We start from the raw sequence: 117786 nt of genomic DNA on the forward strand, positions 1-117786 counted from the left end.
GATAAAGGACACGCTTGGTTACAGGAAAAGACAATAGGTCTCTAAATCTATGCATATACGAGTAAATTTAAGATAAAAGAAATTTATTCTTGTTAAATACATGTTTTGTCGTTGACCTTAACGGAAGAACAATATATTTGGTGATCTGTTATTCTATTTTGCAACGTGCCTGTAATACATGTAATAGACAGAGTAATGGATATGTTTCTTAAATCATGCAATATTGTTCAAAGAATTCGTATTTTTATGTATGATCAGGGAATGAAAGGATTAGTATGGTATGTAAGCATCTTTGACAGTGTTGTATAACAAGTCTGTAGCGGAAGAAAAGATAGTAAACGACCACATGTATTATCATCTGACCCACACAATTATTCTTTATTTAGCTGTCTACAGCTTGGCAAAGGAATAATTCAGTTTGCTGCTTTAAATGTCTGCAAGACAACATAGATTCAAGTTAAAACACTAACAAATGCGTGAAAAGTGTTTTTACTGGTAACATGTCAGAGAAAAATTATGTAGTACATTAATATCAGTCCCTGAATTGTGATTGTAACAAATAATATTAATGGCATGTATAGATAATTTGAAATCTTACATGATAGATAAACTGCTGCACTTAAAATTAATAAAAATGTACCAAAGGTAAACCAGAAATATACTCCTATTCCATCTGAACATCTGTTTTACGCAATTTTAAGCTCGATATTCAATTTTGTGTCATTTTGCACTATGAAAAATAAAACAGAGCGAGCAAAATTTTTAATGTTTAGAATTCTTGCATAATAAATGTAATATTATTGTTCCAGTTATTGTTCCATTCATGTCAACCTCTATCACCCGCCCAACAGGAGTCCCTTTAAGATTCAAAAAAATAAGAGGTGAACGACTGGTTGCCTCCAATATTTCATTAAAAATGTGTATTTATTCAATTGGCTTCGTGTTGAAAACTTAATCCAGAAGAATTTATGTTATCAGGCAATTAGATGCAAGTCAGACAGATTGTTCAAAATTGATGGAAATTTTGATACGCAGGTCTTCGTTTAGTAATATCAAATGGATTATTTAATTAAATACCAAATGCATATCTGAAATATTCCCAGACAAATTGCGTATAATCAAAATAATCACTACAAATAATATTAGAAATGAAATCGCTGATCGCTCATGAGGTATTGGAAAGTTGAATAGCAATAACGTGCTCATATTTATTCAACATTGAATAGTATGTTGTCAATTAAGTATATTAAATAACATCTTATGAAGTGTTCAATAACATCAGTTGTAAAGAAACGACTGACATAAGTATTTCTGACATAAATCAGAATTTTTGACATAAATACTACATCTGATTTGAAGTTGCAGAAATTTTACCTTTCTTTTCATAAAAGTTGAGAAAGCAACATCATTAAAAAGCATATTATGTTGTGTTTTTTCAAAATAGTCGCATGTTTTTTTTTTTAAAAAGTGGGTTATTTTGAACATGCCTTTTTGTACTTTTGAATTGATAGAATAAAATCTAAAACTTCTTATTGCAAAATACATGCATTTTGAATAAACACAAAGTAAAATATCCATTGCATGTGAATGAGTTTCCGTCGTATTTACTATATTAGTATAACCATTGAAATGACATAAAAACTAATTCTTTTTTAAAAAAAACATCAAGAAGAAAAATTAATTTCTTTCTGAGCGAACATACAAATTGTTTTCCTCTTTAAAGCGTTTATTTACTGTGAAATCCCACAACAAGATTGTTATCAGACAAAATAACAAATATAGAAGCATTACGCGGGCAGCTGTATCCTTTTTTATGTTCGAATTCTGTTTCAGCCAGATCTAAACTGTCGTTAAAGGCCATAAGTTTTACTCATCTGGTATCGTTTAATTAGTTTTATAAACATATTTGTGTTTAACTTAGAAAAAGTCGTGCTGTATAATAAGTTTTGCATACAATCACCAGGCCCCTAGCACCGGCTTAAATAGAATTCAACATTTAAACACGAAAATTGTAAATTTTGAATTAAGAAACATTCACAGATATGTTCATAGGACATTCATCATAGAAACTTTTATGTGACGCTATTCTATCAACAACAGCGTATTGTTCCCAAGTAAATAAAATGCGTATCTTACACGATAAAACAATGATCGGACCTATACAAAATGAAGTTTTGAAAGGAGGCCAGAGGTTATGAAGCCTGCACTCAGATAAGACGTCAAAAGACAAAGTAAAACAGCAGGCACCATATCCTAAAGGTGATGATACAGTTTTCAAGTAGGAATACTAGAATAGAACCACCGAAGTTGAAAAAGTAGAACTTTGTTTGCAATTTCTTTCAAAACATCTTAAATAAGAATATCCAAGAGATACACTTTTATTGTTTTATCTATATTTGAAATGTTTAAGGGAAATGTATGTGCTCAGTGCATATTTGACAATATCTTTATTCCAAGATGTGTGTTTTACAATCTTATGTTATGAACCAAAGGCGTGCAAGTCATGCATATTTATTAATCATTTCAAAACTTTAATCCGTTTGATTTGTGTGTTTTGAATATATCAAAATATGCGAATTATGGAAAAGAAAATTCATAGCATTTATCATTTCTTACATTAATTTTACTTGACAGGCTTACAATGGAACTTCTCAGTAACAAGTAACACTTATATAGTATATAGTTACATTATATTATCTGTCTTTGATGCATGCAATAAATATTTCAAGATGTCATTATTGCATTACATGCTGCAAGCTTAGAAAACCATGCATGATTTATTGCTAATACTTGACTAAGATATGGTAAACCGATTTTCTCGGAAATGATTTGTGCACTACATGTAACGTACATGCAATTGGGGGTATTTGATTGCACTGCAATATGATATGAATAAAGCAGACAAAACAATAATCATATGTAAAATGAAAACAAGACTCTAGGTCAAAATGATAGCAAAATATAATGACATTTAAAATATAAATAAAACTACACAATGCATTACAATAATAATTCATCAGGTACTACACTACAGACCAAAGACGACAAAAGCATACAATAACAATTGCTTGTATAAGTGTACTGCAGTACCATTTTTCCTCCGATCATATTGATAACTGAAAAAAACGTTTTTACAATATCATACTTCAAATAATTTACATATCATTTTGAACCATTAATTTGTCATCAAAATTATGAAAGAGATTCTTTCCTTGAGCGAGAATACCTTTGAAAAGTCTTCTAGTAAAAAAATGATATTTTGGAGGGAAAAAAAACAACATTTATTCACTTCGTGAGAATTATTATTTTTTATTTTTGTTTTTTTTTAAATAACTTTAAAATAAAGCTTTTTAAACATACCTTTAGATATTTTATTTCAATAAGAATGTATATGTATAATTTCCAGGCGAGTGACGGAGTTATAAATATGTTTCTAAATTCACCCAAAAGTGTGCATTGATGCTTTATTCTTCATACGTTTTTCAAGAAAAGATCAGTAAATGAAAGAAGCCGTAAAAAAGGTAAGTGTTTGCTACTGTCTCTGACTATATTGTAGGACAAGTCTTAAGAAGTCTAAGAACTGATAATAAACGTCCAGACGTATTTTGGTCTGACCCACACATTTATTCTCCATAAAGCTGTCTACAACGTGTCAACGAAATAATTTAGTCTGTTGTCATAAATTTCTTCTGAAGGCATAGACATAATTTACATAAATTAACTTACAAATTGATATCAATGATACCAGTTGAAAGGGGAATTATGTGGTCTTTAAATAACAGTCCATAAATGTATACATAAATAAATAAATAAATAAATAAATAGTACACATATAACAAACAATTTTAAAGATCGTCGCATCCAATATTTACATGGAAAAGGTTTGAAGAATTTTTAAGAGTGGTAAATGAACCTCAGCTTTAATAATATAAAACACATAGTTATCATTTTATTTCAGAATACACTATAAAAGAGAAAATGCGACAAAGGTTTAAAAAAAAAATAAACAAAAAACCTTGTTGGCGTAAAATTCAAACCGCGTTTTCTAAATTTTTAAGAGTGGTAAATGAACCTCAGCTTTAATAATATAAAACACATAGTTATCATTTTATTTCAGAATACACTATAAAAGAGAAAATGCGACAAAGGTTTAAAAGAAAATAAACAAAAAGCCCTGTTGGTATAAAATTCAAAACGCGTATTCTATAATACAGATAAAGTTACTTAAATATTATGAAAGCATGGTAATGAAGTCGATTTGTAACATTTATTTTAAATATGTGATAGTGCAATGTGTATGACTCGCCTCTATTATCTCAGCCAATCAACATTTTTGCATAGTGTCATTTTTTCGAACACTTTATGTCATAAAATCCATAACAATTATAGACGAATGACGGATTGCATTCAAGAGTTTAAATGAGTCTTTGTTCAACTGGCTTCAAATTGAAAACTAAACCTGGGCAATTATATGATCAGGCAAATATGTTCCAATCAGACAGATTCTTAAAAATTGTTAAAAGAAAAACATAGCAACGATATAAAATCATATCAAACTTAATCTTAAATACCAACTGCATGTCTGAAATATTCCCAGACAAATTGCGTATAATTCTTAATTTCCCTTTGATAGAAATGAAACCGATGGCCAGGATTTAAAGCAAACTTGAATATAAAAACGTTCTTATATTTAATTACATGTTTTGAAAAAGGTCAATAGTCATATTAAGGCCTTCAATAACATCTAAGCAGTGTTCCTACATAAGAAAATATACTTTATAAATAAATGACCCACATCCCTATTTCTGACTTTACAGCTGAACTATGTAGTGACATAAATATAACACTTAATTTTTTAAGTGACCAAAATTTATTAATTAACATTGTACCACTATTATTTACAAACCAATCTGGGTGCCATACTGTCAGTAAGAAGGATATAATTATTTCATCTGGAAGAAGAATTCACAGTCCCTTGCGATGTTTGGTGCAGTAAACACATGGCAACAAAGACCATGCTTATTTCCTTTCATTTCTTGTTTGTTTGGTTGGATTTAACGTCACACCGACACAGTAGACGTTCCAGCTTTACTGGTGGAGGAAGACCTCAGGTGCCCTTCCGTGAATTATTTCAGGCACGAACGGGCACCTGATTTTCTTTCATAAATGCCATTCAAATTATTGACATTATTGTAAAACACTATTACATCTGTTTCATGGAATAATTAAATCATAAATGTATTAATTGCAATCTTCATGTATATATAAATATTAATTTTATATAATTTAGATCAATAAACATTTTCATTTATTCGAGACAGTCGCGTGTTTTTAGAAAATTGGTGCAATTAACCATGTTTTTTGTTGTACCTAGTGAGTAGAACACACACAGAAAGCTACTTATAATTCGTAACTAAATTAAAGATTAAAGCTTTTTGAATTATCACAACGCAAAATATACATAACGTGCGAATCGGTTGCCATCTACAGCATAACAGTCTGGCATGGCCATTTGTTTGCTTTAACGATGACTTCCATAAAGAATAACATGGACCATAAATAGGCATTTGTTGGTCAGAGATAAACGCGCATGGAGACAAGGAGAGCCATTGTCTCCTCTTATGTTTTTATTTTTCATAAATGATATGTATAATTGTATGTTGACTCAATCTGATGATATTTTCAGTCTAGATGAAATACAGATGTTTATGTTATTATTTGCTGACGACACTGTTTTATTTTCATATACTGTTGAAGGTCTACAAAATTTGTTAAATAGCATGAACATGTATTGTAAAGCATGGAATATTACTGTTAATACTGATAAAACTGTAGTCATGGTTTGTAAATCTGGAAACAGAACTCAAGATTATGATATATTCTATGATAGTGAGAAACTAGAAGTTGTGAGAACTTTTACATACTTAGGTGTGACGCTTTCTTCTAATGGTCGTTTTTATCAAGCACAAAAATCGCTTGCTAATCAAGCTTTAAAAGCTTTGTTTTCTTTAAATGCATTATTTGATAAAGTTAATTTTGAGATACCAGATAAATTAAAATTATTTGATACCATGACATTACCTATATTAAATTATGGATCAGAAATATGGGGGCTACATAAAGCCCCTGACATTGAAAGAGTACATTTGAAATTTTTGAAACAGTTGTTAGGTGTAAGGCAACAAACTGTAAATACAACAGTGTATGGAGAATTAGGAAGATTTCCATTAATTGTATATAGAAAGATAAGGATATTGAAATTTTGGTACAGAATTCTTAAGAATAACGACTTTGTGTGTATTTGCGTTTATTTATACTCGCCACCGGTTGCCCATATGGGCGAGCCCTCCAGAAGAGTATTAGTCATTATATTTTTCGGAGGATAGTGCAATTACAGATACAGAAAGATGCCCCAATTCCAGAAGCTTCTCCTGGTTCTTTAGCGTGCCAAGTGTTTAAGCACCCATACACGGGACCTCGATTTAAAGTCTCATCCGAAAGACTGATTAGTAATTTTAGTTGGCCAGCCCGGGAATCGAACCCACAATGTCGAGATTACAAGTCTCGCGCTCTAACCGATTGAGCTATGCGGGCTGGCGACAAACTTATTTATAGAATTTATAGTATGAGAAATGATAATGATGTTTTATTAAACAAGTGGTCCAGTGATGTACGAGATTTGTTGAATGAGTTAGGTTTTCCGTTTTTATGGAATAATCAAAATATTACAAATGATCAACTAAATATTTTAATAGCACGAATAAAAGATCAATACTTACAACAATGGCAAAGTGAAATCAACAGTTTACCTAAATTAGAAACTTATTGCATATTTAAAAATGAACATGTTGCGGAAAAATATTTGTTATGTGTTAGTAATTTAAATTATCGTACTACTTTATGTCGATATAGATGTTCTGCTCACAAATTACTGATAGAGGAAGGTAGACACAGGAATATTCCAAGATCTGAACGAATCTGTTTACGTTGTAACATGAATGTTGTTGAAAATGAGTATCATTTTGTATTAGTGTGTCCCTTTTATAGAGAAATAAGATATCGTTGCCTTCCTAATTATTACTGTTCTTGGCCTAGTATCCAGAAATTTAGAAATATTATGACATCTAGCCAAAAAAGTATTATAAATAAACTGGCAAAGTATTTATACCTACTAGCTACATGTAAACGAGATACGTATAATCAATAAATCTGACTGTTTAAATACATATTGAATAATTATTATTTCTTTACACTTTTCTCAAAAATATTTTTTGTGGGTGTGTGTGTGTTTGTTTGGGTTATTCTCATTGTTACCAAATGTATTTTATTTTTGTTGTTTGTTTGTTTGTTTGTTTGTTTTCTTGTCATATTACATGCACATTATATCATATGTATGGCAATGAACATATTGTATGTTTATGCTGAATAAACTCTTGAAACTTGAAACATGTAACATTCGAAAACTGTGCTTAAGAAATTGCCCCAGTATTAAAGAAATGATTATTGAAAATAACATAAAAGCTAATCTTAATTTCCAATAACAATAAGCATTGCAAATGTGAAAAAAAACGTATCTTTCCAAGCGAACGTACAAAATACATTTCTCTATGAAATGTTTATGTGTTTGTTTACTGTAGATTTGCCTACACCACGTCTTTTTGTGCGCGCGTTGAGTTTGTTTCAATAATAACTTAAATAAACAAACACAACGCGCGAAAAAAATATAAAAAGATAATTATTATTTTTTCAGAATGTGAAACACAATAAATCTTTAGCATGAATAGACAATTAAAATATTTTTTTCGTATGTAATTATACACTCGTAACATAAAACACTTTAGTCCTTTTTTATAAGCATACCATACAAACAATTTGCATCATGAACAACAAACGACCATTTGCCTATAAATTGCATAATAATTACCTTGTACTCTTCTTCACATAAGCGATGAGATACCAATTTTGTAAAAAATATCCATCTGAAAGTGTATCTTAACAGAAGTCTTTACACACACATACTATACAACAATTGTCTATTTTATATCTCACAATAAAAGGATCTTTGATTTGACAAATTAATATTATTTAACTGACATATTTGTTTGTATGCTTTTAAAGTTAAAAATAACCAAGTTTTAAAATATTACTTAGATTAGCACTTCTGAATTCTAGGTCGTCGATCTGCCGAAACAATCAAATATTTAAACATCACGATACAGATGTGAAATCAAATATAATAAAAAAATACATTGTGGCCTTTGAAAAATGAGAGCAAGAAAACATTTATGCTGCTGGAAGATAAAATAACAAAAACATGCTTCTAAGAACACTCAAAATATTTTTTTTATTTAATAATTTTGTCCGAGGCTTTCATAATCAAATTGATATTTAGTTTCAACAGCCTCTAAATTTTAGAGATAGACATCATTTGTCATTCCATCCACATACAGAAACGTTTTTTAAAAGAGCTCTTAATGTGTACAAAATGCTTTATTCTATAAACAGTGTATCTAATGTTTAACCGAGAGATAAATGGCTTTACAAATAACGACTATAAAGTGGTACAATTACTCTGGAAATATTATTGAGAAGGGAATCAAAAGAAAATATCAAAGTATCCTCTAAAGCCATTTAGGATATAATTGGGTTGCTCCTTTTCGAAGAGTACATTTTTTCACAATATTTTTCAACATTTAGAAAACAAATTACAAGATATTTAGAAGTTTCCTAAATTATCATAATATAAACGAAATTATTTACTATGAATTTAATCGCAATTACATTTTATAAAAAAATTATACATTTTCTTAAGAGGAACAGGTTTCAGAACTTTATCTAAAATTAAAAAATAAAAAATGCAAAAACATCCATAGGGTACATTTGCGCTTATTTTTGCACACTAGTTAATAAAGCTGTACATAGTTTAGATTAACAGTACTGTCTGGTTCCCAAATTTTATGAAATGTGCATCATTTTATTCGCTCCTATCATAAGTTAATTTAACAAGATCAAACTGTTAACAAACTACTGAATAATTAAAATAGTCATAGAATTATATTACTGTGTCTGCACTTTTCAGGTTATTCTGTTCTTTTCATTGTTTCCGAGGGATCCCCACTTTTCCAGAATTTTATACTTCGCAACAGCAGGCCCCGTGTTCACAATGAAAAATCAGGATCAGGTGATCCTGGTTTTATTTTCATTGTTTTATAAAACTAGAATTGATTGTATTATGCTAGAATTAAATGGTACATATTCGAATTGTAAATAATTGCTTATTTGCAAAGAAACCAACCTATTTTGGGATAAAATCAACTAATGACAAAACAAATACAAAAATAATCGGATCAAAATGAGGATCAATTTAAGAATCAAGATCAAAATTTTGATCAACTGTAAAATGCCAATTTCTTGTAAAAATAAACAATAAATTTATTCTAAAATTCATTAATATGCTATTTTAAGTCCAGTTTTATCAATTGAATATTTAATTTATGAGGATAAATAATGGAGAATATTTGAGTTTTTAAATTTGATCCTGATCCTTTAATCTTTGGGAACACGCGGCCAGGTGTCAAGTGCTGTGTGGCAGCTGCAAAAAAATGCTCCATACTTCACTTTAGTGTTGTTATATTTTTCTGGTTCTTCGGGATCATTGATTCCAGCACTAAAATTGTCGAACATTTAATACCGGTTATGCCGGTGCTAGGGGTCGTGAGGGCTGTTGCACCTTTGCATTACCCCTCATTAATGGACTAAGTCAGACCGAGTCTGCAATTTCCATCTTAAGTGTTTGTTTTTCTTTGCATCCGAGGCATTGCTCCATTTACAGATGGGTTGGTACGGTTTTATTTGATAACCTTTTCTAAGACATTTTCTGTTAAAATATCCGGCTTTAAAATTGTAAGTTTTATTATGTTCAAAAAATGCAAATCCTGAACAGTTTAAAATCTGTGAATATTAAAACAGAAACATGTATAGATTTATCGTTTCTTTTTTTCATTCACTTGTCATTGTTATAATACAATTTTGCAGTAATGAAGAACACGGTGTAATATTTAAATGATGTCTTCATTCGGCTGGCTTACCAGACAATGTTGTTATATTATCTCTCTTTGGTGCATGTAATAAATATGGCAAGACACCATTATTACATTATATGTTGCAATTATAAGAAACCATGCATGTTTTATTGCCAGTAGTTGGCCGAGATACAGTAAACTGAGTGCTTTCATGAAGTGATGCATCTACAATGTGCAATTTGGGACAAATGCTCATATAAGGGCATGTGTTTGCATTGGGATGTGAAAAACAGTTACCGCATGTTACAAGGGGGCCATTGGCCCCAATGCGCTCACCTGAGTACTAAATGCAATTGATATACAAAAGTGAAGTTACCAGGTCTTAAAATATACAAAACAGGGTTATTTTTTGTGTAGGTAAAAAGTTGATGTTTTAAGACAATACACCAAGAACTTTAAAGTTATGCTCAAGGTTAAAGTTTATGGATGGGAACAGTTTTTACTATATACATATAAGGAAAAACTATGACCCCCGGGGCGGGACCAAATTTTACCCCAGGGCTAAAACTTGAACAACTTTGGTAGAGAACCTATATGTTATACCATAGACCAAATATCAAAGCTCTAGGCCTTGTACTTTAAGACAAGAAGATTTTTAAGTTTGGATTTTTAAACTCCTTTTCTAGCCCCGTGACCTACTTATGCTTTTGTTTGTTTGTTTCATTTTTTACGCCTTTTCCCAACAGTTTTTCAGTCATATAGGCGGATAGTTTCCTAACAATCGTTCCTGGAGAGTTACACCAGTACAAGACTACCTTCTACCAAAGCATCTCACGGGGATCGAACCCACGCCAGAGAGGTAAGTGGATTAGAAGTCATCGACTCTAACCCCACGACCACGGAGGCGGTCACCTACTTATGCAACAGATCGGAACCATTTGAACAACTTTGGCAGGAAACCACCCGAGGATCATTCCTGTAAAGTTCGGTTACTGTGCAGTCATTGGTTTTTGAGATGTTGTTTAAAGAAATTGTTGATGGCGCACGACGCACGACGACGGACAGTGGGTGATCACAATAGCTCAGGTGAGCTTAAAAGGAAACAAACGTCTATGTCAAGGGTATCGCGAATAAATATTCATTCAAGACTATTAAAACTATTATAAAAATAATACATAAGATTCTACCTACAGATTAATTCATTTGGTTACAAGAACTTACATGGCAATACAAGAGCTAACTTATATATAGATCTATATGCATAAAGTATAACAGTTCTGTAATTGCTCAGTTCTTACTATTACCCTAACGTGATTTTACATCCTGTGTTTTCCGGTTGAATCAGACATCAAATTTGTGAGAAATAGACATGATGTAACCATAGTATGTTATGTATGTAATGTTTTTCACATAAAAGAATCCAAAGTCACTGGCGAGATTCGAACCCACAGCGGTGAATGGCAAGTAGTTTGAAGCCCACAACTTAACAAAACGGTCACAGATGCCCCAGTGGACAAAATGTTTCTTTTAATGAAATACGCTCGTGTTAAACACTACGATAAGGTATACCATATCATGTGTAAGATATAACAATAGCTCTTTCTTCACTAAATATAATGTTATAATCGGCTACTGTTTCTGTTCTGAAATAGTGTTTTAAAATATAGTACTGTAAACGTATGTCAGGATGGGGAAAATAAATACAATTCTTATACAGTTTTCTAAGTTTATAACAAGTATTTCGGCAACAACAGTGTCTAGTGAGTTACTAATATTGGATTTAAATACATACAAACTTACAAGTTTGGATAACAATGTCGTTTGTAAGATGTTTACTGAATTTGAACTTTGGCGGTTTTACAACTTATTTACATTACTTGGAGGTCAAGACCGAAGTGACAACATTGGTTGGATTCCGAACTTTTATAAGGTTCGATGTTTGAAATCCACCAATGAAACAACAGAAATCCGAAAATCCTCCAATGGACAGACGGCCGGATTTCTGAATCTGAAATCTTGGATTTCAATGGCGGCCATATTGAAATCTCATATAAAATCTACATACGAAAATCATTAATATACAGAAACATGTAGTGAATATTTAAGGATTTCTGACCTTAATCAATCATAAACTTTACATAAATTACGTTCTTGAATTGAATTCGACTGAAATTTACATTAATAATAAGAAATCTTAAATACAAAATATGAAGTGACGGATTTCAAACATATCTGTCATTCGACGTCTGCTACACTAAAATGTAAAGAGAAAATCAGTTTTCTGCTATACATAAAAGGTAAGTTTAACATTTCTATCAGCTTAAATTGCAAAGTCAATAAGTGTTAATACAGTGTTCTTCAGATCAATCAGGTAAGTGAATCTTTATCTTGTAGAAGTCAACAATAGATGAAGCTAAAGGATTTCACAATGTCACATGGATTTCATTAAAAGTTCTGTTGTAAGTACATTTCAGAATAATGCTAGAATGTCAGATCCTTACACACCCCCTCCCTAAGTCTTTAAGACTGATATTCCCTGAACTTTTTATACTGTCCGAAATAGGTACTAAACCACAAAATATTTATGATTTATTTCACAGTTAGTTAAAACTTCTGCTGTTCTGTAATTATTATTACTTTATGTATATATATTATATGAAAAGTTTATTTAATCAGATAATGTAAATGTCCTCCGTCTTATTGTAGTTTTTATGTCATGCTTAATTATTTTATTCAATTCCTATGTGTTGATTCTTCAAATGAGGAAATGTCAAGATTTTATTCAGATGCGAATTTTAACACCAGCAATTTGTTTCAATATATCTTTCAATTCTTTAGAGTGCGATGCTGCTTCAAGCTGATACATGTATGTGTCTTACCATGTTTTGACTTTTTCTTTAAGCTTCAAAGATGTTTCAAATAGTAACCTAGATGGATGATACTTGCGTGGTAGCGGTTTGTTTGGAAGCAATTAATATGTATATTTATAACATACAGCATACATTCATACACAATTACTTTAGATTGAATACTACATATCTCCTAGTCCTTTTTAAAGCATTGAACAATTTTCTGATAGTCTCCTTATTCTGGGTACTGTTTTTCTAACCCAATGTCTACCAGTCATTAAGTTTCCCATAGAACACAGCAGCTTCACATATGTAGAAACACTCACGTTAAGACCAGACTCTCATGGCCATTAACTCACGTGACATCATCCTAATGAAGTCACAAATGTCTACTCATCGTAATCCCTGGTTTATCAAGCCAGCATTACCGCGTCCCGCTTTCCACTCCTTCAAAATTAATTTTATCAACATATTTCACAATGCTCCGTAAAAGGTGTTGTAATCTATGGTCATTCTTAATACACTTTTAGCACAGTAGGTATTCTTTCTTTTGTTCTGCCCATCTGAGATATGCATGTATTAGGTTCACAGGCTACCATGCTTACTTTTCCAATTCTAAAAATATATATAGGTCACCTATTGAAGTGCAAGTTCCAACATCACTATTTTGTTTGATTACTATAGTTTGTTCCATTCACTTGAGTGCATGACGAGTCATTTAAAGCAACACCAATTACTATTTGAAGAGAATTGTCTTTGTAATTAGATTAAAAATAATAAAACTGGCAACATAAAGTCTTTGTTTGGTACCTCTAAAATAACCCGAATTGATGTTTGTACTTTTTCGGATACAATAACTTAAAAAGCAGAACAATTATCTGAATGTGTACCTGTCCATTGTTGGATTTTACCATCTAAAATATTAAGTCTCTGATTTTCTATATCAGTTGTTTTCACATTTTTTCATTAAAAGTGTTGGTCAATGATGCCTTGGGAATGTGAGTTTTGCTACTTGTAACCCAAAACACTTTCATATGTTTGTATAATGCTGACAGCATGATCTATAGTACTACAGTTTGTTTCGATGCACTTATACTGAAGCTCAGGACACAGGTTATTGTACAATTTATCTAAAGCCATTCGCTCCTGTGCATTGTAACTCAGATCAGAATATGCTTTGCGTGCATGTTCGGAGAGAGCATCTGCAAAAGACGCAATAGATTCTGTTGGACCTCGTTTTCTTGCTTTCAGAGAAGATACCCACACTTGTTGGTCATACTTGTTAGTAAATCTATTTCGCAAGGCTTCAACCAGGCTGCGATAGCTTGATTTAATGTCAGTAGGAAGTCTTGAAATAAAAACTTGTGCTCTTCCCGTCAGACAGGGCTTTAAGGCTAAATTCATGCTATGTAAGTCCCAGCATCCTAATTCAGCATATATTTCAAAATGATCTATGAATTCTTCAAAATTTTCATCTCCACTAAATGATTTAAGTTAAATGTTTGGCCCTCTTGGCAACATCTTCCTGGAAAGTCCATTACGTCTGTCATGGTGTTTCGTCCACCTTGATGGTCTACCCCTTGGAGGGGGACTTCGGTCTTGACCTGCGAGCGGTTCTTCATCATTTGTGTCATACTCATCCAATGGAGAATCAGCTCTTTCAGTTTCAATATGAGGATGTGGCTCTTCATAGCCCTGCCTTTCATCATTCAAAGCTCTGTTGTTATTATTCTGACAAAATTCTATTTCAGAATCTGAATAGTCTCCCATAATTTATGTTAATCCAAATGTAAATACTGTTTAAATCTCTGTTTGCTGTTAGTCATAGATATAAGAGTACAGTTTATTCAAGGAATATAATAATGTCGCTGTCAGTTCATTTGTATGTTCCTCAGTAATAAAATTTTCTTCACAAGTTGAAATGTTATTATTTTTTTTTTTTTTTTTTGATGGATGGATGGATGAGATGCACTTGTCTGGTCCGTTTTATAGGATGGTAAATAATTTAGACCATCCCACTTCTGACACCATTGTAAACGTATGTCAGGATGGGGAAAATAAATACAATTCTTATACAGTTTTCTAAGTTTATAACAAGTATTTCGGCAACAACAGTGTCTAGTGAGTTACTAATATTGGATTTAAATACATACAAACTTACAAGTTTGGATAACAATGTCGTTTGTAAGATGTTTACTGAATTTGAACTTTGGCGGTTTTACAACTTATTTACATTACTTGGAGGTCAAGACCGAAGTGACAACATTGGTTGGATTCCGAACTTTTATAAGGTTCGATGTTTGAAATCCACCAATGAAACAACAGAAATCCGAAAATCCTCCAATGGACAGACGGCCGGATTTCTGAATCTGAAATCTTGGATTTCAATGGCGGCCATATTGAAATCTCATATAAAATCTACATACGAAAATCATTAATATACAGAAACATGTAGTGAATATTTAAGGATTTCTGACCTTAATCAATCATAAACTTTACATAAATTACGTTCTTGAATTGAATTCGACTGAAATTTACATTAATAATAAGAAATCTTAAATACAAAATATGAAGTGACGGATTTCAAACATATCTGTCATTCGACGTCTGCTACACTAAAATGTAAAGAGAAAATCAGTTTTCTGCTATACATAAAAGGTAAGTTTAACATTTCTATCAGCTTAAATTGCAAAGTCAATAAGTGTTAATACAGTGTTCCTTCAGATCAATCAGGTAAGTGAATCTTTATCTTGTAGAAGTCAACAATAGATGAAGCTAAAGGATTTCACAATGTCACATGGATTTCATTAAAAGTTCTGTTGTAAGTACATTTCAGAATAATGCTAGAATGTCAGATCCTTACAGTACCTTTAGATATACTGTTTGCATTCATTATCGATATTGTAATATGATTGTAACAGACAGGGTTATCTGTTTTAGAATCATTCAAAGAATTTTCATATATTATACAGAAACGATCAGTAAATGAAAGAAGTATTACAAGAGGGCCATGATGGCCCTGAAGTCGCTCACCTGTATATAGCCCCCCCCCCCCCCCCCCCGGGCCAATTTTTACCCAAGGGCTTTTATTTGTTTATTTGAAACCCATAAGAAGATGTTTCATGCTAAACATCTAAGTTCTAGCTCATTGGGTTCTTTAAAAGAAGATTTTTTAAGTTTTTACTATATGCATATAGGGAAAATGTATGACCCCCTGGGGCGGGGTCAATTTTGACCCCAGGGCTTTTATTTGAACAAACTTAGTAGACATTCACTAGAAGATGTTTCATGCCAAATATCTAAGCTCTAGCTCTTATGGTTCATTAAAAGAAGATTTTTTAAGATTTTAGTATATGCATATAGGGAAAATCAATGACCCCCCGGGGTGGGGCCAATTTTGACCACAGGGCTTTAATTTGAACAAACTTGGTAGACACTCACTAGAAGATGTTTCATGCTTAATATCTTAGCTCTAGCTCTTTGGGTTCTTTAAAAGAAGATTTTTTAAGTTTTTACTATATGCATATAGGGAAAATCAATGACCCCCTGGGGCGGGGCCAATTTTGACCCCAGGGCTTTTATTTGAACAAACTTGGTAGACATTCACTAGAAGATGTTTCATGCCTAATATCTAAGCTCTAGCTCTTACGGTTCTTTAAAAGAAGATTTTTTAAGTTTTTACTATATGCATATAGGGAAAATCAATGACCCCCGGGGCGGGGCCAATTTTGACCCCAGGGCTTTTATTTGAACAAACTTGGTAGACACTCACTAGAAGATGTTTCATGCCAAATATCTTAGCTCTAGCTCTTTGGTTCTTTAAAAGAAGATTTTTTAAGTTTTTACTATATGCATATAGGGAAAATCAATGACCCCCTGGGGCGGGGCCATTTTTAACCCCAGGGCTTTTATTTGAACAAACTTGGTAGACACTCACTAGAAGATGTTTCATGCCAAATATCTAAGCTCTAGCTCTTAGGGTTGTTTAAAAGAAGATATTTAAAGATTTTTCTTTTGGTTGCCATGGCAACCAGAGTTCTGCATGGAATTAAATTCTTTGAACAATTTTTAAAGGTGACCACCAAAGGAACATTCCTGTGAAGTTTGGATGAAATTGGCTCAGTTGTTTATGAGGAGATGTCATTTAAAGCAAAAGTTTACGGACGGACGACGGACGGACGACGGACGAAAAGCGATCACAAAAGCTCACCCTGTCACTTTGTGACAGGTGAGCTAAAAGTGTATTGTATGTGTGTATCTTTTACAGTGCTGTATAAAAAGTCTGTAATGGAAGAGCAGATGATAAACGAGCACGTGTATTATGGTCTCACCCAAAACATTTATTCTTAATTTAGCTGTCTACAGCTTGGAAAAGAAATAATTGTGTTTGTTGCTTTAAATGTCTGCATCCATAGACATAGTTTTATATAAGTCAACTTTCAAATGCGTGGAAATTGATATCAATGGTAACTGGTGAAAGGGGACGTATATGGTATATTAATAACAGTCCATATATTGTGTTATAACCAACAATTTGGAAAGTTTTTATTGGAAAAGGTTAAGATAAAAATCATGTTCTGGAATTGAGAAGTTGAAAATAACTTAAATCTAATGGGTTATTTTAGAGCCAAATATCTCTTACATATTTTCTTTTAAGAATTTTGTCATTGGAAATGTAATTGATTAGAAAATTAAGACAAATATTCAAAACACTTATTTCTTCAACACAGCTGTTTGAAAATATGAAGTTATGTTAGTGAAGTCGATTCGGATCACTTATTTTGAATATGTGATAATGAATATATTTAATATTTATGACCTGCCCCTGTTATAGTCAAGTGCACAACAGATGAAAATATCTTCTTATACATTGATGTTGTTCAGAACAATGTCGATAGTTATAAATATTTTGGAACAATAAAGTAACGATTGACTGATTGTTTCCAAGATTTCATAAAATGAGCATTTGTTAAAGTGGCTACGAGTTGAAAACTAAACCAAGAATAATTCCATTACCAGGCAATTAGGTTCGAGTCAGACAGATTGTTCAATTACTGTTGGAAGAAAAACTTGGCAGATATTCGGTCATTGATATCAAATGGATTATTTAATTAAATATCAACTGCATATCTGAAATATTCCCAGACAAATTGCGTATAATTCTCAGTTCTAACAATATTAGTTTTCCTTTGATGCAAAAAATGAAATTGCTGCCGTTGACATTGCGGTCATGAGTTGTAGGGAAAACTGGATATCGGGATAGCAAGAAATTGCTAATATTCATTTAAATTAGAATATGTATTACCTGAGAATCAGTTGTCATCTACAACGTAGCTCTTTGTATTTTGTAATATAAAAGAGAAAACAACAGTCAATAAAAACTATTTATTTTTTTAAAAAAGTAAACGATCTATGAAAAAAATAAGTATCTGTAAATGTTCTTTACATAAGGTGAAGCATCATTTAATAACAATAAAACATGATAAATAAATACATAACAAATGCGGATATATAGAAAACAGAACATGTATATTCCTAAATTTTGTATGTAATTTTTTCAGACACGAAAATATTCGAGTAAAGAAAACAAAACATGGTTATTTCTTAAAGAAATTTAACGTTTCTCAGACTGGTATTTGTTTAAAATCACTAACACGTGTTTGGGTTTGTTTTCTTTACGTAATGAGACCTTGGCCTACCACATAACAATGCTCCTTTATAGAAAAATAGATAATGCAAAAGAAGAGAAGAAGAGACAACAAGGCAATAATGCGAATGATTAACAAGAACAGGCTTTGTTTCCATTTTGAACATATGAAACAAACGTAAAAGAAAACCAGACATGTACATTATTCTTACCGACCAAACCCCATCTCATTCAAATATAATTGCACGATCTGGACAGATATTACTAATTATTGTAAACGATAGCATTGGATCACTTTGTCACATACTTTAAGATAGGCATGTGACAATAATTCATACAATGTGTTTCGGCTCTATTATTTCTTCAATGTACAGACAGGACATACATAATCAGGTTTGATGTTTTCAAAATCCTTTAAAATAATATTTGCTTATATTATATAAAAGACAACTTGTACACAATAATAACACAATACTAATAAATGCTTCACTATTACAAAGGTAAAAAAATTTACTTAATAAGTAAATCTAAAATGAGATATTTGCGTGGTGAAAAGTTTTAATATACATGTATGTAGTTATTAACACAAATATAAATACATTTAATAATAATACAAATTTTGAAATGATAAACAAATCGTTTTAAATGTACTAAAACACTTCTGTTAAGCATATATGACCTAAAATAACAACTTCCAAAACCTCAACAGAAATATGTAGAATTATATACCTTTTATAAAATATAATCAAGAAATCACAGTATGCTCATATGGATAAATAAGAAATACAGCGACAATATATATAATATTATGTAAAACATTATTTTAACAAAGTGCATTGTAAAAAGAATACAAATCAAAAAGAAAATATAAACAAATAAATAATTTGTTACTAAGTAACATGTATAACAAATACCAACTTATGTATGATTTAGAAAACGGACGTCTTATAATATACAACTTATATCACAGATCCATTACAATACATGCATTTACTTATATATATTGAATGACACAAAAAAGAAAGAATGAAATAGGCCAGTAAATTTAAAGATTAACCTAGAACTTATTGCAACAGAATTTTTATCAACACCTCACGAAAGAAAACAAAAATATACAAATCATCAACATTTTAACTAACACCGGAAGACAGCATTGAAAAAAAGTAAAAAGTAAAAGTTAACAACCTCGCTTTATAACTGGCATGTTTTCAAAATATGGGTTAACTGTTTATCCGACAAATTAACGAAATACATTAGTACAGTTCTAAAATTAGTAATAAATCAAAACAAACGCCAATACCTTCTGAATATAAAAAAATTATCTTCTCATAAAACACTATGTAAGTTATAAAATACCTTCACAAGTCAAGGAATGCATGATTATTACTCAGTACTTTGCCAGCTTACCTTATTTTGTAAATAAAGTTCTATGGTTCAATATAAACTGTAAATCAAATATGCTAATAATTTTATAAGATGACTAATGACTAATTCCTGAAATCCCCTTTTTTAAATTCTAATACATAACACTAAAGCATTCACAAATTCCACATGTTCAGTTATCCACATTCATAAAGTCCACTGTTCAATTATCCACATTTACAAATTCCACGTGTTCAATTAACCACATTCACAAATCCCAAGTGTTAGGTTATCCACATTCACAAATCCCATGTGTTCAGTTATCCAGCTGGCAGAGGCAAGCAACACCGCGGTTAATCCAGTGATTTTCAGGCTTTTTCGTTGGAAGTTTAATGTTCATCACCCAGTTTGTAGAGTGTCCGGTTGTTGATAAAACTCCACGTCTAGCACTTGTTTTATAAACTACAATACAAAGAGATAATGAGATTCTTTTTACAAAAAAGTATGCATTGACAATTTTCTTAATAAGATGCATGTTATTGCATGTAACTGTTTTCATTTATCATATTCAACTATTCCAATTGAATCTTTCGTTTAATAGCCTTTAACATTTCTCAGCCAAATGAAATGTTAAAAGGAAAATGCAAATAAAATACATGTACATAGGTCTTTTCATACCATAATATCATCAAAAGAAAATTTAGTTGCAAGAGAACCAAAGTGTAAAAAGTTTTATAGTATGAATATAACAAACATACGTTACTGATGTGCGAGATAACCTCTTCATGTTACCTTATTGTGTATATAATCATTCCCCTTGTAAATGTCATTGAAAATGGCATTAAGGCCGGATAAATTTCTACAGCAATAAAAAAAATAACATTTGATGAAAATCGTGTTTTCTAAGTTAAAAGACAAAATGTTTGCCTTTCGAATGGAACTATCAGTTGATTGTAAAATTTAAAAAAAAGATTGATATCAGAAAAAATAACAAATAAGAAGTCTTACTTGGACAGCTGTATTCTTCTTTTTGTTCGAACTCGGCAGATTTTCCTGGTTTCAACCATATCTAAATTGTTGTTAAAGTTCATTACCTTATACTTATCTAGCAAATTATGTTTTGTAAAGGTTTCCGATAGAATAAGGTCTTACTGAATATTTAGTTTTGTTTGAAAACTTCAAGTATGTAACAAGTGACAGGAACTTGCCTCCAAAAACAAGAGATTTTGCCAATGATAGGAAGAAACAAACGACGATCAATCTATAAACAAAACACCGGATCACAAGTACACACCGACATGGATAAGGCTAAATGGTCATTTTCCAGCCAATCTTGTAGAAAAAGTCCTTAGATGTTCCGCCCTGCATTATTTTAGGCACAAGCTAAAACACAACCTGTAAGTTAGCTAAGTTAGCTGGATAATTCCCCACCTCTTATGACAATTATTCTTGTTAAAGTAATTTGAGAATGACCCGTTTTAATGTTTAGGCTAAGCTACAAGTTCGCTTCTCAGTCAGTTAAATTTCAACAAATTTATAACAATTCCATTGAAATACATGTACATATTCAGTATATAAACTTTTCTAGAATTTTAAACCCTTTTAACCCTTAGTTGTGATAACAAACAATCATATAACATTAAAGTAATCTTTATCATGTGATTCTACTTGGAAAAATAAAGCCCTTTTATCCTTAGCTTTGAATTCAATTAATCATAAAATTCAAATGCATATTCTTATTACCACAGTACACCATTCTCATCAATCGGCAATTTGCCTATCAATTGCAAAATCGCTTAAGCAAACCAATAAAAGATGAAAAGGAAACCAGTTTTGTCAAATAATCCCAGATAAAAGTGTACTTCAAAAGATGCCTTAACATTTATAAGACTTGTCAATTTTAAGCTTCACAGAAAATCAATGATCAACTTCATAAATGGAGACTGAAAAGAATGTTAAAATACTTAAAGAAGCGAGTTGAATATTATAAAAACTTTTGAAATGAATGACATTTTGCAACCTACCGTATTTCAAAGTGTCAAAACATTTTAAATTTTTATCAAGATAAATGAATACGGTCCTGTTAACACAGTTATCAGAATTATGTGATTCTATAAAAGTATCAGCACATATTTTGTAAAAATTTCAAGGATACAATTGGCACTGTCTCGTACAGAATCTTAGGATGAGACTCTTCTATACATTTCTGTATTCTATCCCACCTTGCTCCCTCCATGAATATACCACGAATATATGCACCATTACTCTGAAAATAAAATAAAAATATAAACACAATATACAAAAGTAAAATAAAGTAATTTGGCTTAGCTTATTCAACGTCGGCAATGGTTAAAACAGGCTACAACCGACTGAGTTAGATATTAAAATTCCTAAATGTTTATGGTGTTATTTAGAAATAAGAATATGTGCAATGCTTTCAAAGCTATATACTGAATAAAATAGGTAGACAATCAAGAACCAGTTGAATAAATGTGTTTACCGGTTTCTGAGGCATTGAAGTATCATGAGTCATCACTTCAAATTCGAACCCAAGATGGTCTATTGGAATTTGGAATCGTCTGGCGTAGTTTTGAAGAACACCAGTCAAGAAGGACTGTGTGAAATAGAAGCCTGATATCCACATCACCACAGGGCTTCCTGTACAGTAAGGATATAAATTTGTAAATATATTTGTCTGGTATTTGTTATAACATCTTATACCAGTATTGCTTATACTTCTTCAATTTGATTTCTGTGACAAAACATTTTGATACGAGGCTATAATCTACATGTATATATTTATGTTCAATATTGCTGAACTTATAGTTATACTTTATCATTGCATTATTATCGTTTAATGGAAAGAATACTTATCAAAGATATCATAATGATTCAACTTTTATTTGCTTTGTTTGAAATTCTATTACAATTTCTTTTTTGAAAATGAAAATAAATCGTAAGAAAAAAGCATTTCGAATCATGGCAGTTTACATTGAGAGAAGTGCAAATAGGTCACCTGAGAAAACCCATTCCTTGAAGAATTGCAACCTCGATAGAAGATCAGTAATGTAGCTACCAAGTGGTTTCAGAGACGGATATGACTTTGCAGCCCACATTGCAGGTACCTGAACATTAAAGTAGGTATTGATTTAATGTAATTATATAGTTAATAAGCAATCTTTATATATTTTCACGTTTTCTACTTTATAAATACAAGTAACAATAAAATTACTATGAAAGAGATTTCGAAACCTGCCATACCTGAATATTATCAATATTTATTATATGTTTTATTTTGTAAGCCTACCTGGAAAGATGGTTATTACTTAAAAAAAGTAGATTAGTTCATGAAAAATATTTATTAACTTGAAATAGGTAAACTTAATATCCACTATGTTACAAAATGCTCATCCACTATTTTACAAAGTGCTTAATCATAGAAATTCTTTGTTGAATTAGTAATCAGTTTTTGCCGAAATAAACAAAATATAATAGAATAGTCCGCAAAAGGAGACATGATTTGTTAATAAGTTATGAAAAAAAAGGATTCAATAAAATTACTAGTTACCTTGCCAACCATCATACTATCAAACATGTCTTCTAGTTCGGAGGACATCAGTACCAAACCTTTGATAGCTTTCCTTATGTCCTGCAGACTTGAACGTACAATCTGTATCAGGCGATTGAACCTGATCAATTCCTGCACCAATACAGTATTCATCGACTCCTCATATCTAACTGGATACTTTGTCTGAAAGAAACAGTATTTTTCTTGCCATGCAAAACAAACTTTTTAACTCACAGGAATGGGAATGTGTTTTTCCAGGATAAACCATTCATTTTATTGTATATATAACTTTCAATTTGTTTGTTGTAATCAACACTTCTTAACCCTTTACCACATATATACGCGAAACAACGCACTTTCGACCCCCCCCCCCCCCTTTTTTAGGCCTCGTATAGTGAAAAAATGTCCTATTTGGGCACCAAACATAAGTTTTCGTTTGAGAAATGTTGCTTAAAAAATTGAACACTTTTTCGGCGCCGCCCCCCATCCAAAAGATACATCAGGGGGTTGTCAGAAGGGGGATGTGCACCCTTCTGTTAGGGGGGGTTTGAAGGGGGGCGGAGTCCCCCTCATCGCCAAGAAAATTTTGGACTTGTGAGAGGCTAAAAATGACCCCAGGTCGATCATAATGTAACGTTTAACCAACGCTGAAAAGCCTTTGACTCTATCTCAATCCCTTGAGCAGTTGCAGCACTTTGAAATAAATTTTGATGGGAAAAATCGAGGCAAAATAGTGATTTTTGGCAATTTTGAGATGTCCCCTCGTTGCCATGGTAACATGAAATTTAAGACTGAGCATGTCGTTACAAAGTCAATGGTCCAGTCAACATTTGTGCCAAGTTTGATTAGTATTGAAGCATTTTTCATAGTTTCATAGCAGTTTGAACTTGTAACAGGAGGCTTTTCAGTGAAACCGGCCATTTTTCACAATATGCTCATGGGGGAAAGGGTTAACTAAAAAAATTATAAATGTTACAAAACAACAATTTTTCACCAAAATTAGGTGAAATACGACATGTTAACATGGAAAAACTAGTTTTTAGGTGATTCCAAAGTTTTTCATCATTTTTTGTTAACCCTTTACCACATATATACGCGAAACAACGCACTTTCGACCCCCCCCCCCCTTTTTTAGGCCTCATATAGTGAAAAAATGTCCTATTTGGGCACCAAACATAAGTTTTCGTTTGAGAAATGTTGCTTAAAAAATTGAACACTTTTTCGGCGCCGCCCCCCATCCAAAAGATACATCAGGGGGTTGTCAGAAGGGGGATGTGCCCCCTTCTGTTAGGGGGGTTTGAAGGGGGGCGGAGTCCCCCTCATCGCCAAGAAAATTTTGGACTTGTGAGAGGCTAAAAATGACCCCAGGTCAATCATAATGTAACGTTTAACCAACGCTGAAAAGCTTTTGACTCTATCTCAATCCCTTGAGCAGTTGCAGCACTTTGAAATAAATTTTGATGGGAAAAATCGAGGCAAAATAGTGATTTTTGGCAATTTTGAGATGTCCCCTCGTTGCCATGGTAACATGAAATTTAAGACTGAGCATGTCGTTACAAAGTCAATGGTCCAGTCAACATTTGTGCCAAGTTTGATTAGTATTGAAGCATTTTTCATAGTTTCATAGCAGTTTGAACTTGTAACAGGAGGCTTTTCAGTGAAACCGGCCATTTTTCACAATATGCTCATGGGGGAAAGGGTTAACTAAAAAAATTATAAATGTTACAAAACAACAATTTTTCACCAAAATTAGGTGAAATACGACATGTTAACATGGAAAAACTAGTTTTTAGGTGATTCAAAGTTTTTCATCATTTTTTGTTAACCCTTTACCACATATATACGCGAAACAACGCACTTTCGACCTCCCCCCCCTTTTTTAGGCCTCAATAGTGAAAAAATGTCCTATTTGGGCACAAAACATAAGTTTTCGTTTGAGAAATGTTGCTTAAAAAATTGAGCACTTTTTCGGCGCCACCCCCCATCCAAAAGATACATCAGGGGGTTGCCAGAAGGGGGATGTGCCCCCTTCTGTTAGGGGGTTTTGAAGGGGGGCGGAGTCCCCCTCATCGCCAAGAAAATTTTGGACTTGTGAGAGGCTAAAAATGACCCCAGGTCAATCATAATGTAACGTTTAACCAACGCTGAAAAGCTTTTGACTCTATCTCAATCCCTTGAGCAGTTGCAGCACTTTGAAATAAATTTTGATGGGAAAAATCGAGGCAAAATAGTGATTTTTGGCAATTTTGAGATGTCCCCTCGTTGCCATGGTAACATGAAATTTAAGACTGAGCATGTCGTTACAAAGTCAATGGTCCAGTCAACATTTGTGCCAAGTTTGATTAGTATTGAAGCATTTTTCATAGTTTCATAGCAGTTTGAACTTGTAACAGGAGGCTTTTCAGTGAAACCGGCCATTTTTCACAATATGCTCATGGGGGAAAGGGTTAACACTGCCTTTATCGTTTTATAGTGTTCAATTATATCTTGCTTTTGATTATGTAATTATTTGAATTAAGAATAATGACTTTGTAAATAAATCAAATTTCCCCACAAGATTTTAATGCGCTTTTGATGATAAAATTTAATTAGGGAATCAATGCCTCGCGCATTGATGGCCTCTCAAGGAGACAGACAATTCAAATTGCAAAACATAACAAACCTAAGTGAGTATTCTCCCTTAGTATTTCATGTAAACACTAAAACACTTTAAAACTAAAATAGGCACATAGTATGAATATCATATCAAGCTTAAATAATTACCTGAATTTCTTCCAAGTTAAAGTCAGGGGGAATCTTTGTAAGAATGTCACTTGCAAGTTCCTCGATCACATCCTGTGACGACTTTCCACCACCACTTAACTATTGAACAAATTAAATATAAAATTTTACTAGCTTAATTATATATTTTTTATTATAAATTTAATTATAACGAATTATCCGCTAAAAGCTGTTTTAGCAAAATATTTCTATTAATAGCTCATCTAGAGTAATATCAATTAAAAACATAGCATGCCTCTAAACTACCTAAAAATTTCTTAATGCAACTACTAATGTAGCATACATCAGGCAAAATAAAGAAGGGAATAAATTCTGAATATAAAAATCTAATTGTAAGCAAACTTTTAAATTCCTCATTATTGAAGTATACAAAGTCAATAAAATTTAATATTACGAACAGTATGCCGATGACATTACTATGCCAGCCAAACTTAAACATTTTATGATACTTTTTTCAAATTTTACGATGGTTTGACCTAACAAGTAAATAAACTGATCTAAGTCAAATCACATCTAATAAATAATATATGAATGTGGGGGGTATGGGTTGAGGAGGGGTGTTGAGAAATGATACAATACAGTGTGACACAGTGTAAAAGCAATGTGTATTAAGTATAGAGGTATACGTTTTGAGGTATATATATGTTTATGTATTCGTTTAGTAAGTTTACATCTTTATTTGCTGACATACATTTTTCAAATCGATAGGTGAAGGGGAATACACAATAATTATTCAATGCAGACATGTACCAATGCTAAAATGTAGAACTGGTGCTGTAAACTTCTCATTATAGGGGGAAAAAAGGCGAAACTAGATAAAACAGATTTTTATTGATCATAAAGAAAAAATATTTCTTGAGTAGAAAGACATGGAAAAAATATGGGTGCCAAGTTAACAAAAAAAATTGGAAATCAAAGTAAAAACCAAGCAACTACAAATAACATACAGTCAAAAGAATGCAATTTTTTGTATCTGCTGAAATATTGCTATATTAGCCATAAATCTTTTATGTAGTTATTTAGCATAACTTTCATATAAGCTATGTGTTTAATAACTATAAGTTATTTCTACATAAACATATGTACGGACCTAACCTTAAAATTGTACACATCAGCATGTATAAACATTTTGTTGTATGTGACATGCATTATATGTATAACTAGGTGTTTACACAATAATACATACAAAATATATCAGGAAGTCTATTACAGTTCAACAAAGCAACCAAACAAAAGCTTAAAAATAGCCATAAATCCACATCATGCTTTACATAAGCAAAACGTTTTAATTACTACATTTGTACATAAGCAAACAACAACACATTCCATCCAGGTTGTCAAGGCATTTGCTAAAACCTTATAGTCAAACAAGTAGTCAATCCTCCATTCATGTCAAACTGAAGTACATCAATATATACAAGGAAAATCAAGAACAAGCAGCTTGTATGTGTATATGATATAAGGCTGTGACTGTCCGTGCCAATTTAATTGATTTATAGGTACATTCAAATCATTCACTTGTTCTAAGCAATATAAAAAACTACTTATGCCATAACAATTATTGGAGGACACAAAGCACGCCGATCTTACTTAGTTTCTTCAACTTCCGACGATATTAAATATTTTACAATATGAAGTAATCTGTGTATGTTCTCAACTACTTAAGGATAAATAAATTTAAGAATATCAAGAAAAGTTTATTAAGTCTACCGGGTAAAAACAGTTTTTGTCAAAAGAAAATCCTAAATTCATCAGGAGTCGATTGTATTAACAATTTAATCGCCACAAATCAATTTTAGGGCGTGGTTACCGCATGGTTACAGTTACCAGCCCGGTAACATTGCGGTAAGTCATGATTCTTTCTCAAGAATTATATAAATTTTGAATTGGTTTTGGATTGATGCTTAGAACATGTGACTATAAATAGAAGTGGTGCCATAAGATTGCAGCAATGACATATTTGATCATGCATTCATCGACTACATAATAAACTGCATGCATAATATAAAGTACTTTTCTGAAAACTGAGCTATTTTCGGTAATTTTTGCAGCATTGTATATGCTCCAACTGTCACTCTGCTTCGGCTGAAACAAATTGTTAATGGTAAAGCATCTATGCAGTAATAATTAGGTAACTTCCTTGCTCATTTACTGGTTATTTCTTATTTAATATTGGTTATCTTAATACCTCGGAATAATAATTTTGAAAATGCATTTGACATCTAACATCAATTCTCTGCAGTCATAAAATGAATAGAGAAACTGACTGCAAAGGATAAGTTTTACAAAATAAGGAGAGAGAGACATTTCCTAGATATCTACACAAAATATCAAATCTAACTAAAAATTTATCTAGTTATTACTTGGAGCAAGAACACCAGACATTGACCAAAGTAACAGATCATTTGATAAATGCAGGTCATACACAACAAAATCATAATCAAAAACAGAAATTTATTATTAAACATCTATTGAATAACAGCTGACCAATCTGACCAACTTTCCAATCTTTATGTCTTTCTTGTAGATGTCAAAGTGACCAACTCCAGCTCACCTTCAAACTGATTTGAAGTTTCAACAAAGCTATTTTAGCCAATAAATTAAATCACGTTTGCAGAGAGGTATTTGACATAATCATCATCCTTTGTGTTAGAAAAAAAGTATAACATAGATATTCCAAAAGTATATTTTGTCTGTCAGTTACATCTGGGAATTGTGAAAAATTACTTCTAAATGTTCGTTTCACAGCTTTTTAAATTGAAAAAAAAAGAATCGCTTTCAGAAGGGAAAGCATGACGTTGACTTGCTGTTAAAAGGTAACGAGACCTCAGTGTCATTAATGTTCCTCAGATTCTAATCCAAACCGATATATTATTTTATAGGATCTCATTTTAATCAGGTTGACGGTTTCACAACTGCATTTGTACTTTTTATCTCTTTAAACTATATATAACATGCAGGTTGTCTATAAATTTAAAATGTCACATTTACCAATTCATTTTAATAATCTATGTTTCAGTGATCAGTAAAATGGACGCCATTAACAAACAGAAATAATGCTCCTATTTTTGACTACATATTTATTATTGAGAATAGCTAAAGCACAAGAAGTTAGTCACAGCAAGTGAAGTGATTGTGATTGTTTTATCACAAAACACATCCGTTTATTGTACCTACTACCTTTTCATTATTCTATTTGGCATGCAATAAACATAAAACAGTTCATGATTAAGACAAGTTGGCAAATAAAAATATTACAGTAATAAATCAAGTATTGAAGTAATGTTATAATATATATAAAACTTACATAAATTTAGTTTGGTATAAAAAAAACTGCAAGTAAAGGATCTACGGCAGAAGCTGGACAAGTAATTGGTATAAATACGTAACAGTTAAAAATAATAATGTCTAAATCTAACAAAACTTCATTTAACATGTTAATGATGTAAAATAAACACGTTAATTTTTACACTACTCATTAACATACACAGTATCTACTAACCACCAGTGAAACTCCAGACTTTTTTTTATAAAAACATATTTGTATTATATTTCTTGTATAACCCAGTAAATGCCTTTCACTTAATTATAAACATTTTTGTATAGCCCTGTTTTTCTCTTCTGTCCAGGATCCAAATTATCAATCTGAATGTTTGAAGGTTCCAAATGATATAAAAAATAAAATTAAAAGGGCTTCTTAAACAGCAGTGACTAACACAAGCTACCATTTATTCACCACTAACAGCAACTGAAAATTTAAATTTCATTTAAGTCATGATAACTTGTGTAATAAATATCATGTTGGAAAATGTAAGTACCTGTCTTGGTAGTGTGAGGAGAATTCCATCAAATAGTTGTTGTGTCTCTTTTTGATCTTTAGTTATATCTGCGTTTTCATGTAGACCAAACACCTGTAAACAATAAAAATAAATTATTTTCAATCCCCATGAACAACACTTGCAGATGCATCCAAATAGTGTTACTGATTAGCAACAGGACAGTATACCTATTCATATAGTTTATAAACCCACAACCTCATAGTATGAGAACCGTTTAGGTCAGCCAGTACTGCTAGAATAAAAATTGTTGCGCTTCAGGTTTAATCATTCATTCAGTATTTGCGGTCATTGACTATCTTAAAAACGCACCATAGTCATCGTACATGTACAAACAAATTTGCTACCTATAATAATTAACTTAATGGACTTCAATTTTAAACAGTTATTGAAATAAATTACAAATATAAAAATATAAAAAAAAACACATATTTACCTCTGGATGGGGAATCAAAGGAAGACTTCTTATGTAGGCAACATAGTTGTCATATGAACCTTTAGGTGGGGCATAATATGTTCCACTGTCTGAGAACTTGTGGTTGTCATCATAAATGACATTTTCACAGTAGAAGATATTGAGCAAACTAATGATCAGCCGGCGATCCATGTCATCTGTGACACGACCACCATAGTTACATTCTCCAGTCAGGTACGTCAAAGCTTCTAGTGGTGGAGTCGCGTAATCATTAATAAACATCTTAGAAAAAAAAGAAAACATAAAAATTCAGCATAAGAAGCTTTCAAAATTATTCAATAAATATTAGCTATGCAAAGTTAAAGTTTTAAATGATCATTTTCAGGCAAATACTTAAATGGTTAAGTTTAAAATGGAATTTGGATTTATATAAAGTAAATAATGACCTAAATGTTTGACGCCATGTATTCAAACATCATTGGGAAATGAAGTAAATTTCAATAAATCTGTAAGGATAAGGGCATGGTTTTATTAAAGTAAGTAGAACAGAACAAAAGATAGGCAATAAATCTTACCTCTAACTGTCTGACAGATATGCGTAGATCTGATTCGTTAAATTCATATGGTATATTCCAACCAAGTGCAGCAAACTTGCGTCTTTCTTGGACAAGAGCATGGAAAAAGCATAAACCAAACAGCAACTTCTCAAAAACCTTAAATAGAAACAGAAAGTATGATAGCGAACATTAAAAAAATGTTAAACATTCCGGTTGCGTGTAAAGTCAGTCCCTATAATTTTTATGATGATCACTTCTGAGTCGACTTTCTGGATTAATTCCTACATTTGCCATTTAAAAAAAATCCTTATTTAAAAGTGGCTAAAACTCATTCCCATGTTTAAAACCATCTCTTCTTCTGTCTTTTCTGCAGTAACATACCAATGCTTCTCTAAATGGTTTTAAGATATCAATTTATTTTAAAAAAAACAACGTTAATCTGTACAAATGTACAGAAACGGTCCCTACCTTTGGTTTATTACATGAATTAAAGAAGGCTGGATCAGAAATTGGATCATTGAGATAGGATCTCAATAAATTAGCTCTTAGTCCTGCCGGAGGTTCATTCGTCATCTTCACACCATTTTGTAGTACAGATACTGGGAAATCTGGCGACGGGTAGCTAGTTAACCACAGACGAAAACCTGGCTTGGTTTTTGTTGAATCAGTGATAACCTGAAATAACAAAAACAAAGTTTATGAAAGATTTGTACTTGCTTTATTTTATAATCGTGAGTCTTTAGTTATTGCGTCAGTTTTAGATTTGTAAATTAAATATTACTTATTTGTATATTACTTCCCTGGACAACAAAATTAGTTGGCGCAAGTGGTTGCGTCAAAAAGCTTCTTTATCCATTCGAACCATATCTGTTTTTACAAGATCAAATTCAAATAAAAGAATGTTAAAAATGTATGTTCTGACACACAAAATAATCAATTTGTAATGAATCAAAATTATCATTATATTTCAACTTATTTCTAACAATATTTGAAAAAATAAAAACTAATAAAAATGATAAAAATGGTATACAGACATCACAGTATGTTTAAATATCTATATCAACACAGGACAATCAATAATTTACCGTTTCACAAATGCGTTCAAGTTCTCCCAGCCATGAGGCAGCTAGGTGACAATTCTGTAATACGACCCATGTTCCCATTTCTACTGCCTCCATTATCATCTTCTCTGCAATTGGACCTTGACCTTGGCCTAAGGATATCGTCTGCAATGCTTTGCTGCCCATACCTATTTATTCAGCAAACAATAAAGAAAGTGATTAAGCGTAAAAGAACATGGTATGTTTATTAATCAAACGAGTTATAACTCCTTGATTAAATTTCCCAATAACAATGCAAAAATTGTTTCCCCCTGTAAATCAATTAGGATTTTAAGCAACAGGTAAGGAATATAAATACTTTAAGGAAGTGTGCAAATTATAAAAACATATGCCAATTTAATCATTCAACATGCTTTCGTAATTAAGCAAAACCTATAGGATATTAAACAGTTCATTCTATATTCAAACATACTACTGGCCAATATTAACAAGATTTAAAAAATGAAACTGCTTAAACTATAGTGATATATGATTCTATAAAGCAATGTGGTGGTAACAATTAAAGCACATTAAGCGAATGATTGCAATGAGAAGATTGAAAATTATCACATGTTTTAATGTCCGTCTTTACTTTGGATATAACCAAAACAATAACAAATTTTAAATATATTATTTAGATATATATCATCGTCTCAATTTGTCATTTTGATCCAAAACCTTCCCCTATTCTTCCCTGTTCAAATGCAGAGCTACACTGGGTGCCTGTGGTTTATAAATGAAGCTGAATGGTGGGTTACAAACTACATGGAATGTACGTCTGCTGATCTTTGCCTTAATATCCATTATATAATGACAATGGTAAATAACTTTAACATTTATTATAATATCCCCAGTCATTATCACAAGAATAGAAAATGACAAAACAAGAACAGTAAATGACAATCTGGCTAAAGACCGACTTATTAACACCCCGTTGCTTCTCTGCCACTAAATAATTGAAACCTTTTTTTTATTTTAGTGGTTAACTGCACATTACAACAATTAAGAAACATATGAATCAGATATTATGTGATGTCATTTTAAAATCAATCGAATATTTTTGACTAACAATTTTCCCGTGTTGCGATTGACGGCCAATAGGAAGTGACATTGAACTGACCTAAGCTCTATAGGTGATTTATCAAAATAAACAATGTCATATTGCGTGGCGCTAAATTTAACCTATTTTAATAGAAACCAATTGGCTTTACAGAATATTGGGTTCTGAGCCAACCAATCAGAAACAATATAACATAAAACAAACGTCATTTGTAAATTACAGATTCAGACAGCGTTCTTCCTGTTAAGATAAAAGGATAATTTAAAGTAAAAGGGCGTTTTGCTGACCATCTTATAAGCCTTTACACGCTTGAAAAATGGATTGAACGCCAAAAAATAGGAAAACATTACGAGACTTATATTTTGCCATATAACAAAACGTATGTATGAAGATAACAGTCATTATCCCAGTCTTAAAGACTCGCTAATATGAATTTAGCCATGTACATAGACTCGGACATTCACATTATACACATACAATCATTGTATACTATGATATAGACATACATAAAACAATGTTTTGTAAGTGTCTTACAATTGGGAATAGTTTTTAAATGATGAAATAATTTCGCATGCAACTTTAGAATCAATGTTATCGAATAGTGTTATACTTCTCATTGCTATATTCTGCCAACTTAAGCTACATAACATGTATGATCCTCAAGCATTTTTATTAAATTACATTACTAAGAAATATATAGCATAAAAATTAATGTAATTTTAGATACATATCACAATGGTCAAAATGTATTCAGCAAATTATAAAAAAGGAATTTCTAACACACATTCTACTCATAAATCTACAACACACATTGCTGGTACATTCTACATAACTTTGTTTTAATAATTCATGCATTGTCAGGAGTGGATTAGTATTATATGTTAATGTTCTCAACCACATGATGGGATTTGAAATATTTTTTTTCCGAGATAATTGTTCCATTTGATGTAGATCTAGATCAAGAAATTCATTGCAAAATTAAAGATCATGAGCTCACTCCATTTTTACAGAATAATAATTATAATTGTGAAAATGACCCAAAAATGGAAAAGCGTTCCAAGACATATAATATTTTTCAATTTATTACAGAGTAATTATTTCTCAAGTATCTTTTGCAAGACTTTCTGATGAAAACACCCTCAGTTGATCAATGCAAGAAAATCAAATTGATTTTTTATTTCGGCTTTTGGACCTCAGTGGAGTTTCTCTCATGAACCTGACTGGTACAATGAAACATCCAACATTAACATAATGTTGTTTATTATTTATAAAATACGTGAGATCACTTTGACCAATTTATATACATACAAGACAGACTATTCAACCTAACCTACAGTTCTTTAATGCTCAATTCAGAGCTATTTAAAGTTCAAAGTTCTTTATTACATTTAAGAACAAAATATACTAGTAATAGGAAAGCGTTTACAAAAATTGCTCCATCAATGATGTCACAGTTATGTGACTTTGTAATGCATTTTGACAACAATATGATTTTTCAGCAGAGAAAACTTAACATTTAAACCAGAATTCTTGATAGAGAAAAAATATACATAACCAAGCCACGTATTAAAGAAAATTAAAAAATATCCACTACTCCTCCTAAATAAGGTTGCAAGGGCAAAAAAAGCATTCTACATTACAATTGCTGGTGATATAATATATGCTCTAAAAGTGAAATCAAAACTAAATATAACTATACATCTTCCTATATATATATATATTGCTAAAACAAAATAACAACTAAATAAAAAAATTATACCCCTGTGAAAGCATTCCTTGGAAGTAAATATTCAATTACATGTTGTAATCTTTGATCTGATTTGTTCCAGAAATGACTATGTATGAACAAGAATGCATAGATAAACTTGTTTTCTTTTAATCTAAATCTATATCAGAAAATTTGGTTTTTTATTTATAGATTTCGCGTCTTTTTTTAGTCATTTTATTTCAGCACTGAAATACCAAAGAGCACGAAACATAACCTAACTTTGTTTGTCTTATTCTTTTACACTATTATGCAGAATATTTCAAGAGTATTTATGCCTTCAATGAGGTATGTCTAACAGTGGCTGTAGATTGCTGAAAGAAAGCTTGAAACATAATGTAAGGAAGACAATGATTGGTTCTCTTAGAAAAAATTAATTTTAACAATGTTAGTTACCTCTAATAAGAGGCAATGCTCAAAGGGGGATAAATTATAATCTATTGGCAAACTAAAAATTTAAAATAATGTACAATACTTTATATATACAGAGAGCATACACAAAAAGGCAATGTGCAAGTATGAAAGTATAAAGTGTTTCGTGGTACAGGGCTACATGTATATTTCCATATCTGGAACATACGCGCTAATCGTTCCTGATTGGCTAAGACTGCTGAGTCTGCGCCAAAAATACTGGAAACCCTCCGTCGACGATCAGCCTCGGTCATTCTTCCTTTTCCCAATTGTCCCCCAAGCGAGGACGGTTTAGGATTGAGGTCAATGTTAAGTTTGGATTTAGATCTTTCACCGTTATGAATTGTTGTTTGGCGGGAAAGTGTACGGGCTATGATACCTGGTGTAAAATGTATTTGGTAATCAACACAAGGTTAGTAATTACATTTAACATTATCATTATGTAAATTTTAAAACACGTTAGAACACAAACATGTGCTACAAAAACACAAAGTGCAAGTAAAAGAAATAAAATAAAATGCATCTGAAAATGTATCGATTACGATTTTAAAAATAAAAAAATATGAAATTAGATTTTCAAAAAAGTTTTTGATCATGATGACAGATAAATGTATATGACTTGCCGGGAAAAACCTAATAAAACACTCTAATTCCTTGTTACATATCACTTTTAATGTCACTGGTTCAGCAATCCAGTAAGACCAGTAATCAGTTAGACAGCATTGTTATACCTAAGTAATTTTTCAAATTCCTTTGGAAATAAACAAAACATATCATAATGTTTAGGTTTTTTATTGGAAATTAACATATAAGACTAATAATTCTAATAAAAACCAATTAATTCTGACTTTAAATTAAATGAAAAATAGCTTTGAATGGTTTATTTGTTATAAACATTTAACTTTTATATGACTTTGTATATTATACATGATTACAATAATATTTTATGATTATGATAGTTACTTTTATGTTTATATTTTGTAAAGCTAGATTATAAATTATTATTATAAATTAGGTATTAAATACAGATATACATGTTTGCAACTTGGCCATTTTGTTATATTTAAAATCCATTATATTCAGATGTACCTTTAATATATTATTAATTTGAGAATTTTGTTAATTTTTCAAGGTACTTAAAATGTTTAGTTTAAAACAATATCAAAATGTGACTACACAAAATTCTACATTATAAAGGTGCACAACTTTATGTGTTAAAATTTAATCCTACATTTTCCAAAACTAATTATAAAATAAAATGTTATTTCAAGTATTAAAAAGTCTACCAATAAAGAATTTTCAATATTCAAACATATTCCAAATCACATGAAAATATTTAAAAAAATCATCTGTACCCTTATCCCCAACATATTAAACAATATATATTACCACGAGAGGTCCTTTTAAAATCAACTGATGAAACACATGAGCATATTTTTTCATTCTAAATATTTATTATTTGACACCATACACATTTAAACTTTGTTAAACAGGAAGATGGATAGGTTTATATGTAAGGAACACTTTTTGCACACAAAAAACGCATATAAATCATTGGAATTTTTTTTCAATGATGGGAATTTCAGCATTGATGAAGGGTTTCAAAACTTGTCAGTTAATACTTATTAAGAAGTCAATCAATAAAAATAATAATGAAAAGCTTGATGTCTAAAACAAACATAAATCTTTAAACAGTGTTTATAAGAAATATTTTTAATTTACATGGAAAAGGTGATAAAAATGATATACATGTAAAAAATTTCAAAAATGTATTTATAAGATAAAGAAATTCGCATATTTTGTAAAACAATTCTAAATTACCTAAAACAAACACAGAATAACTATTTCTTTTTCACACCAATTCCTTAATAATAATAATAATAATAATAATAATAATAATAATAATAATAATAATAATAGTAATAATAATAATAATAATAATATAAAGTACATGTAGTAAAGAATAACCCAATGATCTAACACTATCAAAGTACAAACCTTTTTCTTCAGCGAATCTAAAAAGTCCGGCCATTGGGTCAGCACCAGGTGAGAGTACGAATATCAGAGGAGAGGCCGAGTTGGAATCTTCGTAACTAAGCGACAGGTCAAAGGTTGGAGGCTCAATATATTTCTGGCCCATTGCTTCCTGGATATATGTCTGTATAGCTGATACCATCTGAAATAAAATATTTTTTTTTTTCATACATTTCCCACATCAATATAATCACACTCCCTAAACATATCTTCCATAAGGTCAAAGATATTCGGGCATACTTGTGAACAAGAGTTCCTAAACTTTAACTCACACAACATCTTATTTAATATAATCTTTTCATATTAGTGATAAATTACATAAAATTAAATTTTACAAATTGAATACAAGCTCTTCATGAACATCAATTATACTCACCCGTCGGTGTTTAGAGACTATGAGTGTCGGATGCAATAAAAGAGATCAATTTTTATATATTGTATCAAAAAGGTCTTATAAGGTTTAATACTTATCAATGCCAAAAGGGTAACACCAAAGAGTCAATACCCACGGAGTATCACTAAAGAGTCGATACCCACCGAGTATCACCAAAGAGTTGATACCCACGGAGTATCACCAAAGAGTCGATACCCACGGAGTATCACTAAAAAGTCAATACCCACCGAGTAACACCAAAGAGTCGATACCCATGGAGTATCACTAAAGAGTCAATACCCACCGAGTATCACCAAAGAGTTGATACCCACCGAGTATCACTGAAGAGTCAATACCCACCGAGTATCACCAAAGAGTCGATACCCACCGAGTATCACCAAAGAGTCAATACCCACCGAGTATCACTGAAGAGTCAATACCCACTGAGTATCACCAGAGTCGATACCCACCGAGTATCACTGAAGAGTCAATACCCACCGAGTATCACTGAAGAGGCAATACCCACCGAGTATCACTAAAGAGTCAATACCCACCGAGTATCACTAAAGAGTCAATACCCACCGAGTATCACTAAAGAGTCAATACCCACCGAGTATCACTTAAGAGTCAATACCCACCGAGTATCAGTAAAGAGAAAGGTCAAACAGTCAAAGCAGGGCATTGAAGGTCAAATACACAGTTTTAGCTAGGTAAATTATAATATTAGGCATGCATACCTTGTCTGGTCTTAAACATCTTAAAACAATCAGTTTTTGTAGTTTTGACAATTTTTCTTCCCAGGGATCTGGCAGTAGTTCTTTCTGTGGTGTTGGGGAATCATATACCTTCTTCCAGAAAGTAATCTAAAATAAAATAATACTAACAGTTACTTAAACAATAATTACCGTAACAATAAAATTATTGCTATTTACCTAAGATATAATTTATGCACACACTTTCAGGTAAAGATTTTAAACAAGAAATAACATCAAGAAATATGACCTTTGTGCATCAACACATTATCTTAGTTTGGAATGAAAATTATTTATAAATCATCTATAGCTTAAAAAAGAAAAGAAAGAAAAGAAAAACACTTTTAATTAATGTATTTCTTACAGTATTCTTGTGAACGTTAAACAGGACATTGTTTGACAGTAGCAAGCTTTTTGATTTACTTGATATAATCAAGATTTCTCTGACAATCTATTGATTTTTTTAATTAAATTTATCAATAAGCTAACAACATTTTTGTTGATACATTTTTACAAACTTGATATTTTGCACATCAGACCTTGTTTTACATTTACCTTTTCCCTGAACTCATCCATAAATCCTTTAAATGCAGGTAGATCTGAGCACCTTACTATTTCTGACCATGATTTTTCTGACAACCAAGCAGGGGCAGGGTTGGGGAAGGGATTTTCTAAAGCTACACCTCCTGTTAGTAAGAACCGCCACTCTAAGTCATCAATCGTGCCTCTGAAAATTGTTTGTTCAAAAAAATAATTTCAGATTACGGTAACATTATCAACAGTAAAAAATCATGAATAATAAATTGGAATATGGTTAGACTCTTTACGGCTGGTAGCTTGGTTTAAGCAAATTTATTTGATACCTCAAGCATAGCTGAAAAATGCCGGTATAATTAAAGGGTTTTTTAGTATCATAATATTGAAACTGAGCTTCAAAATGTATAAATTGGTACAAGCTGGTCTACGTCCTATATTTGTGGCATATTAATCATAGAATACAAACAATTTTTTAGTCATTATATTAACTGACAGATTTTTTAAAATATTTTGGTTGAAAATAATTGAAATAAGTAGTTAAGGCGATATCCTGGGTTAAAGACATACTGGTGTCACAGCCATGTTTCCCGAAAAGACACAAGTACTGCTTAGTTCCAGAAAGCTAGATAGAAAGTGGTTCAAATAAGTTTAATCTTTCATTACAATCAAGCTAAAATAAATATGTTTAAACTAAAAAAATCTTTATAATGGGTGAAAGAGAATCCCAATATTACAAACTATCAACCGATCCATAATCAGTACTTACTCTGCTTTAGCTATGCCAATACAAAGAATGAAGGAAAAGAGAAGTTTGTCCTTCTCAAACAATGATCTACAAACATTCTTGTATATACTGTATGTAAAATGATTGTTCAGATTCCCTATTCTCTGCTCCAGTACTACTGATGGCTCACTGTTGATGATTGACTGAAATATATCAAAGTATTAATTTTTATGTACAATCAATAATAATTGACTTAAAATCTATCCAATATTATTATGTTCAACTTGTTTATTTTGGAAATTCATTGAACTGAAAGAATACACTTTATTTTTAATGCACATTTAAAGATCCTGTAACACAATTTTTTAATGGTTTTAAATCATAAATATTATGTTCAAATTAAGTAGGTAATATTGTAGGTTCCAAAAAGCATTATTTATAAAGATATTACCGAATGTAAATAAAGGGAGGTAATTAGAAATTTATTTTCTATAAAGTTTAAGTCAAATTTTACAATAAGAAATGAATGCATATATTTTAATGATTACATATAATATGCACAAATATTTGCAGTACATATTTTACATATTCTTCGATGTCTGAAAATTGTTTTATTTGCATTATTATGTTCATATATATAATTTCACTTCTCATCGTTTACCACTTTAATCACAACATACAGGATCTTTAATATCATCAGAGACTTTTACAATGCACTGTTACATTCCAAATAAAAGCAATGTCTATTTCAAAAAATTTAGCATGATTAGGGTTATAAATTTGTCTCTTACCTGTAGATATAGATTTATAAACCAGGTTAGAGAATACTGGTACATAGGATCTATGTTAGCCAAGTCAGATATGGTGAAAAACAAAATACTGCCGTGCTTCGCCACCTAAAATAAAAGACATGTTTTCATAGACGTTACTCAAAGAGAATTGTAACACATTAACTACTGGTTTTTAACATATTACTTACAAGTTTGTAAAATATTACTCACAAATTTGTAACAATTACTTTAGTTTTGTAATGTATTACTTACAGATATTAACACTTTTTTACAGTTTTGTAACATATAAATTACACATTTGTCACATATCAATAATATATGTGCATATTTTTTACAGGATTGTAACTGATAACCAGAGGTCTCTGTTATAACTTACAGATTTGTTACATATTACTAAAACATTTGTTAACATGTAACAAACACATTTTTTAACAAATTACTTACACATTACTAACATATTTGAAACATACTTCAAACTTATTTGTAACATATCATTTTCAGATTTTTAACATATTATTACATACAGGATTGTAAATATTATTTAAAGGGTTGTAACATATTCATAACATATTTGTAAACATATTACTTACATTTTTGTAACAAATAACTTACTAACATATTACTAACATACTTCTATCATATTACTTAAAAGATTGTAAAATATTACTAACATATTTGTAATATATTGCATATCAGAATTCAATGCAACATAATACTTATAGGTTTTTAGCTTATTACGTACAGCTTTATTTTAACATATTACTTACATATTTGTAACACATATAATAACTTACAGGTTTGTAACAAATAACTTACAGGTTTGTAACCATTTCTGACTTCATCAATCTCTTTCTCTGTATGTGAGGCTATTTTCTCCTTCTCTGATATTTCAAGGGAGAGAACTTTACTGGACGATAACACATTTATAGCTACTTCATCTTCCAGTATGTTACCCTGTATAAAATAAGTCAAATATTAACATACAATATTTAATCAATGCATTCCTATGATATAATATGATATGAGTCCATATTATCATGATGGTGGTTTTTACTTTTCAAACAAAATAATGTATAAGTTATATGTTTGTTGCTTCTCTGTGATCTATGATGTTTTCTTTCATCATATATAGTTGGTTGGTCTACTGAACTGGCTTTTCTGTAGCTGTGAAATAACTATAACATAGACAATACAAATGTTACAATTGTCCAATGAAAATCCTTATTACAAAACATCAAGTAAATAAATTACCTCCGATTCAGAGAGTACTTCCAGGATTCTATCTTCTATCTCTTTCAGTTGACGTTTATTGTGAGCACTTTCAAGTATCAGCTGATTCTTTTTCTCCTCTAACTCTGGTTTCTCCTTGGCAGCTACAATACCCAGTAACTGATCATCTAAACCAAGAGGGGTGATCATAAAGTTTAACAATGTCACCTGTCAAAAGAAAATGCAAATAAGTATTAAATTTATGCCAGTATCAGTATTATGATATTTGGACTGAATGATAGTTCTCATGACTAATGCAAAGACCTTAACTAGAGAGAGAGACTGGTTCAATTTTCAATGTTAAGCCATTATCAAACAAGTGGCTTTCAAGCTTATCAATTTCAGTTTTTTAACTTAACTTTATCTATAACCATAATTATCCATATGACAATCAAATATTGAATTAAACCTTTTTGAAGTGCACACCCAGAAAACATGTAATATATTTCAACAGATTTTCAATAACGCTTAGATGCTATTCCAAGCCTTTTTTGATGCTAATTTCTTCTAATTTAATATATATTTATGTATCATAAAACTTTTTTTAAAATATCTTTTAAAACATCTACCCGGTACATACAAATAAGTTTAGCAAGAAATATCAACATTTTTGTCTTCAAATATTTTCTAATAACAGGTCTTCAAAATAAGACTATTTTTTGTTTGTTTTCTGTTTGTTTTTGGCTTTTACGTCACATTGACACAGTGTAGGTCATATTGCGAAGTTCCAGCTTTACTGGTGGAGGAAGACCTCAGGTGGCCTTCTGTGCATTATTTCAGGCACAAATGGGCACCTGAGTAGAACCACCGACATTCCTTAAGCTAGCAAAAAAAAAAAGAGGGCCATGATGGCCCTGAGGTCGCTCACCTGTATATAGGCCCCCCCCCCCCCAACGTTGCAGGGCCAATTTAAACCCAAGGGCTTTTATTTGCACAAACTCGGTAGACACCCATAAGAAGATGTTTCATGCTAAACATCTAAGCTCTAGCTCATTTGGCTTTATTGAAAGAAGATTATTTTTAAGTTTTTACTATACACATATAGTTAAAAACAATGACACCCCTGGGGCCGGGCCAGTTTTGACCCCAGGGCTTTTATTTGAACAAACTTTGTAGACACTTACTAGAAAATGTTTCATGCTTAATATCTAAACTCTAGCTATTTGGGTTTTTTCAAAGAAGTAGTAAGTTTTTGCTATACACACATAAAGAAAATCAATGACCCCCGGGGTGGGGCCAATTTTGACCCCAGGTCTTTTATTTGAACAAACTTTGTAGACACTCACTAAAAGACGTTTCGTGCTTAATATCTTAACTCTAGCTATTTGTTTTTTTTTCAAAGAAGATTTTTTAAGTTTTTGCTATACACATATAAGGAAAATCAATGACCCCTGGGGCGGTGCCAATTTTGACCCCAGGGCTTTTATTTGAACAAACTTGGTAGACACCTATTAGAACATGTTTGATGCTAAATATCTTAGCCATAGCTCTTTGAGTTCTTTAAAAGAAGATTTTTTAAGTTTTTACTATATGCATATAGGGAAAATCAATGACCCCCCGGGGCGGGGCCAATTTTGACCCCAGGGCTTTTATTTGAACAAACTTGGTAGACACCTATTAGAACATGTTTGATGCTAAAAATCTAGGCTCTACCTCTTTTGGTTCTTTAAAAGAAGATTTTTAAAATTTTTACTATATGCATATAGGTAAAATCAATGACCCTCCGGGGCGGGGCCAATTTTGACCCCAGGGCTTTTATTTGAACAAACTTGGTAGACACTTATTAGAACATGTTTCATGCTTAATATCTTAGCTTTAACTCTTTTGGTTCTTTAAAAGAAGATTTTTTAAGTTTTTACTATATGCATATAGGGAAAATCAATGACCCATGGGGCGGGGCCAATTTTGACCCCAGGGCTTTTATTTGAACAAACTTGGTAGACACCCATTAGAACATGTTTCATGCTAAATATCTTAGCTGTAGCTCTTTTGGTTCTTTAAAAGAAGATTTTTTAAGTTTTCACTATATGTATATTGGGAAAATCAATGACCCCCGGGGCGGGGCCAATTTTGACCCCAGGGCTTTTATTTGAACAAACTTGGTAGACACTCACTAGAAGATGTTTCATGCCAAAATATCTAAGCTCTAGCTCTTATGGTTTTTTAAAAGAAGATATTTAAAGTTTTTTCTTTCGGTTGCCATGGCAACCAGAGTTCTGCATGGAATTAAATTCTTTGAACAATTTTTAAAGGTGACCACCAAAGGAACATTCCTGTGAAGTTTGGATGAAATTGGCTTAGTGGTTTATGAGGAGATGTCATTTAAAGTAAAAGTTTACGGACGGATGGACGACGGACGCCGGACGAAAAGCGATCACAAAAGCTCACCCTGTCACTTTGTGACAGGTGAGCTAAAAAGACTAATAATAAAGTATTAGAACATTTAAGTGAGCATTTACCTTAACCGAGACTTCCGGCAGATAATGAGGATTCCTCAGTCGTGATGTGATATAGAACCGGAAATCTTTACTGTACTCTACGACCTGGTCACCTATCCTCATATAGTCTAGACCACTCTGTTTAAATGTCTGCTTCAATAGTATAGGTTCTAGGATAGGGTCAAGCTCTTCCCCTACATTCTCTAGTAGACATGGGTTACCAAACTGAAAAATAGTATATCAAATGGTATTCTGGCATTCGTGTGTAAAATTTTTTGCAATTCCCTACAATTTTTTTTTGTTTCAAAATTCTTTCAGTATCAATTAATGACTAATCTTCCATTCATGTTTATAAACTACATGTATATCTGACTTATAACTAAAGATTAATATATAAAACAATTCACTTTCAGGAATTGTCATGTTCTGTAAAAAGTAATTTAGCTTACCTGTACACAATTCTCAAGTGATCTTGTAAAGTTTACATCAGATTGTTTAATGACCTCTAGTTTACTAGATTTCTCCATGTTTTTAACCCATTTATTTGCCTGACCCTGTGGATCTATCATCAACGGCCATCTATTAGCACTGGTTGCAATTAGGGCGTTGTCAGTGGAAAAACTGAAGAAAAAACATATACATGCAATACATAATTTCGTAATAAACAAAGTTAATTGCTAATGACTTCTGATGACTTGTGTAAGATTATACTATATAACACCTTAACTATCACATAAAATTCCATACACAAAATTACACTTATTGTACTACAGTCCAACCCCAAGTGCCTGGGACTGAGTATTTACTTCGAATGATCGATGGGTTCGAATAATCGTAATCGGAATATTTTGATAGACGAAAACTACTCCACTTTGACCAATCATAGCAAAACAACCATTTACAACATACTTACTTCCTGTAATCAATTGAGGAAAATAAATATTAAAGAAAAGATGCGTAAAAATTATTGTATTGACATTGAAGACATAAATACTTGCATTTTATTCTACATGATGTATCGTTTCGCTTCGCGCAAAGCCTTGATAATGGCCGTGTTGTCACTACGGTATTTACAGCTAAACTCTGGTATTTTCGATTAGGAAAAAGGCTCTCATGTAGCGTTACAATTAATGAAAAAAATGTGTTGGATGTTTTGACAAATTTACATATACGGTATGTATGAAAATAATTGCCGTCATCTTCAAGCAATAACAGTAACAAAATCGGACACGGTGCATTGCTTTTCATTTTCGGTAATTAAAGTTGATTAAAGAACACACAAAGAGTTATTATCATGACTGTCTAAATGCACGCATGACTGTTGATATTTTTCACATGTCGACCGGTCAGCGAGTGGATCTGCGCCAATTAGTCTGGCTTCGAATAATAATTAGACTGGCTTCGAATAATAGGTGTGAAATTCTTTCATAATTGTTTATTCTGGACCGAAATTTTACTTCGAAAAATAGGAGGTATTCGGATAATGCATTTTGAATAATACGCTTGTATTTATATAGAGATAAAAACGGGACCACCGATCTACTTCGAATAATGCCTGGTATTTGAATAAAGGGTTGTCGAATAACCGGGGGCGGACTGTATTACATAACACTTCTACAAAATACAATAACTTTGACAAAGCTTGAACCTTAGCATGCTAGTGGCAACTTATTCTATCAATGCAAACAGGTCTGAGCAATTTGATTATTGTCTGCACTGTTTGCTTATTCTGAGTCAGTACTTATTTTGAAATTTTCTTTAAATATGATGAATGTTTTTGTCTAAATTGAAAGATGTATAAATCCATTTAAGATATATAGTTTTGTATAGCATACTGCACAAAATATCTTAAACGGATTCATCCATCTTTCAATTTTAAGCTGTAGACCTCCAGATGAGCAAAAATATTTCAAGAAATTCAATCTTTAGAAAAATGTAAAAGTTAAAAAAATTCAATATTTAATTAATTATTTTCATGTTATGTGCGATTAGTGACTGATTTTACAGTATAAATCACTATAATTCTACTGCGTTAGTAACGCAGTAAGAGGTGTTTATGTATATTTTGACCTCTTTTTTGGTAATTAACTTGGATTGTAAGTGTCGTTTGCAATGTGTAAATTGCTTTCTTTGTTTACTTCACAGTATTTTACTTTTAAATACATTTTCATGAAAAGTAGCATGAATCTGGAGGCATGCTGCTTTAACACTATGGGTTAAAAATAATCTTATGATAAGGAAAAGTACGAAAAATCTATGTTTTCCTTCTATGAACTTGACATTGACCAAATGTTTCTGAAACGAACAAAATTCAAGTAAGACAACGACATAACAATCATCAAAAATACAAGTCTATAAATGATGATGCTATGACAGAAAGTAAGTATAAGTTCCTTATACATTCCCTGCGACATACCTGTCAACTGGAAGTCCAGCAATCTGCCAGTCTCGAATCTTGACAGGATCACCAAGTGTTCCTGACAGGGAGAACTGTTCTGACAGAGGGATACCTTTCTCCTCACACATAGTGTACCACTCTTTCAAACATTCCTGTTATAATATGCAATGTTAAACTTTAAACAATACTTCCACATAGTACTCATCAGTATATTTAATTGGGGCACCTATAAAATTTCAAACTGATTTAGTAAGAGCTAAGAATGTAGGATATAGGCTATTATGCAAAAAAAAATGTTCAAATGTCTTAGAAATACCCTATACTGTTTAATAAAAAACACTTTTTGACTGATGAATCGTAAATTCGAAAATTGTCATCATAAAAGCATCCAATTACTTCAAAACAAACGTGAGATATGATAACTGCATAACAAATAGAAACATTGTACTGGTGTGACAGTTTGTTTTATTTTAAAGGACTAGTAATCTTAGGATTTCTGCCTATGTGTGTTGGGGAAAGCCTTTTTTTCCTTGAGCAAGAAACTCTACACTCACTGGTAAGTACTGGTTAATTGCCAAAAATTCAAGAATGTTCCCTTAAATTCAAACCTTCATACATAATCCAACTAAAATAAATTGTGTATATAAAGATAGAAATAGTTCTCTTTTGAAAGGTCATAAATTCCCTACCTGTCTATATGCTAGAATAAATGGTCCTAGATAAGCTACCACACTAGCTGACAATAGAACATCACCAATTATATTGTCATATGTCTCACTCAAATCCTCAACATTCTGAAATATATCAATTTAATATACTAGTATCATTACACTGTGTGTCTGTAACACCGATTTGCATTGGGAAATTGTGATGTATTTAATACATATTTTACATGACAAACTTTTAAATCTATCAAAATAAAGTAATTTTTAAGTATAAGTCATTAATTCTTACGACTTCTAAATGGTAATAAGGCAAAAATCAAATGAATTGTTTGTTATATTAGCTTTCATCCTGTGACAGCGAACTGTATGAATTAACCCTCATGTATCTTCCCTCACCTTTGTCCATCTTTCTTTCTCCCCACCTAGTCCACTGATCAGTTTTTCTGCTCTTTCTATCTTGACCTTGGTGAGTGCTATATTATCCTCCAAATTCTGTAATTGAAATATTCATCATAAAATGTAAATTTAATATTAATATTTTTCCAATAAAAATCATTTAATGACACATTTTTATTTGTTTTTGAATTTTTAATCAAAATATTGTTGTTATTTCATAGTTGTTCTGTTTCATTATCAGATTTTAACATATATTTGGACACATCTTGGTGGTTGATCAGCCTCACCAGCTTTAATGGATAACTAACCAGTAATTACCAATTTCTCTACATAATACGAACAACTAATCACGAGTAAGTATGATTTTATGAACTCCAAGGTGAATTAATCAGGGTGGATAATCAATGATAACGGGAATGCAGATTTTTAAAACAACAACAAACATATATCCATGGAAATCACAAAAAAGCATACCAATGTAAAACAATGAAAACTGACAAGAACAAGACAAAGTCAATCAGAACAGTATACTTAGAAAAACTTAATGATGAAAATAGGATTTATATATCAGATTGTCACATTTGAAACTTACACATTAGGAAACTTTTGGCTAAATACCTGTGACTCTTCTTGTTTTCTCTTCAGATCATCCTCTAACGCCTGCAGCTTGTCAGTCACAGCTTTAAGCTCCGCCCTCTTCTCATTCAGTTTAGCCATCTGCTCTGCAAGCTCCGCCTCCGCTTTGTCTAAACTCTCCTTCTTAGGAGCAACAACCTTTGCCACACCGTCATACACATCAATTGCACGAACCCATTTACACAATCCCTCACAAGCCGAGGATGAATTTTTAATTAACACAGGATCAAAGTCTGCATTGTTTATATAACCTCCCCTTATCTTTTTCATGATAGCAGCAGGTATGTTGTCTTTATCATATTCCTTTAAACTATCCAAGAACCGCATATCACCCAACATCTGAAAAACACATAATGCACAAATTTTGAAAATTTAGTTTGGATATAATAATGTGTGATACCCTGATTTTTTTATTTCTTTTAAACAAAAAAATCAGTAACCAGTTCAATATGAAATACAGTAAACAGGTCTATAAAAACAAGCAATTATCATAGTATTGCAAGCAATCCATAAGTCCCCTACCGGTTAGAACTCCATCAACATTCTGAAGGGCCATTGACCATTCACTAATGTTTCAATTTTCTCTATTTTAAGTAAACTTGTTGGAAAAGTTCTTTAAAAGTGATCACAGGAAACAGTTTTTATGAACAGACAGACAGACTGAAGGACACTCTAAAGTTAAATGTTGAAACATCCCTGTTACCAAAATATAACATTTTAAAAGCAAAATTCTTAAAGAGGAGATAACTCTTGAATTAAAGATGCAATTTCATAAAAATTTTCAGCTCTTTTTGACTAATCACGAATTTTGTTATATTTGCCATGTTTTAAGCCTATTTGTTGCCAAGGCAACTGATATTTTTTCAAAATAGGAAGAACAGATAAGACATGCATAATCTCAAGACTGCTATCTACCCATATGTCAAGTTTCATAAAAATATTTCCAGTACTTTTTGAGTTATCACTGGATTCAGTTTATGTGTAAAATTTGCCATATTTTCAGTCTATGTGTTGCCATAGCAACCAGAATTCTCAACATAGGAAGAAAAGAAAAAGACGTGCATAATCTCCATACTGCCATCTACCCATAATAATGTCAAGTTTCATAAAAATATTTCCAGTACTTTTTGCTTTATCACTGGATCCAGTTTATGTGTAAAATTTGCCATAATTTCAGCCTATTTGTTGCCATAGCAACCAGAATTTTCAACATAGGAAGAAAAGAAAAAGACGTGCATAATCCCAAGACTGCCATCTACCCATATGTCAAGTTTCATAAAAATATTGCCAGTACTTTTTGCGTTATCACTGGATCCAGTTTATGTGTAAAATTTGCCATATTTTCAGCCTATTTGTTGCCATAGCAACCAGAATTTTTAACATAGGAAGAAAAGAAAAAGACGTGCATAATCTCCATACTGCCATCTATCCATATACCAAGTTTCATAAAAATATTTTCAGTACTTTTTAAATTATCGCGGGATCCAGTTTTGTGGACGGACGGACTGACGGACTGACAGACAGACGGACGGACAGACGGACAGACGGACGGACAGACGGACGGACAGACGGACAGACGGACGGAGGGTAAACCTAAAGTCCCCTCCGGTAAACTGGTAGGGGACTAACAAGCATACATATCATGTACAAGAAGTGTTTATGAACATTTTGAAACTTCAATTTTGACATGAATATTTCAATTTGATATGAAGTTTTTAAGAGCCAATGTGTCCATATAAGTACTGCATATATTTCAGTAGAATCAGTATTCTGAAATAAAATTATTATTATATCACTTAAAACATAAGAAATCTCACTTTTTTGGCAACTGGCCAGAAATCTTCCACCATTTTACCACTAGCATCTGGTTTCTTCTCAGGTTTGAGCCCCTTCATGATACAAACAGCCTCTAGAACCAGCCTGACACCAGCTGGTGGATTTGTCATGGTCTTTACAAGACTGATATCGTTCTGTTTCAATGTGTCCAAAGCGGCAATAGCAGCATTCATAGCCGGCATAGCAATTGCTAGTTTTTCTTCACATTCAACCTGAAAATATATATGTGAACTTGGTATATATTTAGACACAACTTCAGATAAAAATCTTGCTTCGTAATCCAATGTAATCTGAATGAAATCTAAATGTCCTGAAAAAATAAAAACCTGTTTTGTTTTGTACAAATTTGTTATTCCATAACATAATCTATATAAATCAAGAATTCAATATTTTGTCCAATTATGCTACAAAGCTGTGATGGGATACTTTATCTAATAGGGAAAAAATCACGTTCTCTTTGTTATTTTGATTGAGATGCTCTCCCAAACATAGCATTTATTAATTGTTACACTAATATCATATGACACTGTAAAACATATTGTCTAACAAATTTTACATTAAATAATATTCCTGCAAACACAATTTTCTATAAATAACATCAGTATAGTTTACCTTGATAGCATGAGATTCATTGGCAGCCTTATTGGCAGCTGCCTCGTCTACCTCTACTACTTCTTTAACCTGTTGTACATCTATACTCTCCTTCTCTATCACAACAATAAGCTCTTCTGTCTCCTTACTGGTCTGTATCAACTGTGGTCGTAACTCGATCAACTCCTTCTGCATAATGTTGATCTAAAGAAAAAATGTAAAACAGTATTGTCATTTGCCTTTGGTATATGTTTTACTTTAAACAAGCAATGTGATGAGACTATGCCAACAACTCTTAAAAACCTCTCAGTATAAACACGTCAAATGTTCAGTTGTTTAATTTGGATATTTTTAACTGTTGTTTGTTTGTTTTTTGTTGTTGTTTTTTTATTGGGGGTAGGGGGGTTACTTTTGCTTTTTTAATTACTCCGTCACAATTTAGGTTACCTTATTTGGCAATTTTCTGCTATATTTGTGGGAGAAAACCTCAGTTTAGCCCTGTTTTAGGGACAGGCAGGCACCTACATAAATATATTTGGCAGCAAGGGAAATGTAATTTTATTGACCACAGAGTACAGCGATCACAGAGGCCACTCAATTAAGTTTTAAGTCACAACAAATACAACATCCAACAATACTTAGGCCAAGTAAAATTGTTCATACAATATTTGTTTGTAAGCACAAATATACCTTTGTACAGTGATTAAATCTTTGTAAGCTAGCTGCTTGCCTTACAACATCTATATCACTGCTATATATCTGATTCAAAACAAACATCAGTCAATAACAACTACATCATAGACATCGGCAAAACACTGACCTTAAACTACTAAAATCAATAAAATTTCCAGGATACATATATAAAAGGTACCTGTTGCTCTGAAAAGTCCAATTTCTCTAGACCAACTTGATATCTGTTCTTCAAGGTAAGTAACTCTAGACGTTTCTTGTTCAGTAAGTTCTTGAATGTTTTTATCAATTCTAGGTATGAGGTTGGGGTCACATAATTCCTTCTTCTCATTGTGTTGTAAAACCTGTCAATTGATAAAATGAAAATAAACACATATTTTCAAATCTTATCAATACTACTTATCATATAGCAGAAACTATAGATGTAAGCAAAAAACAGGCCATGCTCCCTTAAGAACACATCTCTGTCCTCGGAATATTGTCTTTATTTTTCCTATCACAAAACATTTACATCAACACAAACAAATACCACATATTTCAACTAGCGTTGATCAAATCAAAACAAACATCATAATACATATTACATGCTATCAATAAATCACTTTTAGTGCTTTCAGCCAAACTATGCGATTGAATTTCAAAAACTAGGAATGTGTCCATAGGACATGGATGCCCCAAAATTCCACTATTTTTCAGTGTAAGGACTGACAGCATGAAGGACAACAAAGGATTGGACATTGAACAGAATTAGAAGTATTTTGGACAAATTTGAGCTGGTAAAGTCTCTCAGCATCATAGCTGAGAAGCCAGGAAACTTTACAACTGAGTCTAAAAATACACTTACCTTTCGGACAATGCTCGGACACTCTCATGGAAATGTTTACACATGACCACAGTTTCTTGTCTTACTTCATTTGTCATTTCTACATCATCAAGGAACTTGTTGGCAACAAGCTCTAAAGCATCCTCTGGCCACGCCTACATTGACATATTATATACAAGAATATAAAATACAAACATAATTTAAATGTATATCATTTAGTGTAAATGGACAGATTTCTTAAAGAAACAATAAAACATCCAACAAGAGTAAAATCAGTGTTTTAAAAAGACATCACCTAATGATTTGGCATGGTAAATGACCACATAACGATGTTTAATATTAAGTGCGTACAATATAAAGAAATATGCAATGGCTGAAATAAATTGAAAACGAGCAACAATATTTAAAAGATATCTTAATTACCTTAAACCAATCTATGGTACAACAGTTAATAAGTGATGGAAACATTCTGATTCTGGCTCTAAATGCATCCCCTATAGGACTGAATGCTAGCACAACATGGAGATTACGTCTAACACGCTCTATAAACTTGTTGTACATGTTTAGCGGTGTCCTTTCCAATGGAGAATTCTCATTCTGACAGATTACTTGCATCTAGAAAATAAAATACCAGTTTGTCAAAAAAGAGTAATAATTAAAAAATCGTTAAGAACAATAAGTAAATAACAATAGTTCTGTTCATGTTACAAAACAATCTGTAATTATCAAATCAAATAAGACCAATTTGACTATAAAAAGAAAATTATCAGTTTTTACCTTTTCAATAATTTCCAGCCGGTCTTCATTATCGTAAAGATTGGGTATATCACCAGTGTTCAAAATCATGTTCACATCTTCTAAAAAGGCAACATCCTGCAAACAAAATACTAATTATGAATAACAGATTATATATATATAATAACTGAGTAAGACCAATCAACTGCTTTAAAATCATTGGGAATATCAAAGTAAGATAGACAAAATATATACTAAATATTAAAACAATGCCCTATATGTGTAAATAGTTTGCAAAATTATGCTTTAGTTCTCCAGCCCAGTTCCCCTACCACCATTCCAAATGGCATAAACTTTATAATATATATGTACATATTTAAGTAGGCAACTGATTAACAGACCATGTTACAGTTTTCCACCTTTTTTTCATTTTTAACCAAGAAGTAATTTCGTAGTAGTCTTATAATTTATATTAGCTATTATTCATGCCTGTATAAAATATCAAATTCAATAGCAAAGCATCATGGTAATTTACCTTAATTTGGTGATCTCCAAACAAGAAAACCATAGATATTCCCTCATCTCCAGCTTTTCTCATCATTTTACGTAGATCATCCCGCCATTCTGGCATGTTGTAGTTCTTTGTTATCTCTATACTGAAGAGCTCAAAGTCAGACATAAATGCTGCTAATCTTGTAGCACTTTGACGTCCACTTCCTCCGATACCTATGATAAACATGTATGAAATATTTTACTATAACAGTTGCTATATAAATGTACTGATTTTGAAAATGTAAAAAAATGTATAAATCAATATTTTCAGCTGCACTTCAAACTACCATGTCTGCTTTTTTATTTTTTTTCCCCCAATTCTTTATTGCAAATGGCATTTTTGGGGGAACTTTACATTCGCTTTTAGGTATGCCAGATGTTGTTATTAAAATCAAGAAACATGCCAGTGTGAATAGTGGGATTAAAATCCTATGAACTCCTGTTCAGGAGTCTGATGCTGTATTCCTCACCATGTTTCTTTCTTTTCTGTAGAATGATTTTTTTTTTCATACTGAAATACATTTTTTATTCTTCAAACTTAAAAAGAAATAGTATGTCATTTTTGTCCAACATTTTTTCTGTTAAGGAGATTTATAAATCAAGAAGACGATCATATTCTCTTCGGAAAAAAAAACCCTCACCAAGACAGGGTTTTGGAGTTACCAGCTAAAATTGTAACATACCAACAAGTAGACAATGTCCGTTTGGTTGTTTGAGAACTCGACTGATTCTAGATATATGTTCAATGGCAAATCTAAACATAACAAGATCCATCGGAGCTTTACTCATCATATTATATTCCTCTAGGCATTGCTCTATCACCTGTAAATAACAATCAAACCAATCTTTATGCAGCTTTATGAGAAAACATTTCCTTTACAAACAAAATGTGTAAATAATACGAGCAAGCAAACCATGCCAAAAATGCACATGATGAAAGATCATATATCAAATTTTAGTTTACTTAATTTAAAGGAGATTTGTGCAAACTCTATGTTCATCAGATGTGTTTATCTTTACCAATGCTTTTCAGATTCCATGTCTCTATACATACATATACTCAATATTTACTTTGTAATAGAACAGTTAAACATAGTCATAATCTCAAAAGTTAAGCATCATACTTCTTATTATGTTGTTTCTGTTGTAATGACATTACTATTTACAAAATCATATGCAGTTAAAGACATTATTTCAATAAGAAAATTTAATGACAATTATTTGAAGTACACATTTCTGACCTCTCGTAACTCATCGAGGTTCTGTATCTCATCGTACAGTTTCTCTGACTTCCCCTTGTTGAGATAATCTCCAAACAACAGACTGCGTATATTGTCATCAGTAACCTCTGCCTTAGGGTCACCAGTGATGTGTGAAAATAAACTTGGCATCTTATCCTTAAACTGGCTCTCTACACATGTCTAATTCGATACAAAAAATTACAATATTTTGTTGAAATTATAATTCAGTAAAGAATGCAAAATCAAATTCTAAAATTTCATAATAAGCATAATCTCTAATTGATTAACTGAAGAAAATACAACTGATTTAGAATAATTATACAAATCTATATCAAATAAGAAATAAAATTTCAACTAAATTGTAAATTACAATGTTAAAACAAGAGGGCCATGATGGCCCTGAAGTCGCTCACCTGTGTATAGGCCCCCGGAACGGGGCAAGTTTAAACCCCAGGGCTTTTATTTGAACAAACTTGGTAGACACCAATTAGAAGATGTTTCATGCTAAACATCTAAGGTCTAGCTCCTTGGGTTTTTTAAAAGAAGATTTTTTCAAGTTTTTTCTTTACACATGTAGTTAAAAACAATAACACACCTGGGGCAGGACCAGTTTTGACCCCAGTGCTTTTATTTGAACAATCTTTGTAGACACTTACTAGAAGATGTCTCATGCTTAGTATCTAAACTCTAGCTATTTGGGTTTTTTCAAAGGAGATTTTTAAGTTTTTGCTATACACATATAAGGAAAATCAATGTCCCCCAGGGCCGGCCAATTTTGACCCTAGGGCTTTTATTTGAACAAACTTTGTAGACACTCACTAGAAGATGCTTCGTGCTTAATATCTAAACTCTAGCTATTTGAGTTTTTTCAAAGAAGATTTTTTAAGTTTTTGATATACACATATAAGGAAAATGAATGACCCCCGGGGCGGGGCCAATTTTGACCCCAGGGCATTTATTTGAACAAACTTGGTAGACATTCACTAGAAGATGTTTCATGCTTAGTATCTAAACTCTAGCTATTTGGTTTTTTTTTCAAAAAAGATTTTTTTAACTTTTTGCTATACACATATAAGGAAAATCAATGACCCCCGGGGCGGGGCCAATTTTGACCCCAGGGCTTTTATTTGAACAAACTTAGTAGACACTCATTAGAACATGTTTCATGCTAAATATCTTAGCTCTAGCTCTTTGGGTTCTTTAAAAGAAGATTTTTTTAAGTTTTTACTATATGCATATAGGGAAAATCAATGACCCCCTGGGGCGGGACCAATTTTGACCCCAGGGCTTTTATTTAAACAAACTTGGTAGACACTCACTAGAAGATGTTTCATGCCAAATATCTAAGCTCTAGCTCTTTGGGTTTTCTAGAATAAGATATTTAAAGTTTTTTCTTTTGGTTGCCATGGCAACCAGAGATCTGCATGGAATTAAATTCTTTGAACAATTTTCAAAGGTGACCACCAAAGGAACATTCCTGTGAAGTTTGGATGAAATTGGCTTAGTGGTTTATTAGGAGATGTCATTTAAAGTAAAAGTTTACGGACGACTGACGGACGACGGACGCCGGACCGACGCCGGACGAAAAGCGATCACAAAAGCTCACCCTGTCACTTTGTGACAGGTGAGCTAAAAAGATTAAGTAACATATTTATTTATACAGAAATTACAAGCTCTAAATGAAAAAAGTGCTTGATCTCTATTTGTTAAGAAAGAAGTAAAATAATATCAATCTATATTAATGATTCATTCACTAGGAAAAAAAATTTGCAAGAAAAAGAACTGATTTCTGTTTTGATACATGTAACAGGCGAAGAAGAAAACTGTTAACCAAATATTTAAATCCTAGATTTGACACTGAACAGGATCATTCATGAAAGTTTTCAAAACTCCAGAGAAGAAAATCATTCCATGAAAACAAGAGGGCCATGATGGCCCTGAGGTCGCTCACCTGTATATAGGCCCCCCAACCCCCAAACGTTGCAGGGCCAATTTAACCAAAGGGCTTTTATTTGCAAAAACTTGGTAGACACCCATAAGAAGATGTTTCATGCTAAACATCTAAGCTCTAGCTCATTGGGCTATTTAAAAGAAGATTTTTTTTAAAGTTTTTACTATACACATATAGTTAAAAACAATGACACCCCTGGGGCCGGGCCAGTTATGACCCCAGGGTTTTTATTTGAACAAACTTTGTAGACACTTACTAGAATATGTTTCATGCTTAATATCTAAACTCTAGCTATTTGGGTTTTTTCAAAGAAGATTTTAAGTTTTTGCTATACACATATAAGGAAAATCAATGACCCCGGGGCGGGGCCAATTTTGACCCCAAGTATTTTATTTGAACAAACTTTGTAGACACTCACTAAAAGATGTTTCATGCTTAATATCTTAACTCTAGCTATTTGGGTTTTTTCAAAAAAGATTTTTTAAGTTTTTGCTATACACATATAAGGAAAATCAATGACACCCTGGGGGGGGGGCAATTTTGACCCCAGGGCTTTTATTTTAAACAAGATTGCATTTGAGAAAAATGCTATGCCACCGCATTAATACAACACTAAATAGTAGTGTAGGAACAGATTTTCTTTGTTTCTATACAATTTTGAAGATTGTCATAATGCATAGATCCCTGACCTATCTAATTCTTATTATCAGATTAGTGGTTAAATCTGTTGTTAACTCAATAAAAGATCAGAGTAGGAATATATCAATGCACTTGAGTCTAGTGAATTTGGTGGTGAAGGTCATATTTCACACAGCCTAAATTTCATGACTACATCAAAGGACAACATAGTAAGACACTTTGTCAAAATCTAGGTCAGCTGAAATCAAAGTTCACTTAACATCTTAATCTGTACACATGGTTCAAATTTCATAGCTGTACATCAAAGGACAAAGAAAGTAGGTCACATCATCAAAATCTAGTTCACCTGATATCAAAGTTCAATTTTACAACTAAAACTGTGCACATGGTCAAAATTTCATTGCTGTACATTAAAGGACAAGAAAGTAGGTCACTGTCCCCTTGGGCAAGGCAAAATTTTGGACCCAAGGGTTTAATTCAAAACAATCTTGATACAGGTCCACCAAACAACATTTCAAGTCAAATATCTAAGCTGTAGCTTTCTCCTATTCAGAAAAAGATTTGTTTTTATTTTCTGTTTTTACTATGTGAACATAATGAGAATCACTGCCCCTGGGCAGGGCCAATTTTAACACTAGGGCATAATTAAAACAACTTTAGTAGAGAACCCATAGAATATATTATAGAGCAAACATCAAAGCTCTATGCTTGTACCTTCAGACAAAAAATATTTCTTTTTTTTTTTTACTATATGTACATGGTAAAAATCAATGACTCCTGGGGTGGGGCCAATTTTGACCCCAGGGCTATAATGTGTACAATCTTGCTAGAGGTTCACTACATAATGTTTCATGCAAAATATCTTAACTCTAGCCTTTGTAAATTTAGAGAAGGTGATTTTTTAAGTTTTTACTATATACATATAAGGAAAACCTATGGCCCATGGGGCGGGCTAATTTTGACACAAGAGGCAAAATTTGAACAACTTTGGTAGAGTACCTATAGATGATATCATTTAACAAATATTCAAGCTCTAAGCCTTGAACCTTCAGACAATAAGATTTTTTATTTTTTACTATATGTATATATTGAAAATCAATGACCCGGGGCAGGGGCAATTTTGACCCCAGGGCTATAATTTGAACAATCTTGCTAGAAGTTCACTTCACAATGTTTCATGCAAAATATCTAACCTCTAGCATTTGCTAGAAGAAATTTTTTTTTACTATAAAGTTTTTTCTATATACATATAAGGAAAACCAATGACCCCAGGGGCAGGGCCGATTTTTGTCCCCAGGGCTATAATTTGAACAATCTGAGTAGAGGTCTACCAGACAATGCCTTATGCAAAATATCTAAGCTCTAGGCCTTTTGGGTCTTTACAAAAGGTATTTTTAAGTTTTTACTATATGTACATATAGTGAAAATCAATGACCCCCGGGGCGGGGCTGATTTTGACCCCAGGGCTATAATTTGAACAATCTTGGTAAGGGTCTATCAGACAATGCCTTATGCAAAAATATCTAAGCTCTAGGCCTTTTGAGTCTTTACAAGAAGTTATTTTAAGTTTTTACTATATGTACATATAGTGAAAATCAATGACCCCCGGGGCAGGGCCGATTTTGACCCCAGGGTATAATTTTGAACAATCTTGGTAGAGGTCTACCAGACAATGCCTTATGCAAAATATCTAAGCTCTAGGCCTTTTGGGTCTTTACAAGAAGATTTTTTAAATTTATTCTTATAATTCCTTTTGGTTGCCATGGCAACCAGATTTCTGCATGGAATGAAATTCTTTGAACAACTTTGGAAGCCCTTCACCCAAGGATCAATCCTGCCAAGTTTGGTTGAAATTGGACAAGTGGTTTTTCACAAGAAGATTTTTTTAAGTTCACTATATAATCTATATAACACACACACCACACACACAAACAAACACACAGGTGAATCGCTATATGCCACCGCATCGCAGATGCTGCGGTGGCATAAAAACTTGCGTAGACACCTATTAGAACATGTTTGATGCTAAATATTAACCATAGCTCTTTGAGTTCTTTAAAAGAAGATTTTTTAAGTTTTCTACTATATGCATATATAGTGAAAATCAATGACCCCCTGGGGCGGGGTAACAATTTTGACCCCAGGGCTTTTATTTGAACAAACTTGGTAGACACTTATTAGAACATGTTTCATGCTAAATATCTTAAGCTCTAACTTTTTGGGTTCTTTAAAAAGAAGATTTTTTAAGTTTTTTACTATATGCATATAGGGAAAATCAATGACCCCCTGGGGCGGGGCCAATTTGACCCCCAGGGCTTTTCTTTGAACAAACTTGGTAGACACCTATTAGAACATGCTTTGATGCTCAATATCTTAGCCATAGCTCTTTGAGTTCTTTAAAAGAAGATTTTTTAAGTTTTTTTACTATATGCATATAGGGAAAATCAATGACCCCCCGGGGCGGGGCCAATTTTGACCCCAGGGCTTTTATTTGACCAAACTTGGTAGACACTCACTAGAAGATGTTTCATGCCAAATATCTAAGCTCTAGCTCTTATGGTTTTTTAAAAGAAGATATTTAAAGTTTTTTCTTTCGGTTGCCATGGCAACCAGAGTTCTGCATGGAATTAAATTCTTTGAACAGTTTTTAAAGGTGACCACCAAAGGAACATTCCTGTGAAGTTTGGATGAAATTGGCCTTGTAGTTTATGAGGAGATGTCATTTAAAGTAAAAGTTTATGGACGACGGACGGACGGACGCCGGACAAAAAGCGATCACAAAAGCTCACCCTGTCACTTTGTGACAGGTGAGCTAATAAAAAATACTCTCATTATGATTAATAATTCAGACTGGTACCTTAATCATGCCAAAGAATGTATCCCTATCTGTCTCATCAACCAGTCTATCGTAAAACACTCGATAAACCTCGTGAATCCACAACCGGATTATCTTCTGTGATCCTTCCTGACCTTCTGGTACAACTTCGGACTTTAGCAACAACACTCCCTGTAAAAATTTAGGTTTAGATGATCTTTATCATATTGTTACATCCAATAGCAAATTGGGACAATACAATTTTAATGAAAGCAATGAATTTAGTTTCGTAGAAACAGAAAATGAATTACTAAGAAGCAATTTAGAATTTTAACTTCTTTGTGATTAACTTTAAAACAACAGCTTAACCAATACTTCATATAAAATATTTCCAATGACATAAATATATATATTTGAAAAGCAAACAATCAGCAAGTATCACCAATTCCAGCAAATGGTAAATCATATTGAAGTCAATGCTTTTAAATCATACTTTCAATTAGACCTTTTAATTAGTATTTGATGTCACCAATGTATGATAACATAATTTAAATGAATTACTATAAGAGTCATGACAAAACGAACATAATACGTTTGCGACAAGCATGGATCCAGACCAGCCTGCGCACCAGCGCAGTCTGATCAGGATCTATGCTGTTCGCTTACAGACCCTATAACAAGTAAAGAAACTGATAGCGAACAGCATGGATCCTGATTAGACTGTGCGGATGCCCAGGCTGGTCTGGATCCATGCTGGTCCAAAACCCATTATGTTGGTTTGTCATGGCGCGGCTCTAATACATTAATTATTTTCTATTGTAGCATACCTGAACTACACGAGCAAAGTCTCTTAGATTGAACACATAGTGAGAACGTGAAGGTGATGGAAGGAAATTCTGTATTGCTTTCTGATATATGTCTAATGTTGCTGTAACTATGATCTGTAAATAAAATATTGTTTAAAACATAAGTTACTATTATCTTAGTTTAACATATATATAAACAATCTTTATCTATCAGATGGAAAAACAATTGAATATCATCTACATCCATGTCTTGATTAGTGTTAAGGTATTACTTTTGTATAATATTTAAAATCTTTGCTATATTTTTTATGTTGCACCTACACTAATGAGATCAATTAGCATGTAGCATGGAAAACTCAATGTGTCCTTAATTTTGCATGTTTATTCAAACTTAATTAAAATGATTTAGATGAAGGACAATCTTGATGTTTTTTCTTACCCTAGACCATCTTCTATGGGCAGTTTCATAGGATCTAAAATGCCAGTCGACTATCGGAGAGAATATGTTCTTCATTGTCTCCTCATCAAATGATAGAATGCTGACCACATTGAAATGCCGGAGAAATCTCGGTGTGACGTTGTTCCGGCCACCACCAGGTGGTCCCATAGCACATAGCATACTGATGTCAACCAGGTTTAATATACTTGTGTCTTTCCTGAAGTGAAAATAATATGAGCCGCGTCATGACAAAACCAACATAATGTGTTTGCGACCAGCATGGATCCAAACCAGCCTGCGCAATCGCAATCCATGCTGTTCGCTTAGAAACCTTATTACAAGTAGAGAAACTGATAGCGAACAGCATGGATCCTGATCAGACTGCGCGGATGCGCAGGCTGGTCTGAATCCATGCTGGTCGCATACGCACTATGTTGGTTTTGTTGTGACGCAGCTCATATTTTCATTTCCTTTTTCAGTTAACATGCTTCATAAAACATTCCGATTCTGATATAAGAAAAAAGTATAGAAATCAAAACGTAGAGGTAAAATATAATATTCATTATGCATCGTAATTTAGATACATTTTGAATTGCTTTATTCCTAGCATCTATAAACTGATTTATCTATGAATTAAGTTAACAAACCATTGGGTTAATCTCTAAAATGTGTGAACACTTTCACTACCCAGGAGATAGATAGTAGGAATTCCAATTCACTACTACCATTTAAGTTTCCTACAAAACCCTTTTTCAACATCAGGTTATGATTTTGTCAGTTTTGTAATTTGTTTCAATAACTTTTTTTGATTATCTTTTATTTTGAGACTGGAAATACTATTATCATTATATCAAACTTCATGCTTATTTCATGGAGAAAAAATATTCTTTTGTTTTGTATGTAGATGTATTATGTGTCTGAACATTGAAGCATCATAATGCTTGTTATAGTAAATTCCCGCAACATTTAGAAAATTGATTTCCACAAATAAAAATCTCTATGGCCAAAAGATCTGGTAATGTATAAGCAAATATATATCAGTTGTCAAACTTTTTCCTAGAGAAATGAATTTCTTGTATAATAACTAAGGATCCAAATAGTACCTGTCAAACCAGTAACCTTGGTCTATCCACTGTCTCAGCACTTCTATCGGGGGTTGAGCCCCATACTTCTCCTTGGCTGGCATATTTAGATCATCAACAAATACCACCAGCTGTTTACCTGGGTTTGGACCATACACTCCTTTCTTTCTCCTGCAATAACAGATTAGAGTTCAAGGTAATTAAAAATTGAGTAATTAATTAGTTATATATATATATTACTGAATAAGATAGGAAAATATTCGCTCCCTAGAGGTGTCACTAGGTTGAATTCAATTTTCTCATGAAAATAATGTAATAATAATTTTTTCTTGCCAAAATATGTTTGATTACAGAACTTAATATTTTTAGGCATTGACAAAACCATTTTGTGCATCCTTTTAAATATTGTTTCATTTGCATATATACTCATAAATATCACAAATCATAAAATTATCATTGTCAACAAAATACTCTGTAGTACGAGGGATGATCAAAAATAAACCGGACTGTGACTGTCAATTAAAGAATTTTTAACGTATCACTTATTGTTATATATCACACTTAATCGGAAAACAATATATGTAAATTGATGCTATATCTAATCTGATTACGCAAATAGCTTGTCCGTAACAGTGAATTTAAAATCCATAGTAACGCACACCCGGCGCAGTGCGTAAATTCGCCTTGACAACAGGCGCTTTATGCTGCGTATATTTTATTACATGGCATATTTAGATTTCAAAATACGCCAAAACGTCATGAACCATATCTTTGACGTTGTCAGTAAAAATGACTTCATTTAAACCATATTTATATTTGCAATCACAATTCAAACGTCACTTGTTAAAGAAATACTCGCATTAAAACTATGTTGTCGGAATGTCTCGAAAATCGATCAATAAGAAAAAATTAAGGAAAATCGATCAATAAGGAAAGAACGGAATATTGTGTGATTACAGGAGCTAGAAGCTTATCATCATCCATTCTATTACAATACAATATGATACCCACTTGTACAGAAAAATATATATAGGCAGTGGATCCGCCGTATCAAAAACATGACTGTACCACGTATTGGCCTACTCCTTGAATGAGTAAAAAGCTGCTCCGTTAAAGACAATACGCTATGACGTCGTTAACGTCAATTTTAAAGTTATACCATGCGCCGCATTGCTTTATATGTACATGCCAATAACAGCATAACTTTTTTCTTTGTTAATATTTCTTGTTGGTATTTTTTGTATCATTCAGGGAATACATTCCGATTTATTTTCCGTGTATTTTTATGTAAATTTATTTAACAGGTAAAGAACCATTTACAAAGTCCGGTTAATTTTTGATCACCCCTCGTATATACTAGAAAGAATGACAAAGACTTTTACATTTCTCCATATGTGTTGACATTGTCAAATACAAGATTCAAAGTACAGGATGGTTATATTATAGAGTTCAATCAAGGTATATGAAATAATGAAATATTTAGAATACTTATCATATGAATTGACATGATTATGTCTGTGAAAACTATAGAGCATAAATTTCTGGAAACTTTAAAAGAATTCTAGAAAAGGAGATTCCTTAGCAATAACAAAAGCAACAAAACTACAAGAAGATGGTATTCTTAGTTTAATTGAAGAGAAAATGAAAAGTTTAATACCTCTCAGGCCTCTTGGCATTGTCATTAAGTAAAAAAATAAGGACAATCATGCCTTTTAAAGGTATCAACATTTTACATGAAATTTTAGAAACTCAACCTGTCAAGCTTAGAAAATATGATGTCTTGTGTCTGGTTGGCAGACGTTTGTGCGGAGAAGTTCACGTTATTAATGATGTATTTATCCTTTGGTAATGACAGTAGATAGTTGTTTGTGATCGCGCTCTTTCCTGTTCCGGTGGGACCGACAAGAAGTAACGGTTTGTCATTCAACAGCAGGCGTTCCAGGAAGTATTTCTGCCTCTCCGTTTCCATGGTGTTAATTATCAGCTCGTTAATCTAAATATAGATTTATTTTATTAATTTTAATAAAGTTATGTAACAGTTAAAGCTAGGTAACATACAGTTATATACTTTAAATATACTACTAAGAAATGTTTCTAAAAATAAATATATACGTTTATAGAAATTGAATGATAGAAATTAGTTCAAATATACCAAGACATTAGAAAGATTTAAATACAATATATAGAAAATATGTTACTTTTATTAAACATCATTAGAATATTTGCAATAAAATATAATATTAATGTTATAGGTTTTCATTATACATGTATGTACACATTATACACTGATTTGTATAATAATGCAGTTTTATGATGATATGAGCCGCGTCATGACAAAACCAACATAATGAGTTTGCAACCAGCATGGATCCAGACCAGCCTGCGCATCCGCGCAGTCTGATCAGGATCCATGCTGTTCGCTTACAAATCCTATTACATGTAGAGAAACTCATAGCGAACAGCATGGATCCTGATCAGACTCCGCAGATGCGCAGGCTGGTCTGGATCCATGCTGGTTGCAAACCCATTATGTTGGTTTTGTCGTGAGGTGGCTCATATTATTAATCAAAAGCTTAGTGACACACAATGAATAATTTGTTATAACTGTATAATGACACTTAATGAACTGAAATATAATTAGAGGAGACAAAACATAAAAAAATGTACAGTATCAATTATTGGTACATGTACTTGTTCATAGTGACATCTTATATGTAATAGTGTACATTGTATATTAAGTCAGAAATAATGACATGGTCGACAGCAAATAGACAATATTACTATGGCTTGAAAAAAAATATATAAATTTCACTTATTTTAATAATGAAAATACACAGAAAAAATCTATACAAATGCAGTAACATTTTATCATTATTACTTATCATGTATGTTTGCAAAAATATACTTACTGATATAAGCTTAGTTCATGTAAGAACAAATATTTACCATAATTTGTTTCGAATGTGTTTATTTATATTTGTTTCATGGTGGCATTCAAAAAGCATGGGATAGGAAAACTGACTATAAAATCAAATCAAACTAAAGCAAGCTCTCCACAAGTCAATTTTGCAGCAACAAAATAATCAACTGTTTATTTTATATAAACAATATTGGTCACCAAAATGAATAAATATCATTTTTATTTCCTCCCAGTACATTAATGGCTAAACATAAACAAGATGCATGATATTCGATTATATGACTATCATAAAAGATTGCAGTCCAGTCTGGAAATGGTACTCTACCATTGGCTAATTTCAAACTTCAGCACAGAATGAACCAATCAGATGCCTGGTGTTTGAGACTGGTTCACAGTATTATAATTTTCAAATATTTTCCTACAAGAACATGAACATCTTACCATGATTCGTAGCTCTCTGTCCCTCTAGTGTTAGTAACAGGGTGGGCAGATCAAATGCAAAGTGAAAAACATAAAATATTAGTACATCTCCTTCAAACATGTAATCTTAAAATCAGTAAAAAAGCACACAACGGTTAGTTTAAACAAAACACACAAATCTGTGGAAACCATAAAAAATCATTGTGCAAATTAGTAAAAATAATTATATTAGAAATCTGTGAGAATTGGAGAAAAAACCCAATGGTGCCAAATTAATGAAAATGAATTAAATTTGTATTTGGTGAATTAAATGAAATGACATTGCATCTATGATAACTTAATGGTAGACTATTAATTATGTCAAATATATAAAATTAATACAATTGTTATTATTTATTAATATTTTCCATTGCAAATTAATCAATAAACACAAATATTAATCAATAGTGATATTAACATTGGTAACTGATAAGGGATTGTTAGTTATATATACTACTGTTATCTATCTATTGTCTTATCTAGATATCTATTAAGTTAAAGATGCAATTATTGTTTAGTGGTTAGGTTAATAGTGCATAAGTGCAATATTATTATTAATTCTATTGTGCACTTGTTATATGTATAAACAGCAGTACAGGCTGGATATTATATGGGTTTTCATTTTGTATGCTTTTTACAATACAAAGGAGTTAAAATCTAATACATTTACAATTGTGAAAATGATAATCTGCAATTGTAGACATTTTGTGCTTTTAAGTTAAGTTATCAATGTTTGTAATTTCTGATCTTAACCTGAAAGTTTCATAAAATTTCAGATAATTCTTAATGACATATAAATTTAGCCTTTACAACTGTATAGATCCAGTTTGGTCAGGCTATACACTATAGGTATTTTAATTTATGTATTTTGACATTGAAACCCTTTACACTTTGACCTGACTCTTCCAAATTCAAAACTTGGCCAATCTTTTCCTCAAATTGACAGCAGGTTACATGGTTAAAACTATACAAAAGAGAGTTTACATCAAAATTGTTCAATTGTAAACATTAGAACTTTACACAAAAAAAAATGCTTTAAAGTTCTTGATATTATTTTTTGCATTTAAATGTGATTTTGTCATATTTTCACAAGACTTAATTTAGCTAAAAACTTCAAAGACTTGCCGGTGAAGGCTTCCTGTAAGCATTATTCACTAAATATTGAAAAACTATAATTGTGTATTTTCTATGAAATCCTAACATATTACTGATAAGCCATTTTTGCTAGGCATATGACCGTACAATCTAGAGTTCATAATAATTTGTTACATTAGCTTAATATAATAAATATATTAACAATATTAATGGTTAGTAATATAATTAGAGGTATGATATAAATGAGAAAGAGAGCTATGAATATTCATATAGTTCATGCATATAAAGTAGTAAAACATGCATAAGCATGACTATAATATTTACATAGTACATGCACACTAGCATGCAGCTTACATATTGCATGATACGTTTATATTACAGGGGAGAGGTGTGTTTGACAAAAAAAAATATACGAATCTAAGGGACGCTTTACTAAACTATTACTAAGGGTCACCATTTTAAAACTAACATTAAAAATTTTTTACCCAGTCATGCACCCAACCATATGTATACTCTATCAAATCATACTAACTATAAACTATCAAAGACACCTTATTCAAACATTTCTGTATAACTTTTGTCTTTTGCTCTAACTGTTTTACAGTCATTAAAGTATGTATTTTATCTCTGTTGACTATATTTATCAAATAGGCACGAAGAGTAGAAAATTCAATTTAAAACATAACTTTAGGGTTTTGAACACATGTGGTCAGTAATCCATAGATAATTCCAATAATAGTTCAACATGCTAACCACTAGCTGCCACTCTTAACTATTGGTTGCTTAACTGTAGCATTTTGATACTGAAACCCCTAAAAATATCAAAATGAACTGCTCCAAATTCAAAGAGAGATGATTCCATTAAAAAATATCAGCAGGAACATTATTAAAGTCTTAAAACTGAAAACAAGAGAATTATTACAGGGTTACATAAGAATGTAGCTTTCTAAATGTCCACATATCTAATTGTTTCTACTTAAATTTAACACTCATTCTTACCATTTCTTCAGTAAAGAACATATTTTGTGGTTTATCCTTTAGATTATAGAATATTTTCTGGTCATTATAATAGCATATCAACTTACCCACTGATTAACATGACTTGTTAAGACTTAATTAACTAGGGATTTGATTTTATATTGTGCCACCATTACCATTGGAATCTTTTTATTTTATCAATATTTAAGTACTTTGCCTTAACCTATTCTAAAATTTCGTAAGTCATGGCATCATTTTAATTATCAACCTGTGTTTCTTCTAGGAAAATTAAATTTAAAAGTAGAGCTGTAGTGACAGATACTAGTAGATTTGTCTTTTTGCCGTCAGTATTAGTCAGTCAGGTCAAGACTTAACCTTTAAGACTATATTATATTCAAATTTTCACTTCAATATATTCAAATTTTAACTTATTCAATTAATCCATACATTGATTTGTGCACTGCATAAATTGTATTTACTTGTTTTCTTTTTTCTGAACCTTAATTATCTAAAGCTCATAGTCACAACTGTTAACAGTTGCAGATTGCAGATCCCCGGGCCTGACCTCCTTGCTAATAACTTATTCTGACCTGCATTTCTGTTAATTGCACCCATATTATAAATTACTTAACCCTTTCCCCCCATGAGCATATTGTGAAAAATGGCCGTTTTCACTGAAAAGCCTCCTGTTACAAGTTCAAACTGCTATGAAACTATGAAAAATGCTTCAACACTAATCAAACTTGGCACAAATGTTGACTGGACCATTGCCTTTGTAACAACATGCTCAGTCTTAAATTTCCTGTTACCATGGCAACGAGGGGACATCTCAAAATTGCCAAAAATCACTATTTTGCCTGGATTTTTTCCATCAAAATTTATTTCAAAGTGCTGCAACTTCTCAAGGGATTGAGATAGAGTCAAAGGCTTTTCAGCGCTGGTTACACGTTACATTATGATCGCCCTGGGGTCATTTTTAGCCTCTCACAAGTCCAAAATTTTCTTGGCCATGAGGGGGACTCCGCCCTCCTTCAAACCCCCCTAACAGAAGGGGGCACATCCCCCTTCTGGCAACCCCCTGATGTATCTTTTGGATGGGGGGGCGGCGCCGAAAAAGTGCTCATTTTTTTTAGCAACATTTCTCAAACAAAAACATGTGTTTGGGGCCCAAATAGGGCATTTTTTCACTATTTGAGGCCTAAAAAAAGGGGGGGGGGGGGTCGAAAGTGCATTGTTTCGCGTATATATGAGGTAAAGGGTTAACAAAAAATGATGAAAAACTTTAGAATCACCTGAAAACTAGTTTTTCCATGTTAACATGTGGTCTTTCACCTAATTTTGGTGAAAAATTGTTGTTTTGTAACATTTATAATTTTTTTAGTTAACCCTTTCCCCCCATGAGCATATTGTGAAAAATGGCCGTTTTCACTGAAAAGCCTCCTGTTACAAGTTCAAACTGCTATGAAACTATGAAAAATGCTTCAACACTAATCAAACTTGGCACAAATGTTGACTGGACCATTGCCTTTGTAACGACATGCTCAGTCTTAAATTTCCCGTTACCATGGCAACGAGGGGACATCTCAAAATTGCCAAAAATCACTATTTTGCCTGGATTTTTTCCATCAAAATTTATTTCAAAGTGCTGCAACTTCTCAAGGGATTGAGATAGTCAAAGGCTTTTCAGCGTTGGTTACACGTTACATTATGATCGACCTGGGGTCATTTTTAGCCTCTCACAAGTCCAAAATTTTCTTGGCAATGAGGGGGACTCCACCCTCCTTCAAACCCCCCTAACAGAAGGGGGCACATCCCCCTTCTGGCAACCCCCTGATGTATCTTTTGGATGGGGGGGCGGCGCCGAAAAAGTGCTCATTTTTTTTAGCAACATTTCTCAAACAAAAACATGTGTTTGGGGCCCAAATAGGGCATTTTTTCACTATTTGAGGCCTAAAAAGGGGGGGGGGTCGAAAGTGCGTTGTTTCGCGTATATATGAGGTAAAGGGTTAAAGTCATAAAATATCAACCTTGGTTCATATGTCCCCTAATAAACCCTTAAAAAAAGCCTTTAAGTATTGCCAAAGAGTTAAACACTGTTTTGTGCCCTGAAACCTTTCACACAAAACCCAGTGCAATTCCATCCTTGAACACAATGCAATCAGTGCATTTTTACTAACATTTTCAATATCATCAGGAAGTTTCATTCTGTATTCTGAGTATAGGGTTTCATCATCCAAATCGTCCTACATTTATGTAAACTCTTCATTATATACATGTATTTGAATAAACATAAACATCAAGTTTATTCATATTAACTCAATTTTCAGTACCTTTAATTTAAAGAAGGAATGGTGATTGTGTTGGTAGTTTTCACTCCAGATAACGGCAGTAAGTCATATTGAATTTACCAGAGCACAATTGACAGCCAATGCATCCTATCTGGGCTGGCTGACAAACAGTTTACCAGTACTAGTTGCCTTCACTTTTGCAAGGAACTGATAAATTCTGTACATGCCAGAGCAGAGGTACAGTGCAAATGACCGTAGAAAGGATTTCAAGATCAATCCCATTGAAAGTGACCTGCCCTGTGTGTGGATCGAACCCCGGTTGCCTGATTCACAGTCCAATGTTCATGGAATATTCAGTACATGCCAATTTATACTCTTTGGTGTTTATTAGGAATAAGATAATTATTCATTATATATCCATGATTTCTTTAATGTACATCTGGAATAGGTTAATTATTCAGAACACCCTTTCATAGACATAACAATTAATTACAGTCTTCAGTAATTTAACATGTACCTTTTAATGTATATTAGGAATGAGTTTATTATTGTTTATATAGTGAGTACAACCTTTCATATACATTATAAATAATTTCGTTCTTCAGTAATTTCAGATGTACTCCTAAATGTAAACTAGGAATAAGTTCATTATTCAGTAATTTCAAATGTACTTCTAAATGTAAACTAGAAATAAACTCTTAATAATTCAGTAATTTCAAATGTACGTACTCCTAAATGTACACTAGGAATAAGTTCATTATTCAGTAATTTCAGATGTACTACATGTAAATTAGGTAAAAGTTCTTTCACTGCATGAACATTGCAAATAATTTCAAATAATTTAATTAGTACAATCAAATATACTCTTTTACACATGTACATCAGGTATAAGTTCATTATTCAGTAAACATGTACATGTCATGTACTATCTATAAAATATGTAGGCTTATAAAACAGCCAACTTGTAAGAATTGTTTCCTAACAAAATCAATTCATAAGCAATATAAATTTAATGTGTAGGCAATATTTGATGTAAATTGTGAAATGGAAGGACAATTATATTTTTATACCAACTACTTATATAATGGAACAAATAAAATGGGCGGGATTATTTTAAAAATATATACGATTATATACTATACAAAATAAATCTACAAACATTTTATACGAATAAGCTAAACTTCAGTGCATGCAAAATACATACCCTTATTTCCTGTAATACACCATCATAATGTAACATATTTGCCAATTATCATATATATCTAAGTATGTTTAAAGCTATTTTATACTTATATATCTCCTTTAATTAGTTTGAAATGTGAATTTAATCCATATCAACCTGTCAAATGTGATAAATAAATATTTGCCCCTATTTTATTGAAATTATTCCCCTTACTACATGTACTGAAATTATTGTCAATATTTTGTTGAAATTATTGCCCCAGTAGTTTGCTGAAATTTATAGCCCCTAGTTTGCTGAATTATTCCCCCTGTTTTGCTGAAATTATTCCCCCTATTGCAAAGAAATTATTACACCTTTTTTACTAAATTATTGCCTGATTTAACTGAAATTATTGCCCCATTTTACTGAAATTGTTGCCCCTATTTTATTGAAATTTTTGCCCCTTTTTTACTGCAATTATTGCCCCTGTTTTGCTGAAAATATTACCCCTATTTTACTGAAATTATTGCCCCTTTTTTGTTGAAATTTGAAATATTCTAATTCATGAAGATATCCTGATTATAGCTAAAAGTTACATTTTCTATCCCAAAATTTTGCTTAAAAAGACATGAGTTTATACATTTTGACTACAATCATGTTTCTATTCATAGTAACATTCATCCAAATCTTATCAAAATCACAGGGACCCAGCACAGTGTTTGGATAGTGTAAAAAAGTAATTCTAGAAAAAAAATATATACTGTATATATAATATATAGTCTATATATTATATATATACAGTATATATTTATTCTAGAATTACTTTTTTACACTATCCCAACACTGTGCTGGGTCCCTGTGATCAAAATTTGTTTAACATTTAATGATATACTCCAATCAAATTTTAATTATAGTTAACTGTTTTACATATAATATATATGTATATATAATTTGTACAATGTTCCATTGACTTAAGATTGAAATGGAACATGCTGTTACCATTCTTTAATAATCAAGGAGAAATATAAGCATAAACAACAGTAATGATATCATGTTCTATTTATAGATTCTATCTATTATATTAGAATAATTATTATGCCACAGCAATAGAAAACCACTCATATATATGTATCAAAGTCTATGATTGGTTAATTATCAGACACATCAAACGTTATTTATAGTTATTATCTGGTTAGAAGAAGCATCTTAAAATATATGAGCCGCATCACGACAAAACCAACATAGTGCGTTTGCGACCAACATGGATCCAGACCAGACTGCGCATCTGCGCAGTCTGATCAGGATCCATGCAGTTCGCTATCAGTTTCTCTACCTGTTATAGGGTTTGTAAGCAAACACCATGGATCCTGATCAGACTGCGCGGATGCGCAGGCTGGTCTGGATCCATGCTGGTGGCAAACGCACTATGTTGGTTTTGTCATGATGCGGCTCAATTATTTAATTTTGTAAATCTATAGATAACAGGGTAACTACAGAAGTATCTTGATCTGTGGAACTTGTATTTCTGTATGGGTGAATTTTACTTGATTTTGGTACAAAATGTGGAAACATGAAATGTGACCCAAATCCCATTGTCATTTGTCAAGGTACTTTCATAATGACCCTTTTATAATAATGACTGCATTCTGACATTTTCACTTTAGTATATGCAATTCAACAGTAAATCAATGTGAGTATTAATAAAAGTTTAGTTCCAGTTATCTCATAACGGACTATCTACTGAGTTTCATAATTTTGCATGTTACATAATAAACAATATTCATTACATACTTGACATTTCATTACAAATAAAATGTTTGTCAAATTGGGGAAAAGTAGAATTATTTTAAATTCATATATTAGACTAGAATTCAGTTAACAGGACAAAAAAGTCCTAGGTATCTTACAATAGACACATTACAGGACTTTTGAATTTGACCTTAGTGACCTTGACCTTCTAGCTGATGACCTTGGTGTTTTGCAATGACACATTGTTTTATGGTGGTAAATTAAGTTCTGCCAAGTAAATATCTCAAATTCACTATTAAGGAATGAACATTTTATAGGGATTTTATTGACACAAATAATACACATACAAAAATGAACACAGACAAGGTAAGCTTATAATTATGTCATCAAGTTGGGAGCATAAACATACAGGTACTGTACATAGTAATCCTTCACTACAATTATAATGAACCAGTACAATGACTCAAAGAGGGAAACATAATAATAAATGTTTTCAAACTGGATGAGGTATGGAGCAAATGTTAAGTCAGACAGTTTGCAATTTAAGTACAGAACTGGTGGTCAATAGTTAATCTATCTAAGTACATCCGGTGAATGTTAAAACACTTCAATAATCTAGTAGTTTTATTATAAAACTATCATGATGACTTCCTATTCAAAAATTACATATCTTACTATTATGTTAGTAAAAGTGTTATTTCTGTCTGCTTTCTGATTGTTTTTGGAGAGTATGAATTTGTAACTCGGTTATTAGGGTATGAGGTATTTGACAACAAGACAATATGCTATTTTCTTTCAAGATGCATGCTCCCAGATACCCCCCCACCCCCCGGATAAGTTAACAAAGCTTTTTAACAAAAGCATGGCATGCCGTGTTAACGCTCATCTGTTAAGGTTAAAAACTGACAATTACAAATTTTTATAAAGGGTTAAAAAAAAAAATACCCAAACTCCTAAAAATATTGCTTTCAGGATAATATTCTTTGTCTTCCAACTGTGTCATGTATTCCAAGTTTAATGTTGATAAAGGGGCGTAATTCCCAAAATAAAGCTTCAATAGTAATGCCCCTTGTCTTATGTGCTTTGTCATGATAATCAGCTATTCCATGTTCAATGTTTATCTTCTTTCATTAATCATTCTAGAAAATAATAGGCAATTTAATGTGACAAGAAAGTTTAAAAGGGGCATAACTTTACAGCTTTCTGAATAGTGTCCCTTTTCTTACTGTGGCATCTAGTCATGGTAAAGAAAGTATTTTGTAAGTTCTGTGTTGGTATTTTTTTTAAATATTTGTAAAATGTACTTATAACATAAAATTCCTTGCATGACAACAACGAAGAAGGCAACAAAACAATTGTTAAAAGTTTTCTTTCTTTAAAAATCTATTAGCGTTAAAATTTAGCTCATTTTCCCAACTTTCTACAGAAGAGTATTTGGTATTTTAAAGAAAGAACTGCTTTGAAATGTTCCCAATAAATGTACATGAAATTAACACTTATATAATATCATGATACTGTATTATACAAATACAAAATAGGCAAGAAACAACATCAACTAACACTGACATGACAACATAGAATTGATTTGATAAAAAAACCCTTAGCTTAATCAGTTAATGCCTGATTAGAGCTTATCTGACCCAAAAAAAACCAAATGTCTAATTTTAGAGCCTATCTAACAAGAAAATAGCTAATTGTCAATTAAAAAGTCAATTACCTCAACTCAACACACTGTTATTTTAATGACTTTGTTATTTTGCATAAGAATCCAGGATCGTTAATCTTACCTGACGATTTTCTTTCTGGAGGTGCCAAAAATATCATATTTAATTTACAGAGCTGGTTTATCTTAGAACTCATTTATATATCAGCCGCGTCACGACAAAACCAACATAAAGCGTTTGCTACCAGCATGAATCCAGACCAGCCTGCGCATGCATCCACACAGTCTGATCAGAATCCATGCCGTTCGCTATCAGATTTCTATCTTGTTATAAGGTTTGTAAGCGGACAGCATGAGGAATGCACTATGTTGGTTTTGTCATGGCCCGGGTCATATTAGTCTGATTAATGTACCTGCTTTCATATGATATAAAAATCATGAAGTTTTTAAGTTTTTTGTTTTACCTAAATCATTTTTGTATGTATTTTTTTTTTCACTGGACTTGACACTTACACTGTACAGGACATATAATGACTTTCCAGGTTTACTGGTGGAGGAAAACCTAAGACACCTTTGTGAGCATTATTTCAAACACATACGGGCACCTGAGTAGAACCACCAACCTTCTGTAAGCATGACCAATGAAAGATTCCTTATGGAATTCATACCCACAGCAGTGAAGAACAAGTGATTTGAAGTTGGCAACCTTAATTAAGCACTTGGCAATAGAGGCCCCTGTCATCATGTTGTGGAATAAATGTTTACCTAATATCCCACTTATGTTACCAAGACAAGAGATATTCCTTACATATTTGTATAATGTAGAAATATTAATGAATAATTATTTCTGAAACAAAAGGTAAATAATAGTAAAATTTTGGTCATGTTTAATTTTGGTCTCATATAAAATTTGATTTTTCTATAGTAACTCCAGGAGAAAGAGACAAAAAGGGTCTGATAAACTTTTTTAAGCTAAATTCATTTCAAATTTTCAACCAATCTTAAAACATTTGATGATTTAAATTTTTCAAAGAAAAAAATGTTCTTTATACACTCCAAACTCTGGGTTTTTTTTTTGCTAGCTCAAGCCAATGCAAAACATAAATAAACACCACAACAACAAACGCTACAGGAAAATCTTGATTTTAAAACATTGATATTTTTTTTATGTAGCTGGTACCTTGGTTTGCTCATCAATATCTATATTGGACAATAGGGAACTCCACTGGTGCCAGGAACCATACTGTCTCTTTATATACACATGGTCATAGATGAGGCCCCGCTTGGGAATCAGCAAACCTCGGGAAAGCTTTAACTCCTTAGGTCTGAAATCAAGCAGAAACTTGTAATTAAGGTATTGCCATATTGTGTAATTCTCAGCAAAAAAGTATGATATAAATATATCATTGTATCAAACATTAGAATCATTATTTTCATATCTACTTTAACAGAAAATTTCATATACTTAGTATTTCTCTATACAATGGATACATATATTAAATAAGAAATTTACAACTCTGCTCCTGTAACTTTAAATGTACATGTCATTTACATTTTTTTTTTAAAAATAATTATAAATTTATAAATACATGACTTTAATATTATCAACAATTAAATAAATTTGATTACATGTGTATTACATGTGTATTTGCCTATTTGGCTATGTTACAACTCTTAAGCAATTAAAAAATAAAAGTCGTACCATTTCAATAAAGCATCATCAAAATTTTACTAATTACAATAAATCTAGCCTACGGGTTACCTGATAACACTGAATTTCATCTCAAATAAATTATATTCAAATACCACAATTTGAGAATAATTCTTTTACATAATCAAACTCTGACAAAATTATTATGATACCATAAATTATAATACCATTCAACTCAAAACTTACAGAAGTGACAACATGTAGATCTACTTATTTTTCCAAAATCTTAACCCTTGATGGGAATTTTGTGTAATTTTGTAACATTTTCTCAATTCTGCTTTGACTTTGGATATCTCCAGTTGTATTTTGTGGGAAATTTATTTACCAAAAAAATTGGTAAATTAAGCAAGGGCAACAGGATATTTACAAACCTGTAATTGATCCCAACTAATTGGTCTTGCCAGGCTGGCCCTTTGCCTCCATTATTATACTTGGTGTTCTCAAAAAATGTTTTGCATTCAAAATGTGTTTTGTTTGGTTATTTTTAAAACATACAAAAATTAAAAATTGCATGATAATATTCCTTGTTAATTAACAATAAATAGAAAATCACTTGTCTATCTTCAAAAATTGGGTTATAACTTTGTCATTTCTTTGGGGGAAAATTTTTCCGAATAATAACTGACTTGAAAAGCCAAAACAGTGCAGACTTATAAATGATCAGATGGCAAGGGGATGTGCTCATGGGTTCAACCATGATGTGGGTATCAGTTGGCTTGCCAGTTGACTAATGGTTAATTAATGAGTGCATGTTAAGGTATATATTTCTATAAACCATGATGGACTTATAAATATAAACTAATACTTATAGTTAAGTGTAAAATTTACAGCATTGTTTTCCTACATGTTAACTATATACACAGTCATCTATTATCATAAAATACAAATACATCAAATTTTGCAACACAATTTTAACTTAACATAACAAAATTAACTTAAATTTAAATATATTACAAACATGCAAAAAGTTACTTAAGGCATTTAATGCTAGACAATAACAGTGCAATTATGGAGTACAAAATAATTACAGCTAAAATATCATTCTTTCTTTCTAGATCAAAAGTTTCACTTAAATTTAGATTATAATTTCTTGAATAAAGTTCATTTAATGAAAGTATAGAAACAGACATAACAAATAAAATCAACAATTTTTAAAGACACAAGAAAATTTAAACATGTTATCAAAGTAAAAGAATGATTTTTGCAGTATTTAATTCATTATTATTCATAATTGGTTGATATATTTCCATCATTTCAAAAAAATAATACTTATCTTTTCCCATAAAAATTCTGTATCTATTTACCATGAAAATAAGCAAAATTAACATAACTTTAATTTTTATTGAAATTCATAAATAATATTTGATACCGGTATATATCAGAAATAATGATTTCTAAAACATTCTGTGAAAATTAAAGTTTAAATGTAAAAAAAAAGCTTCTGAATCTAGGTTAATGGTATTTCAGTGATGGAAATATAGCATAACAAAATTATCATTTTGTACTGGGTCATAAAACGTCCATAAACTATTTTAAATAAGAGAAGACAGCCAAATATTTTTGAAAGTCTTTCCAAAACTTACAAACAAACTTCATTTCAGTCATTGTACTGATTCAAACAAATCAGCAAAAACTTCATTTTGTACTTTAAATCTTTAATGTGAATAGAATTTTATTTTCCATTCACAAACTTTTGATATTTTCAAACATAATTTTTGTTAAAAATTATATCAATAGGCTATTTTACGACCCATACCCATATAAATAATAAAACTATCTAATATTCTTATCTCTCTGTTTTAGTTAAAAAAGCACAATTAGAAATTAAAGGTAAGGGGAGTGAAATCTGTCTGGATTCTGGCACACACTATCCAACAAGTCTCTTGTTAAGGGACAGTAACTCTGTTTGTCTGGCAAAATGCCAAATATCTTACCTAGGAGGCTTATCAGTTTCTTCATTCCTGTTGTTTCAATATCAATTTACATAAAAACACATGAGCAATAAAAAAAAAACTATAAAATTATTAATCTTTGTTGTTTGTTTTCGTTAATATTGCTGTTTATTCTTCTACCCAACATATTTAAAATATATTTTCAAAAATCTCACTTTCAATCTAATCATTTACATAGGAAATAATTCTTATTTAAATCACAAAATGTTCCATTAATGGCATAAACTCAACTGATAGTATTTCAAAAATACGAAAATGAAACCATCTTGCTAGCTTGTTTATAAGTCTGTAATCAATTACAAAAAAAATGTACTTTTTAAGGCACTTAATTTGTAATTAAATTTAAGCTTTAGCTAACTTAAAGTTGAATATTATTAAATTTCAATAATAATTATGGCATATAAGTAGCTACAAGAGAATTAAGAGTTATATGATTATTCAACCTGTATCACTTTAATATTATACAATGTAATATAAAATAACATTTTAATTGATGTACATGTAATTTAATTTACATGAAAAGTTTTAAAAAAATTGATATTAATTTTATGTACATGTATATAGTAAAAAAAAATTAGAACAAATTGCAAAGTGTCCTTTATGATAAGAAAAACAAGCTTGACTTAATTGATTTTACCTTGGATGTTTGTCCTTCACACTCTCCATCTCACAGAGTGATCTGAAAAACTCGTCAAATTTTATCCTCGAGTTTTCATCGAGAGTTGCACCTACTGACCACACCATTGAGAATAAAAAGTAACATATGAGCATGTTAGTTTTCTCCTCGATGATTTTCTGGTCGGAGAGGCTGGTCGGTTTCTCCTCGGCTTTCTCCTCCTCACCCTCCGGTAATTCCTCCTCGAATATATCTTCATCATCGTCCTCTTCTTCACCAATTTTTCTGAAAAAAATTGTTTAGTCCTCTTAAAATTTATAAAATAAACATATCACTTTTTAAAAGTTATACAGGTAGTCAATCTCTTTTATCTTTTCTTTGTAACATACATTATGGATTTAAACTCGAAAAATAAGTATGATGATAAATAGGATTTCCAATGCTTTTGTGAATGAATTTGTATTTTAGCAAAAAAAAACCTCAGAAAAAAATTGTAGGGTATATATGAGAATTCAGAATAAGTTGTAAATAAGAGGGTATACATAAACATAATAATAGAACCAGCTACAATGAGTATACTATTTCTGTGATTGAGGTTACTCATGCGACCAGTGCAGACCAAAATCAGTCGGCACATTGTTTTGGTTCAGATTGTAAGATGAACAAGTCTATTTAAGTTACTTAATATAATAAGAGATAAGATATTTTAACATGGTAAAGTTGAAGACCTATTCAAAGCCATACTATGATTATAATATCATTTCAACATTCATGTACAATTACGAAACTTACTTGATATCCTCCAGAAGACATGTATATAGTCGTAGCATACTCATCGTTAAATGCATCGGATGACAGTTGAGTATATGTTTACAATATTTAACTACATAGTTCAAACATGGCGGTAACATCCATTCAAATAACATCTTAAATATACAAAAAAAAACTTTCAATGACATCACATGATAAGCAAACTGTAAAAAATGACAGGAATGAATATGTATGACGGCAACAGTTAAAATGTTTAGAGCTACTGACAGCGATTTTGTTAGAAGTAATGTTGGCAAATTGATTGAATATAAAAACATCAATATCTGAATGTCTATCTCAAGTATACTGTGTACATTGTACCAAATAACACATTTTGATGCAAATTTTTAAACTGTTTCCTAGGAAACCATTTGTTTGAATATTACACATATTTTTCAAGCTACATAGTTAATTTAAAATTCTGCACAGATTCTGCACAGTTCAAAAATTCAAAGTTTATTCATAATACTAAAGAATGCACATTTCATTTTCAAACAGTATAATTCTGTTTGACAAAATTCTATTTAATTCAACTTTGAAGAGCAGCAGTTCTGTCAAAATGGCTCAAAAATAATTAAGTTATTATATGAGCTTACTTAATATACATGTATATTTTATGACCTCTGCAAATACAAAGATACCACAAAAACTAGTGAGAGGAAAAAAAAAATCCCCTATTGAACAAATATAGATAATAATTATGTACATACTCTTATAGTATCTTTTTGTTCCTGAGTAAGTTTGTATTCTGGAAGACTGGTTGCCATCCAGGACTTCACAAGTGGTTCCCAGCCTAGCTGTAGTGGATCCATGTAAATCATACCACATCTGTAATATCATGTAGGAAAATTTCAGTATCAGAAATTATATGACTGAAATAAAATGCCTGTCATTCAAAATTCAAAGACCCATATTTGAATCACAAAATATCAAACATTTGATATTAAAAAGAAATTGATAATTTGGTATGTTTGATATTTGAAATATTTTTTTTTAAATTTTTGTACATTTGATATTTTGAAATATTTGTGATTCTTTGGTATACTTTAGTATATTCAAAATTTTGGTGTATTCAAAATTTCATAATTAATTATAAATTGACATATTGATAAATTTCTTAACTTAGTATAATTAATATTTTGGAAATTTAGGAATATTTGACATTTTGATATATTCAATATTTTGGTACATAATATATTTTGGTATAATCAGTATTTATTTTTTTTTTTTTTGGAGATTCTAAATCTGGTAAGTGGCCAGATATTTTTTTGTATTTTGATATTATTATGAAATATGCATGTATATATAATTGATATTTTGGTACAATATGTTTCATATTTAGGACAGCAATATTTACCTGCTAACAGTGGCTGGGGAGGCTTGCTCCAAGTCCTGAGGTTCAAATATCATGTTCTGTTTGTTGTTCATCTGTATAATCTCTCCACTCATTAAACAAAGCTGCAGTATAACATGAATAAGTCAATACAAATAACACACTTATCACAGGAGTTGCCAGACAGAATGTGCACTTGTTTATTCTCAGCGTTTAACCATTTACAAAGGGGAATAATTTAATGCAAAAAGAAAGCAAGAGTTAAGTGTCTTTGTCTGTGATCTAAGATTTTGACCGAAAAGACAGGTGTCAAGATTGGAATGAATTCAGAATTGTAGATATACAATGTATCTTTCATCCACAATGATTGGACACATCTTTTGAACGATTATAAAAAAACTTGTTGAATATTTTCAAAATTTATAAATAAGGGATAGACTGTGGTAAATCTCCAGTGGTATGGTTTGCATATGTTGTTTCTTTAAAACCAGTTTTATTTAGGAGAAAAACTGGACTGACTTCTGAACAAATGTTAATTAAGTCTCTTCCAATATGGCTTTTTTAATTTAGATGTTAAAATATTTGAGAACAACCAAAATGTGTACGTATTTAAGACTTAAACTAAATGACTTTATATAAAAGATAACCTTTTTGTTATCATCAAGCACTGTATTCATATTTTCAATCCACACAGCATCCACAGGACCATCAAAGATAATCCACTTTCTATGATGCGTGGTGCTGGAAGCATGCTCTCTAAAAGTGTTTGCAAGAATACCTGAAATATAAATTGCATTAAGATCACAGAATTTGCTTTTACAAAGCAAATCATTGATTTGATTAGTCATTAATTTTGATAGACTTATTGTTTAAAATCTTTTTAAGGGTTCTTCCTTGACCAAGTGGTTTAAGTCCCAGACACAAAATCAATTGCCCTACACTGGTATGGGTTTGAATCCCACAAAGGACTAGGGATTCTTTCATGTGAGGAGGGTATCAAGTTAACGTAAGGAAAACCAATTGCCCACTTGTTCTTACAGTTATGCAGAGAATTACATCTTATATTTTCTTTACCAGTGAAGTTGATAAGTTGCAAGTTCAAAGTTAAAACATAAATAAAACTTGAAATGTGTCCGTATAACAAGGATGCCCCATATTTTGTCGATCTACAGACAGACAATTTGACATATAAACATGGGCAAATCTATATGATAGATCAAACTTCACATGTATTAAATTACTAATTACATTTATTTATAACCAAAATTTTGTTCAGGAAATCAACAAGAAAATGTTTAACATTAAACAAGCTACACAAAGAAATTAAAATATATACGTATGATGTTTCAAATATCACATACCATCAGTCCATTCATGAGACACAGGGTCAAATCTACCATAAAGCTGACCCATAGTGACTGCTTTAGGGTTTATAATTCTGTACCACACCTGTAATTGTAACAAAAGATTCATTTAAACATGTAATTTATCTTAGTGAACCTATGGTATTCCTGACAAGAGAAATGCAAATGCAAGTAATTTTTATCTGCCGCTACCATGAAAGTTTTGGTAACAAAAAACTTAATGTAATAGGAGTTCATTGACCTGAAAATATCTTTAAAACAGTAATAAATAGGCAATTTAATAACATCTATAAATTCCAAACAGTAAATAATCTGGACAAAATCTTACCCCATTTTCATCCATCAATCCTTCTTTATGCAGATCAGCCAAAGCATCTGCTAGTACCATGTAGGACGAGGACTTCCCAGCCAGCGGATCTCCGACAATCATCAGGCCATGACGTACCAATATCATGTCATATATCTAGTTAGAAACCAATATAACATCAGTACAATATTCCATGACATTGAATTTTCATTTCTCATTATTTTTGCAAAAATCGTTTAGTTATCAACAGATTTAGCATTATAGCTAACTCAAGCTAAGAAAGCGTGCAAATTCCCAAATTTAAAGGCAATTCCTATGTGATATAACAAAGAAAAATGATTTTGACATTATTGTTTAATGACGTATGTTCATGAAAAAACCCTCTTAACTTTACAATAATCAAATTCCATAGATGAGATTAGTTTAAACATATCTATTTTTAAGCTTGATTGTGAAACTAGTTCTTGCAACTTATATAAATTACTTTCGAGTCCACTTCCAGATACTAACCAGTACGGTGTCAAATGAGGAAACATGATATTGCCTGAGTAGGGATAAGACCCATGATCCCTAGGTTTAAATGCAGACACCTTAACCACCACGCTACAGCTTCATATAGATGAGTTTCACATACATGTATTTATACAGATGGCCTTGAGTTATGGAACTTATTCTGGGCTCTGGCTTAAACCTCAGGCTTTCTATTGTGCCAGTGTCTGATCAATCAAAATAGCTGAGATCAGAGTTTCAGCTTTGGAAAATTCTTTATAACACTGGAAAATGTATATTCCCTTTTAGCATAACCATTTACAAAGACTTGCAGCTTACTTGTATAATCTTCTCGGTGAAGTATGGAACTGCCTGTAGATTTCTTGACTCTATATGTTTGATCAGAGCGGACTCTAGGGCATCATAGTCTGGTTTAGGAAGCTCTACACCCGGGAACAAGTCAGAGATGATACCCTCAAACAGCGGAATGTCATGTGACAAGAACTGAAAATATACAATAATTACATTAAGTATATATTACAACCGACAAATTTCTTAACACAGGTCTGGAATAATATATCTATTGTCTGTCTATTGAACTTGAAACATGTTAAATTAAAAAGTTTCATTGGAAATGTTTTGTGTGGTACAGTAATGTATGTTATTTTGCTTTAAGTAAGAGTCTAAAAATCTAATTTAATTTAAAGCTTTAATTTAAATTTTATTATGATAACTCTGTTTTGTTCTGTTCTATAACAGAAGGTTCATAAATTGTTTACAATCTGCAGTTTGATATATGTGTTAATTTCATTAATTAGGGAATAATTGCTACATTATATACATTAGATCAAAGAACAATCCTTTTAAGTGAATAAGTTTCATAATTAAAATGTTTGAATTATTTTAACTGAATACTTCTTGCACAAAATTACAATGTTTAAATGAAAAATGTTCATGAATACAACATCTGCTATATATTTTGATGGATTGGCAATTAAATGTTGAATGCAATGTCATTGTCTAGTATTTGCCAGTCTAGAAGACCAAATGAGACTATCATATAATAGGAGGAGAGGGGTCAATGAGTACATCTCTTAACTGACTTAAAAGAAGTTATGAAACATCTAAAGTTAAATCACTTGCCTGCATTAATTTTAAAACATATCAGCAAGATAAACAAACCTTGGGCAAATTCACATCATTAATAGATCTCAGCACCAGCACATCTTCTCTCTGTTCTGGGTATTTTATTTTCAGATTTCCGGCTGCTGTGAGCACAGATTTTACTGCTCTCATACCGTAGTCATAATGATGCTGTGAAGATAGCTGCTCCGAGCACAATTTGTATGTAGCAACAATTTTGGTGGATAGACTTCTCGCATCAACAAAGCCCATGGAATATAGTGATATTTCGGCAATCATGGCATAGTCTGGAATCATCATAGCAACTGTACGGAATAGCACCTATAACAACAAAACAAACGTGTTATAATGTGTATTTCTACCAGTACATACAATACCAAGCCGAGTCTAAAATAAGAGCAGGATAGGAAATTTATAAAATGCCATCCTTGTGAATAAATTGAGATATGAGAGTCAAAAGACAAGTTTATAATTCAACAACTCTTTCTGCTGGGCTTATTACAACTGGTCTTCACTGTCATAAACATTGTGATTAAACAAGAGTTGTGGCCTGTGTGTTAAAGGTGTATGCCTCTAAACCCGTGGGATGTGGGTTTGAGTCCTTTTGAGGTCAAGACCATATTTTCTTCAAAAGTCTCCAGTACAGGCTTACACCAGGCACAAAGACTAGAGAGATAAATTAAACTCAGTTTCACACTTTCATCACATTCCACCTACTAGAATATATTTAAAATCATTGTAACATTTTGTTACATCTTTTACACATATAATTCCCATCACAGTTAATGTTACATCATTTGCATGACATCATAATGTTTAAATGACCTTACAACTGTACCAAAATTGGATACTTCCGTTCTTATATTAACATCTTCATCTATGATGTAAATACAGTAATAATATTATCAACTTTCAAAGAGGCATTAACTAGTAACTTTGACATTTTCAAAATGTATACATTCAACCTGATTTTCCTCCAGATATTACTTATTTAAAAAAAAATAATATTTTAAACACATTGTGTTTGCACTTTACCTTTAGATTATCTGGAAGCTCTGCCCTGCCTGCATACCCAGGGTTCATTGTAATAAATATAGTACATGTAGGATCTAGAGAAATCTCTGTACCCTCAAACACAAATGTCTGTAACTGTTCAGCTATAGCCCTTTGTATAGTCTGAACCTGCTGTGCTATAACTGACAATACCTGTAATATAATGGTTCAAGTTTGAAAATTTAAAGATCCCTTCCGTAGCAGTGTAAATAAAACAATATAGAAGTTTCGGCATGGTTAACCTGTTGGACAAGCAATCTAATGATCTGTAGCCGCAATTTATTGGGTTCAATTTCCCCCAAGGGCAAGTTCCAGAAAATGAATTTATGAAATTCAACAGCTTAAAGTAAATTGATCTATAATGGAATGTTTGTACATGTTATACAATAAAAAATTATGTTGATAGTATTAATAATTAGATAAAACAACAATCAACAAAAGAATTATATATAAATGTTGTTGGCAAGTGTGAGATACATATATTGATCAAATATTACATATATCTATAATTATAGCAGATCATAAAATGTTCTGGATCATATACATTTTCATACTTTATGACTTAGAACTTTATTAACATTTTTTTTCAAGCAATATTTTATTACAGTATCCAATTGACACATTTCTGTTGTTTTTCCCAATTTTTAAAATACTTATGAAAAATGTATCCATTGTAGACCAATCCACTTTAAGGGTTAACTTTATAGACTTGTCCATGTTTAAGAATTTATACTTACTTCAAGTTCAATTCTGTTAAATTCATCAAAACATGCCCAGGCACCTGACTGTGCCAAGCCCTTGAAGAATTTACCCATAGCCTTATAGTCAAGTCCATCTGAGCAATTGAACACGACACACTGAAATATAGAAATTTAAAATTCTCATAACTCTTTACATTTGTTTTTCATTCATTTTTACTTTCCTTACAGATAAGTATTATAGGGTTGGGGGCATCATCCACTTTACCTGCATCCTTATAGATAAGTATTATAGGGTTGGGGGCATCATCCACTTTACCTGCATCCTTATAGATAAGTATTATAGGGTTGGGGGCATCATCCACTTTACCTACATTGTATCATGTTAGTTGCCAATGACAACAAAACTTATAAAATGTACGCATAATACAAAAAGTTGTCAAATCATTTAACATTTACAGCCTCACAAGTTCCATGACTTTAATCTATCACTTTCAAATTTGAAGAAGATAAATTTTTACTTGAAATGTTTAAAGTAAATGCAGTTTTAACTGTTAAGCAACATTCAAAATAATTAAAAAAATTTCCATTGTTTATTTTCCAGATCCTAAGATTCTAGGTTGACAACTACAGTCAAACGTGTATTAAGCGACCGGGCAAGGGAAACACCCAAAACGGTCGCTTAATGAAACGGTCTCTTAAGACAGTCAGCGTGATATAAAAGTCAAAATTTATAAATGACATCTTTTTTTTTCGGTGGGATTGTTTTTCAACTTCATTTTTATATAAATGTTGAAACAAATACGCTCCGATAATTTAAATGGATGCAAATGTAAAAAAATAACTTTCTGCTATTTATTGACAAAACGGTTTCAAGATCCATTACGTACATGTTTGACAATTTTCCAGAATTTTTTAACTTCTGCGTTTTTTTCCTTGTCTCCAACACGAAAACCCTATTAGTGAAGACGTTTTCTGTTGTGCATTTTTTTCATTTGAAATAAACAACCTACATCTATTTGTTACGATTAATTTAATGGCTGATCAAGTTCAAGGTCAATTCAATGCAGTCTAAATGTCAACAAGCGAAGCGTATACACCATCTCAGTATGGGCGGAGCGTTGCATTGTTTATCCGATATTATTGGATAATACACGTCACGCGTATAATTAACTTCATTCGCATACGCTAAAACGGTATGGGAAATAGAGTTTTCACACGTTTATGTGTTTTGCTTGTTGACACTTCTGACTTAACGAGGTGGCGTTCTCTAAAAACACAACTACTTGACAGGTAAAAGTGGTCGTTTAATGAAAAGATTGATGTCAATTAGGGGACTAATTAGCGGTCGCTGGTCGCGTTGAGCAAAAGTCGCTTAATACATTAAAGATATAGAGAGAAAATGATCGGGGGGAATTTAAAGTGGTCGTTTAAGACAAAAGTCGCTTAATACACGTGGTCGCATGGGCAAGTTAGACTGTATCTCTGTTTTTATTCGTTACATTTCCTTAGAAGCAAAATCAAAAGAATCTTTCAAGTAACAATAAATCAAAAGTTTAAACATAAGAAATCAATGCCACTTCTTAAAAGTTATGGTAGTAGCACAATCACTTTTGACAAACATACCTGTTTAGCAACTGCTTTAGCCAAATCTTTGGATGTCTCAGTCTTCCCTGTGCCAGCAGGCCCCTCAGGAGCTCCTCCCAGGTTCAACAACAACGCCCCCATCAGAGTCCTGTAACATCTGTCGGTCAGAGGCGTGATCACAAGCCGTCCTGTGTTACCCAGGTACTCGTACCCATAAGCCACGGTGGTAGTGATCATACGCACCATAGTGCCTTCATCTTCCTTATAATATCTTAGCTGAGATATCCAGGAGAAATCTAGGGGGTCCTTTATTTCTATGTCATTCAACTTCTGAACAACATCTCGTGCTGTTAATATATACATGAGTTTACTATGTGAGTTTTGTTTTTCAACAGTATTGCATAATATATCTTAACTGTTCATATAATAAAAGTACTGATTTTTAAGAAAATGAGCATGTAATTTCATGATGTAAGTCATCTATCCTTCATTTACATAACTTATAATGTGAAAGAAGTTCAATCAGAACTAGTGCTTAACTAGTCTATGTTTAATCTATAACTATTATCATTATACATACAATTAATTTACTTTGCTTTTTACACAAAAGATCCATTTGAAGAAAGATCTTTACCATGTCAAAGACTGGCTTTATTGCAATAACATATGATTAAAGGTAGCTCTGACCTAGTGGTTAAAGATTTACTCTTGTAATCCAGGTATCATAATCTCAAGTACTACTACTTTTCTAAACACAAATCAGCTAGCTAAGTTAGGTCTAAAAAAGCAGATTACCATCATGAATGACTGTAAATTGGACAAGTTTCTGACTGTAAATCTGTACGTTTATTATAATATAATTATAAAGTTACCATGCACATCAATGACAATGAGAGCTCCTAGTGTGATTCTAGCCATCTTAGAGAGTGATCCCCTCACCATGGTAACCACTTCCTCTATCTGCTTGTTACTCTTCTGTAGGTAAGGACCTAAGCTGTGGTATTTGATCGACTGTAACATTTATAATTCATGGTAAAAGCTTTCATTGAAATCAATAAATGAGTGCAATTTTGAAAAAAAAACAATGTTGAAAAAAAAAGAAAATAGAAAAATTGTGAAAAGAAATCTGTTCAGAGGACAGTATGCCTCTTTTCATACAAATTTTTTATGTTAACCTTGAGGTCAAGGTCAATCTGGGGTCAAGGTCATATCTTCATAGGTTACTATATCATGGGTAACTGAGCAGATCATCTGCCCTTTATCAAAATTGATAATCAAAAAAGTATATGATATATTTACCTGAGTAACCTCTGTTGTCCAGTGTATCTGTGACGCAGCAAGTACTATCTGTCCGGGCCACTGTAACACCCATTCTCCACGTGGTATCTTGGGATATGCCTCTGTTGCCTTTAAGTTTACCTCCTTTAAACTTAGTTTCATCACTTCTTCAACCTTTAATCAATCGTGATATAGACAGACACATAGTCAGAATTTAATCAAACATTGTACAAAAATACCCTAACTTTTTTATTGAAATCACAAACATTGCATGAATTTCTTTGAAATCAATGCATGTTAGAAACCCATGTGACCTACCTTGTGATCAACCTATGCCAGAAAATTGATGCTGAATTCAAGCAACATTCTTGTGGTTTCTTCTTAATTTTGAAACACAGACATATACATTAGGTCACTATATTGCTTCATTATGTATGTAATCAAATTGAACTATCCATAGTAGACCCAGATAATGTAAATGCCTCCAGTAAAAATTTCTTATCCTATGCTTTCATTATATTTTTACTGTTAAAACTACATGTATACAAGAGCTTTTGAAAAATCTAATAATTATAAAAGAAAATTGCAATCTGTACAATCAGCCATATAACATTCAATATTAAAATCAAGGTATTTACAATTTCATAATTCTGTTAACATAACACAATACCTGAAGTAGCCATCTCTCCACTAAACCTTTAGCATCAGCAGGGACAATTGTTTTAGCAAACGGCACCACTTCGTTCTCCGCCGACTCCATTGCTGTAATAACCTTGTCTATGTCAAAACTGAGCTGCGATATACCCTCGAAACATTTCTTCAAGTGAGGTTGTACACGGAGAGGGTCCTTTGTCTCAGATAGAATCTCCAGTAACTCATCATTAGATAAGAAGAAAAACCTAGAAAAAGTATAAAAATAAATATATTACCTCTCAGTTTAACTCTAGACACACTGAATATTGCTAATGGATTATTGCAGCACTCAACCTGGACAAAACCATTCATAATTTTTTTGGGGAATATTTCTAAATATTAACTGACTGAATTGTGAACAGTGAACACGCCATGATCATATGTGCCAGATGAACTTATCTGTTCTGGTCACATGCATAATTGCAGTCAGTTGTCTATGTGGGTTTTATCTACTTGTATGTGTTTTTTAACTTGACAGTGAAGCTCATTTGAACCATCCTTAAGTTTGCTTTCTGGTACTTAACAGGATGACATAAAATTCATAATTCATCATTACAGTTCAGCTCAGTCCACAATGCCATGTTTAGACCAGAAGGCTATAATAGGCCCCTTTTGAGATATGTATTTGCAAATCTTGTGTTAGGCCAAAATGACATAATATTGAGGTTTTCACTATAAACATAAGCAACGGACTAACAAATAACACAAGCTAATACATCTATAGGTTCATGGTTAGAACCAGAATATAGCTGCATATTCGTCTTACCACGTGACACTTCATGTAAATAATTAGATTAACAAAGCAAGTCAAATCTAATCACATGTAAGTAAATGATGTTGAAAAGTGTACCTTGGAAAGAACAGTCTCTTCTTCTCCAGATAATTGTTAAGACCTTTCTGAATGTCATCCAACATTGACTGAAAATATTAAAATATAACTGATACAGTTCATCAAATTATTCAAAATAAATCCAAACTTTGGAAAAACTCAAATTAAAATATTCCTCTTAAAATTATTATAACCTTATTAACAGAAGCTGTTTCTGACTGCAAGTTCAAAAATTGCACAATTGGAAAATTAATAATCCAGGGTTTTTCTTTAAATGTTACAACCACATACATAATGATTTCAGAAATTTGTCAGAAATATAATTGACAGACCAACAGACAGACAGACATACCTCTGAATGCTTGAGTTTTTCCAGCATATTATCTTGAGATACCACTACCAAAGCTTCCGTATTCTTTATAGCATTTGTCATAATAGTTCTCCTGTAAAAATAAAATATAGAGTGTAACAGTATACATACAGTCAAACCTGTGTTTAAAAAACCATCTCAGAAAAAATATCACCCTGTAATATAGGCCACTCTTTGAAAAACCCTCAAATAACAAAATAGAACAAAGTAACCTGCAAAAAATATCAGCTTGTCTATAAAGGCCAGGCTTGGTTTCTCCCTTTAATGAATTTTACTGATTCATAATAGGCCTTATGTTTATGTGGCCATTATAAAATAAAACATTTGATCAGATCATCACAAATATGGCATCACAAATTTCTTACAGAGTGGGGAAACCTGTGCTTGATGTATTTTATACATAATTAAAAGACTTTCTTATATTTTGCTGCTACTTCTAAAACAATAGATTTATAGAATCATAGCAAGCACATGGATATGTTTAGCTTTGAATTCCTCACTGATTCAAAATAAAAATAATCTATATAAGTTCAAGCTAAAAGAGTAATACACATCAATATAAGAATTTTGTTTTTGGGTTTTACGTCACATCGATACAGTATAGGTCATTTGGCGACGTTCCAGCTTTACTGGTGGAGGAAGACCTCAGGTGCCCTTCCATGTATTTTTCAGGCATGAATGGGCACCTGAATAGAACCACCGACGTTCCGTAAGCAAGCTGGATAGTCAAAATGAGAATAGTTAACAGTATTTACCAGTGTTCATCCACCTCTACAAACATCTGTCCCTCCACTGGTATCTGGCTCCTAATATCCTCTGATCCAAAGATTGGTTCCAGGTACAACCAGGCAGCTTGTACATTCAACCAGGACTCTAATGTGTCCTTCATTCTATGCTGTTAATAAATATGTAAATCACAGTAAGTTATGGTTAAAAGCGCTTACGGTTTAGCGAATTACATTTAGGTAAAATTATAAGAAACATATTCGAAGGTAAAATAATCAATTTTTAAGATAATTTTTAACTAATTTTGAACTTAAATCTATCAATTTCTACAACTTCAAGTTTGAGAATGCAGTGTAATTTTAAATATTATGACTTTGTAATGTCATAATGTCATTTTATTTAAATATTTTCTATTAAATTTGAGTCAGTAATTCAGAAACACTTATTTGACCAGCAGTTTCATTCTTAAAAATGTGAAATCTACAGGACATAACTGCTTCTCACATTCCACTGTTTTGTCAGTTTGCAGATGGCCAGATTTGAAGTGACAGCAGGACAGTGCAAATGGATTGACAAGGGCAAATTTATATTACTTAGTCCCCACTCCCAAAAGTAGTGGGGACATATATGTATAAAGGTTAAATTAAGCAGTCAACAGTATAGAGAGTCGACACTATAATAGAGTGGACAGTATAATATAATGTGCCAGTTGACCTGACACTGTACAGGACAAGGCATATACTAAGGACAGGCCATTATTGCCGCTAGCAGTGAAGAAGTTATACCAGAAATAAGTCCCATTCATTAACTTCCTCTTCAAATGGTCCAATAAACGGTGAACCTTTCATTGTCATGGTCTTTACAATATGGTCATCTAGCAACACCTGAAATATATTACATTGCAGATATCTTAAGCACCTAAAATGATTATAAAATACATGTCAATCAGTGCCCTTTTAACAAAGTTTTGTTTTTTTCATCCTATTAAGCAAACCAAATCAACATTCTGAAAATCAAACTACATTGTATTCAATTTACATGATAAAAATATGTTGACATAAAAAAACTTTCTTCTCTGTTTTCTTCAAAACAAATTGGTGGTAAGGAACATTTTAGCAAGTTCTTACATTATATATTTATGTTATAAGTGCTAACATATGTAAAAACAAAATTACCTGTACATCATCTGGTGCTGACAATATGCTGATATCAGTGTCTTTATAATTCACAAAACTGAAATGCATGTTCTGCCAGTCCTGTTTCATCTTTTTCAATGCCTGTGAGGGGAGATAAACAGTTTAATTTAAAGGGAGACCACTCATATGATATTAAGGAGAAGATAATAAAAATACTAGTAATTAAAGTACTAAAATAAGTTTTAAAGAACAAAAAAAAAAACATTCAATTGCTCATACAAGTGGATATAATTTACTATATGATGCAATTGTACTAAAAAATCTTTAGATGGCTTACAAATGAAATCTTCTTGGATAATACATTTTGACAAAAAGAAACAAATACGCATTTCCAGTATGTAAAATATCACGGGTGTGTTACTTACAATTTCATTTAAAATGACAAAAACTTTTCTTTGCGACTAACTGTAATATAATAGACAGATAACAATAAATTTAATGAACAAAATGTACTTACATTTTCGAGGGCAAATTCCTTGCTAGCTTGATTACTAATCAACTGTAATTTATCCAGATATTTCTCCAATCCCAGCTGTAATACCTCCATTAATGGGGTCTCCTCAGTGGGAGCCATATTGAATCTATAATAAAATACATGACAATGTTATACATACATTCTATGATAAAAACATACATAATTTTCATAGAAAAGATAATATTGATAAATGTGTATTTACTAAAATCAGTTTTTGTTCAGTCTTTAGTTTTCAATAAGTAAACTAAATACAAAACGTTTTTGGAAATAAGATTTCAAAAAAATTTTGATATCAAAATTTACTTTTCTATAAAATCTAAATTTAATCTTATGTTATAATTGTTCTTAAAGAGTCTTGAGAACATGGTCTTTTTGGCAAAATAAGAGGTAATCTGCTTCTTGTCTTCTCTATAAGATGGCAAGGGAATAGTTAGGAGATACATGCAGTAAGGAGATAACGGTCACAAGTTTACATGTAGTTAGATAATAGTAAGGTTATAGGATAATAGTAATGAGATAGTTAGGAGACAATGAAGAGACATTAGTCAGAAAATAGTAAGGAGATAATAATAAGGAGATAGTTAGGAGATAATAGTCAGGATATAGTATGGAAATAGTATGGAAATAGTACAGAGAGGGTATTACTAAGGAGATAATAGTGAAAAGATAGTAAAAAGTTAGTCAGAACTTTGTAAATTTCATTTTGTTTTTCTTTGAAAAAGATGTCTTTCTAAAATCTATCGACATATTTTGGTAGTACCTTGTCTGTTAAAATTATAAAAGGCTTATATCTGCTTACTCAGTTTTAATTTTACAATTACCTACTTACCAAATATGTATTTTTTGACATTAAATTAACTTTACTTACCCAACTTTTTCTGACATCATATCCCAATGTCTGTCCTTGATACCAGGGTTACAGAGTGAATTGATGAGTGGCAAGTTGATCTGGAACTTCTGTAACTTGCTCTTGATTGTGGCGGCTGCTCTCATCGGACCCTGGTGGTGTTTCTGACTAAAGTTCTTCATCAACTTGTACACTGTCTTCCACAATGTTTGAATCTGCCAGAAACATTATAATTGTTAACATATGATGACAATAGAATAATAAAAACAATTTAACTTAATAGAGACATAAGATATAATTGTAAGTAATTACAATATTTTTGGAAAATTATCATAGAAAAATATTCTTTTATTTACAAATTAACACTCAGGTGTCATATACAAGCTTTCATAATATATATTCAAGTTTTTTTCTATAAATACAGGATTTATTTTCATATGGAAATAGATATTTCATGAATTGTGGTAGCCATGAGTGAATTATGATAATTTTCATACCAAAGTATGAAAATAAATCCTGTATTTATAAAAAAAATTTGAATTTTCTTTTTATTAAATACAAATTTGAAAGACTTCTGCGTAAATTTTGTGTATTTGCTGACTCTGAAAGAAAGTAGTCTAGCAAGACACCACTCATGACATGCAGTGAAACATATTTTCCATATTATCACTGGTGACCAGTGATAATAAAGAAAATATGTTTCACAGCAGTGAAAAATAAATTTTTGCAGTGAAAGAACAGAAAACGAAAATACCTATTCTATTTCATGAATATTTCATTCATAAGTATGTAATAAATACAATTACATGTAGGTGAACAAGTAAATTACTAATCAATGCTATTATAACTACAAGAAAAAGAATCATCTGAATTTCTTATAATACCTCTTCCTCTACGACTTCAGCATTGACATTGAGCAGTGGACCATTCATCCATTTATCATACTGGGCATGGAAATGTACAGCTGTCGTCCAGAGTTTATCAAATGGTTCTTTCTGTGCGATGAAGTCTTGTATCTGGGGATACTGCGTTATATGCTCTATTCCAAGCATCACTTCTTCACGATTAATTTTTGTTTTCTGTCAATTTAAAGGTAAGAATATCATAATGTGGACTGGCAGTAAATATTCAAATAATTATGCTCTGAGATCGAAGACTTTGATCATGAAAGAGAAAATATTGACATGGTTAACATGGGATCTTATTCTTATCTTATTTCTGTACCTAATATTGACAAGGTTTACATGGTACCTAATTCTTATCTCATTTCTGTAACTAATATTGACAAGGTTTACATGGTACCTAATTCTAATAAGTTATCTCATTTGTGTAACTACTTTTTGACAAAAATACTTATTGCTTAGAATACTAACTAATTTGAAAAAGAGCAAAATATAATGCTGCACATCAATTTTATGTCACTGGTATATGCGAAAAAAAAGTTACCTCCTCTTGAAAGAATTCTATCTTATCTTGGATTTCTTTGAGGTCAACTGTGTACTGCTCAGCCTCTGACATTCTATCTTTCCCTGAGAAATCTTTAAGTTGCTTAGCAACAGCATCAAGTTGTGTCTGGAAACGTTTCTGCCAGTCCATCAACTTGTTGGTATAGTAATCATGCTCCTTCTGTAGCTTCAACTCCCTGTGGTAAAATGAAAAGTATATTTAGTGTCTTAAAATCTAAAGCATATTAAGTATTCCCTAATCATGTTGCTGTGATTAAATTTAAAGCATATTTAGTATTCGTAATTTCAAATATTTCTGAAGTAAAATCAAAAGCATATTTAGTACGCATTCATTATTATATTTCTGTGGTAATATTTAAAGTATATGTTAAGTATTCATAATTTATTATATTTCCGTGGTAAAGTTTAATATTTGGTATGATGATACAACATGGTTGTGATATGTAAAGTCCTAGTTTGAACCTAGAAATAATTTTATTCAAAGGCACCTAAGACTATTAAGGTACCCCAAGTTAAAACCAGCTTATCTCAAAAGCTGAAAATGTATACATGTATATTCCCTTAACCATTTGCTGGTTACTATCACAAGTACACAGACCACAATCAGCTCACACATCCATGCCATCTGATCATGGTCTGCTCCATTTGCTGTTCAACCAGTACTCATTTTCACATTTTCCCTTAAAACAATAAATGGTTTTGTCCAGATTGAAAGATGGACAAGTCCATTAAAGATGTTTAGTGCGTTTAAGGGTGAATCTGTCCGATTGACTTACGTGCTAATTATCATTTACGTGCTTATTATCACTTACGTGCTAGTTATCATTGGAATAATTCTTTCAGCCCAGGAGAATGTATTGTTGTTCAACAGGATGTCATCTTTTGGTAGATACCCATAATGCATCAGAAACATGAGGTTCCCTGCAGCCACTTCCTGCTTCTCCTACAATGTGAACCAGTCAAATTGATTTTTATTTTCAAAACTCTTATTGCAGATAATTATATGTGAAATATATATAGCTTTAAGAAATAAATACAACTGGGTGGCTGTATTAATAATTTGCCAAATGCTGATTGACATTTGAATTAAAAACATAAATTTTCTAAAAATAATTTGTTTCTATTGAAAACTGAAAATCTTAACTTCCTTTCATTATTCATTAGGAAAATAAACCATGCTTAAAAAAATTAGAAAACCTTAAGTTTATATACATGTATATAAAATTTGACATAATGTCTTTTGTTCAACCAATGACCTAAAATGTTACATAAATCAACAACTATTGGTAGAAAATAAAGTAAAAATCAAAACTATTTTTTTCTAAAAAGTTTAAAATCTATAAGAATCTTTTAAATAAACCGTTCCAATTTTATATAACTTGTCTTTATACATGTATAATATAGTAGCCATCGCAAACCTTAAGTTTGAGAAGTTCTCCAGCTCTCAGACTCTCCACATATTTCATCTGTGCCACAAGCTCATCTGTTCTCTCAGATTGCATGGTAATGTTCTTCACAATATTATCATACTGTCTACAGATGTTACGATTAAACTTCTCACTCGTAACCATGATATTGTCAACCATTCTCTTTACAAGATGCCGTGACCTGTCCACCATCCACTGGTTGAAGTTTAAAAAAAAGGAATTTTACTTTATTTTATCAATATTAATCTTATTCCACAAAATTTGAATAAATGAATGAACGAACAAACGAATGAATGAAAAAATGAATGAAGCAAATGAATGAATGAATGGAGGTCCAAGAAGCAAGAAACATCACATACATGTAGTTTCACATACATGTAGCTTGTTCAGTTATAAATATTGACACATTCAAACATGACTTTGATGTCAAAACTTCCTCATTATTATAAAGAACTAGAACTCCACGAGTTGGATGTGTCGCCTTGTGAACAATATAGTTTAGGAGAAATGGCCAGGACAAAAATGAAATAAGAAAACTAACAAAGGGCAATAGCTCAAAAAATAATAAGTGCAGAGCAGCAGTTTCTATGCACTGCACTTCTTATCAATAAGATCTATCATTCTATGAAGTTTCAAGTCCATATCTTTTATAGTTTATGAGATATGGCCTGGACAAAAGTAAAATATGAAAATATATAAAGGGTAATAACTCAAAAATAAGAAATGCAGAGTACTGGTTCTTGTACACTGCACTTTTTTCTTAATGAGATCTATCATCCTATGAAGTTTCATGTCTATAGCTTTCATACTTGAGGAGAAATGACCTGGACAAAAATAAAGTAAGAAAATTAACAAAGGGCAATAACTCAAAAAATAAGAAATGCAGAGTATCGGTTCAAGTTTCAAGTCCATAGCTTTTCTACTTTGGGAGAAATGGCCTGGACAAAAATAAAGTATGAAAATTAACAAAGGGCAATAACTCAAAAAATAAGAAATGCAGAGTACCTGTTCTTGTGCACTGCACTTCTTCTTAATGAGATCTATCATGCTATGAAGTTTCAAGTACATAGCTGTTATACATTAGGAGAAATGGCCCGGACAAAAATAAAGTATGAAAATTAACAAAGGGAAATAACTCAAAAATCAGGAAGTGCAGAGTACCGATTCTTGTGCACTGATGAGATCTATCATGGTATGAAGATTCAAGTCCATAGCTGTTATACATTAGGAGGAATGGCCCGGACAAAATTTAAGTATGAAAATTTACAAAGGGCAAGAACTCAAAAATTAAGAAGTGCAGAGTACCAGTCCTTGTGCACTGCACTTAGTGTTATTGAAAGAAGCATGCATACCAAGTTTGAAGTCAATCCGACTTAAAGTGACTGAGTTATGCTCTGGACAAGCTTTAGGGGACGCCGACAAAGACGCCGACACCGCCGACAAAAGTAATCCCTATATGTCGCCTTTTCAAGGCGACACAAAAAAAGCATGGACCAAGATGATATTTTCACAAACCTGATTTAAGTGGGAACAGTCTAGCAGGAAGAAATACATTGGCACGTATACAGGGAACGAAGCAATGGCAAACTCCATTTTCTTTAGTTTCTCGATCTCCCTCGTGTATTCACGTAATGATCGGTCACGACTGAGAAATTTGTCAACCTGTTTGTCCGCCTCCTCTGATATCAGGTGTTTGTACGGCTCATACAGTGATCTGTACCTAAAATACATCATGAAACAAGACTTAAGAGTGATCTCCCCTTTTTCCAGATTTTTAGTACTATGACATAAAGTCACCTCATTTAGACTACAACCATTTAAGGATTAAAACTTAAAATCAAAAGAAAATGCATATTTGCTGTGACTTCCAGCAGCAAGTATCTAATGGCACAATATTTAAATGTACAGCTATAAACAAGCATTTTACTAGTCAAATTGCTTGTATACTTTATTGGTATGTCAGAGGAATCATGTGACTCATGTATAAACTAATATACATTATACATATGATTACAAAATACATGTAGTTGATACAGTTATGTAAATAAGTATCAACAATGAGATAGGGGAAAATCATTAAATATGAATTTCTGTTTTATTCTTTATCCAGTGCCCTTACATGATAAGTGCATACTGGTCAAAATTATTTGGGTTGTAAAACATGTCTCATCCAAACAAACATATTCAACTATAAAAAAAAATTTCAACAACTTTCTAACATAATTATCAAAAAGTTGAAAAAAATTAAATTAATTTAACTTGTGGATGAAATTAAATCGGCTAAATTTCATCTATGGATAATGTTAATGCTGGTGAATTTTATTTTTACAAGTTTTCAAAATTTTAAAAACTTTTCAAAGGTCCATGACATTTGATAATCACGCTTTTATTCCTCTTTTGCATAATTCCTCTCCTCCTAAAATTTGTTTTTTATCTTTTAATAAATTTTTACACTTAAACAAAAAATTTTGATCCCGGGCGTTCCCGTACCTATAGTCTATTGGACAAAAAAAATCACAGGTGTCCTGGGCAAATGACCCCCAATTTCCCATTCCTCTTTCTAAAAAAAAGGAAAAATTTTGGTTTTTTTTATTATTGGAAAAAAAAATAAAAAGGGGGAAAGGCCAAAAGGGAAATACCCCCGAATGAGATTAAAAAAAACTTTCCTTAAATTTTAAATGCATTATTTTTTTAAAAAGGGCGGTTAAATTTTAAAACTTTTGGAAAAAAAAATTGAATTTAAAAAATTTTTAAATTTTATTTCAAATTGGAAATAACATACAACTAGAATAACTACAATTATTGACTAGTGAGCCATTGAATATGATGTGATACTCACCAGCAGATGGCATATTGACCAAGGCGATAATATTAAATCAGACTTTAATGAAATTCAACACTGGCAAAAAAAATAAAATAATAATTACCATAAATATAGTGACTGGATGTATCTTTTGCGGCAAGGCAAGATCTTTAAAAATATCATAATCTCCCTCATATGCATTCCCTTCATGATAATCCTCTACCAGATCTATGAGGTCTTTAATTGAGTTACATACTGTACTTCGTAACAAGTTGGACATCAATGTAGCCATACTGTTGAAGAAATGATCCATTTTCTGTTGCCGTATTTCCTATAATGAACATATCACATATATAATAGTCATGTAGATACCAACAGCCTTCCTGATCAATACCTCTGAATCGAAACTCCAAACCAGTGTTAAGGTAGTACACCCCTAAGGGGCACTATAAGGAATTGTAAATTTGACAACATAGGACAGTTATATGCCTTAAATGTCACCTGTATGCAAAATTTAAACAAAATTTACCGTGTGGTTTATGAGTTATGGACATTTTTATGAACTAAAACTTTGCCATTAGAAGGGATTTTTTCAGAAATGAGGAAACTCTAAATAATCTATAATATCATCATTATGAAAAATGTTTTCCTTTTGCTCATTGTTAAGAAATAAATAATGACATTTAGGTAACAAATTTAGCAAGCAAAATGATTGTTTTTAAACGAAATGTTTTTGCTATTAAATTTGGCATTATTTAGTAAATAAATGCCTACAATAATTATATAATTAAAATAAAACACTTTTTTCTTCCATAGGAGGTCTGAGAGATTAATAAAAAATGTTAAAAAGAAAAAAAAGAAAGAAAAAAAATTGCCCCTTCTGGGGTTTGAACCCACGCCCCCTCAGTTTCAATACACTTTACAGTGATTTTAGCCTATTTGAATACTCTTCAAAGTGGAGACAGTGCATTAGGGGTGTACTACCTTAAATAGCTCATAACCACTGCTACAATTGATATGATTTCTAAAATATAATATGCTAATTATATTACACATAGGTAATGAAATTTATCTAAACACAATGAATCATGTAATCAGCAAACATACTATGTGTAAAACATGGACTAACTTGGCAACTTTAATATAAAGCGTTTGTTTATAAATTTATAATGTAATAATTGCACTGATTTTAAGTATTTTATGTGTCAGATATAGAGTTATAAATGATTTCATTTGTTGCCTCAGCAATTTTGCTGATAAGTTGCAAGAGATGAAAAATTAGAAAGTTGTCAGCCAGCATTATGGAAACTGTGTTATACAAGTGACAAAGGCTTTACAGTTTTTATTTCAGCCTAGTAAAATTCAATAATTGAAATAATAACTTTGTATGATTAATAATGGAAAGAAAAATCTTGGCATAAAATTAACAAAAAATTAAATATCTAATTCCAACCTCGTTATCTTGCGGCATCCATTGCTCCACCTCTTCACGTCTCATGTCAACAATAGCGCAACATTCAGGCAGCCAATCATTTCTCAACTTCTCCACCCCTGATGTCGTAGACTGCTCCACATGCTTTAAGAAATCCTCCATTGTGACCGGCATGATTTGACGTAAACCAGGAATGTCAATCAACCGGAAATCACCATATCTGAAAGTATGTAATTTACTTTACAGTCTATTAGTGATACAAATCAGACAAATGACTAGAAATGTTGATACAAACCAGGTTTTCCACCGACATTTCTTTACATGAAAAGAACAACATCAAAATGCCAAAGTTATTCAAAAATAGATCAAGATACAAAAGCCAGGGCACTTCTTAATGAATATCATTTTTAATGAATATCATTTTTACAAGGTTAGGTTGAAATCCATTGAAAATATATCCAGTTATAAAATTGTTTATGCCTAGACTGCTTGTTTACTTTCACCATTATGATAATGGTTTAAATTTTTAAATGAATTAGAGAACTGATCATGCTATGTCAACATACAAGGTAGCATTGGTCTGTCATTATTGATGCAAGCAAATAGTTATATGACTTTTTTAATTACTCCTTCACTTGCTGGAACCAAATGCGATTAGCATTTGTCACCAATATAAACCATGGTAAGATCTGTATATCCATGCCATCCCAGGTGTCTGACCTGAGTCTCAATATTGCTGGCTGTTCAATGTTTGTAATTTATTATCAAAATCCCTTAAAGATATACTATGCTCAAATTTGATACTAGAAAAGATTAATAATTGCTGCACAGTCTCTTTGTACATATAAAATAAACATGTTTTGACATCACACAAAGTAGATATGTTATGTTTTTATATTTAAAATTCAACTACCTATAGGTGGCCACATAAAATAAACATGTTTTGACATCACACAAAGTAGATATGTTATATTTTTATATTTAAAATTCAACTACCTATAGGTGGCCACATAAAATAAACATGTTTTGACATCACACAAAGTAGATATGTTATGTTTTTATATTTAAAATTCAACTACCTATAGGTGGCCACAATATGAATATATAGTATCACAAAAAATTTGCAGTTTTTTTAAGAAAGGACCAATTTTACTTGCCTATAATGGGAAAAGCAGCTTTCCATACAAAGTTTATTCAGTCTTTTATTCAAATAAGACATATTCAGTAAGAATTTCATAGATTTCAATAAATTTCTGTGGGTACAATATTTTATTCAAGGATGAGCATAGTACATTTTTTGTATATCTTTAAATTTGGAATGGACTATACCAAATTCAAAGATGGGCAAGTCTATCATATAAATTCAGGAGGTTCAAGATGATGTAAACAGAAGATACAAATTATATAACATACTTGGCATGGAAGTGGTACAGTATATTGTACATGACAGGATGTGAGATATACAGGTCTCTCTTCATAAACTCCCTCACTTCATTTACTCTCTCATGCCACGGAAACCCAAGTCTGCCAGCAGAATTGGACGGCTGTAATATAAAAACATGGTACTTGTTACTATATATAGTAACAAAATTGCCTATCATTTCAAATCATTACGAGTGTCATGTGACCGATTATGAGTCTGTGGCCCTCGGGCAAAAAGTTGAAAAACTCATTATCATAATCGGCCCATTGAACACGAGTACGTGCACAAAATAAAACCATGACGTCACATTTTACATCATCAATACATCTAGCTGTAAAAGTTAAAGCAGGTTTCAAGCACAAATGCTTGATTTTATGATGAGAACTAAAGTGTAATTTGTACAAACATACAGTTTTATTGAAATTTAAAGAGAAAAAAAATACTACAACTTTGAGAAAATAAATGGCTGCTTGAGTAATCTTTTTAATTTTTATTTTAAAAAGGGCAAGAGATTTTAAAACTTATAACTTTGTACAAAATGTGTTTGATAATAAAATTTATTTACAAGTTCCTTGACCCCCAAAATTTAAAAAACATAATTTAAAAGTTCTTTTCCTGTTCTTTTCCCTGTTTGTTTTTTTTACGTTGATTTCATCATATATTGGTGGTGGGTGCACCTAACCACATTTCCCAGATAACTAACCAGTAATTACTTTAATCTCCTGCAAGTGGCTCAAAGTCAAATTGGGCATAGCATGGAACAGCTGTCTTAGAGCAAAATAGGAATCCATTCATGTCCCCTACATATCAAATATCTAAGAGGTGGTATGTAAACATGATGGTTGAATGGTAGGGCAATCTGGGAACTACACATATGCTTAAAAAAAATGCTTTGCAGATTTTTTTTTCTTTTTTAAATTAAAAAAAATGCTTTTGACATGTCATTGTATAATACAGAAATGACATTAGACAACAAACCTTTGGAGGTATCGGAACACCAAGTCTCGTTTGCTCTTTCTCGTCTAGAAGTATATAATCCATGATAGCTTTCTTTATTGCAAATCTCCGGTCTTCTGCCATCTCCTATAATATGTATGAAACACAGGTTGATTAAAAAGATGTAAACAAAAGTTTACTTTATTTTGAATCGTTAAAACTTGGTTAATTCCTTTTTAATTATACTTTATTAACTGTGACAAAATTAACAACCACAAATTCATATGCTACATAAGCCGGTTAGTGAAACTATTTTGTTCATAATGATAAATCTTTATTTACTATATTACCAAGCTGTCCGACAACAAGTCTTGATAGAGTACAGATCTTGTCACACAATAAGTCTTGTCAGAGTACATATCTTATCAGAAAACATGTCTTGCAAGACTACATGTCTTGTCAGACTTCAAATTTTGTCAGACTACAAGTCTTGTCCAACAACATGTCTTGTCAGAGTTCATGCCTTGTCAGAATTTAAGTAATTTCAAAGTACAAGACTTAGTGTTGTTGAGCTACATGTCTTGTCAGACTACATGTCTTGTCAGAATACATGTCTTGTAAAACTACATTTCAAACAATTAAAATACATGTAGATGTACAAGCTGATCAAAATCAGCTCTAAAGGACACTACACATTTAAGAAATAAGAATATCTGAACTTTAGTCAGATATAATTGATGTGCTAGAATGGTTGCATACCTCCAGGAACTCTCTTGTAGCTTGGGGAACACACTTCCTCAATTGTTTTGGCACAAATTTGTAGATTCCCTTCAGAGTACTTTCCTCCACAGGGGAGATCATCTGTGGTTCAATAGCGTTATCTACTAAACTGTAATACCTACAAAACAGAAATACAAAACAAATCACATCATCATCTACAAGGGGTACCTCAAAAATATTTACCAGTAACATGCAAATGGGTAGAGACTATGTGAGTTATATTATATTACAAAAGTAATGTTTATTCAGCAACCAACCACAGTCTCTCACAAAGTAATATAGATAATGATAAGATGACTTTATTACCAAAAAAAAAAAGAATCAAATACTTCAAAGAATCAAATTTGGCGAAGAAAATATATGCCTTTAATCTATACAAATATCAATTTTAGTATACTTCTTTGTGAATTCAGTATTTTAACTCTTGCATTGACTTCCTTTTCTGTCTGTTTGATATAATTACATTTAAATGGGTTAATATTAGGAAGAATATATATAAAATATCAGGATCTTGCACTTGTTTGTAAGGATCTTGAGGTTGCATTCAGTTTTCTTGGCTATTACTTTGCATTTTTTGCTTGTCATGCAAACTGAACCTATCCACTAAATGCAAAATACAAGTCCCAGGTACAGACACTCTTACAATATAAGCCCTATCACATTTGTTGGCTATTTACATTACCCTAAAAATCACAGGGAATACTCAGGAACTCACCTCTCCCTATCTTCCTCTATAGGTGTACTAGGGCGGGACAAACCGTGAGTAGAGAAGTAGAAAGGCGGGAACTTGACTTGTAGGGCAGCTATACAATCTGGATCATATTCTTCACAATATTCATGTAGCTCCTCATCTCCCATGCTATCTGTCTCTGTCCTGTTACCATTGTGAGACTCCTCCCCATCTATTGTATCATAACCTGAGTTATTTGATGCATAAACATTATTGTAATCTGATTAATTAACATTATTGTCTTTGATTTGATATTTTTGGATTAAAATGAATAATTATTTTTTTTTATTTGGGGTCTTAAAGAATTTAATTTCTTTCAATGACATCATGTTATAAGGTTTCGCTGGTTTATTGTGTTTTTAAAAATCAGGCAGTTAATATGAACTTAATAATAATAACAAAATTCTTACTAAAGAAACTAAATAATAAGGGATTTTTGTTGTAAATATTATCTAAGAATTTCCAACTTCAATGTTGCAATAATTCTAGAAATGGTGTAAAAGCATAATTAAATATACTCATTTATCATATAGTTTGGTATATATATTTATTTTACCATTTTCTGATTCGGCTTCGATGACTGGTGTCATTTCTGGTGCATATGTTCCAGAAATTCCAACACCTGAATCCACACTCTCAGACAGACTGTGTACACTTTTCCAAGAATCTTTGACTGGTTTACCATTTTGCTCAGAATGATGACCTATAAATAGATAATAAATAAAGTGTCAAACATACTGTATGCAATGAAATTTGACTTACATCAATTATGTCCAATTTTAGAACAATTACACAAGCAAATCCTGATCTTTGACTAATAAAATATCTACAAACACTATATATTGTATCTCAATTATTAACTCTTACCATACTAAATAAAATTCAATTGACTTGCCCATCTCTCAAGCTAAACAAAACCATTCATTATTTTAAGAACCATTCATCATTTTAAGAGAAAATTTTACAAATTTATCCTGATTGAATAGCAAATATTGCAGACCATGATCAAATGGCATGGATGTGCCAGTTGATCTTGGACTGCACTGTCTGCACATGTGACATCAGTTCAAGAACAATCAGTTGCTGCCAGCAGGCTAAAAGTTAATTTGTTTGTTTGGGTTTTACGTCACACCAACTGAGTTAATGATAATTTGATAAAACAATAAATTAAGAATTACGGGGTGCACAAATTTGAATGCATAATAGCAGGAGTATTCTTTCCTAAGTCCTCAATTTTTTATCACAGCTTCGCACTAAATTCTTAGCAAAATTGAACGTTTATCAAAATAAGTATCAATAGCAAAGTTTTTTTGAAGCAACCTCATCACTTTAAACTTTAAAGTCACTTGGATGATGAATCTGAAAGTTTGTTCAAAAATTGTTTTTAATTCTACAAATAACAATAAAATATCTTATTTCTGTCATTCAATAACTTCACTTAAATGTAAAAATTATTTTTTAAATTGGAAAAATTCACTGAACTTTCTATTTTCTTCATGTACAGAGTTTTAATATGACTCAACTTGAGGCATTATTAACAAATCTATAATCTTTATTTTAGTGTTGTTTTTTTTTTTTTTAGTTGTTTTTTTTTTTAATTTAAATACAGGTGTGTTAATATTTTGATTAACTGATAACAAAAATACTGTAATCTAATCGTTACTTAAGCATTTTTTACAAACTCTACTTTCAACTTTATCAAAAGACTTCTCTTAACAATGGCTTCATTTATAAACAGGCTGTATGTTATATAATAGTTAATTGCACTTAATAATCTCTCCCACTAAATGTCTATATAAATAATCACTTTCAATTACAGCCCGTTGCATTATTTAGTGAATCTTACTCGTATAGCTTTAAAGAGAATAATAATTTCATTATGATAACAAACAAGATTTACCGTGATTTACGATACATACATTGTACACTTAGATCAAATATCGCACATAAATACATTAATATACGTAAAGTCTCAGTTTTTATTTGACATGATTTACATTCACTTGTTCGTTGCTGGGAACCGAACCATTGTTCAACTAATAACGTGCATTTTGCTGGAGATTTTATGATATAATCAAACAGTGCCGCGGAGATTTGCTTTTAACATTTTTTTTTAAATAGAATCATTAAGAATTAAAAGTAAATAAAAAATCAGTAAAATTCAGACCCAGACTGTCGGGCGGGGGTTTAAACCCGAAACCGCTGTATTTGTAGAATGGTTTTTGCCCAAATTTAAACCCTGAACTTTCCATTATAATTTGGGGGGATATAAAGGGATAAAAAGGTGAAATATATATTTTTTGGGGTAAAGTCCCTGGGTCAGACTGCAGGGAATAAACTAGGGGGTTTTTATTTTCAATCTTTTTTTATTTTTTAAATTAGGATTTAATTTTGAAAATTTATTAAAAATGTGGTTTTTGGAAAACTTTTTAATATTAAAAAAACAAAATTTTTTAAAGGAATAACCCTTTTTTAAAATTTTAATTATTAAATTTTTAAAAACAAATTTAACAACTATTTTTTTAGTTTTCCAAAATATTTTTTAATTTAAAGTTTTTCTGAAAAAAAAATTATGTTTAAAATTTTTTTAAAAATATGACATTTTTTATTTCTCACATTCTATAGACATTCCTCACATCATTCAGCAATATTCAGTTAATTATGAAGCTTGTGTACAAATATTCTAGTGACTACTTTCTTCTATATTCATCCAGTACACAAAATTTAAGGGAAATCTTTCAAATTGTAATATCAAAAAGAAAAATGTATATAATAAACAGAAAATACTAAAATATAGAGTGTTAAAAGTCGATACTTGTATCAACATTATTATAATCATTTACATTTGTTCGCTTTTTGTTTGGTTTTAGGAAAAGAACATGATAAAGCAGCCTACGTAGCTCTGTATAGGGTTGGTAAAGGTTACAATTCTGAGGGACAAAGCGAGTAATTTTTCTTTTTATTTTGGTAACAATTTACTAAGATATTTGTAATTTCAAACTTTCAAGTTCTCTAAACTTCAGTACATGTGTTCTTACATAAAAGATGTATTTATAGAGATTAAATTAATTACTGATATATAACAGAACATGTTACAAAATCCTTTATAAATGATACAAATAACGTTGTCAAAACAACTTTATAGAAATTTAAAAGTAAATATCCATAATATTAAACCTCAATTAGGCCAAAATAATAAATATTAGGTTCTGGTAACATGACCAAACATATTTCTTTTGTCTCAACTTTCATTTGTTTTTCTCACTCAAAATAAGGTGAAATAATTTTTCATTCTGAAAATGTCTGAATCAATCAAAATTCCATTTAAATATTTCTAAAAAAAAAGAATTTTTCCTTTTCTATGTGTATTTTTTAGTCCGTTACATATTTAGTAACAATGTTTAATTATATTTTGGCCTTACAATGTTTAAATGTTATGACCTTTTGAAAGTGCACTTTTTCCACTAACAAACAGCTTTTTTATTGCGTACCTAAAAATGGATTAGAATTTTTTTCATTGCCATTCACTTTATTTATCGGTACAAAACTTAATACGAAATCTCTTTTAAAGGTTTTTCCCCCATTAATCATGACCCAAAAACCTATGGGGGGAAATTTTTCCATTCCCAAACCCCCTGGGGTTTTATTATAACACGGGTAAAGAATTTTTTTTTTTCATGTTTTTTAATGGGAAATTTAATTTTTTTTATAAGCCTATATCCCATTGAACCCAAAAAAATTTCATTGTAAATTAAAGGAAAAATTTAATGTTTTTGGCCCCCAATTTGCAAAAATTCTTTTACCCCTTTTACAAACAAAGATTTAAAAATTAAATAGGGATGCCCAAAAAACATTAAAAAATTAAAAACCTTATTATTTAACCCCAAAAAAAATTTTAAATTTTAAAAGGATAATTTTTTTTATACCCCCCTTTGTTGCTTTTGTAAAAAAAAATTTTTTTGTTCACCCAAAAAATTTATTTTAAAATTTTCAATCTTAAAAGGTATTCTTTTAAGAAATAAAATGATTAAATAAAAACCCCCCCCCCCCCCTCCTACCCCCCCCTTAAAAATGTTTTTTGGAAAACTCCATCCAAAACAAAATTTGTAGTGTTGGGGAAAGTTTTTTTTCCTTTTTATTATTTTATTTTGAAATTTTTAAACCCCCCCCAAAATTTTCCTTTTTGGCCCATTCCACAGAAAGAGGCAAGATCTAGGAATTTTTAATCCCCCCCTCCCCCTTTTTTTTTCCTAAAACTTAAAATTTTATTTTAATTTTGGGAAAAAAATGGATGGGAAGAATTTTTAAAAATTCCCCTTTGGGGAAAAATTTTTCCTCTATATGCAGAAAAATTTATTATATTTGGTAAACTTAAATGAAAAAAAAAACTTTCCAATTTTTTAAAAAAGGATGGAATAAAAATCCCCCTTGGGTCCAATTGTTTTAAATTAACTAAAAAAAATTAAAAGCTAATTCATCTTTTAAATTGATTAAAAGGGAAAATATTTAAAAATAAAAAGAAAATTGTTTTTTTCAGGGAATTCCCAAATTCGGGAAAAAATTATAAAACCCAATTAGCTAAAATAATTTTAGGTGCCCAAAAAAAAAATCAAATCCAAAATAGATTAAAATAAGTAGAAAAATAAAAATTTAACTTAAAAAATTTTTTAATAAAAAATAAAAATAAAAAAAAATTTAAAAGGGTTTAATTTTGAAAAAACCAGTCAAATTATATAAATTCTCTCTTTTTTAATTTAAGAAAAAAGGGCGGGGCCCCAATTTTTAAAAAATTTAACCAAATCCCAAAATTAAAAAAAATTTAAAAAATCAAAATTTTCATTTTTTTAAATTTACAAAACAAAAAAACCCTTTTTAAAAAAAAAATCTTAAAAATCTTTAAACTCTATAAATACCCTTTTTTTAAGGGGTTTTCCCAAGATGTTTTCAGTTTTTTGTACTTTAATGCCCCTTTCCCAAGAATGCATTTTCCCACACCCAAAGGGGCGCTTTTCAAAAAACCCTTTCAAAAAGGGTTTTTTTTTAAAGCAAAGTTTCCAAAAATTTCTCTTTTAAAATGTTAATGTAAAAATCAAAAAACTTATTTACCCCAAAATTTGAATTTAAATCTTTTTTAAAGGTCACGCCGGGTCATTAAAAAAATAAAATGGGGAATAATGATAAAAAAAAAATATAAAAAGTTAGTCAATAATCAAAAAATCTAAAATCTATAAACAGTAAGGCCTAAATTTATGTAACTTTTTACACTTTGAATTACAAAAAAACCCCCCAATTTTTAAATTTAATTTTGAATGGGAAACAACCCCGGAATTTGAAAAATTTAAAAGTTTAAAAAAATTTTTTAAAAACACTTTTAAATTTTGGGTTTAAAAATTAAACCAATAATTTTATAAACTATAGGAAAAAATTTAAAACTAGACGGGCCCTGGTTTCCAAAATTTTTTCCCCGGGCCATTATTTTTTTTGGAATTCATTTAAAAACCCCCTCGCCCCCCAACCCACGGGGAGCATTAGTTTTTATCATTTCAAACCCAAATTTATAGAGAAATAATGGATTTGTTTTTTGATTTCACTTTGATTGACAAAAACCCTAAAAAGATATTTTTTGAACTTAAATTGAAAAAAAATGTCCTACCCCACGGGACACTTTTCCAACCGGGTTTCCCATTAGGCCCTTTTTCCCTTAAAATTAAAAATTTTAACCCCCCACACCTTTGGGTTCCAACCCCTTGGTTTGGCAAAATAAACCTGTTTTTACCCCTTTTTGTGGAAACTTTTTAAAAAATGGCAAAAAGGGGACAACCAATTTTTAAACCTTTTTTTTTCCGTGAAAATTTTTTTTAAAAAAAAAAAAATTACTGACTAAAAAAAAAACCCATTTTAAACCCAAAAATTGGGTTTTCCCGTTTTTTACCCCCATTCAAAGTTTAAGCTTAAACCAGTTTTTTGCCCAACTTTTTAAAATTAACTTACCATTCCCTTTTGGTGATGCCCAGTTTTTGATTCTGGCACTACCCAGCCCAAGATTGCTCTGAACTGGGGAGGTGGTGAACCCTTTTGGGGCTCGAACTTTAAAAGGCCGGCCCGGGACCTAATGTAACCGAGGGAGCAGTTTTTTTCCCTTCCATTGACACCTTTATATCCAGGGTTGGTTTTCAAAATGATGCCATATTTCAGGGATGCGGGAAAATTTTAAAACAAAAATTTTTTAAACAGAAGTTTTTCCCGGGTTAGGGTAAAACTTTTTAAAAATAAAATAAAAAAATACGTTAATCCCCTGTAAATCACATTATTAAAAAATAAATAAAATTTTTCTAAAATTGCCCCAGTTTTAAAAATCAACAAAAGTAACTAATAAAGGAAACCAGGAAATTTTTTCTTTGGGATAAAAAATAGGCAGTCCGGGTGTTGACAAAAAAAATTTGGCACATGTAAACACAACCTACCAAGTTTTTCCTGTTTTAAAAATTAAACCCTAAAATTACTGAAATATTTTTAACCCCAAAAACCATGTTTTTAATATTTTAAATTGACAAAAACCCATCTTTAAATGTAGAAAAAAAATTTAAAAACCATTCTTTCATTTTTAAAACATTTTAGGGGGAAAAAATTAATCAAATTACTTTTAAAGGGCCCATTGTTATCTATTTTTCCCAAAATTAAACATAAATAAAAAATTTAAATTAAATTAATTTTTGTTGATTAAAATTGTCATCCCCATGTTATGCCAAAATTCCCAAAAAAAAAAATTGCAGAAAAGATTTATCAAAAACTTGGACCCCAATGCCCTTTTAAAAAATTCCCCGAAAAACCCTCAAATCTAAAAAAATTTGAAATGACCCCGGCCATGCCCAAAACCAAACTTTGGGTTTTCCAATTTCCAAAGGGAAAGGCGAAAAAAAAGCCATTGGAACCCCCTTTGATCATTTTTAAAACTTGGGCGGTTTGCGCGGGCTTTTTCTGTTTTCCTTTTGCGTTCCCCAAACCACTTTTGTTGTTTTGCTTTGGCCCCCCTCAAATAACAGGCCCAAAAAAATTGAAAAAAAAATTAAAAAGGTATTTTATGGCCCTTAAATACATGTATGTGAAAATTTCATGTACTCACCCCTTACAATTGGGGGTTTGGGGTTTTTAACAAAAGATTCAAAATTTTCAAAAAAATTTAATTAAATGGGTTCATTAAATAAGCCCAATTATACAAAACCTTTCATGGAACTCTTGGAAATAAAAACATGGACCCAACATTTTAAACCCAAAGACTTTGGGCCCCAAACCCCCCCCCCCCCCCCCCCCCCAACCCCCTTTTAAAATTTGCACAATAAAAATTTTCCCCCTCGGGGAAAAAACCCTTTTTTGAATCCCCTTTTTAAAATTGTGGGGTTTTTGTGATTAAGTTTTAAAATGGAAGGGGAAATTACCCCAAAATTAAATAAAAATCCCTTTTTTCAAAACATCAAATATTTAGAGCAAAAACACAAAAAAATTTTTATGAAATGTTTAAATCCTTTCATATATTACTGAAATTTCTAAAAAAAAACCAATCAGAAAGGGTGGGAAACTTAAATTTTCAAGAGGGGGTTATATGCCCCAATTTTTAATATTCCTGTAAAAAAATAATAGGTTTCCTGATGTAAATTTAACATAAATAGGGACCATCTTTTTTTTTTAGACAAAAAAATTTAGGGTAATTTAACAAAAACTTTTTTTTTTATAAAAAACTGTTTACCATTTTCAACCCTTTTTATAGCAATTATTTTTTGGAACAATTTCAAAATTTTTTGACCATTAACTTGTTTTTTTTGCGATACTTCCCAACCCTTTAAATTTGGTTTTGTCGAAATCTATTTAAAGGCCCGGCATCTTTTGATTTTTTACTTGACCCAGACCCATTTTTGGGAGCATTTAAAATTTAATTTGGGATTTTTCCCCTTAAGTTTTAAAAAAGGAAATTTAATTTTAATGGAAAAAAAAAAATTTTAAAATTTTTAACAGAAACAGTAAATGAAAAACCCTTTAAAAACCCGAAAAGAAAAAAAGGAAAATTTAAAAGGGGGGTTTAAAAAACAAAAATTTTTTGGCCCGGGCCCCCTTTTTAATTTTTTAAAAAAAAAAAAATTTTTCCCGGAAAAAATTTTAAAAAAAAAAAAAAAAAAAATTTAAAAATTTAAAAAAAATTTTTTTTCCCCCAAAAAAAAAAAAAAAAAAAAAAAACATTTTGGGGTTTTTTAAAAGGAAAATTTTTTAAAAAAAAATTAAATTTTTTTTTCCAAAAAAAAACCAAAAAAATTCCCAAAAATTTTTTTTTTCCAAAAAATTTAAAAAAACCCAAATTTTTTAAAAAAAAATTTTAAAAAACCCAAAAATTTTAAAAAAAAAAAAAAATTTTCCCCCGGGGGGGAAAAAAAAAAATTAAAAAAAAAAAAAACCCCTTTTTTTAAAAAAAATTTCCCCCAAAAAAAAACCCAAAAAAATTGAAAAACCCTTTTAAAAAAATTTTAAAAAAAAAATTTAAATTTTCCCCCCCCAAAAAAAAACCAAAAAAAAAAAAAAAATTTTTTTTAAAAAAAAAAAATTTTTAAAAAAATTTTTTCCAAAAAAAATTTTTAAATTCAAACCAAAAAAAAAAAAAAACCCAAAAAAAAAAAATTTTTTTTTTTTTTTTTTTTAAAAAAATAAAAATTTTTTTAAAAAAAAAAAAAAAAAAATTTAAAAAAACCCCCTTCCAAAATTAAAGTTTTAAAATTTTTTTAAAAAAAAAAACCCCCAAAAAATTTTAAAAAAAAAAACAAACCCAAATTTTTAAAAAAATTTTTTTTTTAAAAAAAGTTTTTTTTTTTTTAAAAAAAAAAAAAATTAAAGGGGGCCAAAAAAAAATTTGGAAAAAAAAAAATAAATAAACCCCTTTTTTTAAAAAAAAAAAAAACCCAAAAAAAAAAATTTTAAAAAAAAAAAATTCCCCAAAATTTTTTTAAAAAAATTTTTAAAAAAAAAAAATTTTTTAAAAAAAGGGAAAATTTTTTTTTCCAAAAAAAGGAAACCAAAAAAAAATTTTCCCCCTTTTAAAACCAAAATTTTTAAAAAAAAAACCATATAACCAAAAAAAAATGATATATTTCATAACCTTGACATAACCTTTGAACAAAATTAGCATTTTTTTGTTATCTGAATTTTTTTATTAATTTCAAGTAAGTTTCATGTGACTCAGAGGATCTGGGGCTGCTCTGGAACCAACCAACTAAGTATTGAGTCTAAATTAAATGCTCAAATAACTAACGACTTTCCCTAATGGGGCTTGAACCCGCGGCCAACAACACTTAGTTTACTGGTCTGATATGTTAAACACGCTAACATGCCACTACTATTTATCTCTTTATTAAACTGCAATGGTTTCATTTATATTTGATATTTAAATTTTTACAAATCTGGAAGTCTGCTGCTTTAAATTCGGTTCCCTTTCTGATGTAATAATCTTTTATGCAGATTACAACCTATGACTATCACAAACAAACAAGGCCTATGCTACTGTTATGCCAAAGGTGACTCGACATTTAAATATGCTTGAAATTTAAAAGAAAAACAAAGAAAACCCTTAAGAGAACATTAAAATTTATAGGTATTAAGTTAACGACGCCTTAAATCCTTCCATCACAGCCTCTTATCGTACATCAAGAGCAATTAAAGCTAGATTATCAAACCTTCACATAAACACAGACCCTTTTCTCTTTCTTCGATCACGAACAAAAAAATATGAGCCGCGTCATGACAAAACCAACATAATGGGTTTGCGACCAGCATGGATCCAGACCAGCCTGGGCATCCGCGCAGTCTGATCAGGATCCATGCTGTTCGCTAACCAACTCTATTGCAAGTAGAGAAACTGATTGCGAACAGCATGGATCCTGATCAGACTGCGTGGATGCGCAGGCTGGTCTGGATCCATGCTGGTCGCACACGCACTATGTTGGTTTTGTCGTGACGCGGCTCATATATTATGAGATAACATTATGAACTGAAAAACTTGGCAAACTGAACCACAGATAAACTCTGATCATAAATTTCAAGGTATCTTTAACTTTTAACTCTGTGCAAAATCAATCAAAATATTCAATCAGTTTTTATTAATCGAGGATATCCGAATCCAGGGTGGTTTTTGGCGTATTATCGTTGAATGTTAATTAAATGCAAATTTATTCCTATGTAAACCCCAAACTACTGTATATTTTTTTGGTATAAAGTTTTCTATTTACTATCAAGTTTAAAAAAATTTTATCGGGTTTTTTCAACACCAAATGTAAATGAAATTAGAAAATAAAACCCGGGGTAGAATTAGGTCAATACTAGAGCGAATTTATGTATAAAACAAATTAGTTTACTCATAATTCCAAATTTGCCCAAATTTTGTCGCGTAAAAAAACAAAAATTTTTATCAAAAATCAGAATTTCTTTTTTAGGGAAAAAAAAAACAACAAATCAGTTTAAAATGCTTTTTTTTTACCAATTTAGCTTAAAATATTTAAAAATCTGTTTAAAATTAAAACCCAAAAATTTTGACAACAAACTTTTTGTATTGTAACATTTCTTATTAAATCTTGAGATTTTAAAGAACTTTTGGTATAGTATTTCAAATCATCATCACCATGATTATATCCCAATATAATTATACATGTTAATATTATATCTAGAGATAACCCCTCAATAATTTAAAAATAATATTACTGATAATAATAGAGTCTATCTGTTTGTTTGGTTTTACGGTGCAGCAACACAATTTTGGTCCATATGGCGTTGAACCAGAGAAGATTTCTTTGGCCAACCGAAGGTTGTTACAAACTTAATAAGGCAACACTTAAGGGGTTCAAACCAAACCCCTTATGGCTGGATCTAATAGACATACAGACTCCAGAATTTTAAAATTTTTATTTGCCTCTTTGGCCAAATAGAAAGAAACATTTGGCAATTTGAGCCTCAACCCATTAAACAATTACCCTCAGCCACATAGGGAGTCATTTAAAAGATGAGATCAAACAATCCTTACTAGCTAACTCTATGGTATGACTGCAAAAAACAGTGATATAAAGAAATGCAGGCAAAACAGGGGTGTTCTTCATTCTAATTATAATAAATTTAACTCTCCACCTAGTGAATACAACAGGTCCAAAATTCGGATCTTTACTGCCCTTTTGTTGTTTTTTTTCTTTTTTAATAAAATTTACACAAATTTATTTGGGAAAAATTTTTTTTAAACCCGGGGAATCATTGAAAATGCTAATTCAATTGTACTAGGGGGTCTTTCAAAACAGGGTTTCTATTTGATACTTGATATGGGTTAAAGATGTTCATCCATTATTAAATTAACATGCCTTAACAGACGTTGTAACTTCAAAAAACATAATTCTTCAATATATAATACATGAGCACGGGTTAGACTGAACTTCAATTTTTTACTTTACAATATCCGACATTTTCAGTCAGTCGTTAGTTAATGATTTCCTTTTCAATGGCCAAGCATATTAATTACACATATAGCATAAATTTTTACTACCATCCTGAAGAGCTTTTTGCAAGTAATAAATTCTTTTCTATAATTTTCCAAAATCCTTTTTTTTAGAGATCTGCAATGTTCACTTAATGCACTTGTTTTCCCCTCCCTGCCAGTCAATATTTTAATAACTCAGTAATTAAAGTAAAATAAGTAGTCACATAAAAGGCCATATTAATGAAAATGATAACATCAAAATGAGAATAAAGGTGAAAAATTCAAAGGTAGAACTTGAGTTCACTTTATTACAGTTCATACAGAAAATTTTAAAGGATGAAAATATCTTCAAAGAGCTGTTAAGAACATGTCCGAAATTATTATTGCCAAAAGCAATATCAGTGAATTGACATAAAAATCTTCCTGTTCAGTTGGAACTGATAATTTATTTCTTTAATTCAATTAGGGGTGTTGGAATTTTTCATTTGGGAAAACTATCAAACAAGCTTACGGAAAATCAGCGGTTTTACCAGCTAAGGTACCAACTAATCGTGTCTGACATAATGCATTGAAGCACATTTGAGGTCTTCCGTCCCCAGTAAAGCTAAGAAAGTCCCCTATAACAATGTCAGTGTTACATTAAACCAACCAAAAATAATTCAAAAATTACAATGTAAAATTTATTAATTTAGCATCAAGCAAAATGTAGACCAGTGAAAGCTTGAACATCTGCAGTCATTATGCCCAAGCTCAGGTCTTCAACACAACACTAAGGTGGCATGATTTGTTATTTGTTACTGCAGTTAATCCAGAAAACCTTTTAATTTTTCACCTAACGTAATATCCAGGGGACATTATGAAATCTGTCTTAAGCATTTTATAAGTCAACGTTCAATTTTTGATTTTGATAACCTCTTT

At 31.4% G+C, this 117786-nt stretch overlaps 1 protein-coding gene across 2 annotated transcripts; it reads right to left on the reverse strand.

Annotated features, from left to right (window-relative positions):
• Positions 1 to 18241: 18241 nt before the first annotated feature.
• On the reverse strand, positions 18242 to 98990 carry LOC132713242 (dynein axonemal heavy chain 3-like). Of its 2 annotated transcripts, XM_060695743.1 has the most exons (69): positions 98786 to 98990; positions 97262 to 97465; positions 96656 to 96786; positions 95824 to 96019; positions 95262 to 95456; positions 94399 to 94592; positions 93513 to 93636; positions 93035 to 93136; positions 92645 to 92743; positions 91889 to 92028; positions 91116 to 91206; positions 90785 to 90852; positions 89912 to 90140; positions 89263 to 89415; positions 88836 to 88974; positions 88003 to 88310; positions 86416 to 86535; positions 85661 to 85831; positions 84665 to 84946; positions 83822 to 83986; positions 83015 to 83149; positions 82684 to 82771; positions 81970 to 82100; positions 81347 to 81447; positions 80700 to 80817; positions 79972 to 80105; positions 79201 to 79464; positions 76081 to 76225; positions 64341 to 64579; positions 62608 to 62757; positions 61505 to 61721; positions 61087 to 61200; positions 60302 to 60451; positions 54855 to 55034; positions 54297 to 54435; positions 53597 to 53787; positions 53104 to 53199; positions 52750 to 52941; positions 52348 to 52481; positions 51685 to 51847; positions 50835 to 51017; positions 50204 to 50434; positions 48369 to 48725; positions 47751 to 47846; positions 47379 to 47483; positions 46708 to 46841; positions 44741 to 44912; positions 44313 to 44516; positions 41836 to 42021; positions 41401 to 41538; positions 40585 to 40689; positions 39836 to 39996; positions 39088 to 39259; positions 38518 to 38643; positions 37372 to 37549; positions 35543 to 35752; positions 32123 to 32286; positions 31506 to 31712; positions 31056 to 31193; positions 30502 to 30762; positions 30048 to 30140; positions 28243 to 28314; positions 26212 to 26310; positions 23449 to 23631; positions 22897 to 23005; positions 22381 to 22538; positions 22036 to 22146; positions 20889 to 20949; positions 18242 to 20342 (listed from the first exon to the last, which is right to left on the reverse strand). In XM_060695743.1, the coding sequence occupies exons 1-69, from the start codon at positions 98861 to 98863 to the stop codon at positions 20197 to 20199; spliced, it is 10830 nt and encodes a 3609-aa protein (XP_060551726.1). In that variant the 5' UTR covers positions 98864 to 98990; the 3' UTR covers positions 18242 to 20196. The 2 variants fall into 2 exon arrangements, with proteins under 2 accessions (XP_060551726.1, XP_060551727.1); XM_060695744.1 differs by lacking the exons at positions 28243 to 28314; positions 35543 to 35752.
• Between the last annotated feature and the right edge of the window lie 18796 nt (positions 98991 to 117786).

Source organism: Ruditapes philippinarum, unplaced genomic scaffold (assembly GCF_026571515.1).
Source record: "Ruditapes philippinarum isolate M1 unplaced genomic scaffold, ASM2657151v2 ctg647_1_1_1_1, whole genome shotgun sequence".
In the NCBI taxonomy this organism is placed as follows: Eukaryota; Metazoa; Mollusca; class Bivalvia; order Venerida; family Veneridae; genus Ruditapes; species Ruditapes philippinarum.

Coding starts and splice junctions, on each gene's coding strand:
- LOC132713242 (XM_060695743.1), bottom strand. CDS start 98,863: ATGGAGTTTGCCATTGCTTCGTTCCCTGTATACGTGCCAATGTATTTC. Junction 88,975..89,262: donor GGACAACAGAGGTTACTCAG/GTAAATATATCA, acceptor TAAATGTTACAG/TCGATCAAATACCACAGCTT. Junction 51,018..51,684: donor TGGACTTTTCAGAGCAACAG/GTACCTTTTATA, acceptor TTTTTTCTTTAG/ATCAACATTATGCAGAAGGA.